This window comes from Cynocephalus volans, chromosome 14, assembly GCF_027409185.1.
Source record: "Cynocephalus volans isolate mCynVol1 chromosome 14, mCynVol1.pri, whole genome shotgun sequence".
NCBI lineage: Eukaryota > Metazoa > Chordata > Mammalia > Dermoptera > Cynocephalidae > Cynocephalus > Cynocephalus volans.
Genome location: NC_084473.1, coordinates 81,397,393 through 81,519,288, shown reverse-complemented (window position 1 = coordinate 81,519,288; position 121,896 = coordinate 81,397,393). Strand labels below are relative to the sequence as shown.

At 40.2% G+C, this 121,896-nt stretch overlaps 1 protein-coding gene across 2 annotated transcripts; it reads right to left on the bottom strand.

Annotated features, from left to right (window-relative positions):
* Positions 1-373: 373 nt before the first annotated feature.
* On the bottom strand, positions 374-75,959 carry KCMF1 (potassium channel modulatory factor 1). Of its 2 annotated transcripts, none has more exons than XM_063078430.1 (7): positions 75,602-75,959; positions 30,113-30,280; positions 27,138-27,277; positions 12,257-12,358; positions 9,098-9,272; positions 6,664-6,946; positions 374-2,480 (listed from the first exon to the last, which is right to left on the bottom strand). In XM_063078430.1, the coding sequence occupies exons 1-7, from the start codon at positions 75,615-75,617 to the stop codon at positions 2,219-2,221; spliced, it is 1,146 nt and encodes a 381-aa protein (XP_062934500.1). In that variant the 5' UTR covers positions 75,618-75,959; the 3' UTR covers positions 374-2,218. The 2 variants fall into 2 exon arrangements, with proteins under 2 accessions (XP_062934500.1, XP_062934501.1); XM_063078431.1 differs by lacking the exon at positions 75,602-75,959 and adding an exon at positions 74,839-74,927.
* Between the last annotated feature and the right edge of the window lie 45,937 nt (positions 75,960-121,896).

The window sequence follows — 121,896 nt, the reverse complement described above, 5'->3', positions numbered from 1 at the left end:
GGATGAGGTGAGGTATTTGTAAAATATCTGGTAAAAAATAATATACAGTATTCTATATGAGATGGAATCTTACAAACCTTCAGGTCTTCTAAAGTGTTAAACTGATCATCTAAATTAAACTGCCCTAAATGGACTTACAGTTGTTCCCTAAAACCATGTTGAAAAATGAAGGATCTCACATTTTCCCAGAATTTGTGTAGAAAAGAGAAAGCACACAATTGGCAATTTCTATTTCTCGTATCCAAAGTAATACATTCACACAAAATCAGGATCTCCATGTTTAGCATTAAAAAAAAAAATACTGGATTAGAGATATAAAATCTCTGAGTAATGGTTAGGCTAATTCACCAACACCAAAGAAATTCAAGTGGTCAACAGTCTTGAAAATGCTTTATTGAAATGTGTGACTTATGTGCATAAGATGTGTTTGAAAAGACCACAGCTTGAAAACTGGTTTTTGAAAACTTTTCAACAACCAATGGAAAAAAAAGCAAATCTCTACTGGACTTGACTTCTGGTATAACCAGAGGCCTGGTGTAAAATTTTTCTGTAAAACATTTTCCATTACAGAAACTAAAGAAAACAAAGCTATTATACTCGAAAATCGTTGGACTCTGAAGATTCAGAGGAGAAGCAACAGTTTTTTAGACATGTAAGGTGACTTCTTTTTTGGTTACATTTGGATGAACATGGACTTCACAGTTCTCGGAAGAACACCAGAGGGGTGTTCAAATCTGTATGCATGTCATGTTGAAGAAACAGAGAAACACAGACGGGAAAGGAAAAGGATGACGGGAGAAAGAGAGGAGACTGAGAAAAGGGCTCAGAGAAAAGAGAACTGGAACAAGACATGATTAGGTTAAGTCTAGTTATAAATTTATCAGAAGCTGTGCGCACCTTTTTTAAAAGTCCTAAATTTACATTCCAAAAACTGCCCCCTAACCCCCAAACCTGCTGTCCCTGCCTTGGAGCTACTGTGAAAGTCTATGCACAAAAACTGAAACAGAAAATAAAAAATAACCTGGCCCTTCCAAACCCCAAAACAAACCCAAAGAGCTGTACATGTTTTTTACACATAGGTTAATAATATAGGCATATAGGTGGCATGATTCAATTAAAAGGCTTTACTTTTATGCCAGAAAAAAACCCAATAAATAAAAGGTGCTAAAGTTAGCATTAAGAATTTGGTTGTAATATATTGACAAAATCTGGGAAGGCAAATCCTCAAAGCTCCCCTGATACTGAACTGTATCAGCAAACTACAAAGCAAACACATAAATAACGCAAAATATGATTGAGAATGTGAGATTTTTTAAAAACAAAGACAACATAATTCAGGTTAACTTTGTAGAACAGTGAATAAATGAAATTCATCTACACCTGAATAAAACATATTTAACAATTAAAAAAATTTTAAACAACCACAAAAAGTAAAAACTTTAAACAAACATGAACAGGATTTGTTTTTAGGGCACACAAACGCCTCTGCAGCAGATTCCGACAGTAGCTTTACTGGTGTGTCTTCTACAGATGAGTTAAAGAGACAGGCTGAGCTCCACACAGGCAAGATGACTAACAGGGCAACAGGACAGTCACACAGGGCGGAGTGCCACACCCGGCTACAACCCCCAGATTCCACTGCAGAGCTGGCTTTGTGCGTAGGAGGCACACAAAAAAAGGTGATTCAGGCAGACATTATTCAAAAGCTACTTTATCGTGTAACCATTGAATAATGTTTGGGAAAGCTTTGGGCTTTTTTTTTTTTTTTTTTTTAAGTTTTACTCCTTGTATTTAATTTTTTAAATAACAAGGTCACTAAAACTCATGCACGCTGCAAAAAACCTCATGCAGTAGTTAAGGTAAACCATCCAAGCAGTTTTTATTCATTAATATTCATAAATACACACAGCAGCTTCATTAGAGATTTCAATTTTCCTCTTCAGTTTGAATGTGGAGTATTAGGAGAGCCTTTTTGCATGTCAAGGTACAGGAAGCAGAGATCACCCCTGCACTGCTACCTACATTTACCTGCTAGAAGTAAAAATTAGTTAAGTGGAAATGATTATCATATATATTTTCTCTCTTCCTTTTGAATGTACACAATGTAACAAGAGTGACAGACCTGAAATTACAATCACCAAACAAATCCAAGATAGTTGTTGTCCACTTTCATTGGCAAATACAGCACAGAGGACATTGTCTGCGAATTGGGATGTCATCAAAGAGGAGGTGGTGGAGGCTCATTTCCTTTATTACTCTCTTTTAAATTTAGGTTTTCTAAAGCAACATCTAAAGGCATAATATCTACACAGCCCATAGCACCAAAATCTGCCATCTCCCCCCGTTCATCCTCGTCTGAGGACGAGCTCTCTTCACGCACTAAAGTGGACAGAAGGAGCTCCTGGACAAACAGGCTGCGGTCTGCACGCTCGCTTTCCATGGACTGGCGCTCTGTTTCAGACATTTTAGGATCATTCAACCTGTGTAAGTTAAAAAGAAAAGACCTTATTGGTAAAAAAGTCAATGATCAATGGCATGGCCAATTTCTACAATGTCCTTCACTGTGCAAGCTTTACAAGTGGCAAAATTCAGAATCTGGGACATATTACCGGAACAACTTGCTCTAATTTATCACCTTAATTATGTTGTGATGAATTTCCCACACTTGTAGCTATATTGTTACCATGAGGTGTAAATCTATGCCTTAATTATATTCAATGAGGGAAAAAAATACTTAGACTTCTACTCCTTTCAGAGAAAACTATGGTAAAAAGTTTTCTGAGGAAAACAGTATTTCTAACAAATTAGATTCCTGGTGAAGTAGTAATTTCCCTACCCAGAATTTCACCTGTGGGTAGTAAAAAGAGGAAAGTAGCAGCCCCACTCACAAAAACAAAACCTGCAATGACCAGAATATTCAACTGAAAAAAAAATCCTAAAACTTCCCCTGACTTTTCTCTTATCACTTCCATCTAATTCCTCCTGGAATGAGGGTATGTCCAGAAGCCCAAGAGTGCAAGAAAACACACACTCTCCTACATTTCTCCTTCCAAAGACCTACTGTGTAGCAGGGCAGACAAGAGATCTACCTGCCTGACATGCTACCCTGACTCCTGCCCTTATGAGATCTGGCCTATACTGGGAAACGTGGCTCATCTGTAAAGAGACTACATAGATGTTAAGAGCCGAAAATTCTATTTACAACTTATTACTAACTTGTTAAGTGACTTAAAAAAATGTCAATTCTTCAATTAAAAAATAAGCGAAATTCTGCTTAGTTCAAAACTGATTTTACTTCTCTACATTTTTAGTGGCAAAGAAAGAAAAGGAAACTAGCAGGAGCACGGGGTCAGGAAAAGTAACAAAACAGGGAGAAGATGGGAACAGTGAAAGGAGGCCTAACAGGCATGCATGACAGGTGCTTCTCCCTGAGAAGTCAGGGGCGCCCCAAGTCCAGAGATCTTCTCCATGCTCCTCTACTGACGAGCAACTGCTCCCTGATGTCCTACCAATGCTGAGAGGCACAGGAGCATCCCAAAGTCATACTGGAACCATACTTACTGGGCACCAACTACGGGTCAGGCTCTGTTCTAAATGCTTTTTGGGTGTATTAGCTCCTTTAACTCCTGTGAGTTAGGCCCTATTATTATCAACATTTTATAGGAAGAAGAAATTGGAACAGAGATTAAGTAACTTGCTCACAATCTCATAGCTGTTAAGTTCAAAACCACTGAATGATTACCTCTATGGATCAGATAACAAATTAAAATATCTAAATTTTAGAACAAAGTTATCTGGAAGGTAATTGCATAAAAGCCAGTAAATCCATATTGAAAGGGAACGACTAATAATATTTATGGTTAAAACCAAATTAAGAATATCACAGGAAAGTATTTAGTGGAATTGGATATTGAGCAGTAGACTACACATTCACAATTCAGAACTACAAAAGGATTAAGAACTGAAATACATTCCATGTTCTCAGCTTTGGAAAGTCCTTTGGTAAAGAAAAAAAAAAAAAAAATCTAGAGAAGTCACACCTATTATAGAAACGTAAAGGGTGTAGAGATGACTACCTGCACAGTAATCAGGCAAACTAGAAACATTTAGGCTGAGGCCTTCAGCCCTTTGGAGGGCATGCAATTCCGATAGTACTGTTTTGATTTGCAGGGCAATAACTGAGAAAACACATCATTCCTGAGGGGCAGACAAAATCTGGTACTAGGGCTTGACTTCTTGATGAGCCAAACTTCATTTGGGGCCTAAAAGGAACAGCAAAGGATCTGTGAGGATCTTCAACTTGGGATTAGCAAAACTAGCTGGCCCCATTACCAAAAGACCAGAATCTGACTTAGACACTTAATCACTTCCTAAAAGGTCAGCTATCTTGGACCCCAAAGAATCTGTGTCCCCACCATCTGTTCCAGAGCAACATGAATAGGAACTGCTCCTGGTCAAAGAAGAGACCAATGGTAAGGCTTGAGACTTACATATATCACCTAACAACTGTGGGACCAGAGACCAGGATTTCTCTTGCAAACATTGCAGCTACTCTCCTTGCCTTGAAAATTCACAATGCATGTTAATATGTTTTAAGTTCTGAGAAGCCCAACAGTAAATAAACTATTTTTGTTAGTTTTGTCCAAACTTATTCATCAGGGAAAAAAAGGATGAACACAAAATGACTATATATTCCTTAGAATATATAAAGTTGGAGGCTGGCTGGTGGCTCACTTGTGAGAGCATGGTACTGATAACATTAAGGTCAAGGATTCGCCTCCCTGTTACTGGCCAACCACTAAAAAAAAAAAGGATATATATATAAGTTGCAGGGAAAACTTTTTTGGAAAACATTATATTAGATAAGTCATATGAGTCAGGATCAAATGATACAATAAAAGATGTGAAAAGTGGTCTGCAAATTGCAAGGTATCACGTATCAGACAGCTACAACCAGAATCCAAGGAAAACACTCAAAAGCCACTCATACCACATACTGTGAGCTGGGTGTCTAGGGTAGAATAACTGCACAGAAAATCCCAGATCATACACTCAGCTATGTTTCAAGAAAAAAAAAAATCCCAGATCAAGCCCAATGAATACCTTGGGGGGGCTAAAACAGGGGAAAAAAAAAAAAAAAGGCAAGGGTGCAAAGATGTCTTTCTCAATGGGCACTGGCAAGACCTTCCACCTACAGGTCAGTGAACTCTCAGTGGATATACACATTGGTAGGTCTCTTTTTTGAGGTATGTGCCTATATCTGGCAAGTCACAGGCCTGGTGTTGGTTGGTCCCTACAGGTAAAGGTTACATGGCCGCAGGTAGATCCACCTGTGGCTCTGTGATTTCTTCATGTTGAAGCAACATTTTCTGGTAATTATCAGGCATAGTTACTGACCTTGCACAGAAAATTCAAAGATAAATTCCCCACTTGATAGTTCCTTCTTACATTCATAACAAATTATAATAATGGGTACCATTAATAGGACCTTTACTATATGCCAGATACTGAACCAGACCATACATATACCAGTATTCCATTTAATCCTCAAAATAATTCTCTCTTTCATCAGGCAAAACTCCTGGTATACTGAAGATAAAACTGAGATTTGGAGAAGTGAAGTGATTTGCCTAATGTTCAAAGCCAGGGCTCTAGACCAGAGGACCTTGAACATTTTTTATTCTGCACCCACAACATGTTATTTACAACTATACACGTGTACCACCGTACTAACAGAGATATTAGAAAGTATGAGATCAAAGAAATATAAGTAGAAATTACAATATTTTCTTCAAATATCCTAATTGTCAAACATGTTGCATTTTACACAGAGATATACTAATTTTCTTCTTTATTTTACAGTTTCTACTTTATGTTCTTCTCTGTTTCATTAATAGCCCAAACTAGTCAAGGTTCACTGTCTCTTGAGCCTAAGTCTCTATTCGTCATTGCTCTTTTTAGAATTCTTTTACTTTTTTGGTGGCTGGCTGGTACAGGGAAGAATTCTTTATATTTTTAAAAGTCACATAAAATACTTATGACATTTTGGCAGAGGAACATATTCAGTTGCTAGCAGTAGTTTCAGAAGCAAGTAAGAACTCTACTCCATCCAGTGGAACAATTTACTGTGTGTACTGAATATTATTTATATCAAACTAAACCACTTTTTCAAGTTACTTTTTTGTGCCAACCATAAGAATTTAAATCCAGCTTCTTTAGAAATTCTCAGGAGAAAACCAGCACTGTATTATGAAATCTTATTCTGTATCTTCTACTACTTCACAGCAGACTGAAATAGGCAATAAAAAGAAAGCAATGCTAATTATGAAACTAAATGTACCTAATATGATGTTTACTTATGCAATAATATGGTGCTAAGTTTTATGGGTAGTATGGAAAAAGAAATTCATATTAGGTGATGATATATACCTTGGGAACATGAAGACCAGCATTCTTACTTTATCTAAAATAATTAGTTTTTCAAATTCTTGGAGATATATTGAATATGCAGTTTTACTCAGAGATCTCTGAGTTTTACTGGTATGACCAAGGGCAGAGTTTTTAAGAACATATACATGCACAAAAGAGAAAAGATCATTTTAGACTTTGTAGTGCCAATAAAACATTACTTCTTAAGCAAAATTATATTATTAAATGAGCTACCTTGTTAAAAGAAATTGGGAGTTCTGGAGAGTTTGCTGATTGCTTTCTGTATTAGCTGTATTGGTTGTTGCTGTGGATTGTGTGATTGTAGTGGTGACACTGCTCGTGTTAGTACGCCGGGTTGCATTGCGTGCAGTCTCCAGTTGTTGCCGTGCTGCCTGGGCATGCTGCCGTTCTAGCTGCAGCTGCATCTGCAGTTGTTGTAACTGAGAAGCGGAAGGGCCAGAAGAATTAAGCTGTCCTCCTGCAGAACGTCTCACTCCAGATAACTGAGATAAAAGCTCTGCCAATGGAAATGAAGACAATTAATGTCTACTTAACACTGAGGAAAACAAAATGCTACCAGAAGAAGATCAAAAAGCATTGTGAACAGGAAGGTACCCATAGCAACATATAGTTTCTACCAAGAGCTTGATACCTTTTAGAATGCCTACCGGAGGAGGCAGGGGTTACATTGTACGTGGAATGCAAATAAATACATATGAATATTATCCCACACAATTATTTTTGCTTTAAGCAAAACTTAACAAAGATTATTTTTAAAATTATTTGCATAATGGACTAATTCAGTTATACTTTCTCTTAGTATTTAATAGCTTAAAGTGATTTATCTATAGGTCCAATCATAATATAAGCCCTCTCAACATGTGTTCCACAGAAGCAGGAATCAAGTCTACTGTTTACCATATTCCCAGCTCTTAGAACAGGACCTGGTACATAGTAGGAATTCAAACATTTACTAAATGATTGAATGAATTATTAGAATTAAACACAAGAGGACTGGATCGTTTCTAACCATGGCCCTTGCCCATTCGCCTCTGCCTTTGCTCTCTGGTACTTACTGGTACTGCTGTTTCAGAGTTACCAGAGGACCACTGACATGAGCAGCACTGGCAGTGCTCAGTAAGGCTGAATGGTCCTGAGAACCTGCTGCACCTGACTGTACAGCCTATTAGTGGCCTGTTATGATCCAGACCCTCCTCTGCCACTAAGGTTGTACTTATCAATAGTGATGTGGACCTTTGTCCATGCATTCTCATCTCAGCAAGGTGCAATGATTGCCTTCTCCCATGTGGAGGGTCTATCTAGCTTACAGGCAATTGATGATTGCCTTGCAGATGTTACCAGGCCAGCGAATTGCTCCTTGTCATCATTAAAACTCATTAAGAGGCTAAGTTTCTGTTTTCTTGTTCACTGTTGTTTTGTACCAGGAGTTCTTACACTACTCTTTTATGGAATATATAGTCCATCACTAAAATAAACTAATTTTCACTGACAGAAAAAAATAAAGTAATGAAGATAATGTCTCAATTTTGAATTTTGCTCCCACAAATTACTTAAATTTCTAGAGCTTGCTACCAGGTGATAGATATTCCCTCTGGATGAAGAAATATTTTTTAAAATCCCCAAAACTCAGTTTATTGGGTTTGCTTTTGTTTCTTACACATCTAAATGTCCAAAGCACATTTAGAGTAAAATTTTATACTCTGTATCTTACATTTTAAAGAACATTTTATAAGTAAAACTGCTCCTCCTTTCTATCACAGACTTACACTTATCACCATTTCAGATGTTTTGCAACATGCATCAGGGCTTCCAGATACACATTCCACTATGTAGACACATTTCAGAACTGTTCCTTTAAACCTGCACATACTTCCTGGCATCTTATCACCTGTTTGCTGCGTCTTGCTGATTCTCTAGCTACGGTGATTTCTGACACTTGATTTTGACCCTTTTGCTCTGTTGCCAGATTCCAAGATTGTTGTGCACTAGACTCAGTGACTTGGCCATGGACTACAAGTTCAAATGGTAGTATTTTTTTAGTAAGATTTCCCCAAGCTATTAAAACATGTACCTTTCAGTAGGTTCCACAACAAGACAGTTCTCAAACCAAAGTGAGGACAGAAAAATTCCTATTTTACTTTCTTCCATGAGAAGAGCCTAATTCTTTAGTTTTGTCAATTAGTTTTTTTTTTATCTATGTACATGTGGAGGTTGAACTGTAGAATTTTGGAGGTCTTTTGACTCTGAAATCTTTCATGATTTTCTTGGACTTCAGTGGAGGCCACAAATACAATATAAAGCTATTATGCCCCTTATGCCCCTAAGTACTTAGAGAAATGCCAGAACAATATGAACTGCTTTATGTTAATTGTCTTTTGAAATATTTTATGCTTGCAAAATATTTGGGAAATTTCTTTTTTTTGGCGCTGGATGGTACAGGGATCAGAACCCATGACACTCGTGTTGTAAGGCTGTGCTCTAACCAGCTGAGCTAACCGGCCAGCTCCAGTATTTGGGAATGTAGTGAAGGAACACAGGCATGTGATCAGAGAAGTAAGACTAAGAACATAAATTCCACAAAAATTTTTAAAAGGAGCCCCCCCACCCTTCCCCTGCCATTTACTTTATTAATGTGAAACCAACTTACCAGCTATAGGATCCATGGCTTCCCTATTGCTTGGAGAATATGAACTCTGAGAAGAAGAAAGTCCACCAGTAGAACTGCTAGTAAAGTGCATGTTTGATCTACGAGCACGAGGACCTCCTAATCCCCGGCCAGGGTGAAACATTCTACGTACATGTCGAACACCACTCGATTCATCATAACTCAAAAGTTAAGAAAAGGACCAAAATATTTCATAGAAAGGGGGGAAAAAATCATCTGAGCCATTGCTAGAAAGACATACAGATTTCCTAACTTGTAAACATTTAAAAAATACAGTCAGGCTTCTATATCCATAGGTTCTGCATCTGCAGATTCAACCAACAGTGAATTGAAAATATTCAAGGCGAAAAAAATTAAAAGTAACAATAAAACACAAATATAAAAAACGATACAGTATAACAACTATTTACACAGCGTTTACATTGCATAAGTATTAAAGTAATCCAGAGATGATTTAAAGTGTACAGGAAGATTTGTATAGTTACATACAATTTTATTTCAGGGAACTTAAGCACCCACAAATGGGACACTGTAGCACATTTGATTTAGAATGCAAATGTCCCAACTCTATCTATGAGGGCTATTAACCCTAAAAAAAGAAAATCAAATACAAAGCAATGTGTGAGCATGTGTGTATACTGTGTATATATGTGTAAAGTAAAAAAAAGTTTCTACAATAACCAGAGTAAAACTGCCAGATGAGGTCAAAGGTGTTGCCTGGTCAGACACCCAAGGAGAAGCATTCCTTTACCCTATCTCAGTACTGAATTTCATACATGTTTACATCAAGTAACCACAATTAATAAGTACCAATTTTTATATCTGGGGAGATTTGTAGTAATATATAGCTAATGAAATCTCTATCATCATCTACAATAAAATAGGAACCATATGAATAATTTAAATTCAGTAGATAAAAGACTCTTTTTGATTATTAGTTTTAATAATTTCTGTCTTTAAGCTGTTCCCCAATGCTGCTGCTAAGCAGAAAATAGTGATTTGAATTTCTCGTGTAAGTAGACAGAGAGATTAACACGACATTTATCAAGAAATCAAATTTCCAGTAGCCGCAACCGTCTTACACAGTTGTGTGTGAATGTCTTGAGAACAGCAAATAGCTGTCAAAACACGTGAAGATAGCACATATTCTCACACAGGCAAATGTGTGTGGATAGGGGGAAGCCAGATATCATAGAAGAGACTTTCAAAGCTGCAAACAAAACACTTCTAAATGCAGACGGATTTTTCTGCTGGTTTCCGGGTTTTTCAGCTGATGGTTTTGGTGTCATTTAGGGACAGAGTGAGTGGTTTCATGAGGCCCTCAAGTGCTACCATAACATACACTGTTTCATCATGGTATTTATGATGAGAAAGTGACATTACAATCGTTATATTTTGTTTTTAAAAAGTAGCTGGGTGTGAAGTACACTTTAGGAAGAAATCCATGAAATAGTGAAAAAAAAGTTCTAGGGCTTAAGAGGCTTACACAGAAGACATTCCAACAAAGTTACTATATAAACTTTATTACACGAAGTTACTACACTTAAATTCTGAAAAATTAGTATGTTTTCGGGATAACTGCCATAGTTATTGGTAACCAGAGACACTTATAAAAATCTCATGAAGGGCCAAGCCCGTGGCGCACTCGGGAGGGTGCGGAGCTGGGAGCGCGGTGACGCTCCTGCCGCGGGTTCGGATCCTATATAGGAATGGCCGGTGCACTCACTGGCTGAGTGCAGGTCACGAAAAAGACCAAAAAAAAAAAAAAAAGAAAAGAAAACTCATGAAAATGGATGTAGATGGGATATTCTACTGGATGGATACTGATATCACTGGAGACTCCTGAATTTGCTAAAAAAGTTGAGGATGTCAGCTTGGTTTTAAGTTATTTGCTTAGTTTCTCCATGAACATGGAATGAAGAGTGGATCAAGCATAATGCTTCTGGGTATTGCAAAGAATTCTTTCACACAAAATACATAGTGACTCAGAAGGCTTAAGTATTCTTGGCCAGTTTGGATTTTTCATTCTCTTAAAAACAAACAAACAAAAAAAAACAACCGAAACATTACTTCATGTTGCTTTCAGAGCCCCCTGCACATAGGAAGAGAAGAAGACTGGATCCCTCTGTTCATTAAATACTAGCCCCTAAACTGGCAAAGGTTGGTTCCATTTATCTTTCCATTAGTTTCCATTTATCTTCCCTTAAATCTAAAGGGCCACATTTCCCATTAGAAAATTAGAAACTGTGAGCAAGGGTTAGGAGCTGCAGAATAAGAAAACCACTAGTTTCTTCCTCAACAGGTCTAAATTTGGATTATGATTGCCACAAGGCAATCAAAGCAATCAGAATGAAGTTTGGCATACATACAGAAAAGTTCTGGTTAGCTCTTGAATTTCTTCAAGCTGCTACGAACACTGAAACCTTCACATGAGAACAGAACCCTAAGTTAACAGGTGATCAGTTTAGAAAAACAATTCATAAATTGAAACCAGAAGCATTGAATCTACAAAATTAATTGATCTGGTAGGTCAGTAATCTCAGGGAACATTGCCAGAAACTTTTGAGACATAGGGAAGGGGATGCAGAAATGAAAGAAGGAAAGGAATTTAGAGCCAGACCCAACCTTATGCTATCCTATGCACAGACTGGGCAGGAAATGGCTCTCCCTGAAGAAGATGACCTGCAAAAGGGAAAGGAGCCCCAAGATGCCACCTGCTCCGCCATATCACACCCACAACGGGGTAAGGCAGCAGAGTAACAGAGAGAAGCGAATAAAGCCACTTTATATTTAACTAATCAGATTTAAATCTGGATCAACATTTTTCCCTTTTGTATGAAAACACCCCAACTGAAAGACTTATAATCTGGTCAAACTGCTTTTAAAAAAATCTGACTGTAACAAACTAAAGATGATGAGCAAGTCAACTTTCACTTAATGAATATGGTTGTACAACGGTCATATTATATAAAAAGAGAAATAAGAAACTGCATTCTCAACACTTAGTCACATTTAGGAAAAGGTGAAATAAAAATAATCTGGAGATTAGTTTTTCTCTCTTTTGAGATATTATCCTCAAAAATGATCAAAATGACAAATGTTAAAAACGATTCTTTCCCTTGTTGCCTCTTAAAAGGATATTAAATCTCTAGGGGCTCTGTGTTCAAGTGTAAGATGAGCTGCAAAGTCATCTGTGACATGATTAGGATCGCCTCCAGGTAACGCTGCACATATTGGACAAATCTGAAATGAAAGTAAGGAAAGCAGGTTTAATAAATGAACATTGGTTAGATGTCTTTCTGGGCCAGTATTTTGTTATAAATTTTATTATTACCAAGTTTTAACCAGGCAAAAACACAGAAGATCCTGAACTAGTGAAAAGTAGCAGAGGACTAAGTAATTACTGCAGCACATCAATGCTATCACTCACAACTAAAACACAATCTCTAAGGGTCAGACACTATAGTTCTAGACAGACAGTTCAAACCTGATCTTTGGCAAGGCCTTCTAACAACTTGGCTGACTCATTTGCATGGTCTAGAAAACAGTTTCCATTAAAAAATTAAATGTGCTATTTAGTGCACGTTTATATCTAAGTCCAGTCTTGAATGGTAAAGATAGACATATAACTACAGCACACTTCCCCAAAGTAAGCCAGAAATAGGGTCAATCCCCAAATAGGACAGTAGAAGTCTGATTAAAATGTAACTGAGTATACTTAATATCTGTTGAATGTGATACAGTAAGACAGATAATGATTAATGATAATATGCTAATATGCTCTTCCAAGGGGAAAATGATACTTCCAAGGGGAAAATGGCATAGAAGCCCATTTTTAGAACTTTACTTCCCAGAGGGATGGGTGATAGAGCAGAAGCCTGTGATCAGGTCAAGTTCAAGGAGTAGAATATCAACTTCCCTGTGGGCCTTACAGAAAGAGGTAGAAGGACAACGTAGGAATAAAATGGTGTGTACACAGGCAGAGTTCAGGAAAGGCTTGATAGTTTGGGAAGGTAGTTTCCGAAATAGCAGTTTCAACAGAATGGTGAAATAGGGGGCAGGAGACAGGAGGATAGAAAGAATGAGGAACTTTAAGAGAAATGGCCCTTATTTCTCTAGAAATCCAAATGGGCAGATGATGGTCTAACAGTGGTGGTCAAGCCTTGAAGTATGAAGAACTCCAATCTTAAGGAATAGGGCCAAGAAGAAAGTTCTGGTGGAAAGGGGCATGACCAAAGCTATTTAGTGCACATTTATGTAAGCCCGTGTCTCTCCATGGGTAAGAGAGTTAAAAATAGGATAAGTAATTCATCTTGCCAGTACATGTACCATGTGCCGAAATTCTTTCACCTGGAGTAAAATCTGGACGATCTCTTCGCCTCATTGTCTGCTTAAAGCAGAGTGGGAGAAGGGGGTAACACTAGAGATGAGGGGGGCTTAGAAATGTGAGACTTGGAAGGACAATGCTGGGGTATGGAGGAGAAAACAAACTACTTTGATATAGAGGGCTTAAGCAAATACAACCTCCCATCTTCTACTGGCTAGAAAGCAGAAGTCCCCTGAGAGTTTGGCTCTGATTTGATATCAGTCTCTCCTACTATGCTGTCCTGATTATGTGACTTAGGACTCTGAGAAATATCCTCAAGAAAACCCAAAGATGCTCATGAGAAATAACATTTAAGCATGACAGTGTGCAAGAGAACCACAGAGGTGAGAATGGAATGTGCTGAGGGGAAAATGAGAAAAAGTAGACATGCACAACATGTCTTTCTCAGAAGATGCCAGAAAGATGACCCGACATTTTTTTTCTCCATCAGAGAGAAAAGTAATTGTATTTGTTCACATTATCAACTCTCTCTTTACTAGTTTTACTGCTTGTACCATTCCTGTGCTCTGACACTGTATGGTAGTTGTCTGATATACTTATTTTACTTTTCATTTTCATGTGTTTCTGTCTTGCCTAGCTAGATTATAAACTCTGAGAGATGGAGGACAGTATGATTTGTCTTGGTTTTTAACTGTGACCAGACTTACTTCAATCTTCCTTCTAAGATATTTCCCTTTAGGGCTGGCCAGTTAGTGCAGATGGTTAGAGTGTGGCATTATAACACCAAGGGTCAAGGGTTCAGATCCCTGTACTGGCCAGCTGCCGGGAAAAAAAAAAAGATTCCCTTTAGATTGGTCTTTGGATAAAATCTATGCACAACTTGAACTGCACAAAGATAGCTGCAGAAGCTTCAGTACTTGAGGGCACAAGTAAATTTTCTTAGATGAGAAAAGTCTCCTTGAGGATATATATGCCTAGAAGGAAGACAGAAGTACACATACCAATCGTACCAAAAATATCCTAATAAGATAGATAACCTACAAACTAGAAAAGCACCTTGGAGATGGGGATATAAAATAGAAAACAAATCAAGATCCTTTATTTTGTGTTTTAACTTCAGTTCCACACTAAAAATCTTTTAGATTTCATTGTAGTAACTGTTCCAAGATAGCAGAATGAAGTTACTCAGAACTGTTTCATTCAAAGAAAAATAACATAAAACCAACCAACCAATCAACCAACCTTCCACAATGACTAAGGATAAAGAATTACTGGGGTGAGAGGATCACCCAGTTTGACAGCTGGCACAGAAAATCAAGCCTAGATTTATAAACACAGGATGATGTTGCCACACTTAGATCACACGGAAGTTAACCAGATAAGGACTTGGGAAGAAAACTAACCTCCAGTGCTGATGGGACCAGAGGCCTGGTCATCCTTTTTAAGTTTTACATTTTATAATTATAGTTTTTAGGATAAAAACTCCAGAAACTCAAGGCTCTATCTTCTGAGATGTAATGGAGAGAACAAGAGGAAGAAAAACTAGAGCCAAGTGGGGCAGGAGAAATAGAAAAGAGGTAGGGTGAAAGGAGGGAAAGACAGAAAGCCACCCTGCCACTCAGGGCCACACACACTGCTTAGTCTTGAGTGTGCCTTTGCTTCTACATCACGGTACCCAGTATCTTTCACGGGACAGGCCAGCTATTAACCCTAAAGTTATGAGTCTGTCAAAGGCTTACTGAATTGGCATAAGTCAATGTTTCCCAAATTCAGCTAAGAATATAAATCATCTGGAGCACTTGTTAGAAATATAGTTTCCTAGGCCTGGAAACAGATTCTGGAAGGTTTGAGAATTTTTGACAAGGGTCCCAGGTGATTCTTATAACTGATTAAGTTTGGCAAATATAGTTTAAATATGTATACAAAGGTAATGAAAAATTACAAATATTTACCGTTATATGAAACACCAAATGTTATGTTACATAACCAAAAAAAATTCTTATTCACAAATGTCCTTCCTATTCTCAGTTTTGTCTCTGCTTTTGCTCGGCTTCCTCTTCAGCTTCATCTTGCCACTGAGGGTCACCACCAGTCCTGCTTTTTATCTGTAACCCTTGTGGAAGCCTTTACCAAATGAGATGAGGTCCTATCCCAAGAACATCACAGAGTTTCCAGTTTTCACGTGGTCCCAATGCATGACTGCAAGCAACCAATCGCTGCACATTTTAACACAGGTTGTTACCAACGTCTAAAACATACTTTCCAACACTGTATCCCACAAATACGTACAAATAAATGTTAAAAATAATAATAATAATAAGAAAATACCCTCTGAAGTCATTACTTCACATATAAACACCAAGTCACTGCTGAATGTACAAAACCTCCCCACCATGGCACAGGCTATATGTCCACTAAAAAAATCATCCAAAGTCAGCATGCTTGTTTTTTTGTTTTTAAACAAGAGCTCCACACATTCTTCCCCATACAATTACCAACCACTCTAAAGCAAGTGTGGATTTCCTCCAGCCTTTTTTTTGAACTTATACGACCAGAGCAGACAGCATTCTCTCTCTTGGTACAGCTTTAAAAACAACAGAGGAGAAGTTAAGTTTCATGCTGTAATGAATTCTTTTCCCCTTTTTTGGCAGGCTTCATAACAAGTTTCATGTCCATTTACTGCTACAAAAAAATCTGTTTTTTAAAAATGCCTATCTGATCCAGCATATAACCTGGCTTTAACCAAACCAGACTACAGCATTGCTAAGACTGGTCTTTCATCAAAATCACTGACCATATGCTGAGGAGCTGGGCCGGTTCTTTACCACCACAAGGCAGATCTACTTTGATGCATCATTCTCTCAGACTATTTGAAACTACCCATGAACTGGGATTTTGGGAGACCGCACTATTTGTTAACAACAAACACCTTACCTGAAATAACTGCCTTGGCAATTGGCATTTCTTGACTAGGTTCCTGGATCACAAACTTGATAAACCCATTTCTTTCTTTAATCTAACTTTAGATAGATAAGAAACATTTTCTACTTGAGAATATCTGTTCAAAGCTGTGATTTCTGTGCATCATCTTTACTGTTACTTTTTGGTGACACCAAGAGTTCGATGCATCAGTTCTCTGGCAACCATGATCTTATAATGGGCAGCACAGCTTCTTTGTAATTTCTACCCTTTTTATGACCTGTGCTCATCCACATAATTGTTATGGCTCAGTTTATCCTGTTCCAAAGAACTACAGGATCACTTGAACTCTGCCATCCTTCCCTTCCCAAATGATAGCCTAGGTGGCATGATGGTGGAGAAAACAATGTCACTCCTCTGCGCAGGTGCTGAAACATCTGTTATTTGCCAATATTATTTCACAGAAGAATCAATGCCTTACCATCCCCTCCACCCACTATGCTCTTTCCCAACACTGTGTCTTGGTTTTTGCTGTCTTTTCCCTCTAAATAATGCTGTTTCCTTCCCATTCTGTCTGCTTTTTCAAATCACACACAGTTTCAAGGCCTAGCTTAAGTCACAAAGCCTTCTCTACTTCCTGAATTATTCTCTAATTATGTCAAATGAGCTAGTTTGGTCTTTAGCCATGCCATAAGGTCTGTGTGCATAGAAGCCATGTTTGAAATGTGTTATCATGCTGACAGTCATTGTACCTTACTCCAAGTACTTGATGACATCAGGGAGCAATACTTCATTCTTCATACATATTCAATGTTTTGAAAGATACACTCAGAAGCTATAAATGTTTGTAAGAGGCCAGTAAATATTTCCTTTTCCAAACTGCCCTTAATAACTGGCCCAGGAATTATCCAGAAGTCTTTCTTCTGTCATTACCCTTCTGAGGGCAAAGCAGTAGGGAAAGGCTAATGTTGTGCTCCCCTCACCCTTTCCTTTTTTAATAATTCAGCTAATAACTTGATCAATTTTTGTTCAGGCACCCACACTTCTTCCCACATACAAGCCCTTCTGCAGCACCCCCGGCCCCCTTGCTTTTTGTTCAGTCATTACTGGAAAATTCCTTCCTCTCTTCCCACTGCTCAGTCCTTCCCCCTATTACAGCTGTGAGTCAAATTATGATGTTAATCAAGGTTGCAAAGTTTAAGTGAAGTATTACCCTTATATCTGAGGAGTTATAGGTTCTGAAGCAAAATTAAAACACAATGAAGAATCCACCCATTGCCATAGCTCTATACTGTCTTTAGAAAAGCTCTATTTCTTCATCCTTCTGGGAATTTGCTCTCTATCTAACAATAGCACAAGAAAGATAAAAATACAATTTCAAGTCAAATCATTTTCCTGTGTTGTTTAATACTACAATAAGCTTCTAGTATAAGCCTAGATAGGCTTTCCTAAGCTAGCTTTGAATCAAAGTTCATTACATGATGTGTCCTGCCAACTTATGTACTTATTGTGCACTGAGCTCCAAACCAGATGTCCAAAAGACATTTTATAAAAACAGCCTCTTTTTAAATTGGGTCTTCCTTTCCTTTTTAATATGTAGGTAGCATTTATAAATCTAAATAAAAACATCTGAGTTACATGTTGAGAATGTGATTTAAGATGGGGTGCCTTCTAGAACTATAGTGAGCATAATGTCCCTTGTGCTACTCTTTCTACCTACCTCCCTGTTTCCAGTTAAAGGACCTATGTTATAAAATCCAGATGAGCTGATAGTTAATTAATGTTCTGAATGGTTAAGTTTGTTATACTGTATAATCTTATTACCATGGGATAACTAATGCATTAAGTATTTAATGAGTGCCAAGTCGGTGCTAAACTTAAAATTCTGGGTTATTTGGATCCTTACGCTGGCCAGCTGCCAAAACAAAATGAAACACAAAAACTCTGTGTTAAAAAATTATCAAGAAATGAGCATAATTCCTGCCATCAATAAAGTTCATATGAATTTCATTTCTCTTTAAAAACTGGTGTTTATTTTTCACCATTCTTCAAACTGGGGTACAATTCATGCCTCGCCTTTGGAGGGGCTCTTACAACTCAGCTCCAGAAACACCCCAGGCTTATTCTGCAAAGCAGGTTTTCTGATCAATTGCAATACAATGCGGGATTTTTAACAGAGTTTCGTTCACAGAAGAGTGATGACCCAAAAAGAGCCATCAGCATTTAAAGCCAAGACACCTTTACATGTGTTATATTTTAATGCTTATACGTTTAAAAAAAAAAAAAAAAGAATGGGACATTCTACTGAGCTATCTACTGCCAAGGCCAATGATAATTTCAATTATCATTGGATCTCCTGACCAATTAAAAGTATTGGTTTATCTTATAAAATCTATGGATGTAATGAATACAAGATTACATTAATACTGGGGTCCTGCTTTAAGAACACATACAGCACTAGTGGAAAATCTATGTTACATGATCAATAAAATCCTTCTGGTCCTTCTAGAACCATCAAACTGTAGCCACTTGCACCCTGACCATCCACTTTGCCAGTACAGATGCAGGTCTTTTCAATATTTGAGGAAGCATACTGTTCAACTAGATTATCACCTAACTTTCTGTTGCTGCAGTAGAACAAAAATTAACATAATTAAGTTTGAATTACTTCATATTAAATTTATTTTCACCCTCAGTCCCATTCTCCTCATTTTAATACTGAGGTTGGAACTGTCAGCTGCTTCTAAAAGGCAGCTTTTAGAATGTTCTCTCTTTTTTTTTAAAAAAGATGACTGGTAAGGGGATCTCAACCCTTGACTTGGTGTTGTCAGCACCACACTCAGCCAGTGAGCTAACCAGCCATCCCTATATAGGGATCCGAACCCATGGCCTTGGTGTTATCAGCACCGTACTCTCCCGAGTGAGCCACGGGCCGGCCCATAGGGAGTTTTTGTTTTAAACATGTTTCTTGTACAGAAATTTAAATTATATGTGTATGCTGATGTCCTGGGAATCCAAAAAACTTTAAACAACATAATTTAGCCACACTGAAAAATTACTCCAAAGGAATCAGAATTGTCCCATTTCTTTATCCCGCCCACAATTCAGTCTAGAAGTTAGCATCCATGCTTAACTAGAAGAAAAACCTCATCCTGAGCTCTACTATTTCTATCTTCCCTGGAGGTAGTTACATATTTTACTCGTATTTTTTTGTTTTTTGATAACTGGCCGGTATGGCGATATTTTACTTGTAGACTTTGAGAAAGAAAAGGAAATGGGAACTTCCTATTGCTTAATGGTATCAGTAAGAAGCTGAAAGCTGGAAGAGGATGGGGGCAGGGAGTTGCCCAAAAGCTAGCAACAATTTTAGTAAAGAGTCAGAAATTAACTCTACTTAAGATGATGGGTTTGCATTGCTTATAATGAGTTTACATTAGAGTTTGGTGATAACAGAGCTTTGTATGTTCCTCTTCTCAAGGTCATAACCAATTTTTCAATCAAAGCTGAGTTTGGTAGAGCATCCTAGAAAAAAATGATCTCGGTCGTGAACACCGAGATTAGCATCTTCAAATAATTTTCTTAAGCAATATATTTTTTTTAACCTGGGGGACAGGACAGGAAAAGAAGGGGTGGCAGAAAAAGAGACAAGGCTGAAAAGTGCTTTAAAAACTACTGCGCTATCTCATTATCTGTCCACAGCTGCCAGAGAGTGCCCATCTTTAATTTATACCGCCTTCCCTACAAATCTTACTGCAAGCCCTGCAAAACATTTCAATGCACTGATTTGAAGTTAGCTGTCTGGAGACTGAACTAGACAAATCTGTCCTATTTCATAGGACAAATAAGAAATCAGAACAGGGGTTAAAGGAAAAGGAATTCAAAATAAATGTCTCTAACACCTGCTATCTTACCTAGCATCCCCCTTCACATTAGCATCCTTCCCATTCTCAAAACTGCCTTGTTCACACTGCCCTATGGGATTTTAATTTAACACAGAAGAAAGTACAAAGTAACAAAAACACTTACTTCCCCAGAGCATGTCCTTTCCAGAGATAACAACATATTCTCAAATACTAGACACAGAAACCTTCCTAGAAAAGCTACTATTACCTCATTCTCATAATATCTAATTGATTCCCCTTTTGGTTTCCATATCATATTAAGGAACTGATTTCTTATAGAAATAGCTTTAAAAATATTATGACACATACATACAGGGCCACCCTAGAATAAATCTGGAATCCCTGAAGTGTCTATAATCATTTCTTTCCCTGATATCAACTCAAAAATCTTCTGCTGGGATACTACATATCAGTCTTATAAGCAAAAGTACTCCTGTCCTATTTTTAAACAAGTAAACATGCTCAAAATAACTATTATTTTAAAATATGCAAAGTAGCCAAATTTTTCTTCTTTTTTTTTTTTAAAAGATGACCACCGGTAAGGGGATCTTAACCCTTGACTTGGAATGTTGTCAGCACCACGCTCTCCACGTGAGCTAACCAGCCATCCCTATATAGGGATCCAAACCCTTGACCTTGGTGTTATCAGCACCACACTCTCCCCCAAGTCAGCCATGGACCAGCCCTTCAAAGTAGCCAAATTCAAAAGTTAGAAAATATTATTGATAAATTAGAAAGTGTTTGTACGCAAAAGCAATGAAAGGCACAAACAGTAAAAGTACTGTATACTGATCTATAATCTCTCAAGCTAAATGAAGTTGAGTAGTGGCAATGTGGTACAGGAATTCCTATTTTGGCACTATTATTAAATAAAATACTGTTGTTAGTTCACAGAAAAGCAGAAAGTGTCTAATTACATTCTTTGATAAAGAAAATTGCAAGCAGTAACAGTCAATCAAATCCCATTTCTTTTCATGTATATCTATCTGGCTTTTAAATGCTTACCCTTCTTGTTACCTGATTATAACAGGTAAAAAAGTAATTAAAATATTTAAGATCAACATACAAAAATCAGTAGCATTTCTACAGAGTAACAACAAACTACCAGAAAAAGAAATAAAGAAAGCTATTCTCTGCTAGTTTGTTGTTGGTGTATAGAAATGCTACGGGTTTTTGTACATTGATCTTAAATATAAAACTTCTAGAAGAAAACATAGGGGAAACATTTCAGGACATAGGTCTTGGCAAAGACTTCATGAATAATACTTCAGAAGCACAGGGAAAAAAGCAAACATTAACAAATGGGATTATATCAAACTAAAAAGCTCCTGCACAGCAAAGGAAACAATCAACAGAGCAAAAAGACAACCTGCAGAATGGGAGAAAATATTTGCAAACTATGCATCTTACAAGGGATTAATATCCAGAATACACAAAGAACTAAAACAACTCAACAGTACAACCACAAATAATCTAATTAAAAAATGGGCAAAGGAACTGAATACACATTTTTTGAAAGAAGACATACAAATGGCCAACAGGCATATGAAGAAATGATCAACATCACTAATCATCAGAGAAATGAAAATCAAAACCACATTGAGATATCATCTCACCCCAGTTAGAATGGCCATTATCAAAAAGACAGAAAATAACAAATGCTGGTAAGGATGCAGAGAAAGGGGAACTCTTACACATAGTTGGTGGAAATGCAAATAGGTTCTGTTACTATGGAAAACAGTATGGAGATTTCTCAAACTACAGGTAGAACTACCATAAGATCCAGCAATGCCAGTACTATTATATATATCTACACACACACCAAGTTGAAGGGACACCTGCAGTCCCATGTATATCATGGATCTACTCACAATAGCCAAGAGTTGGAACCAACCTAAAAGTCCTTCAATGGTATGCGTGTGCACACGTGTGTATGTGTGCGTGATGAAATATGACTCAACTGTAAAAAAAAAGAATGAATTCTGACATTTGCAGCAACTTGGATGAGCTTGGAGAGAATAATGTTTAAGTCAGGTACAGAGAGACAAATACCACATGTTTTCAGTCATATAAGGAAGCTAAAAAAGTTGATCTCACAGAAGTAGAGAGTAGAATAGTGGTTACTAGAGACTGGTAGGGAGAAGGGGAGATGCGCAGAGGGTGGTCAGTGGCTACAGAATATTAGAGAGGTAGGAAGAATGGGATCTAGTGTTTTATAATATAGGGAGACTATAGTTAACAACAAAGTACCATGTATCTTGGAATAGCTAGTCAAGATGATGTTGCATGTTCCTAACAGGAAGTGACAAATGTTTGAGGTGATGGATATACCAAGCACCCTGATAAGATCATTGTGTACAGTATTACTGTATCCAAATATCATAATGCACTACATAAATATAAACAATTATCATGGGTCAATTAAGAAAAATAAATTAAAAAGAGCAGCGGGGGGGGAGGAATATAGAGCAGAATACTGGTTACCAGAGGCAGGGAAGGTGGTGTGGCAGGGAAGGCTGGGGAAAGGTTGGCAGACCAGTACAAAATTACAAAGTTACAGTTAGACAGGAAGAATAAGTTCTGGTGCCTTAGGGTGACAATAGCTAAATAATATTGTATTGTATACTCCAAGATAGACAGAAAAGAGATCTTGAATGTTATAACCACAAAGAAATAAATGTTTAGATGACAGAAATGCTAACTATTCTGATTATATCATTATACAATATATGCGTGTATTGAAACAAACTGTACTCTATAAACATGTACAATGAAAAAAATTAAATTTAATAGAAAAATTTGGAAAAAAAATAACAAAATTTAAGAAAGCAGGGAAGATATAAAAATTTGTAAGAATTGTGGTTCACTCCACTGTTCCTAATAAGGAAATACAACTGTTGAGAGGTCAGCTCTATATATCCGCATATAAAAATCCTGTATGGATGATCAAGATTTAAAAAGTCCTTATTATGTCATTTTTAGAATAATTAGAATTATTATTAAAATAAAATTATCTAAGGACAGATTATAGAAAATTTCTAAAATCATTCTTCTTCTTCTCCTTGATTTTATATCTTATCAAATTGGTGTAACTGGAACACAATACTACTATGCTATTTCAAAATTAAACTCGATTTGTTACAAACACATCTAGGTTTTCCTTAAAAGGGGAGTGAATGTATCACGTATCACTAACATACACTGAGTATACCTAAAAGCTGCAGACTACCCTAACCCCTTTCTTGAAAGGTAATGAAAACAAAGAGTAAATAATTCAAATGAAAAATAGAAAGCAGTAAGTTCCTACCAGTAAACTAATAGAAGACTGCTACAATCATGGACAGAGTAATGTTTCATAATTTTCTATGAAGTGAGAAGGAAATGTTGGCGAGTCAAAAGTGCTTTTACTTTTTAAGCACTCATGATGTTCCTCATGTAAATTGCAAGAGATTTACTAAACAAAGAACTGAAAGGTTAATTACAAATCATTAATTAAACGTACAGGCACATTTCATTTAAAAACAAAACAAAACCTGTAAGGCTTTCTAATTAGCTGTAGTGCAAGTCAACTCAAAGGTAAGATTTAAGAGAAATTTCAGAAGAGCCACTCTTAATGCTCTTTAAGTTCGAAATTAGATGCAAAAACAAAGAAAAGCTTTCCGAACATGTTTGTACACCTCTTCCACAATCCTGACACTTCCTGGACAGATCCTCTATATATGCAATCCTGTCTGACCTCTATTACTCAATACCAGGTGGATGGATTTTGATAATTATATAGCATGCTATTTCCCCTCTTAATTCTTCCCACAACCAAAACCTAGACATCCCAACCTACCAAATTTCATAACTATGAAGGTTTTTAAAAACTTATGCTAATTTCAAAATCGCAATATCATATTTGGTGCTTATGTAAAGATTCCTTAGTACCACACCCAATTCATACCATACTAATTTTTTAAAAAATTCTAACTAATAACCGTCTTTACTATGCATTCTATGTCAAATGTTTTTAATGGTTATCTGGTTTTGAAAGGCCCTCCATACCCTCAAAATTAAAAGCCTCTTGAGTAACCTTAAATTAATCTTAAGAAAGCAGACAAGGGCCGGCCCCGTGGCTCACTTGGGAGAGTGCGGCGCTACTAGCGCTGAGGCCACGGTTTCGGATCCTATATAGGGATGGCCGGTGCACTCACTGGCTGAGCGTGGTGCAGGCCACACCGTGCCGGGGGTTGCAATCCCTTACAGGTCACCAAAAAAAAAAAAAAAAAAAAAAAGGCAGACAAATCTTATGTAGGGCTATAGAGTCTAGTTGAAAAAGAAAATAGAAAAGTATAGACAAATTGTTTTAAAAATTACCCTTCAGTACACTTTCTTACTAGCTACGTCATTTATCAGTAAACATTTACCAGTGGGTGACAGTGATATTTGCAGTAATTATATCCCTTCCAAAGGGATGCTGGTTAGAGGGGTAAGAACCTCAAGTCCTATAGGGAGGTACAAATTGATGGTCTAGAGGACACATCAAGGTTACACAGGACAAAGCAAGACAGAAAATTAAGCATTTAGAAAGGAAAATGCTGAGAGAACTAGAAAAGGACATATAGCAAGTTGTTATGTGAATATAATCTCCACCACCAAAATGATGTGACTCACTCTTGAACTCCATCATTCAAAAATGTTTGATTCACCTCATCTGGCAAAAACATTGGCAGGGGGTGGGGACTGTAAGGGGGGGGTGAGAGGGGACACAGTAATATCATCGGACATTTACATATAACTAACACATTAGAGCTGATGACATGTTTCACATATATAAAGAGAGGCATTCAAAACACTTAACAACTGGTATGGCATAGGTGCCAATCCATCAGAATAGACACTAGTCAGCAAGCCATATCTGAGTGCACCTGCTGAATGTGAGCCCTAGCTCTAGGACAGGACCCTCATTATTCGAAAAAAAAAACCTGTACTTTTATATCAAATAACAAATATTCTTGTTGCTTGCCATTCTTTACTTGGAAACGTCTGGGTGTGTTATGGGTAGGAACACAGGTAGATGTAGTACTCATGGAAAGACTAAGAGCTAATGAGAAGGGAGAAATCCTTAAAATGTTCCACAAAACCAACACAAAAGACTACAATGGTGACTGCCTTGGCTATGTACTGAAAGCCCGAGAACTTAATGATGGCATATAACTGAACGCAACCCATGGGAGACAGATCACAAAACTATTTGCAGATGATGGGTATTTAATTTTCAAAATGCGTGTCAGGTATAGAGGAATGGAAACAAATTCTGAGTATTTACTTTCAGGAAAAAAAACAGAGGCAAGGCTGTTAGGTGTTGATTCTTATTTTATAAAACTGAATAATTTGCTTTTCATTCATGGAAAGGACTTCGATTTCCACTGGATTCTCAATTCTGAATGTGGAAAACTGGGTACTTGTCCTGCTCCAGTAGGCTAATAAAAGTACTATACTAGGACCTACCAGCTAATAACAATTTTAAGAATACCTAATTTACAATAAGTGTATCCTACCCCTTTGCTTTATTTTATCTGGGTAAAATACCCAAACTTAACAGAAATTAAACCAAAGAAAAATGACTGCAAGTTTTCTGCAACAACCAGGATGAAGGTGCAATCCAATCAGGATTCTTCATACTGGTACCTGGGACTGTACCAAAAGGAAGCAAAGTCACTTTTCAGAATAAAGAGAACGATCCAAGAACAGTAGAAAACATGACAACAGTGCTCTGAGCCTCCCCTAGCTGCAAGATGAGAGTATTTCTGAGCTGTCAGACAGTAAAATTGCGCTCGAGGACAATATAAATTTACCATCTGTATGAACTATAAATCTTGTAACAACTTTAAGCATCAAACTAACAGTATGAATGGCAATGAGAGTACTCCTGTATAATTCATGACTGTAACAGCAGAGCTGTAGCACAATTAAGTAGAGACTCTAGAACCCAGACGGACTCTGACTGAGCCCAAACACCTGCCTCTGCCCCTTACTACTATATGGCCTTGAGCATGCCACTTTGTCTCTCTGGGTTTCAGTTAACTTGCTTTGAATACATTTAAGGGACTTATTAGTTGATGAAATTTGCAATTGCTCGTCCCAAAACTCTCCAAATTCAACATCTATAGTTCCATAAAGAGCCTTCACTTTACCTATTATCACCAATGATAAAGAGGTGGGGGATAAGACTCTTCTGGGTGTATTTTATCATTTCTTGAAGTTGGATGCATGCTGACTCAAACATCAAATAATAAATTCAAAAAGCTTCCAAGGTAAGACTTTCTTTGTGTATTATTCTGGCCCCTTGGCTTTTAGCCACTGAAAAAGATCAGGGCAGGAAGAACTTCTAGGAACCCCAGAGCTTTGATCTAGGAAGCAAGAAATTTGATCTGATGAAAACCAAGTAAGGTCAGCAACATGCTATGAGTCATGGCATTGGATTACTGCTTAAAATAAGAGCAGAGGTTTACACTTCCTTGTGAAAGTTCCTTATAGAAGAAAAATTAAGTAGTTAGCAAGAATACTATAAAAGAGACGTGTTGCAGATTGGGGTCTTTTTAACCTTTCACAATGCATTTAATGAAGGGCTCCTGAACTTAGTCAAGACTCCATGCTGTGCTTTTAGCAGCAGGGCAAGAAAGGCTAGTGTGGACAAATAAGGGGGATTATCTTGCACAAGTGCAGCCTCGTAGGATGTGTAAAATTTGCTGTTAAAAGTCAATTTTAATAATTGTGCAAACGGTATCAGCACACTGAGCAGGAGGTAGATGATAGTGACCTAGTTTTATTAACATTAGGAATAATGTACTTTACAACATCATTTTTGACACAAGGCTGCTTCACTTACCACTTCTGTTGATGTTTCTGCATGTTCCGAAGTAACGTGTTCTTGAAGAGATGTCTCCGTATAGCCCATTTTTCCACAGTAGGGACAAGTAAAAGACTGTGGCTGCTCTACAGAGAAAGCTTCCCCACCATAGTACAAATCTGAAAAATAAAGTGGAATTGCACTGAGTTTTAAAAAATATAAAAATGTAATCACATGGTACAATAATGGGAAAACAAAGTGTGCCTGAAATATCCACCAACAACCTCATTCTGTCAAGGAATACTTAAATACCTCTCTGTTCATATTTGTAACACCCTTATTCCCACAAGGACTCCATGTCACTCCTCCAAAATTCTTTCCCCAGATAGCTACTACAGCCTTAAGAGAAAACAAGCAATTTCCCCCCGCTTTTAATTTTGAAACATCGTTCATTTCACATCTAATTTTATTGTAATTTATTTTTCCCTTATTTCTATATACACTGTGGTAAAAATGGTATCAACAGAAAGAATCACCAGGGTGCATCATATAGAAGGATACAAGGGATCAGGGGATCAGAGGAAAAGAACAAATAATATGACAACTCCTAGATGCAGCCAGGCATTCAGTTCTTATAAATGCTAACTTGAATGGGGTACTACCACAACATACTCTGCCCAACTGGATTACTGAAGAACTAACCAGTTAGTCTGTGGGAATAATTTGTTCGCCTCATTAGTATATCTTGGGGGGAAAAAATCTATTTTTCTCCGTTAGTAACACAAAAGAAAATGAAATTCAGTATGTTATGCCACTGCACTATAAAGAACTATTTGATTCTTTAACATGAAACAAATGCCACATTTAAGAGCATATGATCATTTTTGTGAAAAGAGAAAATGGAAGAAAGTGTTTACCATATTATAGATTTGTTCATATTCATTTTTAGGGAGATTTGAACTATCTTAAAAATATTTACCCATTATGTATATATTGACCATTTATTATGTGCACAAGATTTGCCAGGTGGATTTGGGGTAGTTGGGAATAAACACATAAAAAAACCCAGAATTTCCTCGCCTGACAAAGTGCATCTATCAAAAACCCACTGCAACATCATATTTACTGGTGAAAGACTGGTTGCTTTCTTCATAAGATGAGGAACAAGAAAAGGGTGTCCACTCTTGCCACTTCAACTGAGTATTTTTACTGGAGGATCTAACCTGAATAAATGAAAGGCATCCAGATGGAAAGGAAGAAGTAAAATGATCTTTATTCGCAGATGACATAACCTTGTGTATAGAAAATCCTAAGACATCCACTAAAAAAACTATTAGAACTAATAAACAAGTTCAGCAACATTGCAGGATACAAGATCTACATACAAAAATCAATTGTTTTTTCTATACACTTGCAATGGACGATCCAAAAATAAATTTTAAAAAATTCCATTTGCAATGGCAAAAAGAATAAAATACTTAGAAATATTATATTCTTATATTGTAATAACTACAGAACTCTGACAAAAGAAATTAAAGACCTAAATAAATGGAAAGACAGCCCACATTCACGGATCAGCAGATTCAATATTATTAAGATGGCAACACTCTTCAAACTAATCTACATATTCAACACAATCCCTATCAAAATCCCAATCAACTTCTTTGTAGAAATTGACAAGCTGGTCCTAAAATTCACACAGAAACTCAAGGGACCCAGAATAGCCAAACCAATCCTGAAAAAGAATGAAGTTGTAAGACTCACACTTCTCCATTTTAAAGCTTTCGACAAAGCTACAGTAATCAAGACAGTGTAGTACTGACATAAAGATAGACTTATAGGGGCTGGCCCGTGGCTCACTTGGGAGAGCGTGGTGCTGACAACACCAAGTCAAGGGTTAAGATCCCCTTACTGGTCATCTTAAAAAAAAAAAAAAAAAGACATACAGAGCAATGGATTAGACTGAGGGTCCATAAATAAATCCTATTTATGGTCAACGTATTTTCAACAAGAGTGCCAAGACAATTCACTAGATAAAGAACAGTCTTTTCAACAAATGATGCTTGAACATGTGGCTATCCATGTGCGAAAGAATAAAGTTGGCCCTCTACCTCACTCCAGATATAAAAATTCTAAATGGATCAAAGATCTAAATGTTAAGAGATAAAAGTATAAAATTCTTAGAAGAACATATAGGTTTAAGTCTTCATAACCTAGGATTAGGCAGTGGTTTTCTTAAAAACAGACAAACTGGACATTACCAAAATTAATATTTGTGCTTCAACATACACCACCAAGAAAGTGAAAAGAAAAGACACAGAATAAGAGAAAATTTTTGCAAATCATCTATCTGATAAGAAACTTGTATACAGAATATGTAAAGAACTATTACAGTTCAATAATAAAGACACCTTATCAGATTAAAAAATGGGCAAAGGACCCGAACAGACATTTCTTCAAAGTATATAAACAAATGGCCAATAAAATAAGCTCAAGAAAAGATGCTCAACATCATTAGCCATCAGAGACGTGCAAATCAAAACCACTTGAGATACCACTTCACACCCACTAGGATGACTGTAATTAAAAAGACAGACATAACAAGTGCTGGCTAGGTAAGAAATTACAGCATGAAACATTTACAGCTTTTCTTATAGACTGATGATGTCTTCTAATCAATTATAGAAATGATCTGCTTTCTCATAGTTAGAGCAAGAGCTAGTACTGCTAGCAAGAAATGTCAGTTTGACTTTATTCCTTCTTAAATGAGGCACTCTTCTTTCATACACCTTGTCAGCTGTGTATATTTCTGAATAGTTTTCATAACAGAACAAACTACGATTAAGAGACAGAATTACTTCGAATATAAAAGGAAAATTCATTTTATTTTTAATGAATTGGGGGCTTTGTATATATATTGGGAATAGTTTAGAACATTTTGCCTTCACTTCTTCACACACATACACACAAAATTCTAAATGATAATTCATTAAAAAGTTTAATTACATACTTACCAAAATCTACCCTTGTTAATATGCACTGCATTGGGTGGTCAGTTGTGTGCCTTGTTGTCGTTGCACCACTTTCATAACAAGATGCACAAAGATCGTAATCGTAGCAAATTAAACACTTGTATCTGCGACCTCGAAAATTTCCTTTTAAACATGCATCACAGCTGACACCTATTAAAAAAAACCACTTTAATTAGCAGCTGTAAAAGGCCACTCTCCATTCCACTTTTATAAATGTTTGAGGTACTCATTTTAACCCCATAATATCCTTTTCCAAAATGACTAGAAACAGCACAGTAAAATGATACAGGAATTTCCAGCAGTATGGTTGGACTCATCACTCTTATTTTTACTACTAATGAAAATAACTTAAAATGTTTGATAAAATGTAAAAAACTAAGGGAAAGAGAAACTGATATCAGGAAGCACTAAAGGAGGCTTTCATCCTGAGGGCATTTGCCAAAGCAGGTAAAAATTTGAGCTTAGATTACCACAGCATTGCAGGACAAAGCACAGGAAGCAAAGACCAAGGCCTGCCAAAGGTGGGGAATCCAACAGGAGATTTCCTCATAAAACTGCGACCCCAATATACCCTCAATATATGGGTAAGCTAGAATTCCTTCCTAGGGATTACAAAAAGTGACCCCGTGAAGTGCCCCCCCCCCCGCTCTGGGGGGCTGAAAACTACAACTAAAACCAGCCCTCTTATAGGTTTACAGCTCAAATTTTACCAAATGATTCCAAAAACCTTGGGTCAAGAATTTAGTTTAAAGTGGTCTTAAATTACTATTGCCACCAAGCATCTGGCAGAAGTAACCATCCAAGGAATAAGTTTATAGCTTAAATAATAAAATACACCCAGAAAACAAAGCACTACCAGAAAAAAATTAGCAGCAGAATCAAACTGTCAAATAGTTCATGTCAGAATTGAATACCAAATGACATTTCTTAATATGTTGAAAGAAAAGAGAAGCCCGAAGAGGCAACCAGCAAATCTGAAAATGAACCAAACAACTTCTAGATATAAAACAACACATGACAAAATTTTAAAACTCACTGGGCAGGTTTAATTATAGGAAAGGCCTTTTATTCACATGTGATATGCTTATTTACATAGAAAAGCTAGATACAGCCTAATTATTAGAATAAAGTATTAAGCAAGGTTGCTAGATACAGAAACCAACTTAATAAAATATTAAGGCTAGCCAATTAGCTCAGCTGGTTAGAGTGCAGCCTCATAACACCAAGGTCATGAGTTCGGATCCCTGTACTGGCCAGCTGCCCAAACAAACATATTAATTATATTTCTTCACTCCATAACAGACAGAAGAAAATATTAAAGAATATGCCATCCATGATTCCATCTAGATTAGTCAAATTCATAAAGAGAGAGGGAATAGAGAATTACTGATAAATGGGTACAGAGTTTCAGTGGGGGGTGATGAAAAATTCTGGAGATGGTAATGATTATATGATGTGAATGTACTCATTACACTGAATAGTACACTCAAAAAGGGTTAAAATTGTAAATTTTATTATATATATTTTATCACATAAATAAACATGCCATTTGCAACAGCATTTTAAAAAAGTGCCTATTAGGATTGGCCAGCTAGCTAACTTAGAGCATGGTGCTGATAAAATCAAAGTCAAGGATTCAGATCCCTGTACTGGCAAAAATAAAAAATGAATAAGTCTAACTAAAGATATGCAGCCCTTTGTGAAGCAATTAGTGAAAATGTATTCAAAGACTTTTTTTTTTTTTTGACCGGTAAGGGGATAGCAGCCCCCGGCAAGGTGTTGTCTGCACCACGCTCAGCCAGTGAGCACACCCGCCATCTCTATATAGGATCCGAATCCGCGGCCTCAGTGCTCCCAGCGCCGCACTCTCCCGAGTGAGCCACGGGGCCGGCCCTCAAAGACATTTTTTAAAAGTACCTTAAAAAATACAAATACTTTTTAAAAACAAAACTTCAAAAAAGTTCATGGAAAAATAGAATTAAAAGACATTCAAATCTTTCCATGAACTTTTGAAGACACGTCATCCCAGGTTCATGAACTGGAAGGTTTATAATAAAATGTGAATTCTGCCCCAATTGAATCTGTGGATTCAAAATAATTCTATTCAAAATCACAAAGAGGGCCAGCCCGTGGCTCACTCAGGAGAGTGTGGTACTGATAACACCAAGGCCACGGGTTCAGATCCCATATAGGGATGGCCGGTTAGCTCACTGGGTGAGCATGGTGCTGACAACACCAAGACAAGGGTTAAGATCCCCTTACCGGTCATTTAAAAAAAAAAAAAAAAAATCACAAAAGTATTTTGTATAGAACATGATAAGCTAACTCAAGTTTTTATGCAAGTTACAAAAGGCCAAAAATAGTCAGATATTCCTGAAGAAAAACAAAATGGAGGGACTGTTTTTTAACATATCAAGAGCTACAGTAATAGATAATAAAATAATAATAAAGCTATTGTAATTTAAGATAGAATGGCACTGGCATAAAGACAAACTGACCTATGGAACAGAAGGGAAAAGCCCAGAAACAGACTTTGCAAGTTTCGAAATTTGTTTTATGACAGCAAAATCACTAGAGATCAGTGGGGAAAGAAGGAAGTGGACAATAAATGGTGCTGAACACTGACTGTCCATATGAGGGGAAAATGGAATTGGATCTCTTCCCCATGTCCCATGTACAAAAATCAATTCCAGAGAGTTTAAATAGAAATGAAAAAGGAAAATGAAAAAAATTTCTAAAAGACAATACAGGAGAAAACTTTTATGAGCTAAGAGTAGGAAACAATTTCTTAACTCTCTCTCTCACATATAGGTATAGTCCAAATCATAAAAGATAGTCAATTACATTAAAATTGACTTTTTGTTCAACTTTTAACACCATAGAGTTATCAAAAAAACAAGGCTTAGAAACTAGAAACTAGATACATGACAGACAAAAGTTTGGTATTCAGAATACATTAAGAACTCGGACATAACAATAAGAAAATAACCGACACCCAACAGAAAAGTAGGCAAATATGTCAATGAACACTACAAACAACAAACACAGATGGCCAATAAATATTTGAAAAGATGCCCAATCTCATTAGTCATCAAAGAAGGGCAAATAAAACATCATGAGCTATCATTTTAAATCTACCAAGCTGTCAAAAAACTACCAGTTGTGATATCAAGTGCTGGTGAAGATAAAGAGCAACAGAAATGCTCATACCCTCCTGGTGGGAGCATACATCAATACAACCACTTTGAAAAATATGTTCATATTATAGACTAGTTAAACATGATACTTCTGGCTAGCTGGCTGGCTCAGTAGGTTAGAGCACGGTGTTATGACACCACGGTCAAAGGGTTTGGATCCCCATACTGGCCAGCCACCAAAAAAAAAAAAGTATACTTCTGTGTAAGCAATTGTCATCAATTAAAAGTAAAGACATGTATACTTCCTATGACATTATAATTTCACTCTTAAATATATTCTCCAGGGAATCTTTTGTCTATGTGTACCAAGAGAATGTAGAAGAATGTTCACAGCAATTTTTGTAACTTAAAAAAAAAAGGCTATTAACAACCCAAAGGCTCATCAACAACTCATATTCATAGAATTGAAAAAAGAACGAACCAGGCCACAGCTGAGAACAAACATAAAGAGTCTCAAATGAGTGAAAGGAAGTCTGAGATAAAGCTCAAAAACAATATCTAGTTTAGGAAATCAAACATTAAGGTATTAAAACTATAAAAGGAAAACAAGAGAATGATAAAATTTTGGTCAGTGGTTCCCTCTGGAGATTAGGGGAATAGTGGGGAATCTTCAGGGATCTTGAAAGGTAACCTTTCTGGATCTGGCAAAGATGATCTGTTAGCACCATGCTTCTCTTTTGCATTTATTTTACAAATATTTTCATATATCCACTCGATTTTAATTTTAAAGTCCCTTCCCCCAACCAAAAAAGCCAAAAATAAAAACGAATCTGGGATTTGTTTACAATAATCCTTAGGCTGTTAGTTTAAGAAGGAAAACTAACATAGTTTTGGCAGACTGTAGATTCTCAATAAACGTTTGCTGAATGAATATATTTTTATTTCAAAAAATTAGATTTCTTGTTACTACTTTGCCATTAACAACAAACTCTGAGACAAATCACTTACTGTTCTCTGCTCCATTTCTTCATTTATCAAGTATGTTGTGAGAATCAAATGAGAAAAAAAGACATGAAAGTCCTAAATTTTAAGGTGCTAACATTATTTCATGCAGATGTAGTAAAGTTACGTCACCATTTTCTTAGCATATAATTTGATCTCAATAATATACACAACCTTTTAAATTAGTCCTCATAATATCCTTCAAGATCCTTGAGATTTCCAAAGTTGTACTGAGATCCCACCAAGTTATGATGAGAGCCAAATGATGGTATCAAGGCAGCAATTTTTCAGCTAATTCAACAAATACTAATATGTAATATGTTCCATGTACTTGGGAATACAGCAGTGAACAAAACAATGCCCTGCCCCCTGGAGCTAACATGTTAGTAGGTGAAGGCAAGTATAAAAACAAAATAAGTTATAGAGCATATTAGAGGAGAAGTGCTATGGAGAAAAATAAAACAGAGAAGGATAAGCAACGGGCAAAGAAAGCTTCACTAAGAAGATATTTGAGTGAAAAGATGAAATACTTCAAAATTTACTTATTCAAAATAGCTTCCAAGCATGATAATGCTTTAAGCTTAACACTAAAATACTGAACTGGGGTAAATATCTATTTAGATTCACAAATGAAAGTTTAATATGACAGGGTATAATAACCTTGACAAACAAATGTAGTATGACCTTAGGTGCCAGGAAAGTAAACTCAGCTCTGGACATTAACTTTTTGGTGTGTGTTGGGGATGGCTATTTAAAAGTATAAGTGAAAAAAAAGTATCAGTAAAAAGCTGCAGCTCCTGCTTGCCTCTTGCCCACTCTACTCTTCTGATTTAACCCAAAGCTATCTAAATGGTTCACGGAAGGGATGGGTGGTGGTGGTGGTCTTGGGTTTCACCTCCAATCCAGGTGGAGTTCAGTGACTGTTAACAAACTTCAAGAAATGGGTTATTTTGTTTTTTTAAATTAACTATTTTTGATAAAATCATTTCTAAAATAAATGCTTCATAGCTTTTTAAACACTGAAAGGCATAACTTTTATATCATCTATTATCGTTATTTCAAACAGAGATATATATTTAAGTCAAAATCACATTAGATAAATTTTCAGAAGGCTTTCGTACAACATACATAAGATTCACTTTATTTATAATAATGTGTAGCAAGCATGCTTCCGTGAATAGTATATTATAGGTAAGAAGTCAGAGACGTTAAAAATGTTTACAGCATAGTCTTCCATATAGCCTGCTATCCTTTCTCATTGTTTTGCTTATAATAGCCCTGTCCTTTAATTCTTCCTGTCATAAATTTAAGTCAACATTTAATTTCTTTTTTTTTTTTTTGTCTTTTTCATGACCAGCACTCAGCCAGTGAGTGCACGCTGTGCTACCAAGCGCTGCACTCTCCCTAGTGCGCCACGGGGCCGGCCTCCAACATTTAATTTCAAAGAAGAGTCTATACCACCTCTGATTTGAAAGTAGCTCTACATCTCCAAATAAAAACACAGAAGTGGGGGCCAGCCCGTGGCTCTCTTAGGAGAGTGTGGTACTGATAACACCAAGGTCACGGGTTCGGATCCCTATATAGGAATGGCCGGTTAGCTCACTTGGGAGAGCGTGGTGCTGACAATACCAAGTCAAGGGTTAAGATCCCTTTACCGGTCATCTTTAAAAACAAAAACAAAAACACAGATGCATGCACAGCCATTGCCAGTTTCTCAGTAACAGCTGAACCCACCACCTGTCCTCCTGAACCCACCACCTTAGAATTATGGTCATGCTCCACATAATGGTGTTTTTGCAACAACAACAAAAAATTATACTGGAGCTGAAAAATCCCTATCACCTGGCAACACCTTAGCCGTCCTAACATCACAGCACAGCAAATTACTCACGTAGAAGCAATGTAGCCTAGGTGTGTAATAGGCGATACTATCTAGGTTTGGGTTAGTACACTCTGTGATATTCACACAACAATGAAACCATTTAAGGGTACATTTCTTGGAATGTATCCCTGTTGTTAAGTGATGAATTACTGTACTAAATCCCATTTAGCTTTGAAAAGGACTACAGATTTCCCACTCAAAACCGAGTCCCTTTTAATTATATCTGTCAGAATTTGTATAATTTTATAGCACAGACTAACAAAGCTTGCTCCTTTAGTGTCAACTATAGGTAATCTACAGTTCCTATTAGAGAAAACAAGTTAGCTCTTCCTTAAGTCCCTCAGTTAACAATAGTGGTTCTACCTGGTACCAGGAGGCTCAGGGAAATCTGAAACAGAACAGATACATGGCATATGTAAAACTATCAAATCCCTGACAGAAAGAATGCAATCATTTCTAATGAGATATTGAAAAGTTATATTTAAGATATAAAGAATCAAAGTTAAATAAAAATATTGTCTTGAGAGGCAAGGCAGGAGAACCACCCGTCTAGGCAGCACTGAGATCCACTAGATGAAAAAGATGTTTAGGTTTCATTTATCTTATACCATATATATCTTGCAAAAACTGAGTTAACCAAATAATAAAATATGCAACTCATTGAATAATCTAGCTTTGGTCATATTGTGTTATAAAGAAATTCAGACAATCACTAGTTTGTAAAATGGTAACTAGCCATCTCATAATGTTATGGTGGGATATTTGGGACCTCCATCAAGTTCACCTAGTAAGATAAATGAAAATGTTAGTTTAACCCCAATTTGACACTGACACAAGCAATAGTTAAATAAAAAGAACGTTGTATATCTGACAACCCCTATCTGGACACATTCATATATCTTAACACATTCATATCCTCAGTGTTTACCTTGTATTTAGCAATTCTGTAAAATAAATACACAAAAGATCTGAACTAAAATCAAAGAGAAAGAATGCCCTCTATGGGGAAGAGATTTTTTTAAAGCCACTGAAATACAAGGATACTTCAAAAAGTTCACGGAAAAATAGAATTAAAAGATAATACAAATCTAGCCTCTCCAGGCATTGCCAATGCCCTATCTGTATAATGCAAATGATGACAGAAGATAACACAAATCTTTCCATGAACTTTTAAAGTACCCTCATATATAAAAAGCCTTTTTCTTATTTTTAAAAAATTACAGGTTTCTTTCTCTTTTTTCTGGCAGCCGGCCAGTACAGGGATCTGAACCCTAAAAGGGTTTCCATAGCTTTTACTTTTGATTTGAATTAATTTTTACATAGGAAACAAAGTTCGTAGGAAGGAAAAGTCAACAGAGTGCAAGTTATCTGTCAAGAAACAGTGAAAAAGAATATAACAGGAAGTCAACCCCATCTGGAATTTGAAGGCCTGGAATTATACAGCATTTGCCACTAACAACCAATTTTGATTTCTGGATACCATGTAATATAGGGGGAAGGCCCTCTTTTTTACTTTCATGAAATGTCTGAGTATTATCTCTTCCAAGGCCCATGCATCTCTCCAATAAGTGTGAATTTTTTAAAAAGGATGTGTATATACAAGAGTATTTCACAAAGCTCATGGAAAAAATAAAATACAATACAAATCTTTCCATGAGCTTTTTGAAGTATCCTCGTATTATATGTGCTATACAATAATTTTAATATTGAGAACTGCACTACTAAATAACTGTACAATGATAAATACAATTCCCAAGAAGAGGTTCTTTGCATTTAGGCAGTTGAAAAATCATGCAACCCTTTGAAGAGGACCTCAGATGAACACAAAAGCAATTAAAGAAATGAATTATAGTGACTTGGTAAAAAGCAGAAGTAGGCAGAATTACTTAGCTTAAAGAAGATGGTCATAGGCATACCCATACACCATACAAAAAAAAAAAAAAAAAAAAGATTGTTAAAGGCTATTTCTGGAAGTGAAATTTCTGGAGGAAGGAATCTAACATAAAGTTTATGTTAGCTTATCATAACATAAACTTTATGATAAGCTGGGAGCTTAGATCAAGAGTGGAAAGCTTTCCTCCCTTCTATTTATGACTCACTGGAAAAATAAAAATAATCATGCTTTGCAAAAGTAAAAAGTAACTCTAGGGTTTTGTTTCTTAAAAAAAAAAAGGAGCTCTATTTTTAGAATTAGGAACAAAACCAATAAAATCTATTAAATATACACATAACTCTATGTGTATGTATTTTTGAAAACCTTATGCCATATATCTAAGGGAGAGACTCAAGAGGAGAGAAAATAGGACACAGAGAACCATGCAACAATACCCTTTAAGAAAAGACCTATAGCTAAAGAGATTCCAGGGGCACAGAGAGAGAAATGAAGAAAGAGAACTGGGTGACTGAGAGAAACATTAGGATAGAGGAAAACATGGGAAGCTTAGTAGATAGGTTTTGCAATATGTGTGCTCTTCACGATCAGTCTTGCTTGAAACTGTGACACATTCACTCAGCAATTTAAAACAACTATTTCTGTAGTACAAGTCAGCTTTTCTACTTTTACTTTCTTTTTTTTAGGTGGAATTCTGCAAGTTCTGTGATACATGACAATAAGGAGCATTCATCCACCTTTTCATTATTTATTGAGCACCTACTACATGCCAATTTACAGCAGTGAACAAGAACAGTTGCCGGGGATACAGCAGTGAATAAAACTCTCTGCCATATAGAGCTTACACTCTAGTGTATTAATAGCAACTTATTTCATTATTCATTATGTGCCAGGTGATTTACACATATTACTTTGGCAATCTTCACAAAATCATCAAGTAGCTGAAAAGTATGACAAAACTTCTTTTGTGGCTACAGAGGATTCAAAGCCAGTTCAAATCTGCCCATCAAAGTGGATGGAAAGACAGGAGTTGGATATTATGTTTAAGGAGTTCTTTAGAAGAATGCTTAATTCATTTAAGTGTTCAGTGTAGAGGAAGTTGGTCCATTTTGGAACACTGATTGGTTTTCTTGGTTTTAAAGAACTGGTCTACCCTCCTATCTGTTTGTAGAAATGTATCCCAGGCTTGCAAACAGTAACAATGAACTGAACTTGCTTGTAAGTGGGCTTAGGAACAGCTTTTCAGAGTCTTTTATGTGGAAATAGAGAAGCTTCTACATTATCCAAGCTACAGTTATACTCAGTCATGATTAGAGCTGTTTTCTAACTCATGAACTGAAGGAAGAGGAGGTATATAAGGAGTGCCTGGGACAATGTAGGGATTCAATGAATATCTGCTGAATAAATAAAGTGAATGAAAAGAGAAGGGGAGTAATTTTCCTGGAATAAGTAGATAAGAGTTCAGAGAAGGGAGAAAGGGATTAATGTGTGTCTACAATAGACTTCTTAATATAAGAATGACGATGTGATCAAATTAGAGAAGGAAAAAGAAGGGGTTAAAAAACAAGTACTTGTTTCCTACAGGAGGAACAAAAAGTAGGCAAAAATGCTGTGCCAAATACTTCTAGGAATCAGCCACCAGGCAGCAACATCAGCCCAGGAGAGCTTGGTTGTAATTTGTAACAACTAAGGGATGGGGTGGGTTGGTGGCAAACAGGTTTTTAAGAAAGGAATCTCTTGTCAGCCAGTTTTGTGATAACAACAATTTTATATGTAAAAAGCAAAAATATAAAAACCAGTTAACATTCATACACATGTGCAATTCAACTTCGTTGCTTTAAACAATGCCCACTAAAGAGAAACTACTGCTCTATTTTGAAGACTCTGCAGTTCTGTGGAGCAAGGCAGAGAGAGCTTGGTTTAGGAAAGACAAGAGCTCTTTAGGAAAGGTGATAATTTTTATGAAAATATTTAGTAACTACATAAGCATTTTGCAGAGACTTGTAAAGGAGAAAGAACACTAGTAAAAAATACATTAAATCTCAAACGTGTAGGGACTGATCTGAAAAATCAAAACACTTAAAATGAAATAACATAGCATATGAGAATCTTCCTCAGATCATCTCTACCCAGCAATTTTCCCTCAAATCACCAATTAGTGTTTACTGACCTTGATGCCCCAGGCAACTGCTAAGGGCTTAGTCACTGAACTGTCTTTTACAGTTGAATAAACCAAGGCACACGGGCACTAAGTAACTGCTTCAAAGGCACTTAATGGCCAAGTAGCCATTAAGTGGCAAACCAATGATTAAGATGAAGGGTTACCTACTGAAGCATATCTTTTGATAACAATCTGACTTTTCCCCCACAAAGTGGATATCTTCAAAACTTTTAAAAATTATGGTATATGGATATACAGTTCATGTCATGTTTACTGTTTTTCTCTCAACTTTTTATTTCCTAAAACCTTAATTTTACCAATTACATAACTTCTCTTGAATGGAACTCTTAGGTATTACTCAAGGCAGGTGCTTATAGATATTTCTTTTCAAAGGTTGATAATCAGTCAAACACTGCTCCACCTAAAGTCACTATTTTGTAAGTTCTTAATCAAGAGCAGTATTTCTCAACTCTGAAAATCCACATCCCACATTGGTAAATGTTTTAAAACCACACCATCTCCTTTATCTAAAATTTCAGTAAGCTAGAAACATTGGTTTTACTCCTTCAAGTCTCTGCAGAATAACAATATAATTCTCAAATACATATTTTATTTTTAATTTTTGGTCTTTTCAAACATATAAAGAAATACGGCATAAATACACCTTCAGACATGGGAATCAACAACCTATAACACATGACAATCACATAACGGAATACTAGAGAACACTACACTCCAAAGAACTGTACTTACACATATCGACATGTGTAAATCCACACAAAAACAAGTAGCAAAAGGACACACGTACATGGAGCTACTGATGTAAAAGTTTATGCACACATGAATACGTGGAAAATACATTAAAATGTGGACAGGAAGGAAACACACCAAGAGCAAAAAGTGACCTCTGGGAGGCAGGGAGAGGGGGAAGGAAATCAAATGGAATCAAGAAAAGGTATGAAAAAGAATTTGCCTATATTTTCAATGTCTTATTTCTTTCTATATGTTTAATTTAAAAAAGAAAAAATCCCTACCAACATGGACAAACTCCTTATCTCATCTCAATGTAAGATGACTTTTAGTGACAAGACGGCTGGTTTTACGCTGAGATATAAAAGGGTAGAATAGTTGACCCAGCAAATTCAGGAAATAAAATTACCTTTTTTTTTTTTTACCCCGAGTTGGATTCTATATCCCATACTTGTTAATTCTTATATAAACCAGTCATTGAGATTCCAGCTATATGCTCACAGGAAGACTTCTCCCAAGTACAGTATATGATCTAGGCATGCTAGACAACTTACAGACAATGTGAAGACTGTGCTATTGGGCTCTGACAACAGGATCTAGGACCCTGCCTTCCCATGGTGTACTTGGCCAATAACGTACAAGTACAGCAGGAGGCAACATTTGTCCTGGAAAAACAGACTACATATATTTGTGAGAGAAGAATGTCATTTCAAACAACTGAAGAGTGAAACATAATAGGGTTTTCCCCTCGGAACTTCTTGGCCTATTGTTTAAACACTTTTAAACTGATCTTCTGCAACTGTTAGAGGGGAAGGGGAAGAAAAGTGGAAATCCTTAATGTACCACACAATGTATAAAGAGGGAATAGAAAACATACTGTTTGCTTAATGCTATTTTTTCAAAAATATTCAACCTAGAAATGTCCATCCACATGTATTTGTGATAGATTCCCAGTAAAGTAAGGCACATGTCAGCTCTATATACTATAGCAGAAAAAAATTTGTCCTGGATCTATATTAGGAGAACATTTCACATTGACTTATCTTAACCTTACTTCAATCAACAAAAACTTTTGAGTACTTACAGTACCCATTTAGTGCTTAAAGCCTAATGGGGAATAAACATAAGTAAACAAGCAATTAAAATACAGTATGAAGACTTAAGGACAGAGAACTATAGAAACACAGCTAACATATAAAAAGGAAAAAAAAAGGTGACCTGTTTTGGGTGGGGGTGGGGGACGCTCAACAGCCTCACCCAGACACACTCTTCATACCAAGCAGTCCATGAAGTTGTGTGTTTCCTACACATAGAATAGTTACTCTAAATCCAGTCTCAAAAACCTACCACAGACTAGAATTAAGTCACGTTCTCCTCTTTTCTAACCTAACCAACTTAAAATTTAACAGGTCCTTCAAAATCTTACCTTAAACTATTATATTACTTTTCTTTGTCTATTCCAGTTCCTTCGTGGATTTTAAACTAAAGGGACCTACAGTAGACATAAAACCCTGGACAAGACTAGGAATAATTAATACAAAGTACAGAGAATATGCTAGCACTGGGAGAGAAGAGGCAAGGCTTAAATATAGACATGTTAGGTATGAGGTGATAATGCGACATGCAAGTTAAAAGGTACACTAAACAGTTGGTAGGCTGATCTGATGTTTGGGAGACTTCCTTTGAGAAAGGACATGTCTTTGCATTACACTGAGAGTGACATATAATAGTATGGAATAGAGAGAAGGAAAGGACTAAACATAATGACAAAATGAGGAAAATGATTAGTCCTTGTAGTTTGAAGTGAATCTCAAGGAAACCACGGTATTCAATTAAAAATATCCAAAACTTAAAAAAAGTTTTTTTTTTTTTAAAGAACATTGGCTTTAATATAAGCATTAGTCATGGTTCTTCCCTCTATTTATGAATATTTCCAGCCATGATTCTGAGCAGTATGACCCTAGTAGGCACCATCCAGGTTGACAATGTATCAACAATGACTTTGAAATGCAACACTCAAAAGAGCAGTTCACCCACTTAAAAACATATGGCAATAACTCCGACCCAGGAAATTCAAGAGCAAACTTTAAGACTATGTGAACAAATATTAACTTTATCCGCAAAGATTTGAATCCTGGCTGACTATAAAGAGACTGCTTACCTAATATTTACTTTCTGCATTAAAATAATATAAAATAACATAACATAAATGAAGAGGGAAGGAGGGAGGAAGGGAAGGAGGGAGGAAGGGAAGGAGGGAGGAAGGGAGGGAAGAAAGGAAGAAAGAAAGAAAGAAAAGGAAGGATACTGAAGGGCTGTCACTGGCATATAAACATCAATTTCTCTTGTTCTTCACTTTTCAAGGACGTGTGAAGTAAAGTAGGGTGTTGGTTACTACTACTGTATCTCAGCTCCAAGACCACCTTTCTATACTCGGCTTGGGATGCTGTGTTAAGGAAATGGTTCTCAGCCAGATGCCCCTGTGCCCCCAGGGGCCATTTGGCAATGTATGGAGACATTCTCACTTGTTAACAATTACAGGGGAGAAGGAGGAGGGAAAGGACTGCTGATATCAATTTTGTAGAAGCCAGGGATGTTACTAAACATCCTACAAAGTACAGGACAGCCCCGTAGCCCAAAATATCAATGATCCCAAGGTTGAGAAACCATGGTTAGTCTAGGATCTGCCAACTTGATTATTCTGACTCTCTTGGCAGCTTCTGGTTTCTGTTCTGCCAATGGGAGGCCCCAGGGGGAGAGAAAAAAATGGAAAGAGGTCAGCATCCCTCCAGCAAGCAGCAGAGGGGCTCCAACACCAGCCTCTTCAGGCACTCTCATCATTAGCCAGCTGCATTCCACTCAGAAGGCCAAGTATCAATTGTGTGGAGATGAGCAAGGGCCTCTGAACTCTTAAATTCTAGTAAGCCAATCTTTTCCCTTTTTGTACTTATGGAAATGTTCTACATCTATACTGTCCAATGTAATAGCCACTAGCAATTAAAATGCTTTGTCAGGGCTTCCGGTCAATATGGCGGAATAGACAGTCCCCAGTGTCACTCTCTCCCAGAAATCAACCAATTTACAACTATAAAAAAGTAACGAAAGCCAAGCTGGGGCTGCTGGAGCTCAGGGGAAGAGGAGGAGAGACCTATAGAGTGCATGAAGGCAGGAGAAGCCACAGTGAAAGAAAGAAAAAACCACTCCGACCATTTCCAGCCCCAGCTGTTTCCAGGCTGGAGCTGCTGAATGCCTGGAGCAGGAGCATGGCAAAAGCCACAGCTGTGCCTTTCAGATGCTGTTGCTTGGAGGCAGCAGGGGAGAAGAGGGCTTTGGCAACCCCCAGGCCAGCAAGACCACTAATAGGGTTTCCATGGACTCACATAGGAGCGAGAAGCCACAACACTGAAAAAGGAGTCACTCAGAGGCCAGTGAGTCATTGCAAGGGACCGGCACATGGCCTGTCCAGTGGGAAGTGTTTGCAGCATGGGAGGTGGGGGAGACAGGCCCACAGAGAGAACTCTGGGGCACAGCAAGGACAGCTAATCTGCACCCCAATCAGTGAAGGACCACTCAGAGGGGAATGGTCGGGAATGCAGAATTGCATAGGGTGCAGTTTGATGAAAAGACTCAGGCCCAGATCAGTTTCTACACAACCCAGGTGCACCACATCTCATGAGAACTGGAAGTACCTATAAAGTCAACCATTAAAACCTGAGCTGCACAAAATGCCTTCCCTAGGGAATCAGTAGCAAAGCAGCAATTTAGTTCAACCACAGAGCTCAAGTACTGGTCCCCACAGGCAATTCCCCCATTTTAGAAGCAAATGAAAACAAATTAGTTCCAATGCAGAGTTTAAGTGGTGGGAACAGCAAATAATCCAACAAAGAAATGAAAGAAAAAACAAACTACCTGCAACCAGAGACAAAGTTTCATATTAACTAGTAACGGTCTCATTTCACCAAAGAACACCTATAATACCTAGAAGGAGCGGAAGTCCCCTGGGCTACCAGTCAGAAACAAAGGAGAGCCAGGAGCCTCAGCAATGCCCCCCCCCAATCCCAAGGGTGGGGGCTGAGGGCCTTGGCCACGCCTCCCAACACCCACAGCCAGCACAACAGCAACCACTGAGCCACTAAAGGAAGCGTCCCGGGCTCTCCCAACCTGGGGTGGCATTGGGCAGAGGACTTCAGCCACACCCCTGACACCCGCAGCCAGCCCAGCAGTGACCACTGAGCTGCCGCAGGAAGTGTCTCAGCTTAGGATGGTGGGGGCCTCAGGCCTCAGCCATGGCCCCCCAACATGTGCAGCCAGCCTAGTGACGACCACCAAGCTGCAGCAAGAAGGGCTCCAGGTTCCCAAGCTGGGACAGTGGGGGGCGAGGGCTTTTGCCACAAACCCCTGACATCTGCACCCAGCTTGGGCAATGACTAAGCCACTGCTGGAAACCTCCCGGTCTCGCCTGTGGGAATGAGGTGGGTGCCACAGGCCTCAATCCCGTTCCTCCTCCTTCCTCCATCCTATTTCCTTCCTCTTTCCCCTCTCCCCCTCCCTCCCAATTGCTCTACAACAACAACCTAGAATATAAAAAATATTAATAAAATTAAATTTTCTTTAAAAAAATAAATTAAGTAAATAAAATAAAATAAAATGCCTTGTCAGCTAAGAGGGCCTTTCTAGCAATGAACACACCCAGCAAGCACCCAGACATTGGTGTCTAAACAGCATCCTCCATTCCTTTTGGGGAACCAGGGCTCCTTGTAGAAATGAATGATTCCAGGGGTTGGGGAAGATCAAGTACGTGAGTCTGCAATATCCAGTTCTAGAATGAATGATTGAGAAAGAATGATGAGGACATGTCAAAAAGACATGGAAAAAACCATGAAGGGGTTCCCATTGGCCAATTCTGGGACAATCTGAGCATCAAAATAAATAATAAAAGTAACAGACTACAACCAATCAAATAATACAGGAATCCACGAGTCCATACTGACATCAATCAATCAGAGAGAAGGAAACAGGAAAAAAAAAAAAGATCTTCCTATGGAAGATATATTGACTAGAATTTACACTCCAACTCCTACTTTACTAATACCGGAATTGCGCTGTCCAGTATGGTAGCCACTAGCCACATGTGACTATTTAAATATAGTTTATTAAAATTAAAATAAAATTTAAAATTTCAGATCCTCAGTTGCACTAGCCACATTTCAAGTGCTCACGTGGCTAGTACATTTAGACAGTGATGCGATATACAACAGTATTTGAAACTCTGAGCCATAATTTTGTGAAAAAAAGGGTATAGAACAGACTCAAGATTTAATTTTGTTCCTTTCTGAAACTCTTAAAATTCTGTAATAGAATTGGAAGAAAAAAAGACAATTCACAAAGATAAGGAGAATAAAATTAAACAAAAGCAACAAAATTTTGGAAGCTGGAAAGCAGAATTAGGTAACTGAATTAGAAGATTGGAAAAGCTGAATCCTGGTATGGGCAAAAGAGAAAGCTAAGAAACAATGCAATTTACAAGGCATATTCAACAAAATGTCTGAGACTGGCAGCATCAGGTACTGCTGGAACTGGGGTTAGAGTGGAGAATTTTCTAAAGATGGAAGATGGGTAAAAGCTCTTTGAGAAGCAGTTAAATTTCTAAGTTGCCTCTCCAACATTATGTTCCACTTCAAGTGGAAAGTAGTTTATTCATTAAAAGAGGGTAAAACAGAAGGTCTGTGACCTAAGAAACTCAAGGCATCACCGACAACAGAATAAAGTGCATGCTTTATTGAAAATGGCAAGTTTAAGTAACTATATCATTTCCAGAAACAGAAGGAAAAGAAAGGAAAAGGAGAGAGAGAGAGAGACAGAAAATAGAAGATGAAAGATAGGAAAAATGGACCACTAGTCTTGGAGCTCTAATATTCTGAAAGTGAGAAAATGGAAGGGAGAAAGTAATCAACAGGATAATTCAAGAAAACTTCCCAGAAAAGAGAATATGATGAGCTGTCATACTGAAAGTGCCCATAGGGTACTCAACACAATGGATAAAAAGAGACCTACACCGTTCACATTTCAGAAGACCAAGAATGAAATGGGAGATTCCACCAGCTCCCAGTAGAGGGGGTAGGGAAACAGGAGTAGAGGCTGCACACAAAGTTCAAGATCCTGATGTTTTTGACAGGAACACTGAACACTAAAGGGTAACGCACTAATGTCATCAAAGTTCTGAAGGAAACCATTTCTAAATTAAAATTCTATACCTAGGAAAGTTATCGTTCAAGTATAAGGGTAATAGACAACATTTTCAGAAAAGTAAGTTCTGGAAAATAAATTATTCCCCATGTACTCTTTCTTCAGAAATATACCATGTGCTACAAGAGTGAGAGAGGTTAAAAAATGGAGAGATGGAATCTAGGAATCAGGAGATCCAATCTGAGAGAGAAGCAGGAGGACAATGAAGGGAGAACCCCCAGGATGAGAGCCATGCTGCAGGTGAGGGCAACTTCTCCACACTGGAGCAGTGACCCTCAAGAGTCCTCACCAGAGTGAGGGTGGTCATCACCCAGATCCTGAGGTCACAGTACTGTTTGTTCAATGAAGTGTAATATACAGAAAAGGACGCAAATCATAAATGCACAGCTAGGTTTTTATAAAGTGAACACATCCTGCATAACCAATACCAAGATCAAGTAACAGAACATTACCAGAACCCTAAGTCTCCCCATACCCCTACCTATTAAGTCCCCCAAATTACTACCCTGAACATTTGAGACTAATTTTGCCTGTTTTGTTTATATACATGCATAAATATACATAAATGCATACCAGTACTTGCAGTGCTTTCAGTCACTCAAGCACATGCACAGAGCAGCATAAAAATTGAGTTGCCCAATGCGCATGTTCCCAGCTGAGGCCCTTCTCGTTTCAGTTCTCATATTGTAAACAAGTGTCCTTTTTGTGGTCAATTTAGCGCCATGTTTTTCAGCTTTTTGCGCTGTTTGTTGGTAAGTTCGCTATTTAAAATGGCCCCCAAGAGTAATGCTAAACTGCTGCCTAGTGTTCCTAAGCACCACAAGGCTGTCTGATGTGCTTTACAGAGAAAATAGGTGCATTAGATAAGCTTAGATCAGGCATGCGCTACAGAGTTTTGGGCTATGAGTTCAATGCTAATGAATCAACGATATATATTAAAGTATCTTTCAAAAGAAATACACATAAAACAATGTTTAACAAAAATGTTGTGACCCGAGGCTTATTGGAAACTAACGTTGTATTTCCTCTAGGAAACCTTGTGTTTCCTCTAGGTGTTCATGTCAACTTTATAGAACACAACTAACAAGTATAACACACAAATAACATATATACCCACATATATACACACAAATATAACCACAGATAATAACACACAAACACACATGTGGAATCATACAATAGTGTACATTTTCTTTCAAGGCTGAGGACAGAATGGTGCCAGGGCGTCTGGCCCAGGTCCAGCTTTTATCTAGGTGTGGCTGGTCCTGCCCACTGCTGATGAAGTTCCTGCTCTCCCCTCCAGGAGACGGGTTCAGCTGAGGACTCTCATTTCACCCCACAGAAGTGTCCTGCTCTGACCTGCTCTGGGGAGCTGGAGATGGGCCACAGTGAGCAGCCGTCCTCTGACCACATCTCTGCTGGAAATCCACCCTGGTCCACGAACGGCCCAGCCAAATCCCCCCTCTGTGGAAGGCCCTGAGTTTCCAAGGTTCACTAAAGACCTTACCCAGCGATTTCTCCAAGGGCCTCTCGGGAACTCTCAGGGAAGCTGGAAGCAGACTGTGTTCAGTTTCTCATCTCCAAGGAGCTTCCATTTAACAGTGCAAACTGCCCTCTCCTCACACAGTGAGGCTTGAGCGTGCTATTCCATGTTTCATAAGAAAACAATATGCAGCTTAGAAAGGAATAGACATATCAGGAGTAAAACTACAGAGAAAGCAAGAGGATGAATAAGACAAAGGTCCAATAAGTAGTTACAGACACGTGTGTGAGATGCTCTGTTTCTTAACACAAGTGATGGATACGTGGATGTTTCATTCTCCTGTTACTGAATACATACCTTTTGTGCACTCTTCTGAATGAAAGACATTTCCCATGTGTACAAGAGAATTCCATTCTCAAAGAAAAGGACTGGCTGGCTGTTTCTCTTTAAAATGGCAAATATTGTTTAAATTTTTTAAAAAGACAAATTTCTTTATATAAAATATAAGAGGATTGTTATCTCTTGGTGTGTGAGGACCTTCTAAGGAATACAGGGAAACTGAAACTATAAATGGGGGAGGGGGAGCAGGAAGTTAACATGGTAAATTTGGGAATAAATAAGTATAAAACTTTAACATTGGCAAAAGTTTCCATAAACAAAGTCAAATGACAACAGGTGGGGAGAAATACTTGCAACAAATGTAAAAAACAATGGGCTGTTAAAAATTAAGAAAATGACCAATGTGGGGTGGGAGGGACCCAACAACAAAATAATGATAGATAACCAGGCATTACTGAAGAGTAAGTATGCCATTCAAATACCTCCTTGGTAATAAAATATGCCTACAGTCTTCCAAAATTGTTAATGCCATTCATAAAAAAGCCTAATTCAAGCAAGGCTCATGAAAATCTCAAAGTAGAAGGTTCAGACATGACCAGTAAAATGAAAGGTAAAACTAACAATCCTGTGAATCACAACTGGCTTCATGCTCACTTAAGAATGACTCTCCACCCACCCACCCCCCTCCAAAAAGTTCAGTTGAAGTCATTCTGCAAGAGTTCTAGTGTAGTCACCACCCACAGTCACCATATAAGTGAAACAGAATAAAGGCCTTTGTACTATGCTGACAAAATTTTTTTTAGCTTCCTCACAGTTGCATGCTTGCTACATACTCTTTTTTCTCGCTCCATGGTAAGGTCCTGTACTTAACCCTATTCAATATAATGTTTTTATTAGTGATTTAGAAAATGACAGCAAACTATTTTATAAGCTGTGCATAAAAGAAAGTTAAAATATTGGGTGACAACAGATTCGAAGAGAGGCAAATGGGTGTGCCAAAACAAACAAGATGAATTTTAAAAGGGATTCACATAAAGTCTTGGGTTTGGATTAAAAGGAGATTCATGTGATAAAGAATTCTGAGTGAATTAACTAAGCAGAATCTCAGCTTTAATGTTAGCCCAAATGGGATGCTAAAAAAGCCAGCAAATGAATAAGCACTACCAGCCACAGAAGATATATAACTGTAATATTTCCACAACATGTTACTCTTGCCAGACCATATGTGAAGAAGTGCATTCAGTTCTGTGCGCTGTGTTTTTAAAATGGGGAATAAGTATTGACAGAACGGCAAAGTATTTAAAAGCCATGTCAAGAGAAATTAGTAAATAACAAAATGGGCTGTTTAGCAGAAGAGCTGGGAGTGGGCAGTGCTGAGGAGATTCGATAGCTTCATATAGAGCTAGCACAAGGCAGTATGGTATCCCGGATCCTGCAACAGAAAACGGATATTAGTGGGAAACAGGTGAAACCCGGATTAAGACAGGAGTTTAGTTAATAATAATATACCAATGTTGGATTCTTAGTTTTGACAAATGTGCCAAGGTAATGCAAGACATTAACATTAGGGGAAACCGGGTGAGGAGTATATATATACTATATTTGAACTTTTCTGTAAATCAAAAATTATTCCAGGCCAGCCCATGGCTCACTTGGGAGGGTGTGATGCTGATAACACCAAGGCCACAGGTTCGCATCCCTATATAGGGATGCCAGTTAGCTCACTTGGGAGAACGTGGTGGTGACACCACCAAGTCAAGAGTTAAGATCCCCTTACCAGTCATCTTTAAAAAAAAAAATTATTCCAAAATAAGTTTATTTTTTTTAAAAAAGCAAACAAGGAGGCAGATGGTTCAAAGAATGATTCTTTAACAATACAGAGAATGCTCTGTCAATGCATGTGTTATGTTCAGAGATTAGAAGACTGAAACATGCTTTTGAAAGGATTTCTGCATATTTCATGGGACACTGGTACCATCTAGATGGGAGGTCAAATGAATTTAGTACGGCCATTAACATTTATCTTGGAGTCTGAAAAGGGGAATATAAAGAACAAAGCTAAGTAAGTGAAGCAGATCAATCAACATCAGGAAAGTAGTAATCTTGTATTTGCAATTATGTTGCAATCAATTCTACCAGTTCTGAGGAGGATCTCAAAGCCTTCTATAAGTCTTTTTCAAACTATAGGTCATGACCTAGTGAAATCAATTTAGTCACTGTAGCTCTCAACTGGGAGGTACCACCCCAAGGGGCATTCTGGGACTTTGAGGGTGGTATTTTTTGGTCTTCACAATGACTGGGGTCCCTACTGGCATTTATTGGGGAGAAAACACCAAAGATGTTAGGCATCTTGCAATGCACAGGAAATGCAATAAAGAATTGTCTAGCATCCCAACAGGATTTTCAAAATCCCCCACTTGACATTCGAGAAGGAAATTAAAAAAGACAAACAAGAAGGAAATTAAAAAAGACAAACAACAAAAACTAAACTTAAATTATCTAAGTGTAATATCTAATCCTATTTTTCACATAAACAAAATATTATCTGCAATTGTAGTAAACACTTTCCAAGTATGCCACTATACTGTAAATTAAGAAAAGATTATTTTGCTTCATTTAGAACTTTACCAAAGACGGTTTAGCATTTCAGAAAAACTGATGATGGGGCCGGCCCCGTGGCTCACTCGGGAGAGTGGGGTGCTGGTAGTGCCGAGGCCACAGGTTTGGACCCTATATTGGGATGGCTGGTGTGCTCACTGGGTGAGTGTGGTGCAGACCACACTGTGCTGAGGGTTGCGATCCCCTTACCAGTCAAAAAAAAAAAAAAAAACCTGATGAGGAAGCTTGCTGTTTGTAGTAGATGGGTTTCCAGTACAACATACCTGATCTTGCTTTTATAGCCAGAACTTCCAAATAAATATGTAAGAGACTCTGCTGAATAGATTTATTTCCAAATATTAAACTAGTAGAGACTTATGAAACACAGGGTTCTTGCTAAATTAAATTAACATTAAAGAATATTTCACATTAATGTCATCCTCTTTATATTTAATTTTCTATGACACAATGACTAGAAATCTAGTCATTTGTAAAAATTAAATATCGAACTAACTTATTTTGGGGTTGCTTTTACTTTTCTTTCCTACTGTAAAAATGTCCCCTAAAGTCAACCACATAGCAGTTACTGTTTCTTTTTACAATCAATCCTCTACTCCCCATTGCCTATAAAGGTGCTAAGGTGCTCTCCAGCAGGCTTTAAGTGCTAGAGGCTGAATGTAGGTTGATAATGGTGGGTTCCACCAGGTTTTCTGTGAGATTTCACTTCCTTGTCTCATGTTAGGTCATTTCAGAGGGAATTATTCTGACACTACACTTACAAACAGGGACAAACTCATTGGTGCCTATGTGATACTTTTATTCTCCATGTTGACAATCTATAATTTGTTTTATGTTAAACCTACAACAAATGAGATTATTACTTTCTCTTACCACATACAAGTAATTTTTTTTATTATCCTAACAGGTTTCATGAGTATCTGTTCATATCTCTACCTCTTTCATCTTCCTACACTATTAATAGTCTAGAAAAATAAAAGATCTTCTGATCTTATTTCTTTTAAATTCAAACTTACTTATTGTAAGGACGTGCAGGCACTCAACTACTTCACTGTAATGTCTAAGGTAGTTAAAGACTTATCCATTAACTTTATTTCAGGATAATCAGTAGGTGTTAAAATATGGGTCATAAAAATAAATGAGGCACTGGGTCTGATAGAGTTGAGAATCACTAATTCAGTGGACCTCAACCAGAATTTCTTAAAAACAGAAGCAAATTAAAAATTATCAGACTGTACTGCAAAATTTTTTATAAACCTTATGTTTCCATTATGTGTGTGTTTTCTGGGTGCTATAAAAACCTATTTTTTGCTATGTCAATGTCAGATAAGTTACATGCCACTGTCAAAGTGTTCCTCCAACCCCCAAGGCCTTTCAACACTTACACATGGGGCACAATATCTGAACGGATCCCTGCTCAACAATTTTCCTACAAAGGCCCTCACATTCTCCTCTGCATTCAAAAAGGTCTCCTCCCCTCATAGGCTCTATTCCTCACACCTTCTTCCCCCATGTCCTCTTCCTTTTTAAAGCAGATGCTTTCACTGTCCCCACTTCCCACATGTATGTCTAAGTCACTCTTCTCAATTGCTTTTTTACCTTTTCTGTCTTAAAAGCAAACAAAAAAATGATAGGTATGGCAGTGGCTTTTTCAAGCACAACAAAATTCAGAAGACATAAAGAAAAGGCAGAGGATATGTCAATAATAAAAGTGAAAATCTTTTGGGGGAGCCAAGGTACCACACATAGGCCAAATGAGAAAGGTTTAATATCCTTAAGACCTGCAACAATCAGGAAGAAACAAGTAATTCTTTGAGGGAAAAAAAGAAAGTAAGTGCAACAGAAAATTTTAAGCACACACTTACCCTACGACCCAGCAACTGTCACTTCTAGGTATATGCCTAGTCATTATCTCATTAATTCCAATAACTTTTAAGGAGTCTCTTAGTTTTTTTTAGGTATAAAGTAATACCAGCAAAAGGAGAGGTGATTTTTATCTCCTATTTTCAAATATTTATTTATATTAGTTATTTGATTTCCTATCATTTGACCAGTGGTTCTTTTTTTATTTTTGATGTCTGGCCATGACCAGCAGTTCCTAATGAGGGTGATATTACTTTCTAGAAGGTATTATGAAAATTTGGTTGTTAAAATGACTAGGTATCTGTTGGGAAAATAGAATAGTTTAATCAGGCCCCCTCGCCTTGGGTCAGGTTGGGGGTGGTGTGGCGTATTCTTTGTAAGCAAATTGCGTGTGTGGGGGTGGAGTTAGTGCGCCTGCACTGCTGCCACCTTGGGTGGTGTCCGCCCGTGCAGCCATGCTCTCTGACCTACGACTCCAAGGACCTGTTTGCAGGTTACCTAGCTCATAGACCTGTGTGTGAGGGGTCTGGTGACCCAGCCTGGCATGTGAGGGGTCTGCTGACCAAGCCTGGCGTGTGAAGGGTTGGTGACCCAGTCTGTGAACCGGCTTGAGGGGTCTGTGAGCTCCAGATCCAGCCCTAGCTTGACAGCTGGCCCAGTCGGCAGGATTACGGGCAGGTAAAAGAGCTCAACAGTGTCCTCTTGGCATCTGGGAGATCACTGCAGGGATTCTAGACACCTGCAATATGAGAGAAAATACTACTCAATGAAGAACTGTCACCTTTCACATGACTTTCAAATGTCCCAACAGAAAAATCTGCCTGTTAATTACCTGAATTTAGCAGCCAACTCAACTTTTTTTTGGGGGGGGGATGGGGAGCAGCTGGCTAGTTTGGGGATCCAAACCCTTGGTGTTATCATCAATTTTATATACAGAGACTAAGTACTTTCGCATGATTTTAACAAACACTGAAATCACCAGTTATTGTTGGGTGAATTGTTTGGAAGGAGATACCATGAGTTGTTCAAAAAGAAATAACATTGATGGCAACACTGTTTGTGGTATTTGAACTGCTTTCAACACGTCTGTTATGGATTTGCATTTGAAGCTGTAACATTTGTAGTGATTCTGACATAGGCACAACTATCTAACCTCTCCATTATTTCCTTTAAATAATTGTTCCTGAGCATTTATATCTTGAAAAATATATATTATTTTGTTTTTATTTTTCCTTTATATTAGAACATTCTAGTGACTATTTCTTTAAAGTAAGTGGAAAAGAGTTCTTTATAGACGAATTCCAATGAATAAACACAGAAAACAATGATCAGTTGGAAAATCAAGGGGCTGGCCAGTTAGCTCAGTTGGTTAGAGCACAGCCTTATAACACCAAGGTCAGGTTTGGATTCTTGTACCACCGGCCAGCACCCCCCCCAAAAAGAAAGAAAGAAAGAAAATCAACGTCTTGTAATCACTATGAAACAATGGATCCAGGCAGCTCATATCAGTGACCTCTCAATGGAGGGACAGCTTGACATATGAACATGCTGAGACAACCAGAGATCATGAGCCTCTCTGTGATGTAATAAGAAGCATTATAAAATATTTAGCAGCAATGAAATATTCTCACAAAAGACAAAGAAAAACCTGAATCAAGCCTCTAGAACTGAGGTTTATTTCTTAAAAGAAATATGGGGGATGAAAATGATACATTAAAATGATATCATAAAAATGGCAGTCCAGAATGTGGGAAATACTAAAAAGAAATGATCCAGATTTTTCAACAAATAAATAGCATTTTGAAGAGGGGAGGAGGGGTATTACAAACTAATAGACATTTTAAAGAACACACCAACCAAATGTAATATGTGGGCCTCATTTAGATCCTGGTTTTAACAAGTTAACTTTAAAAAGACATTTAACAATTGAGAAAACTGAACATGAACTGGGTATTAGATAACATTAAAAAGTTATTGTTAATTTTGTGAGGTGTGATATTACTCTGGTTTCACGCACACACAGTAGTGTGTGTAGCGCATCCCTACCAGTTACAGATAAATACTGAAATATCTGTGAGCAAAATTAAATGCTGAACTGGGATTTGCTTTAAAATGTCCAAATTCCACCAATATATGGAACTAACCTAATGTCCATCAATGGATAATTGGATAAAGAAAATGTGGTGTATATGAATACTACTCAGCCATAAAAAAGACTGAAATGCTGCCATTTACAATAAAATGGATGAGCTTAGAGAAAATTATGTTAAGTCAAACAAGCCAGGCACAGAGAGAGAAAAACCTCATGTTCTCACTCATATGTGGAAGCTAAAAAAGTTGATCTCATAGAAGTAGAGAACAGTGGTTACTAGAAACTGGGGGAGGGGAGATGGGGAGAGAGTAGTCAGTGGAAACAAAATAGTTCAGAGGTGGGAAGAACAGGGTTCTATAGCAATATAGGGAGACCACGGTCAACAACAAAGTACTGTGTATCTTTGAAAGGCAACGATGAATATTCCCTAACACAAAGAAGTAATACATGTTTGAGGTGATGATGGATGTACTAAGCACTCTGATGATCACTGCATACAGTATGAATATGCCCAATTATCATACTGTACTCTATAAACATATACAATTATCATGGGTGAATTAAGAAAAATAAATTTAAGGGGGGGGGAGAATAGAGAGTAGAACAGTGGAAAGGGAGTGGGGAGGAGGGCTGGGGGAAAGGCTGGCAGACCAGTACAAAGTTACAAAGTTACAGTTAAATAGGAAGAGTAAGTTCTGCTGCTCTAGTAACAATAGCTAATAATATTGTATAGTATATTTCAAGATAGCCAGAAAAGAGGATCTTGAATATTATAACCACAAAGAATTAAAGTGACAGATATGCTAACTATTCTGATAGATCATTATATAATATATGCATGTACTAAAATAACAAACTGTACCCCATAAACATGTTCAATGAAAAAAAAATTTTTTTTAAATCTAGTGTTCTATAGCACTGTAGGGAGACTCCAGTTAATTTATTGCATAATTTCAAATAGCTAGTAGAGACTTTGAATGTTCTCAACACAAAGAAATGAATGACTGAGGTGATGAATATGCTAATAACCCTGATATGATCACTGCACACTGTATACATGTACCCAAATATCACACTGTACTCCATAAATATATACAATTATTATGGGTCAATTAAGAAAAAATAAATTTAAAAAAAATTCAGAGACAGTAGTAAATTAGAGGTTGCCAGAAACCAGGGGTGGGGTTTGGGGTGGGGGAAGGAATAATGGGAAGTTAATGCTCAATAGGCATATCGTTTAAGTTTAGGATGACAAAAAAGTTTTGAAAATAGAGCTAATGGTTACACGGCATTGTAAATGTAATTAATTCCATGGAAGTGTATGTTTTAAAATGGTTAAAAGGGCAAGTTTTATGTTACATATTCTACCACAATAAAAATAAATAAATAGTAAAATTAAATGTTCAAAGCTAAAAAAGGAGGGGTGGGGAATGAACATAAAAATGGCAAAATGTTATGCTGGAAGCTGGGTAATAGAACAAGGGAGTACTGTCATGTGTCGCACAACAACAAGAGTAAGTTCTGAGAAATATATCACTAGGAGATTTCGTAACTGCATGAACATCATAGAGTGTACTTACACAAACCTAGATGGCATAGCTTACTACACACCTAGGCTACATGGTATATAGTCTCTTGCACCAAACACCATTGTACATGTGGTCAGCTGTCTGAAACGTCATTATGCAGTGCATGGCCATATATTAACTGTGTTAACCTCAGATGATTAGGACAAAAAAAAAACTAAAAAAAATAAAGCCTTGGCTGGTTCGCTCAGTTGGTTAGAGCATGGTGTTATAACAAACACCAAGGTCAAGGGTTCAGATCTCCATACTGGTCAGCCACCACCCCCACCCCCCCAAAAAATCTTACAACAGAAAAATTGATAATTGAATCATCTCAGTGGTTCTCTCTTTACTCCAGGTTGACACTAATCTATGGATCAACATTCTATGAGCTACTCAATCAGCGATGAGTTTCTCTTATATCATCATGCAACGTATCTATCACGTTAGACAATGACAGTTTTTGTCTCATATACCCTAATGAAGGAAAGATACTGTCCATGGGGATGCTTTTATATACCAGTTTAGAAGCCCCATCAAAAAAGATGTAAGTTTGGTATGCTTGGTCTTGGTATTTTCCCAATGGATCCTAACCACTACTGTCTTTTACGCGTCTTTTCCTTAGCAAAACTTTTATTTTCACTGTTCACAAATTCTCCCTTGGGTTTTCCTGCCTTAGCTGCCTTCTTCCACATTCACTGTCCTGGAATGTATACCTGCTCTTATTCTATACAGTTAAGCCCCTTCTCCACAAGGCTGTTCCAACTCCTTCTCAGTCCCCTGGCCCTTGTCAGAACACATTGTGAGTTTACAGAATGACAGAAAAGAGACTATTCATAGCTCTCACTGCCCTATAGATAAGCCTTGTAGTATATCTTGGATTTTTACACTTCCTTTCCCATTAGAATACAAACTCCTTGAGGGCAGGGACTATATCTTATATAAGGCAATATACCTTGTATATTGTTGGCACTCAAATTATATGTGAAATCACTACCAAGAATAAGTATGTGAGGTCATACATATGTTAATTAGCTTGATTTAGCCATTCCACAATGTACAGATTTCAAAACATCATGTTGTACTCAATAAATATGTCAATTTTAAAACAAATAAATTTTAAGAATTACATATAACCTATTTATAAGGATGGTAAACAGCTATTTTCTATATCCAAGATTAAAATGATGAAGACTTATTATTAGCTAAAACAATATGTGCTTACTATGTGCCAGACACTATTCTAAACATTTTGTATATAATAGCCATCAAATACAACCACCCTCTGAGGTTACTAAGCATTGCTGGAAAATAACCTAAATGATTCATTTTCAAGAATAGCTTAACAAGGGTTGCTTGACTAACTTGTTTCCTGAGGGTAGCTTCTCATAATGGTGGCTGATCACCTTATTCTTTTTACGTCCTGGTTCGTTCTCCTCAGGACTTCTGGGGGCCTTTTTTGCAGGCTTGTCCTGAGCCCAACCCTTTATGCCAGAGGGAAGGGGACAATAAATGCCTTATAAGGAAGTAATAAAACTTAGACGACATTCAGGAAGACTGTGTACTCCATAGTACTCAGCCAATGAGGAACTGGGGAAGGGACTTGCACACTAGGGAATAAATTGCTTGATGTAAAATTTCAGGCATGCCTGTTCCATTCAGACACCTGGACCTTGCAAGGCCATTATTAAAGTGTCACTTCTCGGGGCCGGCCCGTGGCTCACTCGGGAGAGTGCGGTGCTGATAACACCAAGGCCCCGGGTTCGGATCCCATATACGGCCGGTTCGCTCACTGGTTGAGCGTGGTGCTGACAACACCAAGTCAAGGGTTAAGATCCCCTTACCGGTCATCTTTGAAAAAAAAAAAAAAAAAGGGTCACTTCTCTGTACCTCGTGTCTCCGTTTCCATCCTTTGGCACTGGATGGGTAAGGGCACTTCTCACAGTTACGCCCATTTCATGAAATGACGCACAGAGAGATAAGTAACTTACTCAAGGTCACAGTCATTTTGTGACCAGGCTAGGGTTTGAATCCACACAGTCTGGCTGCAAAGTTCCATTCTTTTTTTTTTTTTTTTTTAAAAGATGACCGGGAAGGGGATCTTAACCCTTGACTTGGTGTTGTCAGCACCACGCTCACCCAGTGAGCCAACCGGCCATCCCCATATGGGATCCGAACCCGTGGCCTTGGCGTTGTCAGAACCACACTCACCCAAGTGAGCCACGGGCCGGCCCCAAAGTTCCATTCTTAACTTCACTATTCAGCATCTCAGAAAAAAATTAACAGTAAACGGAAAACTTTAACCACTGCAGAAGTCTGGCCTCAAGGTATCTATGAACTAATAAATTCTCTGAGCCTGCAGTTTTGGGTCTCTCATCCCAGAAGCACATACAGTAGAAAATGGGCTGGAATAAGAGTCATGGGATCTGAATTCTAGTCCTGACTCTGTAACTAACTGGTAGTATGATCTCAAGTTATATGACAGTCTTTGTAGACCACAGTCAGAAGCAGAGGTAGAAGAGGAGAAGGAAGAAAAGGCTGCTGAAGTTGATTTCCTTCTGGACCAAAAGGTCTATTACTCTATCTTCTTCTTGATTTTAGTGGCGAGACAAAGGTCTAAAATAAATCAATTCATTATCCAGCTGCCAAACTGGCCTAATTGCCACAGTGAGATCTTCAGGCCTGGACCCATATCACTGGCATAGAAAACACGTTGGGCTTTCTACCTCGATGCTCCCTCCCTCCTGCTATGGTGAGAATAAAAGACAAGGTCCACAGGCCATAAATTGACATTTACTTAATAAAAGGTTTGGGGAACTACACCACAATAAACTGAAGAGAAGGGCAACATAATCACATCAAGTCTTCGCTTTAAGATTCCTAACGATATTGCTGGGCATGTATTTATTCACATTCATTCAACAAACAAAACTCCAGTTTGTTCATCCCAATGGCCTACACAACATCTCCACTTGAACATCTAACAAACATCCCTAACTTAACCCATATGAAACAGAATTCAACCTCCACCCCCAAAAATGCTCTTCCCCTCCTGCCTCCTCGTCTCAGCATATGGCCCTCTTCTCTCCTGCTTGCTTTTGCGAGGATGAGCTAGCTGCTATCCTTGAGTCCTCCTTTCCCCCTACATTACGCCAGCAAGCCCTGTTGGCTCTATCTTCAAAATACACCCAGGTCAGACTGCCTCTCATCACTGTCATGCCTTCACCCTCTTTCAAGCTAACTTCATCTTTTGCCTAAAGCAGACTTCCAATTGGTCTCCCTTCCTTCTACCCTTGCCTCACTCCACCCTGCAGATACAACAATCTCCTAAACACAAATCAGATTAAGTCGCCCAATCGAGGGTTCTGAGCAAGAATTAAATTCAAATTCCTCACGCTTCTAACCTTGCCTCACTCCACCCTGCAGATACAATGATCTCCTAAACACAAATCAGGTTAAGTCACCAATGAAGGGTTCTGAGCAAGAATTCAATTCAAATTTCTCACGACGGCCTATAATGCCCCATATAATCTGGACCCAAGCTATGTCTACCTCAATCTTCCCTACTTCTCCTATTTGCCTGGTCAGTTCCAACCACCCTGTTGTTCCTCAAACAACCTACCTTATTCCAACCCCAGGGCTTTTATATTTGATGAAGTCTCCGCACCAATATCAATCACCTCCTCTGAAAGGCCTTCCCTGACCATGTTCTCTAAAACAGCCACAAGACCACTCATCCACCTTCCATGGTTATTCCCTCATTCTGTTTTATTTTCTTCAGAATATTTATCACCATCCAAAATTATATAATATGTTTCATTTGTCTTCCCCTGCCCCTTCCATCTTCACTAAAATGTAGGCTCTGCAGTGAGAACTTTCTCTTTCACTACTCTATCCCCAGCTTCAATAACAATGCTGGGCACAGTATTTGTTGAATGAATGGATTTTCCCAGTCTCTAATAGGTGCTAAGTCCTGCACTAGTTGCTAGAGTTACCTCCTACTCTTGTCATCTCTCTTTCCCTTCATAGCCAAACCTTCGGGTAGTTCCCCAGTTTCTCATTTTCATTCAGGATTTAAGACATTGCAATCTGGTCCACTCCCTACAAATCTATCCTCCAGAGAATATCTTTCCAAAACACGAAAATCACATGTTATTCCCTGGCTTAAAATTTCCTAAAAACTCACACCCCACTGCTCTATCCTCCTGTCAAAGTTCATCTCCTGGCATCAGTCCCTCCTTTCTGCCCCAGTAATGCCATGCCTTCCCCCACACCGTAAGCCTGGCAATCCATCAACTACCATTCTTTTTTTGGGATAGCTTCATAAATTCATCCATGAAACTGAGGAGCCTGGAATGGGGATCTGAACCCTTGCCCTTGGTGTTATAACACCACCTTCTAACCAACTGACCTACCCAGCCAGCCTCTTCTACTACAACTTCTAAGTACAAATTTATTATAGTTCTTACTAAACTGTATTATTATCACCTCTCTAGTCTTAGAGGGCTGTAACTATCCCCCTTTGTTTTTTGTCCCCAATGCCCAGCACATCTGTGCATAGGTAAGTATTCAAAACATTTTTATTAAATGAATAGGTTAATGCAAGGGTCAGCAAACCACAGCCCATGGGCCAAATCTGGCCTACTATCTGTTTTTGTACAGCCTGCTAGCTAAGAATGGTTTTTACACTTTTAAATAACTGGGAGGAAAAAACTTTAAAAAGAATAATATTTTGTGGTGCCTGAAAATTATGAAATTCAAATTTCAGTGCCCGTGAAGATTTACTTGACCACAGCCCTGTGCATCTGTTTACGTATAGTCTTATGGCTGCTTTCAAGCTACCACAGAATAGTACAGTAGTTGCAGTTGAGACAATATGGCTAACAACGTCACATTTGCTATCTGGCCCCGTACAAAAAAAGTTTGTCGACCTCCGAATTAAATATAAATGAACATGGGATTTGGTTTCTGACAACACTTGGTTCAAAGCCCTGGCTTTACCACTTACTGCATGTGTGACCTAGGACAAATAACCTAAACCTCTCTGAAACTCAACTTCCTAATCTGTAAAATGGAATAACATACACCTTGCTGGGTTGTCTGAAATTTTAATAAGCCTTTTAAACGTGGTCCCTACTGTAGGAATCAGTCTATGAAGTTTCTGGTACAGAATATAGATTAATGTTGAGAACCCAGGCCTGGACTTGAATTCCAGCCTCATTACATGCTGTGTCACCTTCAGCAAGGCATTTAACTTCTCAGTGCATCAATTTCCTCATCTATAAAACTGGGATAATAATATTTATCTCATAGGACTATTATGAGAATTAAATGAGTTGGTATATATGAAATGTTGAAAACAGTGCCTGGCACACAGTAAGCACTCAACAAATTATTACTATTAACATAGCAGATGCTCGGTTAATGTTAGTTGCTCTCCCTCTTCCTGCCTTTACATCTACTCTACCTCCCACCTCCATTCCCAAGACTAAGGAGAAGACAGGCAAGTAAGTCAACGCTTGCATGACAAATGCTACTGTCAGAAGGCATCTTCCAAGTCAATACACAATCATGTTTCTCCTTTTACCTTGGATTGTTTCTACCCTGACTCCTTCTCTGTCCCTTGCGCCTAAGCATGATGAACTCATTTCTCTCTACTCTATGCTTTCTTCCTTAGCAATCCAGCCCTTCCCCAGGCTTCAACGTAGAGTGCTATAAAATTCTTGTCTCTAGCCCTGATTTCTTTCCACCAATCCCCAGTATAGTATTTCCTGACTTCTGATTTTTATCTAATGGCCTACCATCACCTTAAAATCAAAATGTCAAAAGTTGAAAATCATTCTTTTTCTTGTCTCTCCCCTCCTATCCTTCCAATTTACTAGAAGAATCTACAATTCTTCCAGCATCCTGGCTGGTTGTCCTTCAACTATACTATATTCCTTGCTTTACAAAGAGACTTTATTTTAAATTATCTTTTTCCTTTCTGTTCCTACTGCCATTGACTTAGCTTGGGTCCTTTTTATTTGAAGCTCATTCCAGCAAAAAGCCTTAAAACCAACCTCCCTGCTGCAGACACCAACCTATTCCTCATAAACTACCACACTAATCTTCCTAAAGCATACTTTTCATTGTGCCCTTTCTCAGCTTAAAACTTTGATTAGAGTGTAGTATTCCAACACCAAGGTCAAGGGTTTGGATCCCCATACCAGCCAGCTGCCAAAAACAACACAACTTCTGAGGCACTATCCCCTTCTCCATCCCATAATCTGCATGAAAAAAGGACAAGATTAACCTTAGTGTGGCAATCAAAATCCTTCACTTATCTACATTGCTCCAACCTCCATTTTTCTGATCTTAATTCCCATGATAGAAATACCATCACGTTACATTTACGCAGCTTTATCTAGCTTAGAAAACCTTCTTATGTACACTGGCATTTCATCTCCACAACAACCAGGCATTAGTATTCCTCATTTATAGATCAGAAAACAGACTTCTAGCACTGAACTGGAAGTCAGAACAAATGGGTTCTTGTCTCACTTCCCCCTTGGAACCTTACATAAGTCAATCAATCTTTCTACTACACCTCTCTCCAACCACTTACATACTGGAGTCTCCTGTTCCAGAAACTCTGGTATCCTCACCGTTGTCCCACCCACCTCTCTGCAACACACCTGTTTTCTTAACTCTGCACTTTACCTCCTACCATTCTCTCACTAGGGAGATACCCCCCAACTCTTCCTGTAAAAGTACAGCATTTTTTCAAGTCTTGAATTTAAGTGCCAGCCTTTCAGAAATGCCTTCTCTAACACCCAGACACTGCCTCATTCCACTTGTCAACACTGTGGAACTTGTAGTAAACTACTTACACTTTTTACTGCCCCAGTCACACTACAACTATCTTATTTTACATACTTAGAGCTTACTGCTTCAGCCATGCCACACACCCAAGAGAAAAAAATTTAGAGTTTTCTATATACCTCACAGTACCTATCACAATACCTTGCACATAACGACTCAAAATTTTGGATTAGACAGCCTCAGCTAGTGTTTTTCAAATAGCAGGTCACAACCCATGAGTAGAATGTACAATCAACCCAGAAGGTCACAGCCAGTATTTTCGTTTTTAATGAAAGATGAATAGAAAACAGTACATCTTTCAAAGTAAAGGTAAGTAATATTTTACAAACTCTTGTTTCATCACATATATATGTGACTATTAGAAGATAATATAAAATACATTTCTTATATGTGCTACATTTTTTAAAAAGTTTGAAAGCTGCTAATGTAGACAACCCAATTTCTAGGCTCAAGGATTTTACATTCAAACCAGGGAGATTTGTTGTCCACCAAACCTCACACCATCCAGGAAACATAAACTCAAGAGAGTACATATATACATTGGGGCTGAAAAAGACAAAGCTTAAAAGAGTGATAAATATAGGGGAAAGTTTGTAAAGAAATATTTATTGAGGATGTTTGGAAACAACACTGGATACTTACTTTCCAGCTTCTGCCATCGGTTTAGTCAAAAAGACCCCTCTACAGAAACAGGCTTCTGAAATTTGTTTCTCAAAGCACTCACAGTTGAACAGTCCTCACCGCAGCCTGCAATACTGTACAAGGGTGTGCAGGACTTGGCCCCAACTATGCCAACTTCATTTCCTACCCCTTTCTACCTCAATCACTGCCCTCCAGCCACATGGCTTCTCTGCTGTTCCAAGAACATTCCAAGTTTCAGGGCCTCTGCACTTGCTGTATCCTCAACCATATCCTTTCTCCTTTAGATATTCCTCACTTGATTCAGGTTTCTCTTTAAATGTCCCATCTCCATATATGCCCTCCCTGACCACTCTATCTAAAACAAGACCCTGACTCTCTATTCCCTTAACCTGCTTTATGGGTTCTCATAACACTTGTCACCTTCTAACACACATATTCATTATTTTGTGGTCTATTCCAGGGATCTACAAACTTTTTCTGTAAAGAGCCAGATAGTAAATATTTTTAGCTCTCTCTGTCACAGCTATTCAACTCTGCCATTTTAACACAAAAGCAGCTTAGACAATACATAAATGAGCAGATGTGGTTGTGTTCCAATAAAACTTTATTTACAAAAATAGGCAGCAGGTTGGATTTGGCGCATGAACCATAGTTGTCAACTCTTGCTATTTCACTTCAAATAGAATGTGAATGTCTTAGAGATAGGAATTTTCTCTGTTTGCTCACTATGGTATTCCTGTGGCCAGAACAGTGTCTGACTCCAAATAAGTATTCAATAAATATGCATGGAGTGAATGCATAGTACTAGAATGGAAAGGTGAATAATGTTACATTCCTCTTCTACCTCCTCAGGTAACAATACCATGGTATTCAAGAAGAGTAAGGACAAGATCAGAAGCTCCATACCCATTTGGTAAATGGCCCCACGTCCACTGTGTGCCCCTATCACCAGCAACAACCATCTCACACATAAATGCCTTTCTATCTGGGTCCAGATAGGACCTTGTTAAAACAGATTGCTGGGCCCCACCCCCAGAAATTCTGATTCAGTAGGTGTAGGATGGGGTCCAAGAATCTGTATTTCTAGCAAATTTCCAGATGATGTTGATACTGCTGGTCCTGGGACCACACTTAGAGAACCACTGGCTAAGAACACCCAAAAACTATAGTTCTAGCATTTTTACACTATTTTTTAAAAAGCTACAAATTCCTGATGCTCCAGTGATTTGGCTGGAGAGGGACTGAAAAAGAATAGAACCATAAAACTGATCAGTGGAAGTGTTGCTTCAGTAAAATGAAGACAGAAAAACACCAGGCATCTAATTTTTAACAGACTACCTTCTGAATCTAGTTTTAACTGGCTAAAACAACAAGCTAAGCAGGTAAGAGAGAGAAATCACAGTGGGTGGCTAACCTTAATAGTGGGCTAAGTATTAGGTCCAAATCAGTTTCCTTAAAATTACTTTAAAGAAAGATCAGGACTATTTGCTTTTCAATTGTTAGATGTCAAAAGGCTTTTCAGGATGGATACTACAGATCAAATTTCATTACAATGAAATATACCTACAATAAATTACCAAACCTAGAGATCACTTTCTTCAAATGATGAAAATTCTACACCACCAGATAGAACTCATACGTATCCTCTGAATTCACCATACTAGAACTTGCAGTGGACTAGTAACAATTTTTACAAGTTCTACATTTCTCAGCAGGGTACTTTAAAATACTCCCCCAAATTCACACTAAAATCACCCCGAAGCCATTACTTACTCCTCCATCCTGAACTGCCCACAAACGGATTAAAATTTATGTACATTAGTACCTGTTTATAAAATGGGTTTCTATTGTGGTGCTGATTATATGCTGCTAGAATAGGTTAAAAAATCATTTTAAGGTGAAAAAGTAATGCAAAATCTAGGTTCTTAGGAGAGAAAGTGAAGAAGCAGGTATCCAGAATGTTAATGGCTGGCCCAATAAGTAGAATGCAATGCGGTATCAAAATGTACCTAGAAAAAAAGCCAGTACTAACAGACTCTCAATGCACAAGTTTATAGATGTTTCTAAGGTAAGATCAGGTACTTTTGATGAAAACTTAGCATCCGAATTAAAATATGCTAAGTTCAAAATACAAACCAGATTTAAGACTTCATATGAAAAAAAAGTGTAAAAATATCTCACTAACAATTTTTATATAAGTTATTTGTTGAAATATTTCGGATATACAAGATTAAGTTATTAAACGATTTAAATTAATTTCACCTCTTAATTTTTTTAATGTGCCTACCAGAGAATTTAAAATTAGATATGTGGCTTGCATTACATTTCTATTGGATAGCAATGGTCTATCCCAGTTCTGGAATTAGATCTGCTATCTCCTCTTCCATCGGGTGGCTTCTAAAAAGCTTGTAGAAAATGATCCAGAGAAATGAAGGAACATGAAGATACATGATATGTCCCACATGGGGTAAAGACCCTTGATCCTGGCCTACAGGGAACACCACAGGTCAGGTACTCCTCCACTGTCACTTAGGCCTAATCATCATTTTTCCTAGGGAAGGGAAGTCCCACCCATGTGACCACTATGTATATCCGCACCTACAGCCATACAACACACTGAACAGTTTACATTCAAACTACAAATTAACTGTACCAGAATCCTAACAGTATTAAGAAGGCTGAGCATCAAGATCTCTGAATATGGGGCCGGCCTGTGGCTCACTCGGGAGAGTGCGGTGCTGATAACACCAAGGCCCCGGGTTCGGATCCCATATACGGATGGCCGGTTCGCTCACTGGCTGAGCGTGGTGCTGACAACACCAAGTCAAGGGATAAGATCCCCTTACCGGTCATCTTTTAAAAAAAAAAAAAAGATCTCTGAATATGAAAACTACCTGGCTCCCATCCATCATCCAACCACTGCCAGCTCTCAGTAGGTATTTCACTCTTACAGAAAAGAAGGAACACATCTGTAACAATTTCTTTATATAATCCATGGCTGCTTTACTTCAATGTCCTTAACTCCTAATTTAATAAGCTTCTCCTTTGCTTGCACTGCCAAACCTCTACAACCACAGAGGACACCAAAGGAGAATACTGGTGGAACAAGAATAACAGAAGGAGGGTCTAGCTATTCACCCCAACACTTGTTAGTTATATAACCATTAGGACTTCATAAAAACCTATCATACAAAAACTACACTGAACACAAAAATTAAACGTTCAATTCCTTGAACTCTTTTCTAAGCATCAAAAGATAATTCAGACCTATGAGGAATAACCTAATTGAACATACTTTAACATATGTGGATGTGCTGAGACTTCAGAATGACATCATAGTTTAAGTGCTATATTGTTAAGGAAAGAAATGTACTGATGGGCAGAATTTGAAGTAACTGTGAAATGAAAATGAAATTTTTGAATATTTCATTTCGAATACTGACAAAACATTAAAATACTTACATGATTTAGTTATCCTATGATTTAGTTAAGCCTATGCAGAAGGAATGCATTTAACTTCCAAACAAGTGTTTCAAACACACTGAATATTATCATCCTCCAGCAAAAGGTCAACACCTTATGGCAAGCACTGGGGATGACTTTGAGGGGAACTAAAGTAGGCAGTCCATAAATATTCATTGAATGAATGACTTGAATGAACCAGAAAACTCACACACATAGTGCAATGAATATGTAGAACCCATGGCCAGTTAATATGAAACCAGAGCCAGAAACAGAACAAAATAGTACCGCTGTCTCACACCAGGCCATTCCCCCAGGCGTCAGCTCCCTCAGGTTATTTTTGCTCTATGGAGTTTATTCATCCCCTCTTACTTCTATAAAAGTTCTAGGTCCTCCTTCCCATAATTCCCCTCCCTCTTAACCAGCTTCCCCAGATAAAAACAGAGGGGAGCATTTTCCAGTCTATCTTTTTAGATAAGATTTTTTTTTTTTTTTTTTTTTTTTTACACAGCAAAGCAAGACTTTAATAACAGCCTTGCAAGTCCGGGTGTCTGTCAATGGGACAGGCACACAGAAAAGGGCTGTAGCAAGCAATTTATTCCCTAGTGCACAAGTCCCCCCCCCCCCCCCACCAGTTCCTCACTGGCTGAGAGCACTACAGAGTGCACAATCTTCCCAGATGACACCTAAGATTTATTACCCCAATTTATTCTTTTTAGATAAGAATTAACATATTTAATCACCCACAAATGCTCACTGGTCCTCTCACAGGACAGACATTACACTAGGTAGTAGGCTACAAAGGTAAGTGTAACACTATACCTGCCCTTCAGGTAGCTTGGGGTGGAGGTGGGGGGACAAGTAAACAATTACAGCATTAAAAATGCCGAGAGAATAAGGCAGGAGAATGACACTGGAGGGAGGAAAGGAGGGTGACAGTCTTAAAGGAACAACAGAACAAAAGACATAACCAAAATATAGTGTTGTCGAATACACTTGTGACTGTTCTAGTAATCAACTCATCAACTTAGCACTCTAAAAAGTGCCTCTCCTAATGAAAATCCTCTTACTACAGAAAAAGTTGAAGTCCATAACACTGACATTGAATATCAGAAAGAGAGAAAACCCCACACAATTTGACAAAGGATAACATGCAAACCTTAGTCATGATGTCTAGAGGCTTCACACACTTATTGTTCTGTCCCTCCTAGCTGAAGATGACACAACTATCCCACTCTTGTGATTTCAGTTGCTTTTTTTTTTTTCCAAGCAGCAATGATGGATTACAGGAATCCATCCAGCCTTTCTCCCCAATACTCCCTGTGGCCACTGGCTAAGTTTGCTGGACTGCTGGTCGGGACTATGGACTTAGAGGAGAAGAGACCAACTGACCGTGTATATGAACTGGATGGACTCACAACTCTGCTTTGCTACAATTCAGAAAGACAGCAACTACAAACAATTCTACAGGCAGTAACCATGGTTAACAAACACAGGGAGGGTCGCAAGGGAAGTGGTAGGGACAGCACTGTGGAATGTGCCCAACAAGGCAACTCATCTCTTGTTCATTCCGCTGCACTCTGAGTTTTCACCTCTTGGTACCTGGCTCTCAGGACAATCCATCAGGCACAGGAGCTAGTTTTCTGTTTCTGACACCCGGTAGCTACAGATCATTTCCAAGCTTCATACCTACCTTGCTCGTCTTTCCTCTGCCAACCCACCTGGCCTCTTGTCCTTACCATCCCAAGAACACCATGTCTTTTCCTGATCATTCACTTCCTTTCCAAGTAATCTAGGTAATATGTTCCTTAGGAAACTGCTTTATCCCAGATCTCCAGCATGAAACAGGACATGGCTAAGATGTAATAATTACCACATTTAAAAAATACTCTGATCTGTATAACTCTTAAGGACTCTTTACTCAATTTTAATGAACAACTTCAGTGACTGAAAAAAATATACCCTATCATTTTAAGGAAAACATCATGGTCCTCAGCACAACACTAAAATTAATACAAAATTAATCTTCTATAAAGAAAGACTTTTATTATGAACAGTATTCTACTTCTAACTTTCATAAATATGAAGTGTAGGGAATGTTTCCTTTGAGTACATACTCATGAAAGTAGCCCCACAATAATATTTGTAAAGTTAAAAAAAAAAAAAAAAAAAAAAACTATTTCTAGGATAATTCAACAATACCTTAACCTTCACTTTTGGAAATTTTAGTTTAAAGAACAAAATAACAAAAAACCTGGGAAATATATATGGTAGATATCACAAATGTGACGTTTTGAAAATTAAGTTATGACTCATAAATGCATGGACTTCTTTAAAAAAAAAAAAGTTCAAGCCTAATATGAAGGGATTTGTTTGGTCATTTCACATCAGAAGTTTGTAAGTTTCTACTGTGAAAAAGTTTACATCTTTTTTTTTTTAAAAGATGACCGGTAAGGGGATCTTAACCCTTGACTTGGTGTTGTCAGCACCATGCTCAGCCAGTGAGCGAACCGGCCATCCCTATATAGGATCCGAACCCACGGCCTTGGTGTTATCAGCTCCGCACTCTCTCGAGTGAGCCACAGGCTGGCCCCTAAAAAGTTTACATCTTTAAACAAGATCGTTTTAATACATCTTAAAATTCTAAGACTAAAAGGAATTTCTTCCAAATTAACTTCCCAATTTAAAACAAGAAAGTTATATTTTTCTACATTTTAACTTAAACACAAATGTCAGAATATGGGGAAATGGCCCTCAAAATGAACTTTATGTGAAATCACTAAATCAAAGACTCCAGAAATCAAAATATGATGCATTTTCCCATAATTTACATTCTTGTCTATCCTTTATTGAAAGCCAAGGTAACTGTAATTCATGATTTATTGAAACTGAAAGTGTCTTAAGTGAGAACGTCATAATCTTTTAACAGATTAAAGTAAAAAACCAGTAAGAAGACATGATAGGAAAGATCTTTCCAGTGGGAGTCAAGTTACTTTGCCACAGGAAGGCAAAAGGCACCACATTCAAATCACATGCTAATTACCAACCCTGGCTTTGCAGCCCCCTAACCCTAAAACAAAATTATTGCAATTCTCTCTAGGATTGTCTGTATGTTTGTTTTTAGTGCCAAATAGCATTTCTGGAGAAGAGAAAATTAAAATCTAAGAATAGTACAACTTTCAAAAAGGTAAGACTGACATTGCACAATGTATACATACTTCAGAAAAACATGCTATACATAATAAACAGATATAATTTTTGTCAACTTAAAAGAAAATAAATAAAGACCAAAAAATGTTGGGACTAACTAGATTAATGGCCCACGTAGTCTTGTACTTTACATTTTGAAAATAAACAGTGTCAGAAGCTTCTGAGAATAGCATAAAAATACGATCACCTGGGCACATTTATCCACTAGCATTTTTACATGTAAAAATTTTCAAAAAGCCAAGGGAATAGAAATAAGGTAAAGATAAGGACTCTATCTGAAATCTCAAACAATTTTACCCTAAATCAAGAGTGGCCCAGAAAAAGACAAGAAGGCACTCAAGAAAAAAAGCATTAGGATCACAGTAGACCCCTCCCTGTGAAATTGGCCTAAATTAGTATGAAAAAGGTTGGTAATTATTTGTCATCAATTTGTTTATCCCTTTTCTTTATGGCATCTCTCATATTGTGCTGTGGAAGCTGTGTATAACTACATCTTCCCCACCAGACTAAGTGGGAGCTGTGTTTCATTTGTTTATCCCCGCATTCCTTGGTATCTAACGGAGTGTCTTATACATAGCAGTGACTGGAAAGAAAGGTTGAATGATTTAAGGCAATATTTGTGTACCTAACTTCAGGTAATCAATTAGGCTCTAGCTCATGCAAGAACATTTATAAAATTTCATTTTAGCTAATAAGCACTGAGTAACTTAATGTATTTATAAAGCTATTAGGTGAATTTTAAGCTCTGAATAACATACTTATATTTTAAATGTATTTTAAAAAATATGGTATTGAGGCTTTTTAAAAATACACAAAATAGAAAACAACTGGTTTTGCTGAGTATAACATGGAAGTAGGCAGTGTTGGTATGTTGAACATAAAGTGACTGGGCACTAATATCTGTAAAATTTGTAACATGACAAAAACACTACAAAGTGAATTAAAAGAGGCCCTGAAATTCTCACTAGAAAAGTCATAATGGGCAAGCAGGAAACAAAACCTAACTGATGTAGAGTACTGTCATCTCCATTCAGACAGGGTCTAGGAAGGTGGAAAGCCTGTTCCCCACCCCTGAGGAATAATTTCTTATATCCCAACCTACATAGTGCTGCTGGAAACTGAGGTACAGAAGAGTTGGTTTGGTCCATGGACTCACTCCCCATTACCCAAAGGAAATGATGGAATACCAAACACAGTGGGCCCTTTCTGGACTTTCAACAGTTGTAGTTCCATCAACTCTCTGCAGCTCTCATCTAGGGCAGAGATAGGCCAACCACTGCCCTCAGTCCAAAGGCCACCCCCAGTTTTTGTACAGCCTGCAAGCTAAGAATGGTTTTTACATTTTTAAACTGGGGGGAGAGGGGTGTCAAATTCAAATGTGTCCCCATAAATAAAGTTTAATTGGAACACAGTCATGCTCATCCATCCAATTTCATGTTGTCTACAGCAGCTTTCGCTCTACAATGGCAGAACTGACAGAGATCTTACAGCTTGCTAAGTCTATAATGTTTACTACATGGCCCATTACAGAAAAAGCATGCTGACCCTTGGGCTAGAGCACCTCTCTATGCCCCTGGTTGTACCTCTTTTCTCAGAGGCAGTCCACTGTTTCACAAGGTTGAGCCTCTAAGCTTGACAGGTGTCCATCTTGGGGCTGTGTTGTCCAAAGTTACATCATTAATACAATCATACAATGTAGTGCAATTCAGGAGAGTGGGCACAAAGACAAAGTAACAAATTATTTGCATACAGAAGGCCCTGAAAAGGAAGCACAATGCAAGTACAACATTATAGGCAGCACAGTTCAGACCTTCTTACCAGACTACTACATCCAGTTCCGAGTCACACTACTGAAAAGAAACAAGAACTACAGAGAATTTGAAGGTGGATAGATGATAAAAGAGCTAAAAAATCGTCATACTAAAGACATGCTAAAAGAAATGCTAAAAGAAATGAGAGTAATCCTAAAGAATAGAAAGGGGAGAAAAGAACTGATAATAGCGAGGTTATCAAACTACATTTGCTGATGGGTCAAATTCCTACAAACGAAAATAATGGCAGTTTGAACTAATATTCCTCAAAACATGTATTTAATTAATTAAATGTGATTCATGAGACTGCCATTCCTGCTTTAGGCCACAAACCAGACCCTTAAAAGATAATCACTTGTCAAATATGGTACAATAAGTCTTGAACAGATTTATTTACTAATGTTCCTTTTTCAGAAACATCTAGCATTAACGTAAGTTACCAGGAAAGGTGTGCTATTACTGTGCTGAGGATCAGAAGTAACTAAAACGTCATATAAGTTTCATAACCACACACCTCTCCACAGAACCCAATAGGTGAAAATAAGCTTAAATTACAGAATGTATGTTACATTCAAGAATGTTCCAAGTATGGGATTTTAATTACTCTAACAGAGCACTTGAGAGTAAAGGAATCTTCTTCCCAGGACACCATTCAATTACAATACTCACTCTGGAACTATCTGGATGCTTTCTTAAAGCAAGGAGAATGGGGATCAAACACTCTTTTTCCTTGTCTGTGATTCTGTAATTTTAACTCTCCCAGTTCTTATAAGGAAGAGAGCCTGCAGCCATTGCTCACTTTCATTTTGGCTTGAAGTTGGTCCATGTACAAATGACTACAGACTAAGGTAAACTTTAATATCCCAAGTTGAAATTTGACTATACCTGTAATTACAACTTTTTAAAATTAAAGATAAGGGATACATTTCCATTAAACTGATAAAATAAGAAAAGAGGTATGGCTTCAAAATATTTCTATGTTTGTTTCAATGAGACTAAGTACCTTATTATTTCAAAATGTCCAACACTGGAACATAGTGAGTACTCAATAAATGCTTCATGAAGAAAATACTGTATATTTCCTATTAGTTTTGTAACTTTTAAAATACAGATTCCTTGAACACAAAATGTTCTTTGAGTCAATCTCAACGTCGCAATTAGTAATGCAAATTCTGAAACTTGCTCTAAATATAATTTTAATCAATCTGAGTTTTTTAACCTTGAAATTCTAAGATTTGTATTTCCCTAAGAATACCCTTCCCAAGGTGTGAAGCACACACTAATCTGACTCACTAAACTTTCTCCACTCCTACATCACCTATAGAGGATTTTGAGATCAAGAGTACACAAGTACTTTCAAGCCACTTTTACAATTTTGCATTAACCTTACCAGGATAAACTTTTCGCCAAGTCTCTTAATACTTTTTATTTAAAGACCTGTAGTAGTGAAACAAAGAAAACACAACCCCCTCCCCCTTTTCTAAACCATATGGCAGTAAATTGAAGTTAACTTTTTTTTCTTTTTTATACCAGCTCAATGCTTATACGCCGGCACTTAACATTTGTCTTTTTGTGCCCTGAGACTGGGCTAGAGCTGTCTGCTTATTTGTAACTGTACCCCAGCCGTGTTTTAAAATCGTACAACAAAGTCCAAAACGCCCCTGACCATTAACAGACTTCATTATGGTCATTTACCAAAACCTGGTTTGGAGGCAGCGCACGCCGGCAAGGGCCCCGGGGCCGGCCAGGAACGAGTCCCGCTCCGGCGGGGTGACTGAGCAGGGAGTTTGCTAGCTGCAGCCGGGCCGGATCCGCCCCGGGAACTTGGTTACCCGAGCTCAGGGACGCGCCGAGGCCTAACCGCGAGGCCGGGGCAGGCTCCAGTCGGCGGGGGATTCCCGGCCCCCGGCCGCAGAGTCTTCCCGCGCGCCCTGCGGTCGCACGCAGGAGGGGGCACTCGCCGTCGTCTCCCGGCGACTGGACGCGCCCGCCGGGTCCCGAGCCGGCTCCCCTCTCTCCAGCCGCCGCCCGCGGCCCGGCTCTGCGACCGCGCCGGGCCCTTCCGGGGCGGCGGGAGCGCTAGGCCGCGTCGGGGCCCGAGACTCCGGGGACGACCGGCCGGGCCTCGGCGTCCGGTATCAGTCCCGAGGGCCAGGTTCCCGCCGGTAACGGGCCCCGCCGCCTCCCCTCCCCCTCCCCCGCCCCATGACAGTGCAAACCCTCCGGCCGCCCTGGCCGCCCCGCCTCCGGCACCAGGCCCAGCTCAGGGCCGCGGCCGTGGCGGCGGCGGCAACGACGCCGCGGCTCTCCGCCCTCGCTCGCTCGCTCCCGGGCCCGGCGCCTCGGGCCCGGTTCGGGCTCGGCCAAAATCGCCGCCGCTTCCCGGCCGCCCTCCGCGGCGCCCGGCCCGGGCGGGAGAGGCCGAGGCCCGTACGGTGGGGGCGGGGACTCCTCTCACCTTCATGTCGGGACATCCTAGTTCAGACGGTGGCGGCGCGGCCCCTCCCGGGCTCCGGCTGCAGTGTCCCCCGCGGGGTCCCAGCGCTGCCCGCGCCGGCCGGCCGACTCCCACTCGACTCCCGGGCTCGGCCGCGGGGGCGGGGTGGGCAGGAGAGCGCTCCCGCGGCGGCGGCGGCGGCGGCGGGGAGGCGACGCGGGGCGGGAATGGGGCCGGGCCTGGCCGGGGCTGAGCTCCTCCAGGAGGCGGGTCCGACGCCGCGGCTCCGCCGGCGCCCGCCGTGACTCGGTCACTCTCGGGCCCGCCGGCTCCCGGCAGCGGCGCCGCGCTCCGCAAATCCCGCTCCTCCCCTCCCCCGACCCACCCCCCGTCCCTCTCCCCCGGCTCCGGGCCGCCGCCTCCTCCTCCTCCTCTTCCGCCTCCTTCCGCCGCCCGCACGCCGGCCCCGCCTCTCGCTGCCCGCGCCGGGCCCAGCCTCCCGGAGGCCCCGAGGTGGGCGGGCGTGGCGGCGGCGGCGACGGCGCTTGTCCGCTCTCGGAAGCAGGCCGCGGTGGGACTCCCGATCCCGGCCTAGTCCTGGTCGCCGCTGCGCGTAAGGAGGAAGAGGAAATGCCCGGCGACCGCTACTCGCCCGCGCGGCCGCGAGGGGCGTACGCCTGTCCCGCCACCCCCAGGTCCTTCTGGGCCTGGCCGGGTCCGGGCTGTAGGTGCCCCCGCACTGGGCTGGGCTGACCGCGAGCTGCGACCCCGAGGGCCTGCCTTCCCCGGACGCATGGCAGCCGGGCCGGCCGCGGGTAGCGCGCTGGGGCAGGCTGCGGACCGCCTGGGGACGTGATTGTGTTTCTTTTTAAGCCAGTAGCCCAGAAGGGAAAGCAGCAGGCCTCCAGTTGTCGCCGGGTGTCCCCGGCCGGGTTACTCGCGGTCAGGAGGGTGTGGACGCGAGAGGGGAGACGGCCGGGCTTGGCTGTCGTGCTCCAAGGCCGACTCCTCGAGAACCATCTCCTTTGAAGACTCCGCTCGGGCCCGCGCAAAGTTTGCTCCAGCGCCTTGGCTCCCCCTGAATGCACTTGCTTTGAAAACCTGGGGTTTTTTAGGTTTTCTGCTCGTGGACTACTTTCTGTTTTCATCTGTTTTCCATTTTTATCCTTTTCCTTACTGACGACTTTGTTTTCGGGCATGATTAATTCAACAAATATGTATACTTCCGCGTACCTGCCACGTGTCAGTGGTGGCGTGGTTTGGTGGAAATAAATCGCGCTTTGGAGACGAGACAGATCGGCCTTGGGATTCTGGTTCTGATATCCTCTGTGTCGCCTTGGACAAGTTCTTTAACGTTGCTGAACCTTCGTTTGTCTTTTGTTTGTTTGTTTTGGGTGGTTATTTTAATTTATCCTTTTCCGTTTGAAATTGTTGTGATTTTTATGCATAAAATAGAACTTTATACCCAGGCTAAAGTCTTAGGAAATTAGGTTCTAGGATACTTCTTGCTTTGGAGTTACTGTTAACCTGTCCTTCATTCACTGGCTGTGTGACGTGGGACAAATGACTTAACCTCTCTGTGCATTGACTTCCATATCTTTAAAATGGGCATAACAGATATTTGATAAGTAGATGTTTAGAGGATAAAATGCTAAAATATGTATAGCACAGGACACAGTAAAAAGTTTGTAACCGTATTTCATTGAATCTGATTTTAAGACACTTCCTGATTTCAAAGATATTAAAAAGCTCATCGTAAAGACAAGGAAATAGATATCAGGTCACAGATCTACCAAAGTGACTGTATTTGGTAGTAACTAGTGATAAACAAACTAGGGTTTAAATGAGGATTTCGTCACTGGAAGTATTTCCATTGCATATATGGAGTTTTTGCCTAAATTCATTCCACCACAGCTGTTGTAGAAAGATGTCCAGCCTGATCATAAATGGGGTTTGGTGGAGTAGAGAGAGCGGGGTTTGGTGGAGTAGAGAGAGCAGGGCTTGAAACAAAGTTACTGAGTGCCAGGCTAGCCGGTTAACTCGGTAACATCAAGGTCAAGGGATCGGTATGCCCTACCCGCCAGCTACCAACAACCAAAAAACAAAGTTACTGAGTGCCCTGTGCCTGTCTTTGTAAGCATTTTACAATAGTATTGGCATATGTGAACCTGGATACCAATCACTTAGGAGCCTCAATTTCTTGGAGTGTAAAAGTGAGAACAACAACACTTGCCCCACAATCTTGTGATGAGTTAATGATGTTTGTAACTAAACTAAACTATATAGAGATTAAGGCATTATCAATACTATAGTCAGATAAAATGCGGGAGCAGGTAGGAAAGCCTATAAAAATACTGAGCTCCAGGAAGGAATAAGAGTAAGTAGAGGGGTTTAGTTTAGTGAAGGGTTAACTAATCCTGTTACAGGGAACAAGCAAATAACTTGGTCTAAGCCCCAAGGGAATACCAGATCTTTGAGCTTGCTGTTCTGCCTTATGGAAAATTTCATTTCCAAAATAAGGATAAATTTAAACCCTTATACCAAATTGTCTACCAGTTGATTTCTGTTCCACTCCAGAAGTGTTTTCCTCTAATCCTTTCTCCTCCCTACACCTTCTTGAGTTCTGTGGACAACTGTTACCTAAGGTATGTCCTTGCCAGGCCAACCCTTCTATGGCCCAGCTATGTTCTTTAAAACAAATGCATGTAAACACTAGTGACATCTGAATAAGGTCTGTAGCCTAGCTGATAGACTCAATTTCCTGGCTTTGATACTTTTCCATAGTTTAGTAAGATGTTACCATTGGAAGAAATGTACATGGGTCCTTTTGGCAAATTCCTTTGAGTGCAGAATTATTTCAAAGTAAAAAACTACAGGGACAGAAAACAAATCATTGGTTGCCTGCAGCTGTGTGTGGGGGCAGGTTGTTGAATGGACTTACAGAGAGAACTATTTGAGGTGATGAGAATATTCTACATCTTGATTGTGGCATTGCTGTTTACATTAGTGGATACCTTTGTCAAAACTTTTGGAGCTATACACCTAAAAGGGTGAATGTTACTTCTGTGTAAATTATACCTCAACAAACCTGACTTAACACTTTTTTTTTTGGCAGCTGGTTGTTCCAGAGATCCAAACCCTTGACCTTGGTGTTACACCAACACTGTACTCTAACCAACTGAGCTAAAGAGCCAGTTCCATGACTTACTTTAAAAAGAAAAGCAGGCTCTTGTCATCCTAACTTCCTGTGGCCTATAGGATGAAATTTAACTTCCCATGTAACATGCTTTTCCAGCATACTGACTTTTCCTTCTGCCAGTGTACCCTGTGCTTCCTTCTTGTGCTATATTTATTACTGCCTCTGGGCCTTTGCACATGCTCCTCTTTCTGCTTAAAGGGAGCATAGGAAATTCAAGCTCCTAATTGAAATTCAAATTCCCTGTACTCTGGTAAGTCTTCCTTGCCTCCCTTAGGCACACCTGTAACTTACTAACTTACTCCTCTGTGCTCATGCTGTGCTGTAATTTTTAATTTGTTTTTATCTTTTCTCTTAGCTAGGCTCCTCCAGGGCAGATGCCACATAATTCATCTCTCTCTCTGGGATCCAGTAGTGTTCAGTGGGTGAGTGAACGAATGAATGAATGAGGCCCCAAGACCCTTTCAGGGGGTCAGTGAGGTGCTAGGATTTTCATATTTCAGGAAAACAGCACATCTCAACAGATTGAATGCAGAAGCAGATAAGAGAATACAGATGCCTTCAATTAATCTAAACATTAAAGAGATTTACAAAATTGTAAAATATCACACTTCTGCTATTTTTCAGAAATAGATTTTTCTTAAAAATATTATTTATATTACTAGCTAATGGGTTTATTATTAAGTAATTAAGTATTTTAAAAGTGTTTCCTCGGGCCTGCCCATGGCTCACTTGGGAGAGTGTGGTGCTGAGAACACCTTCAGATCCCTATATAAGGATGGCCAATTAGCTCACTTGGGAGAGCGTGGTGCTGAGAACACCAAGGCCGCGGGTTCAGATCCCTATATAAGGATGGCCAATTAGCTCACTTGGGAGAGCGTGGTGCTGACAACACCAAGTCAAGGGTTAAGATTGGGAGAGCGTGGTGCTGACAACACCAAGTCAAGGGTTAAGATCCCCTTACTGGTCATCTTTTTATTTTTATTTTTTATTTTTATTTAATTTTTTTATTTTATTTATTTTTTGTCTTTTTCGTGACCGGCACTCAGCCAGTGAGTGCACCGGCCATTCCGATACAGGATCCGAACCCGCGGTGGGAGCGGGAGCGTCGCCGCACTCCCAGCGCTGCACTCTCCCGAGTGCGCCACGGGCTTGGCCCTGGTCATCTTTTTAAAAAATAAAAAATAAAAGTGTTTCCTCAGATTTAATTTCTAATATGAAAAGTATTTATAGATGTAATAAACATTTTTTAAAAGTTCTTTGGAGTCTTCAGTAATTTTTGAGAGTGTAGGCTTAAACTGAGTGTTAGCTCAGTTGGATAGAACACGCTGTTGTAACACAAGGTCAAGGGATCAGATCCCTGCACTGGCCACCTGCCAAAAAAAAAATAAAGTGAAAAGGGATTCTGAGACCAAAAAGTTCCTTAGAGATTGTTATAACTCCCTTATTGTTCAAATGAGAAGTGATAATGATGCTGACATTTAAGTAGTGGTGCATGTGGCAAGCCTTGTTATAAGTGCTTTACTTTATGGATACTACTATTATATCTTCATTTTACTGATAAGGCAAGTCAGTCACAGAGAGGTTAAGTTGACTTGCCTAAGACTACATAGCTAGTCACTGGTGGAGCTAGGGTTTGGGGCCCAGTGTACTCCAGAGGCCCCACTGCCAACCACAGTTCTCTGCCACTTCCCTGAGGCCTGGAAATGGTCAGAAAGGCCCATGCCATCTGGTAACCTCATTGGCTGTATGTTGTATATCAGTCTCACAGTCACTGTGTAAGAGTCACTGAGGTCTTGAGTCTGCTTTAGAGTCTTCATCCCAAATTATGCCTCCCTGAGTGTTTTCAAGCATGGCCTTGCCATGTCTTGATTTCTTCAATTCTAGGTGCACTTCCACCACCCATTCCCCTCTTGCAACCATACCTGACATTCTAATATCCCATCTTATAACTTCAGATTTTTCGAGTTTTCTTATTCTGTACCACTAAATGTTCTTCAGGACTCCAATCCCTCTATCTTTCCACTTGGTCTTATTTTTTTTCCTATTTATTTATTTATTATTTATATTAGTTAATTAGTTAGTTAATTAATTAATTAATTTTTAAAAAGATGACCGGTAAGGGGATCTTAACCCTTGACTTGGTGTTGTCAGCACCACGCTCACCAAGTGAGCTAACCGGCCATCTCTGTATGGGATCCGAACCTGTGGCCTTGGTGTTATCAGCACTGCACTCTCCCGAGTGAGCCACGGGCCAGCCCCTTTTTTTCCCTTTTAACCCCGTTCTTTTCCAGACCCAACCAGTGTCCTGTGATCAGCTCAAACTTCTCATTCATACCTTCAACTCCTTACACCCCCTTATCCTCAAACTGCCAGCTTTGCAAGCTCCCAATCCTGATCAATTGCATGACTCAATTTCTTCCCACCTATATCTGCTTGGGGAACAGAACACAGCAGTTTAAAAAGACAGAAGTGTCCAGATAGAGCTGTTAACAAATCTGCCATTGAGCAGTGTTTGTCTTTAGCCAGCACCCTCTACTATTCTCAGATAATTATGAACCCTTGCCACTTGGCTCCAACTGCTTACTCACACCCCCAATAGATAACCTCACCTTCTAATTCACAGAGGGAGGAAAGTTCAAAACGCAGGACCTTCTTCCCCTTCCCACTATGAACCTCCAAAGGAATCTCTCCGTGTCCTGCTGCCTCACACCCTTACTCCCATCCCGGGAGAATGGAGATGTCCTTTTTCCCATTCAGTCCCACCTCTGCCTAGGATCCCACTTCATCCCATCTCTGGGATCTCGTTCCTTCAGCCTCCCCCTTAGGATCTGAACTATCAACCACTCTGCCTCTACTCGTCCACTTCCCTCTGCCAAGAAACCCCTTTAACCCTCCACTCCCTCTGGTTATCACCCTATTGTTTCTTTCTCTCCATAGACAAACTTCTTGAAAGAATCATCACTCCTGTTCCTCTGCTTTATAACCTGATTAATCCGATTGCTTGGCTTTTGGTGCCATTGGTCACCCTGTTTTCTGCGACACCACTCTCATCATCTTTCTTCAACTGCGCTCTAATTAACTGAGCTAAGTGGCTAGACTAAATTTTTTTTTTTTTTTTTTTTTTTAAAGATGACCGGTAAGGGGATCTTAACCCGTGGCCTTGGTGTTATCAGCACCACACTCTCCCAAGTGAGCCACAGTCCAGCCCAACATTGTTTTATTTTGATCAATTTCCTTCTTAGAGCTATTGTTCAGAAACACAAATTGGATCATCTCATTCCACCACTTAAAACCCTTCAGTGGCTCCCCTTCCGGACTATAATTCAAATTCCTACCAAGTTCTAAAGTCCCTGTAGGGTCAGCCCCTGCTTACTTGTGCAGTTTGTCTTCTGCCACCCCACATGGCCAGTGTTCAACGGTTTGCCCTGCCTGCAGTGTGGTCTCCCTTCTTTCCTGCCTCAGAACCTTTGCATTTGCTTCTCTGCAGGGTCTGTACCTGATTCTTCATAGGACGGGCTTAACTTCAAGGTTATCTCCTCAGAGAGGCCTTTCCTGACTATTCTATCTGATATAAGGCCCTCCCTCCACTATTTTTTTTTTAAATCCTGCTTATTTTCGTAATATTAACTAACACTGTACTATAATTTGTTTTATCATTTATTCTCTGGCTTCCTCCAGTACAGTGTAGACTTCTTAAGGTAGAGATCTTTTCTGTCTTGTTCTCAGCCCAGCACAGACACTTAATAAATGTTTGTTTAGTGAACAAATGAATGCTTGAAGGAAATATTAGGGTGGAGAGGGAATGTAAGAGAGAGATGAAGAGAACCTGAACTGGGGCCATGAAATGCCTTGAGGGTAAAATTATCAGGTTTTGGTAGCTGAGTGGGTAGCGGTGAGGGAAATAAAGGAATCGGGGTAACTTGGGAGGCGCTGGAGACTGGCAGGAAGATGTTGCTATTAACTGAGCTTAGAGATGCAAGAGGAGGAACAGATTGGGGTTGGGAGAGATGAACAGTTTAATTTTAGATACATTGAGTTTGAGAAGCCTATGATTCATCCAGTAAAACTCAGGGGAGATCAGACCTGGCTATTCCAGTCTGGAGATCACCAGCCTATAGGTGGCAGTTAATAACATGAGAATAGACAGAATCTAAGGGAGAATAGGTACAGGGTAAAGAGCATTGAGTCACGGGACAATCCCTGAGCAATAATGACACTGAAGGGAACCCCAGAGAAGTCTATGCCATAAAACAAAGGTGACCAGGAGGGCAAAAGATGAGCTGAAATAAGCATGTGAGACAATGCTTAACCACTGGGGAACAAATAAATACAAATGAAAAGGAGATATCATTTCACTACTCACATTGGCAGAAAAATATTTTTAATAATATTAGATGATAATGAGGGTGTCAAGAAAGGAATGTGAATTGTTACAATCATTCCAAAACAGGATTTCATGGTAGATTTCAAGAGCCATAGATTTTGCCCACTCTTTGATCCAGCAGTCCCATCTCATCTCATTTAAGCCTGTTTAAATAACAACTGACACATGCAAAGCTTTTAGACATAAGGATGTTTATCACAATGTTCTTTTTAATATTTAAAATTATGGTGCTGATAACACCAAGGTTCAGGGTTTGATCCCTGTATTGGCCCACCGCCAAAAAATAATAAAATTGAAGACAACCTAAACGAATTATAGTATGTCCAAACCCAAAGCAACAACTGAAATGGAGGTTGTAGGTGAATAGATAATGATCTAGAAATATAGTTGTGGAATGTTTTTAGTGAAAAAAGCAGGCTTCAAAATGTATACTTATTCTTTTTTTTTGGCAACTGGCTGGTTTGGGGATGCAAACCATTGACCTTGGTGTTAACAACTGAGCTAACTGGCCAGCCCACCTTTTCTAAATTATGCATATACAGCATAATACCATTTTTGTTTTTTAATAAAGCAAAATTTAATTTTATTTATATATATAAAATAAAGACTGGCTGGATATCAGACTCAATATGGTTATGTGGGGTGCAGTATGGCTGATTTATGTTATTTTTTCAATTAAAATATATTCGTTGAGAGTCTTCTGTGTCCACTGAGAGACGAAAAAGAAAACCACATCCCAATCCTCAAGGTGTTTACATTCTGGTGACAAAATTAATTGAAGCAGTTCTGATCATTGTCTCAAAAGCTTCTGATAGAGATGTGAAGAGACTTTTTTCCCCTTGGTTTTGAAGTTTTCTATAATGAACATGAACTGGTTTAATTTAGTTTTTCTTTCTTTTTTATGTTTGAAGAAGCTTGGCAGAGAAATAAATGGGAACTAGAAGGTGGTAAGTGGAGGGGGCCCAGAGTGAAGGGAAGGGTTCAGATTGTTTTGGGGTTGGGAGACACTTCAGTGTGTTTAGAGGCTTAGGGGAAGGATCCAGGGGAGGAGACACAGAAGGTAAGTGTGTATGTGGGGTGGGGACAAGGTGTGAGGAGGAGTCCAGATGAGGTTAGCTTTCACCGGAAGTCAGGACAGACACCTCATCTTCCACTGACGCTGACACTAGAGAGAAGGTTGTCAATGGAGATGAAGGTGTCAGTTTGGGTAGGGCAGGAAGCTGTGGGAGTCACGCCTCAAGCCCTTCATTTTCTCAGAGTGGAAGGTAAGGTCATGCCACTTCGTGCCTCTGTGCCAGGTAAGTTTCTACTCCTTCCTCCTCCATTAAAAAACAGCTGTAGTCCCCTGCCTCTTTGAACCATTTCATGAAGGAAGGTGTGGGTTGGGGCCAATTTCAGCAGAATCACCTTCAGAGAAGGCAGTCGGGGGGGGGGGGGGGGGGGGGGGAAGGGGAAGGGTTGCAAGATAAATATTCAAAGTTCCTGAACACTCCCAGATCAACCTGGATCAGAATCTCTGAGGAGTGAAGCTTAAGGATCAGCATTTGAAAGAATACCCTGGGCATCCTGATGGTGCAGTAAAGCTGGAGAAGCACCCCACTTAGTGCGTCCTTTACAATTCACTGTCATTGCAATAGGCCATTCCTTTCCCCCATGGAGCTGCCCTTAGGCTGCCGTAGGTGGCTCTTCATTTACATACTTCTAGCACAGTCCTGCACTTGTCTGTCATAGTGGGCTTTGGATGCTTATTTGTGAAATGAACAAAGGATGTGTCCAAAACTGGAACCCAGATGACCCACAATTTGCCCTATCACATCATGTTTTTATCTCCAGAGGCTGCTGAATTCTTCATGAAGGCATTTTGTTCTTCAACTCTCCTAAACATAATATGCCAATTTAAAAACCTCACAAATCCACATAGGAAGATCCTAGGAAGAATGGGATTTAGTGTATGGGGGATTGGTTGCTTTAAGGAAGGTCAGAAAATGAGGTCATCTGAAAGTAAAGAGAGTAGGATCTACACAAATTGGATGTACAAGCCCTTGCAGCAGGGGTCTGTTCTAAGTGTGTGTCACCCAGGTCTCCCAAAAACCCATCAGGAGTTAAAACCTGCCCTGGAAAATAGCCCTGGAATGTAACAGTTAATAAGGTGGATTCTTGGGAGGTAATGCATCAGAAGGCTTGCGGGTGGGCTGCATGGAATTCAGGAAAGGGGAAGCCGTGAGGTTAGAATTATAGAATCTCTCACACTATCCTAAGGAGCTCTGATACTATTGGCCAGTGTTGTTAATTTAGAAAGAACTAGTCCAAAAGAATGTCAATTCATCTTAGGAGAAATGGGCATTTCCCTTAAGAACAGCTAATCCCTTTTCTTAACAATTCAGTAGGTCCTTACAGAGCCCCTCCTGTGTGTCAGGGGCTATCCTGCTGCTGGAGACGTGACAATGAGCAAAACAGCAAAGTCTCTGCCCTTGAGGAGTCACGGTATTTATTATTCCTCCTCACTCATCACATTTCCAGCCTGTAATCTGGTATGCTTTGTGGATTTGCCTGGCAAGGCCTGTGAGAAAACAACCAAAGCCAATTATTTTGCCAGGGAGGCCCCTGTTCTCACATTAATAATACTCTAGTTTTGAGTCATGACTTGGCTGAGTGTAAAACAGCCAATTCACCCAGAGATTGATTTTCCTTGGACAAATAGGTACAAAGCTGGGCCTACTGATGAGCTTGACAAGACCTCCCTGCCCTGGGAAGCCCAGCTAGCTGCCAGAGCCCTGCCTTCAGTGGGTGCCCAGTTACCACATGGCCTCACTCACATCTCTGGCTCCATTAGAACTGTGTGTCTTTTCTTACCGGAATGGCTCGCTGAGAGGTCCTTGAGAGGATTCTTGGAGCGTTGCATTCTTGGATGTTGAATTCCAAAGAGTTTGAGTCAGCAAAAACCACAGGGTCCAGGGCTGAACTGAAAGGAAACAGGATCAAGGACAGGTAGTGATAGTAAGTGGAAGAGAGAGGACATATGGGAACAGACTTCGGGTTGGCTGCACCTGTGACTTTGAGGGGGCATCCTCCGAGTTCTTCGTTCTCTAGAAAGAAACCCCCTGAAGGCCAAAAACAGGATCCTCCATCCCTGGTAATTCCTAAAAAAAAAAAAAAAAAAAAGGCCTTTAACAGACCTGGCTCTGAAAAACATTCACTCAAGGGTGGATCCAGGTTTGGAGGACAGGTGACTCTTTTTTTTAATCTTTTATTTTATTTATTGTTTTTATTTTGGGGGTGGCTGGCCGGTTCGGGGAACTGGTAGGGGAGGCAACTCTTAAGAAAGGAATGCAAAATTAGATACAGGGCCTTGAAAGCACTGTTTCAGGAAGCAAGAGACACTGGAGCCTAAGCTTCAATAGTTTCACAGTAAATCCACCTATGTGTCCATGCTAGAGAGCAAAAATATCAGGTGTCTGTGATCCCAAAGGATCAGAGTGCTCTCTCTGAATGCTTAGAGGAAGGAAGGAAGCAGGGATGAGAGCAACTTCAATGTTTTACTTCCTTGATCTTATTAATAAATCACACTTCCAGCCTGGCTGGTTAGCTTAGTTAGAGCACAGCCTTGTAACCAAGGTCAGGGGTTCGGAACCCCGTACCGGCCAGCCTCCCCCGACAAAAGTAAATAAGTAAATCACACTCCCTGTTCTTCATCTCCTACATCCAGTTATGTAGGTTGAAATGCTAGACTCTGAGTTACACAAGGAATCATATCTCATTTGTCTTTGAATCCCTGGTACTTTGAACATAGTATAAGTAAAGTATTTGTTGAAGGAATGAAAGGACAAATGACTGAGTGAATGAATGAGTGCATTCTCCCAGGCCCTGAGACCTGATACTCCTTTATATTCCCCTCTCCCTTCCTCTTGACTGTCTCCAGGAGGTATTAGCATGGGTTCGAATCCCAGCTTTGCCACACACCATCTGTAGACCTTGGGCAAGTTACCCAACATCTTAAGGCCTCAGTTTCCTTATCTGTAAAAGGGAGCCAATAATACCTCCCCTGCAAGGTTGTTGTGACAATCAGCAATAATGTCTGTAAAGTGCCTGGTACAAGGTAGTTCTCAGCAAATGGTAGCTGTCATATAACTACTTTAGGCCTTGGGTAGGCCAGCTGTGGCCCATGGGCCAGATCTGGCCCCCACCATCTTTTTCTGTAATAAAGCTTTATTGGAACATAGCTGTGCCTATTTGTTACATATTGTCTATGGCTGCTTTTGTGCTACAGCAACATAGTTAGATAGCTGTGACAGAGACCGTATGGCACACGAAGCCTAAAATATTTAAATATTAGAAGGGCCGGCCCGTGGCTCACTCGGGAGAGTGCGGTGCTAATAAAATATTTAAATATTGACCATGTTGCCCTACAGAAAGTTTGTCAGCCTGCGGTTTAGGTCTTCATCACTTCAGTATCAACTTGTAAGTGCCTTTTAACTGGTCTCCAAACCTCTGATTGTACACAACCCCCTGGTGTTTCCCCTATTTTTCCCCCCTTCATTGCACACAAACCTCTGGTGTTCCCTGTATTCTGTTCTCTCTCTACTCTGCAGCCAGTCGTTTTTCTATATAAGTCCAATTAGGTCATTCCTCTACTCAAAAAACCTTGGCTGACACCTCATTTTCTGCCACTCTCTAGTGTAGTTTTCAAGATTTGTCCCTGTCTGGTCTCAATCTTCCTCTGCAGGTTCATCTCTTTACATTCCCTCTCTTCCTGTTCTGTGTACACCAGCCACAACTGACCACAGGGCTGGTCAGTGCTTGTGCGGCTCTGTACCTCTGCAGCCCCTTTCCCTCTCTGGAGTGTCCTTGTCTCTGTTCTCTACTGCTCCAATGAGCTTTATCTTTCCAAGCTGTTCTGCAAAGCCTGTCCTGATCTCTTGCCTGTATACTCTTATATGTTAGGATAAGGTAAGTTATGCTGCATTGACAACATCAAAATCTCAGTAACTTCAAATGGCCAACAGGCATATGAAAAAATGCTCAGCATTGCTAATCATCAGAACAATGCAAATCAAAATCGCAGTGAGATATCATCTCACCCCAGTTAGAATGGCTATTATCAAAAAGACAGAAAATAGCAAATGCTGGCAAAGATGCAGAGAAAGGGGAACTCTTCTACACTGTTGGTGGGACTGTAAATTAGTACAGTAGAAAATAGTACAGAGATTTCTCAAATGCGGATAGAAATACCACATGATAGGGGCCAGCCTGTGGCTCACTCGGGAGAGTGCAGTGCTGATAACACCAAGGCCACGGGTTCGGATCCTATATAGGGATGGCTGGTTAGCTCACTGGTTGAGCATGGTGCTGACAACACCAAGCCAAGGGTTAAGATCCCCTTACTGGTCATCTTAAAAAAAAAAAAAAAAGAAAAAAGAAATACCATAATGCCCCTATTGGGTATATATCCAAAGGAATGGAAATCATCAAGTTGAAGGACACCTGCACCTCCATGTTTATCATGGCTTTATTCACAATAGCCAAGAGTTGGAACGAACCTAAACATACTCCCATGGATAGCTGGATAAAGAAAATGTGGTAGGGCCGAGCCCGTGGCGCACTTGGTAGAGTGCTGCGCTGGGAGCGCGGCGACGCTCCCGCCGCGGGTTCGGATCCTATATAGGACTTACCAGTGCACTCACTGGCTGAGTGCCGGTCACGAAAAAACGACAAAAAAAAAAAAAAAAAAAAAAAGAAAATGTGGTAAAAAAAAGAAAAAGAAAAAAGAAAAGGCTGGCCGGTCAGCTCAGTTGGATAGAACACAGCCTTATAACACCAAGGTCCCAGGTTCAGATCCCTGTACTGGCCAGAAGCCCAGAAAATAATAAAGAAAATGTGGTATATATACACAATGGAATACCACTCAGCCATAAAAAAGAATGAAATTCTGCCATTTGCAGCAACATGGATGAGCTTGGAGAAAATTATGTTAGGTGAAATAAGCCAGGCACAGAGAAAGAAATACTTGTTCTCACTCATGTGGAAGCTAAAAAAGTTGATCTCAGTGGTTACTAGGGACTGGTGGGAGAAAGGAGAAGACAGGATGGGGAGAGAGTGGTCAGTGGATACAAAATATTAGAGAGATAGAAAGAATGGTATCTAGGGTTCTGTAGTAATGTAGAGAGACTACAGTCGACAACAAAGTACTGTGTATCTTTGAGTAGCTAGCCAAGATGATGTTGAATATTTCTAACACAAAGAAGTGACAAATGTTTGAGGTGATGAATAACTAGGCACCCTGATAAGATCATTGTACACAGTATGAATGTACCCACATATCATATTGTACTCTATAAATACATACAATTATCATGGGTCAATTAAGAAACAAAACTTGGTAACTTAAAACTGCAAATAAACCCAGCAAAGGACAACATATATACAAGTGTCCCACTCCTGGAGTGCTCAACAAGCATTGATGATGTTTTTATTCCTCCCAGGAATAGATAAAAAACAGCCTATCCTTTTCTTTGTGATATGTACATGACTAATTACTCTCTTAACAGATACTTGTCATTTTGCCTAAAACAAATGTTCTTGTAGAGTTTGTGGCTGATAAGTAATTGTAAGAAGAGAACTTTGTTTAAAGAAGAAAGAATGGAAAGTCTCGGTAAATAAACTGTAGTTAGTCATGCTTCGTACTGCTTTGGCCACAGAAAGAGGTGGACCCACTGCTACTTTCTCTAATTCTTGAGCCAGTCCTAGAGGCAGGGAGTGCGTGAGCAGCCTCAACCTGGGTGGTGGGCTTGAATAAGGAGGGAGCATGTTGCTTTATCAGTACCCTCTACTGGAGGGCATAAAAACCACATCCAACTGTGCCTCAGTAGCTCGGGGAAGTTTTCCAGGGCTATCTCCCCTCCCCGTTCTGAACACACTTGCTCTGTCCTGACATCTCTAGTCCTTGTCCTGCCTCCTGAAATGTCACTTCTGGCACTTTAGAAAGAGACCCTACTAGGCTTGCCCTTAGCCTCTCCCTGCATCCTGTTAATGCAGTCCATAGGCCCACCTTCCTTCCAGGAGCAAGTTGGCAGCAGACTCAGCTCTGTCCACCCCAGGCTGATCCCTGAGCTCCTGTGCTGCTGTTTCCTATACCTTTGCTTCATAGCCAGTGGCCCAGGGGCAGCCACTGAGCTTACACATTGTTTCAGAAATTGTTGCTGGTCCTGCCCCTGGTCCCTATCCCTGGGCTTTGCCTTTCATTTTGGCCCTGCTGCTCTGTCTTGCTGTCTTCCCTGATCTCCATGTAGACTGGATTTCTGACTCAGCACCAGCCCGGAGCATTGGATCAGAATCCAATCCCTTGTTCTCCCAGGCGCTATTCCATCAGAACTGAGGGAAAACCCAGGCTTGGAAACCAACACTGCCATCATCCCTGCACTCTGCATCCAGGTCCAGATCTGTGCCTTGCCCCATACATCTCGGCCCCAATCTGATTTCATGTGCATTCCCAAGAACTCTTGATACAGACCTGTATTAAATTTACCTTGTTTTGCTGGGATTAGTTGCTGTAGCACAAGCTTCTCCATGAGGTGCTGAATATTGTCCCCTTTTGGGAGCCCACTTCCCACTCTGATTTCTTTACCAATCCCAGTCTGCAATCTGGTTACCCGGTTTCTTTTTTTCTTTTTGGCAGCTGGCCAGTGTGTGGTTTCTTTTCTTTTCTTTTTTTTAAAAAGATGACTGGTAAGGGGATCTTAACCCTTGACTTGGTGTTATCAGCACCACACTCTCCCAACTGAGCCATGGGCTGGCCCAGTGTGTGGTTTCTGATTTGAGCTTCAACCTGATCCTCTGTTGCTGGACACTGCTCCATGCTATCCTCTTCCAGGGCTCTGAGTCTTCTTTTGATTCTTTGGAACCCAGTGCCCGGTGCTCTCTCTCTGCACCAGGGCTGCCCACCATCCCAATGCCAATGTCAACTGTTCAGAATTCAAATGGCAAACATCTGGGACCACTGGTTCAGAAGCATAAGCAGTGGTTCCTCCCATCCAATAGAGTCCATTCATTCATATAAAGCACTTAGTATAGTGTCTGGCCCAAAGTAAGCCTATGCGAGGGTTACTCATATTTCGGAATTGCCAAAATTAAGCAAATGAAGCAAATGTTCTCTCTTGGACAGGAAGATCTTTGGGAGGAAACATTAAGGCAAATCACGAGTAAATATGGTTTATTGATATAATAATGCATAATTAAAAATTTTTATTCACATACCATAAAATTCACCCTTCTAAAGGATTTTAGTTCATTCACAGAGTTATGCAATCACCCCCACTATCTAATTCTAGAACATTTTCATAACCCCATATCCATTAGCAGTCACTCCCATTTCCCCCTCCCCCAGCCCCTGGCCACTGTTAATCTACTTTTGTTCTCTATGGATTTGCCTGTTCTGGACATTGTATACAAATGGAGTCATAGAGTATGTTGCTATTGTGTCTGTTCTTTCACTTAGCACATGTTGTCAAGGTTCATCAATGTTGCAGCGTGTGTCAGTACTTACCATTCCTTTACATGGCTGCATACTATTCTATTGTATGGATATACCACATTTTTGTTCATCCAACTGATGAATGCATCAGTTGATGAGTGTTTGTGTTGTTTCCACTTTATGTCTTCTGCAAATAATGCTGCTATGAACATTTGTGTACAAGTTTTGTGCACACTTGTGTTTTCATTTCTTTTGGGTATATCTCTAAGAGTGGAATTGCTGGGCCATGTGGTGTCTCTATGTTTAACTTTTTGAGGAACTGCCAAATCGTTTTCCACAGCAGCTGCACTATTTTACATTCTTACCATCAGCATATGAGGGTTCTAGTTTCCACACATCCTTGCCAACTCTTGTTCTATCCATCTTTTTATTATAGACATTCTAGTGGGTGTGAGGTGGTTCTCATTGTGGTTTTGATTTGCACTTCCATAATAACTAATGATGTTAAGCATCTTTCATGTGCTATTGGCCATTTGTACATCTTCTCTGGAGAAATATCTGTAGCAATGTATAACTTTAATTCTATACATGCATATCCATATTCTCAAGTACAGCCTAAGATGGTGCAGGAGTTCTGCTAATTGCTTATTCAGTTACTGTCGGTGGTTAGAGTGGAGGGGGAAAATCCCAAGACTTACTTGGAGGAGGAGGAATGCTGTGTGTGTTGATATTTTTCCTCAAAGTTGCTCTTAGCTGTCAGGTGGGGATTGAATTGAGTACTGAATATGGGCAGTGTGATACTCAGCAGCTCACATGCGTTCAGAGATATCAGTTATTCAAGGTTTGCATCTGTTCTGATTAGCCTGGTGTCTATTTCATATGGTTATTTAACATTTGGAATACCAGGCCTGTGTATAGTGTATCGAGCACACGGGCCTGGCATGTGCTTGTTAATTTCCTTTTCTTTCCTTCCCTTCTCTTTCAGTTTCCTTCATGTCCCTCCATCAGTGACAGATGGCTATTATCTATTCTTTTTATTGTCCTGCATCCCTGAATTTTTACTTCATCCTGGACCCTGGAGTGTGCTTTGATGCTCCTTGGTGAGGGTTCTGGTTCTTTATTACGAGACATAACAAAGTTCTGATCAACCGTTTGCCTTGATAACTTTGGCAATTACTCATGTTCCAAGAGTTACCCCTTGAGCCAGGATGTCTGTTAATTCGAAGGCCTCTTTTTAAAGGGAATCTTTCTGTATTGACACATGGAGTTCATATTCAGTAAAGTCCTCACTCACTGATCCCCATGGTGGCCATCAACTGGTGTAATGTTGAAAAGAAAGTGTTCATTGTGGGATTGTTTGAACAAAGGCTGAACTAATAGAAACAATTTAAGTGTTATTAATAGGGAATTGGTTAAATAAAGTATGATACAGACATATATTGTAGGGGTCTGCACACATTTTCTATAAAGTCAGTAGTAACTTTAGGCTTTGTTGGTCATAGTCTCTGGTGCAACCTCTCAATTCTGCTGTTGTAGTGCAAAAGTGGCCAGAGATGATATGTAAATGAACAGGCATGGCTATGTTCCAGTAAAACTTTATTTAGATGGTGGGCCACATTTGGCCTGCAGGCTGTAGTTTACTGACCCTGATGTAATGAACTCTTACTATGTGACCTTTAAAAAGAATCAAATAGAATTGTATGTACTGACAAAAATGGACATCAAGTTTTGTCTTTAAATATTCGTATAAAGTATATATATTTTGTGGGGGTCAGAATTACACACACATATACACACCCTTGTATTTGTAACAAGTCTGAAAAAGTCTGAAAGGACACATACCCATCTGTTAATAATAGTCTTGCCAAGTTGGGGCAGGTGGGCACTTTTCCTTACCTTATTGTTTGAATGCTGTGTAATGAGAGAGCTTTGCTTTCGTAATTAAATAATATTCAATTGGGATTTTTTTTTTTCAAAGTTCAAATGAGTTTTAGTCTTAATCATGATGTACATAAGCTTGTATTCTATGTAAAATACAACTGCATGGTCATAATCACCACACAATCACCATTAACACAGTGCCCATACCCATAGCCTCTATTGTTATTAATAGGAGTTTAGACGGACCCATAGACACAGAGAAAGGGAGATTTGGTTGAGAAGCCAGGTCAGAGCCTTGGTTGGGAACCACGAGGCTGTATCTGGAGCCAAAGACTGAAGAGAGCGGGGGACAAAGGGACCAGCCTCAGCCCCAGCCTTCTCTGGTCAGCAGCCCCCTCACACCAATCTCCTTCTAGGTCTAAAGGGTCTCATGAATGTTACAGCAGCTTCTACTTTCCAGTCATTAGCTGCATTTCACCTGCCAGGAGTCTCATTCCTCACTTGCTGAAGGCCCATAGCAGGGCAGGCCCTGGTGCTGGGGGAGGAGGCCCACGCCCTCACGGCGGCTGCTTCACGTAAATGGGTGAAGTTCATGGCCCTGGAATACGTGCACCATGAAGGTGAATGCAAGTGGGAGGGGCCTTGTGGGATAAGTCACATCTGAGTCACATCTGAGTCACTCAAGCATGAATAGGAATCTGCCACATCCACCATGGCAGGGCAGGAAATTCTAGGCAGACAGAAGCACAGGGACAAAGGTCCAGAGTTGGAAATACTGTCAAAGGCACCATAAGAAGTTTATGGACAGAGGCGAGGCCTAGAGGCTGCGGGTCAGGAAGGGAACCAGCAGTGGGTTGTAAGTAGGGGAGACAGGAAGACAACCTTGAGCTTGAGAGAGATTTTTCTGGTGGTAGCGACATATGAATGAGGAGGGTGGTTAATGATTTCTTGTCCAGGTGAGGTGTAATGGGCCTGGCCTCAGACCTGCCTCTCCTCAGCTCTGGCCCATGCCCTAGCTGCCTGCTAGGCCCTGTCCTCTCCCCTCGGTGTAGCTAACTCTCCTTCAGTCTTTAACCTTATAAAACTCGGACATCACCCCACCAAGGAAAATTCACTGACATCCACACCCTATCCCCCACCATGCCCAGGCAGGGGCAGGGACTCCTGCTCTGAGCTCCAGAATGTTCTGTGCATTCTCTGCCTTTGTGTGAATCCCAGTGCTTTAAGGTTGTGTTTTGGTTTCTGTTTTATCACTAGACTGTAATTTTCTAGGCAGGGCCAGGTCTCATCAGCCTTTGAGTCTCCAGTGCCTAGCAGAATACGCGCACAGAGAAGGTAATTAGCAAACCTCTGTGACTGAATGAGCAAAGGATGAAAGGGCTGTCCGGTTCGCTAAGTTGGTTAGAGCCACAGTGCTGCTGATAACACCAACATTAAGGGTTCGGATCCCTGTACTGGTCAGCTGCCAGGGGGAAAAAAAAAGTGAAGAGAGCAGACAAAAGAGATATTTAGGGCTGGCTGGTTAGCTCAGTTGGTTACAGCACAGTTTATAACACCAAGGTCAAGTGTTTGGAACCCTATACCAGCCAGCTGCAAAAAAAAAAAGAGAGAGAGAGAGCGCGAGATTTGGGGGCTGAGTCAGCATAATCTGGCAAGTGATTGGGCAGGGCTAGTATGAAAGGTGAGCTGTGAGAGTCACTTCAGGTTTTCTGGTTTGGGAGTAGGGAGGTCTGAACTGTTTTTACTCATAATGCTTCTGACACCAAGTGTGTAGGTTTTTTCCTTATACCAACCAGTTCTCCAACTCTCCAGATACTGACTGGGTATTCAGCAATTCTATTCAATTCTGACACTATCTACCTGGAATTAGCATCAGATCCCACAAGTTAAAGGGCTCCATCCCCAAAGACTGCCTTCATTCAGACAAAAGTAGCCAGTCCCAAGTTGTCACCTGTGCTTCTGACCAACCAGCTATAAATTGAGGGTTCCCAGAACCCCCTGTTCATGTTCAATAATTTGCTAGAATTGCTCTCAGAACTCAGGGAAACACTTTAGTTACCCTTACCAGTTTATGTTAAAGGACAGAACTGAGAACAGCCAGATGGAAGGGACACACAGGGTGAGGTACTGGCGGGGCATGGGGTACACAGAGCTTTCATGCCTTCTCCAGGCACGCCCCCTCCTACACTTCACAGTGTTCACCAACCCAGACGTTCTTGAACCCCATCATTCACGGGATTTTAATGGGGGTTTCATTACATAGGCACAATTGATTAAATCATTGGCCATTAATGCTTAGCTGACTCTCCAGCCTCTTTCTCCTAAAGTTGGGGTGGGGCTGAAAGTTCCAGCTGTCATACCCTGGTCTTTCTGGTGACCAGCCCCCATCCTGAAATTATGTGGGGGCCCCCAGCCACTAGTCATCTCATTAGCATACAAAAGACAGTCTTATCAGGACCAAGGACAAAGACCAAATATATATTATCACAGGAGGTGATAGTGTCATTAACCAAGGCAGGAGATAAGAGAAGAGGAGCAGATAGAGGAGGGAAGATTGTTCCAGTTATCTATTGAGTAGTGACACAAAACAACAATCATTTATTATTAGCTCTCATGGTAATAGGGGTTGACTGGCACCCGTCCCCACTCCCAGACTGAGCCAACAACTCCCAGATACTGGGCTTGGCTTAGACTGATCCCTTTCCACACTCTATTCCCTGTGCTTACACATCTGTTGTATCTCAGTGTAATGCAGAATGACTCTTACTGACCTTCCTCAGTGTCTTTGTTTTATCCACACATCCAGGAATCTTTTCTCTTAATCTTCACAGGGGTCCTATTACTTGTACCTATTGCTCAGGCATCTGGCAGCTTTATGAGGTAAAGTTTGTCATGTGATCGATTTTTTATACTCAGAGGGACCAGAGAATACATGCTAGCACTCATCTTGCGTAGAACTAAAAGTCAGGCATTAATAGGTATAAGCAAAAAGTGAATTTGTTGGCTCACATTACTGAAAATTCTAGGGGGTAGACCTACTTTAGGCATGGCTGGATTAAGGGAGGTAGATGTCTGTTGGGCTCTTTTACCTGCCCATAATCCTGCTGACTGGGCCAAATGTCAAGCTAGGGCTGGGTCTGGAGCTCACAGACCCCTCAAGCCCGTTCAGAGACTGGGTTACAAACCCTTCACATGCCAGGCTGGGTCACCAGACCCCTCACACGCAGGTCACTGAGCTAGGTAACCGGCCAAAATGTCCTTGGAGCCATAGGTCAGAGAACATGGCTGTGCGGGGCAGCTGCCCGGGGCAGTCAACGGCAGCCAAGGTTGAGGGCCACACATGTGCACTAACTCCACCCTCCCACACACAATTTGCTTACAAAGAATGCGCTGCACCACCCTCAACTGGACCTAAGGCAAGGAGGCCTGATTATTCTATTTTCCCAACAATGTCCTCAGGCCCTTCACTCATTGATGCTTCAGTTTCATATCCTTTTTCTCAGCTCTATTCTCAGGAGGTTCTTTCTGTGCAGTGGCGAAAAATAGCTGTAGTAGCTCCAGCTCATTCCTTTTAAGCTCAAGTCAAGCCAAAAAGAGCAAGCCTCTTATCTATAAGTGCCGGCAAAAGTCCCAAGAGTTGCTCTGATGGGGCCAGGAGGGTCTTTTGTTGGCCCCTGAACTATCTCTGAGGTCAAGGACCTGCAGCAGGGTCTTGTGCTGGAGGAAAAGACATGGGTCCTGGTGAGGGGGGTATTCACTATGGGTGGAGGCAATGCTCTGAGTCCTCCCACTGTCCCCCCAGGTAGAGCTCAGACAGCACCAGCACAGTGCCTCGTACTTTGCAGCCCTCAGGAAATACTTCTATGTTGCCCAAGAACATGGCAGCACTGAACCATGACCTAGGATTCTGAGTCAGAGGCGATGTCCTGGCTTTATGGGCAGTGTGGATCCAAAGGGCTGAAGACATCTGCTGGCTGAGTCTAGATAATCTACCTGCCTGCAAGGCAACAGGCTCTTTTTGTTTTAGATGTTTAATTACTAACTCTCTAGGGAAGTATAGATGCAGAAGACAAAAACCCCAAATGTGGGAAAGTTGAAGAGTCATGAAACCTTTTAAGGTTATTATAGCCTTAGTCCTTATGCAAGTATAGTTTCCAGTTCTTTTTCCTGGATGGAACCTAGAATCCCAATTTATTAATTTGTTCACTCACCTAATAAACTTTTTTTTTTTTTTTTGGTGGCTGGCGGTAGGGGATCTGAATCCTTGACCCAGTAAATATTTATTGAGCACCTACCCCTACACAGGGCCAGACACTGTAGGTACAAAGGTGAATAAGGCCCAATCTTAGCTCTTGAGACGTTCACAGTCCAGAGTGCAGAGATGGACTAAACAAATGATCCTAGTGAATTTGATGACTTTGAATAATAAAAGCGTAAATGAAGAGCTTCAGAAAGGGGAAGCTGCCCCTTCCTCGTGGGGCTTGCTCGCTCATGTGCTCTGTAGAAGCCCTTTGAAATGCAGTTTTGGAGCACAGTGGGGCTGAAATGATCTCAGTTCAAGCCTGGAGCACTGCCCTGTATTGCATGAGAGGGTAAAGTTGGCATAAACTTCATGGAGGGCAATTTGGCAATAGCTAGCAAGATTTTGTCACCATTTTCTCTTCTAGGACTGTTTCCTTGCACATGTAAGAAATTGCGTCTTTACAAGATTTTACACTGTGCATGGTTGGTAATAACTAAGACTGGAAGTAACAAAGATGGTGCAATCATACAAATGAACACTGTGCAACATAAAAACCAAAAGTAAACTCTTTATGTACTGATCTGGAACATTCCCCAAGACATACTGATAAGTGAAAAAGCACGTGTCTGAACTGTGTTATAATATGCTGCCTTTTGTAGAAATAAAAAAAGGAAAAAAATATATACATGGCACTTGTCCGGTATAAACTAGCTCTCGAAGGAGACAAAAGAAACAGATAGTTCCTTTGGGAAGAGAAACTGGGTGTCCCAGGGAGGGAAACTTCACTGTGTTACACTTTTTACCATTTGAATTTTTTTTTGTTTTGGCGGCTGGCCATTACAGGGACCCAAATCCTTGACTTGGTCTTATCAGCACTACACTCGCCCAAGTGAAATAACTGGCCAGCCCACCCTCTGAATTTTGAATGTATAATCTATTTTTTCAAAAGCCCCCTCCCATACTTTTCCTAGCTGGAGGGGAAGGCAGAGGGCAGTTTGTGTCTCAGGGAAGGTACGCTGGGCTGATTTCATCTCCATGATGCATTTACCTTCCACCAAAAAGTCCATCTTTGGGCATTTCTTTCTTCACATTGACTTGGCATGAACTTTTACTGTTATCAACAGCTACCTAAACTAATGTTAGATTTCATATCCTTTTTCCCCCTTATGAAAGGCTTTATGCTTTCATAAACCTCAGGGTTTGGTCTGTGTAAGGTTCGGGGTCTCAGACTTGACAGGCACCAGATTGGCTATAGCTGCTGGCAGCTGTGTGGACATTCCACCTCGCAGCCTATATTGCTTACCAGCTGTAGCTGTTTTTGGCTGTGTTTGCTCCTTGCTCTGGGGCTGTTCCAGTTGTCAGCTCTTCTTCCTGCTCCGGTGGGGAAAGTCCCATTTAAAACCATGTGCTTAAAACTGAAACCAGTGAGTAACGGTCAAGGTCACCACAAAGGTGGGTGTGACCACCACAAAGACGGGAGCCACACCCATCTCTGCTCCACCAACTGCAGGCTTCCAAGTGCCTCCTAAACCCTCACTGATGGACTCCTTCCTAGGAAGTTCAAGGCCAAAGTGGCTCCAGGAACCCAGTTCCTGGCAGTTTTGAAATCTAGGTTAACTTTCCCTCCAGAGAGGGATTTTTGTCCCCTGCCTCTCTTCTCCGCCATGCCTTTTCTTTTATGATTCACATTTTAAATTTAGCTAAGAGCATTTTTTAAATATGAAAAGAAGGCACCAGGTGATCCTCTGTTTTTCTCTCTCCAAAGAAGAGGGTTGAGAGGTATATCCCCCATTTCCCTTGGAAACCTTATGTGGGGGGTGGAGTGTGCCTTATCGGCCAGGTGGGTAAACCAAATGAGAGTAGCCACCCAGGGGTAAAGTCATAATGGTGGGGGGAGGGCCCTGTAAGAGCTGGGGTGCCTGTGTGCACCAGGCAGCTGCATTTCTGCTCCAGCCTACATTGGCACTTGGGATTTTTTGATGGAAGGAGGAAGCACGTGACATTTTGATGTGAAATTCTATTCATATTTAAGACACTGTGAGTGTCCAAATCTAGGGTGGGCCTCCTGTGTACACACTCAGGAAAAAGTCTGCACTCTTGCCAGTTATCTCTTGGCTGCCCCTCCGTCTGAAGCCTTGGTCTGTTGGGGTTGCTTCAGGGCAGCTGCATGCACCCTGACCTTCAGTGTGACCTTGTACCAGCCAGTCCCCATGCTCTGTGTAACCAAAGGCTGTTTGATCAATACAGCCTCTCAAGAAAAGGCCAGCCCTGGATCTGAATGGTTTTAATATCTGTCTTGGTTGTTTTTACTATTTAGTCTGTGTCTCTACCTTTTAGCATTTGAAAATCATTGCTTATACCTTTATCGATTACTTAGAGATTATGCCTCATGTACTGTTTTTGTTAACATTTTTATTGAGACAAAATTCGTATACCACATAATTCATATGTTTGGAGTATACAACTAATGGACCTTAGTATGTTCTAGAGTTGTGCAATTATCACCACAATAAATTTTAGAACATTTCCATCACCCCAAAGAGAAACCCTGCTAGCAGTGATTCACATTTTCCCCCTAAGGAAGAGTTCCCTAGCCCCTGGCAACCACTAATCTACTTTGTGTCTCTATAGATTTGCCTATTCTGGCCGTTTCATATAAATGGAATCATGCAATATATAGCATTTTGTGTCTGTTCTTTTGCTTAGCATGGTGTTTTCAAGGTTCATCCATGCTGTTGCATGTATCAGTACTTCATTCCTTTTTATTGCCAAATAATATTTTATCATATGGATATATCACATTTTGCTTATTCAACAGCTGATGGAAATTTGAGTTGTTTCCACTTTTTGGCTATTGTGAACAGTGCTGCTGTGAACATTTACGTCCTTTTTTTTATTGTGGTAAAATATACATAACAAAATACCATTTTAACCTTTTTTGTTATTGTAGGATATTTTATTAAATGAAGAAAATATTTTGCGTAAATTTAGAGAATTGTCTTTGTTTTATTTCCACTTTGTTTTGTTTTTAAAAATGTTTTGGTAATACATTTTTTAAATTGTGGGAAAAGATACATGACATAAAATTTACTATTTCAAGCAATTCCAAGTGTACAGTTCAGTAGCGTTAAGTACATTCATGTCTGAGCAACCATCACCACCAACCAGCTCCAGAATTTTTTCATCTTCCCCCACTGAAACTTTTTACCCACTAAACAATAACTCCCCAGTACCCCACACCCCCCAACCCAGTCCCTTGCAACCACCATTGTACTTTCTCTTTGTAAATTTACCTATCTAAGTATCACATATAAGTGGAATTGTACAATGTTTGTTCTTTTGTGACTGTCTTATTTACTTAGAATACAAGATTCATCCATGTTGTAGCATGTGTCAGAATTTCATTCCTTTTTAAGGCTGAATAATATTCCATTGTATGTATGTACCACATTTTGTTTATCCACTTATATGTACAAGTTTTCATTTCTCTTGGGAATATTCTTAGGAGTGGAACTGCTAGGCCATATGATAAGTCTATGATAAGTCTATATTAGCATTTGAGAAACTGCTAAACTGTTTTCCAAAGTGATTGTACCATTTTCTCCACATCCTAGTCATCCTTTGTCGTCTGTCTTTTTTTTTTTTTTTTTCTGGGTGGCTGGCCGGTATTGGGATCCAATCCCTGACAGCACCATGCTCTAACCAAGAGAGCTAACTGGCCAGCCCTGTTACCTGTCTTTTTGATTATAGTCATACTAGTGGGTATCTGTTATGGTTTGAATGTGTCCCCTCCAAAATTCATGTGTTGGAAACTTAACGCCCAATGCAATGGTGTTGGGAGGTGGGGCCTTTTGGGAGGTGTTTAGGTCGTGAGGGCTTCACCCTCATGAGTGGATAATTCTGGTATAAAAAGAGCTTGAAGGAGTGAGTTCTCTCTCTAGCTCTACTGCCATGTGAGGACATAGTATTGCTCCCCTCCAGAAGACTCAGAATTCAAGAAGTCATCTTAAAAGTAGAGAGACTGGAGCCTAACCTGCTGGCACTTTGATCTTGGACTTCCCAGCCTCCAGAACTGTGAGAAATAAATTTCTGTTCTTTATAAATTACTTGGTCTGTAGTATTTTGTTATAGCAGTACAAAACAGACTAAGACAGTATCCTATTGACTTTTGTAAACATTTGGAATAAATAGAAAAGCCAAATGAGAAAATGGGAAAATAAACAAATGAGAAAATAAAAGCCATCCATAATCTTCCTGTTCTATCACCAGAAGTATCCATTTTTAATTTTTTGGTCTCATCTTCTTCAATTATATGTGTGTGTGTGTGTGTGTGTGTGTGGTATGTACTGTTTTGCAATTTGTTTTTATTTAACAACATATGATGTTTTTGTGTGTCAATACGTAGTATTTTCCAACTATTCTACAATGCGATAATAGTGAATGTGCCATTTTTAGCTGTGCCCCTTCCTATTTGGAGAGAATCTCCCAATGTGTGTGGTTTCATAGGAGGCAAGGTAGAAACTGAAAGGGAGCCAGACACTTTGCCACTTGTAGCCAGGGTTCTGCCATGTGACCAGGCTTGGCCACTTCAGAGCTTTCCCCAGGTAGAAGGACCTGGAAGGACTGACCTATAGATGGCAGACAAATAGAAACTATTGTTAAGCAGCAAAGGCAATGGAGTACAGAAAGCAGCTCTAAGTAAATTGACTGAGATCTGAGAGCTAGTAACTAACAGGCCTGACTCCAGACCTTGAACTTTGAACAACCACCGAATTTAAGGCTTTCGTGCAGGTGTCCTCTGCCTTTGACTGGCAGGAATTACAGAAGAAGCTAAGCTAGGGCACCAGCTGGAGTGCTCCCCACCATCTCTGATGGAGATATCATTGTATTTTTAATATTATATGTTGACATAATGGTTGTTAAGACTAAGACAGAAGGCATTAGAGAAATAATGTGAAATCAAGACTGGGGGCTGGCAACTTGATGAGCTGGCTCCCTGACCAACAAACAGGTCAGCCCTCCCACCCCCGCCCTACAGGCCAGTCCCTTCCCCCTGCTTGCCCCCTATAAGTTAGAGCTGGTTCCTTCCTCTGCCCACATAGTAAGGCCACCAGGCGAGCCAGCGGCCCTAGGGGCAAACAGTCAGGACTTCCAGAGGGCCCTTGGGAACTGTGTGTTACCCTCCCGTCATTATAATTTGCTTCCTAGTGAGCTGGGCCAATTTTGGAATGGCTGGAAGCACAGCCCCTGCTGCAGAGATCAGAAAGGCGAGCTTTCTCCCACAGACGAGGAGATGGCTCCATCACAATGAAGTAAATTAGAGGGGTCCCAGAAGGCAGGATTGTTGCCAGAAAGAAAGGCCCACAGTTCAATGAAGCTAAAACTCAAGCTATGATTTTGGGTGGATGTTCCCCAACTCTTGACTGGCTTAAACATGGCAGTCTAAGCCAGCGGTTGGCAAATGATGGCCTGCAGGCCAAATCTGGCTGCTGCCTGTTTTTATAGGACTTGCAAGGTTAGAATGGTTTTTACATTTTAAACGGTTGAAAAAAAAAAAATCAAAGGAAGAAATACATTCCAGGACTTGTGAAAATTATACATTTAAATTCAAATTGCAATGTTCATAAATAAAATTTTATTGGAACATAGCCATGCTTGTTCATTTATATATTGTCCATGGCTGCTTTTGCCCTTCAACAGCAGAGTTGAATACTTGCAACAGAGGTTGCATGATCTGCAGAGCCTGTTTGCTATCTGCCCCTTTGCAAAGAAAGGCTGCCAACACTATATATATATATATATATATATATATATATATATATATATATATATATAAATTTATTTATTCTTTTACTGCATATATTTATTGTGTACAACATGATGCTTTGAAATACGTATATACTGTGAAATGGCTCAATTGAGCTAATTAATATATAAATTACTTCACATACTTATCACTTTTTGTGATGAGTTATGTTACCTTTTCATGCCATTTTTGCAGTAGTGTTGTAAACACCTGATGGGTGGAGAGGGACACTAGGAAGTCCCATTGCTCAAAGCTAGGCTTGGTAATGGTTCTCCGAGTGACTTACTGAATGTTTATTTTGTCCAAGACAGGTGTCAGATTTCAGCTGCCTTTCCAAGTTTTTGAATAAACCATTTAGAGTAGAACTTAGAGAACCTTGAGAACTCCCTTGCCTGTGCACTCACAGGAATGTAGAATTATCTTCTTCTTTTTTTTTTTTTAAAGATGACTGGTAAGGGGATCTTAACCCTTGACTTGGTGTTGTCAGCACCACACTCTCCCAAGTGAGCTAGCCTGCCATCCGTATATAGGGATCCGAACCCATGGCCTTTGTGTTATCAGCACCACCCTCTCCCAAGTGAGCCACAGGCTGGCCCAGGAACGTAGAATTATCTTCTGAGGAGAATCCTGGCCCATCAAGCACGTACTGCTTGGAAGTCCTAGGCTCAGTCCACTTAATGGCATGTGCTTCCTTCCACACAGTCCAACTTCAGAGAAATGTGGCAGTAGGCCACATTTCCTTCAGCCTTACTACCCATTCCTTGTGTTCTCCAAACCACCACCACCACCAATCACCACCACCACCTTTACTACCCCCATTATGCCGTCACCACCACTGCCACCCTCATCCCCTTTACTACCCCTGTCACCACTACTATCACTACCACCACCATCACCAATCCCTTGCAACTCCATTTGTCTATAAGAGACTTAAATGAAGGATTGGAGTAACTAAATAACTGAAGAGAATTAACATTGGTCATTTCTTGGTGTAGCCAAGGGAATCCCATGGGTCTGAGGGAGGCCAAAGAAGCTCTACCAGGAACTTCTCTGCAGGCTTGCAGGTGTGTCCTCAACTCAGTAAACTAAAGGACTGTGTGGACTGACTCTGTGGCATGAATATACAATGACATGCATGGGAACTTCTTTTTTTTTTTTAATTCATCAAACTTTATTCTGACAGTGTAGTTTATCTTTTACTTCATTGCTAGGGTTCGATGTTACACAAAATGCTTATCAAACACTTATATAGGGCTTACTATGAGCCACACAATCCTCTAGTTGCTTTACAAATATTAATTTCTGTAGCAATCAACCTATGACAAACTTATGAGGAAGCTATTACAGGTATACAACCTGTTTTCCAAAACCCTTAGGTCAGGCGAGTTTCAGAATTCAGGCATTGTTGTACTTTTGAAAAATAAACAGTTTTAGAACTCATCCCAGTGGGCCGAGGCAGCGGCCTGTCAAAGACGGGTGTGCTGGAATATTCTAAGTGGAACAAGTAAAGACCGTAAGTATCTTCAATTCCATGCAGGTCAGGTTTTGTCATCAAATTGTCACAGTCAAGTCAGGTTTGGGGATTTCAGAAATGCTGAAGGGATATTATTCCCATTTTGTAGACGTGGAAACTGAAGCACAGAGAAATGATCCAACTTAACCAAGTTCACTTCAAGTGTTGGAGGTGGATATCTTCGAACCCAGACATCCTGTCTCCTAAACTCCCCGCTTTCGCTGCTTCAGCATGCTGAGCTTCATCTGCACAAACACATTCACAGCATGTGTAAAGTGCAGTCACCCAAAGCACCGCGAAGAATTCGGAGCTGATGACAGCCCTGTGCAAGATCCCAGTGCACCCCATGCTGGAGCGTGGTGTTAGGGTCTAGTCGTAGCTCGGCCTGAGGATGTGTGGCTCTAGATGATGCATTTGCACTCTTTGTCTAAATTTTAGAAGTGAGTCCATACTAATGATGAGAAGAAGGGACGCAGTCCAGAAATATTGAGGAAATAGATGTTCCGTGGCTTGGCCATTTGGGACACGTAATGAATTAGTCTAGGATGGCTCGGGTTTCTGTCTTGGGTGGCAGTTAGATGAAAAAATGCATAGGGCGAGGTATGCAGGAAGGGGCGCGGAGCTTGCGTGCCCTCCCCAGGCACCCCAACTTCCAGGAACCTCCACGTGTTCAGGTATCCGGAAACTCAGAATTTGTTTCTTAGCGTGTAATCGATGGACTGAACTACAAGCTCTGTTTCACCATGTAAGGGCTCAGTTAAATTCTTACCCCAGGATCTTCCTCCTCTGGTTTCACTTTTTTTTTTTTTTAAAAAAGATGACCGGTAAGGGGATCTTAACCCTTGACTTGGTGTTGTCAGCACCACACTCAGCCACTGAGCGAACCGGCCATCCCTATATAGGATCCGAACCCGTGGCCTTGGTGTTATCAGCACCACACTCTTCCGAGTGAGCCACGGGCCGGCCCTGGTTTCACTTTTTGAGTTACTAATAAATCACACACACAAGTCATCTTCATAAGAAACTCCAGGATAGAGGCGGTTCCTCCCCCCACCCCCTGCCGTCTTAGTACCAAGAAGAGTTGTACTTCTTTGGATTCAGGAATTTACCTTTTTCTCATAGACGTTGTGAATTGCATAACTAATCAGATATTCCTTTTCACACAGGTTTCTGGAAAGTTTGGAGCCAAATGTATGGCCCAGCTCTGGCAAGCGTTGAGTTCCTCCAGCTCTGAATTTTTTTTTTTTTAATTTAAATTTTAATTTTTTGGTGGCTGGCCTGTATGGGTATCTGAACCCATGACTTTGGTGTTATAAGACTGCTCTAACCAACTGAGCTAACCAAACATCCTTTAAGCTCTGAATTTTTGAGCCCCATTCCTGGCTTGACTTTGTCTTTAGCTTGCTTTTGCCTCATTTTAATTTCTGCCTTGTTATACACTCCCAAACCGTCTTAAGCCCTTTCTGGAAGAAGATGGAAGTTAGAAGGGCAGATGTATATTGAATAACCTGCCCTCATAAGTTGAAGAGATTGTGCTAAAAACTATGTGAGAGATCTCTGGATACTGCACACTGAAATTAAGGTTGAATGAATACATGGCTCCAATCTCCTGACAGTAATTGTTGCTTTATCTCTGCAGTTATAGCGGTGGAAGCATTCATTTATTCAACAAATATGTAGTAAGTACCAACTGTGTGCCAGTCACTGTTCTCAGTGTTGGGGAAGCAGTGATGAGAAAACGTAAAAAATCCCTGCCCTCATTTTTTTTTTCTTCTCTTTTTTTTTTGTGTCTGGCCACAGGGATGGAACCCTGGACCGTGGTGTTATCAGTACCATGCTCTAACCAGCTGAACTAACCAGCCACCCCCTGCCTCCATCAAGCTTGCATTCTAGTGAGTGGCCTGATGGAATATTCTCTGAAAATGGAATTCTGTCAAAACCACTTAACCACGCAGGGCTGCAATTTCCTCATCTGAAAATTGGAGATGATGTGTAGTACTATATGAAGAGTAAATAAAATATGTAAATGTCATTAAATGAGACCAACGTAATGGGAGGCAGTATAGTCCTTACGAGCTTGGTCTCTGGTGTTTGATTCCTGTGCATGTGGCCTTGCTTAACAAATTGCTTAACTTCTCTTTGCCTCAGTGTTCTAATTTTTAAAATTGGGATAATAATGACACCTCTCTCACAGGATTCTGAGGACTAAAAAGGTTAATAAATGGAAAAACTGGCACACAGTAAGCACCCAATAAAAGTTAACTATTCTCAGTGACATCAAAGTGCCTAGTCCTGTGTCTCTATCTTTCCTTCCCCTAACTCTGTAGCAAACATTTATATAATCATCCAACCAGGACTCTGAGAAGTCTTGAAAATTAGTAATAATTAAGTCACATTGCGAATACCAGGTGTAAAAGGCAGGGTTGGAAGGCAGGGTGGGGTGGCATGAAAGGTAGCTAGAGGGCTGGCTGGTTAGCTCAATCAGTTAGAGTGCAGTGTTTTAACACCAACCAAGGTCATAGGGTTTGGATCCCTGTACCAACCAGAGCCATCTACAATGAAAAACTTCTGGGTATGGTGGCTATCTGACTAGATCATTCTTGTTACCAAAGATAACAAAGATACTTAACTAGTTTTTCTTTGCCACCCCTTTTGCTCATCAGAAATGTCATCAGTAAGAACTGCTGCTCCCTGGGTAGATTTTGTTTTCAAGGAAGGCATTTCAGAGGCTGGTTTAAAGTGCACCTCCGAATGTGCTGCTACATGCCCTGTTTTACTGGAGAAAGCATTAATATGATCTTGAAGAAAAAAAAAATCATTTTTCTCTTTTCTCCAAGGCATTTAAAAAAAAAAGTATGATGGATGCTTTTGATGAGAAGACTGCTGAAGAGCAATAAATGAGAGAGAGAGCACCTTTACCCTGCGGGCTGTCACAAGGAAGGTTGAGATAATCCTTTGTGTGGGTGAAGCCTAGTCCACAAACTCAGGTGCCCAAGAAACGTAATTTTCTGTATTTAAAAACAAAAAACAAAAAACAAAAAACAAAACCCACTCAATCCAATTCTCAGTCAACTGTTGGGGTTTGTGTGATTTGGGAAGAACATGCAGAGGATACAGGCATGAGGGCAGGGATTGGGGTGCGGAGGGGATCGGTCCTTGCTGATGTCTGTGGGGCTGGTGCTCATGGAGGTGGACATTGCTCTCTTGGTCCATGAGGGTTGCTGCTGTGTCGTGGCTTCTAACTGAGGGCCTCCACTGCCTGGTTCTTATCGCAGCTTCTTCTGCACTGGAGAAATTTGGCTGCTCCTCCTCCCACATCAGCTTGGGACGATAGGAGCCTGAGGCTGTCTTGGGACTCTTCCTCTGCCTGTGCACCTGCCATGCTGGCACCAGGGAGCTCCAGAGGCTCTCTCCTCCCCAGGCTCCATCCAGGAAGGGATGGGTGGGTCTATTTGCCCTCATACTTCCACCCAAACCTCTCTGGGTTGTGTCCCCTGGCCTCTCCTGTAGCTTGTGGTTCGTCTCAGATCCTTTTTACTTTCCTGTTTCTCTCTAGTTCTCTCTCTGTCTCTTCCTCTTTTGTGTGGACATAAGTTTTTAACTCTATTGAGTAAATACCTAAGAGTGTGATTGCTGGATTTCATGATAAGAATATGTTTAGTTTTATAAGAAACTGCCAAATTGTATTCCAAAACAGCTGTACCATTTTGCATTCCCACCAGAAATGAATGAGAGGGTTCCTATCGCTTGACATCCTCATCAGCTTTTGGTATTGTCAGTTTAAAAAAAATTTTTTTTTAGCCATTCTAATAAATGTGTGGTGGTTTCTCATCGTTGTTCTAGTCTGCAGTTCCCTAAAGACATATGACGTTGAACATCTTTCCATATGCTTATTTGCCACATGTATATCTTCTTTGATGACGTATGTTTAGATCGTTTGCCCATTATTTATTTATTTATTATTAATTTTTTATTGGTTATGAATATTCATGGGGTACAGAGCTAATTGTCACCACCCATGCCCAAGATGTGATGGCTAGATCCATACTGGCAGCATGCCCATTACCACTAATTGATTATACCTTGTGTCCCCCACCCAATTATCCCCGGCCTCCTTCCCCATCCCCCTTTCCCCACTCCACTTAGTATCCCTAAATATGTTCTCTCCCTCTGCAAGTCCAATGCACCACTGTGGTCTTTCTTTCCTTCCTTCTTTCTCTCTTAGCTCCCACTTATGAGTGAGCACATGTGTTATTGCTTATTTCACTCAACATTAAGCTTCTCCAAGCTCATCTATGTTGTTGCAAATGGGAGAATTTCATTCTTTTTTATGTCAGAGTGGTATTCCATGATGTATATATACCACAGTTTCCTTATCCAATCGTCCATTGATGGACATTTAGGTTGTTCCATATCTTGGCTGTTGTGAACAGAGCTGTGATGAACACGGGAGTGCAGGTATCCCTTCGACATGGGGATTTCCATTCCTTTGAGTATATACCCAGAAGTGGGATTGCTGGATTGTATGGAAGATCTATCTGTAGTTGTTTGAGAAACCTCCGTACTCTTTTCCATAGTGGTTGTACTAATTTAGTCCCACCAACAGTGTAGGAGCATTCCCTTCTTTTTTTTTTTTAAAAAAAAAAGATGACCAGTAAGGTGGGATCTTAACCCTTGACTTGGTGTTGTCAGCACCACGCTCTCCCAAGTGAGCCAACCGGCCATCCCTATATAGGGACCTAAACCCGTGGCCTTGGTGTTATCAGCACCACACTCTCCCGAGTGAGCCATGGGCTGGCCCCTGTGCAAGCACTTTTAGCTAATTTGTAGTTCTATGTATATTTTATTTTATTTTATTTATTTTTTTAAGATGACTGGTAAAGGGATCTTAACCCTTGACTTGGTGCTGTTAGCACCATGCTCTCCCAAGTGAGCTAACCAGACATCCCTATATGGGATCCGAACCCGTGGCCTTGGTGTTATCAGCACCACACTCTCCCAAGTGAGCCATGGGCCCACCCCCAGAGAATTCCCTTCCTTCCACAACCTCACCAGCATTTGTTATTCTCCATCTAACTGGGGTGAGGTGATATCTCAATGTGGTCTTAATTTGCATTTTCCTGATGACTAGTGATGTTGAGCATTTTTTCATATACTTGGTGTGTTTGCCCATTTTTTTTTTATTTTTTTTAAAAATTTTATTTTGTCGATATACATTGTGGCTGATTATTGCTCCCCATCACCAAAACCTCCCTCCCTTCTCCCTCCCCCCTCCCCCCCAACAATGTCCTTTCTGTTTGCTTGTCGTATCAACTTCAAGTAATTGTGGTTGTTATATCTTCTTCCCCCCTCTCCCCGGTTTTGTGTGTGTGTGTGTGTGTGTGTGTGTGTGTGTGTGAATTTATATATTAATTTTTAGCTCCCACCAATAAGTGAGAACATGTGGTATTTCTCTTTCTGTGCCTGACTTGTTTCACTTAATATAATTCTCTCGAGGTCCATCCATGTTGTTGCAAATGGCAGTATTTCATTCGTTTTTATAGCTGAGTAGTATTCCATTGTGTAGATGTACCACATTTTCCGTATCCACTCATCTGATGATGGACATTTGGGCTGGTTCCAACTCTTGGCTATTGTAAAGAGTGCTGCGATGAACATTGGGGAACAGGTATACCTTCGACTTGATGATTTCCATTCCTCTGGGTATATTCCCAACAGTGGGATAGCTGGGTTGTATGGTAGATCTATCGGCAATTGTTTGAGGAACCTCCATACCATTTTCCATAGAGGCTGCACCATTTTGCAGTCCCACCAACAATGTATGAGAGTTCCTTTTTCTCTGCAACCTCGCCAGCATTTATCGTTCCGAGTCTTTTGGATTTTAGCCATCCTAACTGGGGTTAGATGGTATCTCAATGTGGTTTTGATTTGCATTTCCCGGATGCTGAGTGATGTTGAGCATTTTTTCATATGTCTATTGGCCATTTGTATATCTTCCTTAGAGAAATGCCCACTTAGCTCTTTTGCCCATTTTTTAATTGGGTTGCTTGTTTTCTTCTTGTAAAGTTGTTTGAGTTCCTTATATATTCTGGATATTAATCCTTTGTCAGATGTATATTTTGCAATTATTTTCTCCCACTCTGTTGGTTGTCTTTTAACTCTGTTAATTGTTTCTTTTGCTGTGCAGAAGCTTTTTAGTTTGATATAATCCCATTTGTTTATTTTTCCTTTGGTTGCCTGTGCTTTTGGGGTCGTATTCATGAAGTCTGTGCCCAGTCCTATTTCCTGAAGTGTTTCTCCTATGTTTTCTTTAAGAAGTTTTATTGTTTCAGGGTGTATATTTAAATCCTTAATCCATTTTGAGTTGATTTTAGTATACGGTAAGAGGTATGGATCTAGTTTCATTCTCCTGCATATGGATATCCAGTTATCCCAGCACCATTTGCTGAAGAGGCAGTCCCTTCCCCAGTGAATAGGCTTGGTGCCTTTGTCAAAGATCAGATGGAAGTAAGTGTGTGGGTTGATTTCTGGATTCTCTATTCTATTCCATTGGTCAGTGTGTCTGTTTTTATGCCAGTACCATACTGTTTTGGTTATTATAGCTTTGTAGTATAGCTTAAAGTCAGGTAGTGTTATGCCTCCAGCTTTATTTTTTTTGCTCAGCATTGCTTTGGCTATGCGTGGTTTTTTATTATTCCATATAAATGTCTGGATAGTTCTTTCCATTTCTGAGAAAAATGTCTTTGGAATTTTGATGGGGATTGCATTGAATTTGCATATCACTTTGGGTCGTATGGACATTTTCACTATGTTGATTCTTCCAATCCAAGAGCATGGGATATCTTTCCATCTTCTTGTATCCTCTCTAATTTCTCTCAGCAGTGGTTTGTAGTTCTCATTATAGAGATTTTTCACATCCTTGGTTAACTCAATTCCTAAGTATTTTATTTTTTTGGTGGCTATTGTAAATGGGCAGGCTTTCTTGATTTCTCTTTCTGCATGTTCACTATTGGAGATAAGAAATGCTACTGATTTTTGTGTGTTGATTTTGTATCCTGCTACTGTGCTGAAGTCATTTATCAATTCCAAGAGTTTTTTTGTAGAGGTTTTAGGCTGTTCGATATATAGGATCATGTCATCTGCAAACAGGGACAGTTTGACTTCATCTTTTCCAATCTGGATGCCCTTTATTTCCTTCTCTTCTCTGATTGCTCTGGCTAGTACTTCCAACACTGTGTTGAATAGGAGTGGTGAGAGTGGGCATCCTTGTCTAGTTCCTGTTCTTAAAGGAAAAGCTTTCAGCTTTTCCCCATTCAGGATGATATTGGCAGTGGGTTTGACATATATGGCTTTAATTATGTTGAGATACTTTCCCTCTATACCTAACTTATAGAGGGTCTTTGTCATGAATGAGTGTTGAATTTTATCAAATGCTTTTTCAGCATCTATAGAGATGATCATATGGTCCTTGTTTTTGAGTTTATTAATATGGTGTATCACATTTATTGATTTGCGTATGTTGAACCAACCTTGCATCCCTGGGATGAATCCCACTTGATCGTGATGAATAATTTTTCGTATGTGTTGCTGTATTCTGTTTGCTAGTATTTTAGTGAGGATTTTTGCATCTATATTCATCAAGGATATTGGCCTGTAGTTTTCTTTTTTGGTTATATCTTTACCTGGTTTTGGTATCAGGATGATGTTTGCTTCATAGAATGAGTTTGGGAGATTTGCGTCCGTTTCGATCTTTCAGAATAGTTTGTAAAGAATCGGTGTCAATTCCTCTTTGAATGTTTGGTAAAATTCTGCTGTGAATCCATCTGGTCCTGGGCTTTTCTTTGTTGGGAGCCTTCTCATAACAGTGTCAATCTCCTTTATTGTTATTGGTCTGTTCAAATTTTCTACATCTTCATGGTTCAGTTTTGGGAGCTTGTGTGTGTCCAGAAATTTATCCATTTCCTCCAGATTTTCAAATTTGTTGGCGTATAGTTGTTTATAGTAGTCTCGAATGATTCCTTGTATTTCAGATGAATCAGTTGTAATATCGCCTTTTTCATTTCTAATTTTTTTTATTTGAGTCTTCTCTCTTCTTTTTTTTTGTTAGCCATGCTAAAGGTTTGTCAATTTTATTTATCTTTTCAAAAAACCAACTTTTTGATTCGTTGATCTTTTGAATTGTTTTTTGGTTTTCAATTTCATTCAGTTCTGCTCTGATCATAATGATTTCTTTCCGTCTGCTAACTTTAGGTTTGGATTGTTCTTGTTTTTCTAGTTCTTTAAGGTGAAGTGTTAGGTTGTTCACTTGCCATCTTTCCATTCTTCTGAAGTGAGCGTTTAATGCAATAAATTTCCCCCTCAATACTGCTTTTGCAGTATCCCACAGGTTTTGGTATGATGTATCATTGTTTTCATTAGTTTCAATAAATTTTTTGATTTCCTGCTTGATTTCTTCTTGGACTCATATGTCATTAAGTAGAATGCTGTTTAATTTCCATGTGTTTGTATAGTTTCCAGAGTTTCGTTTGTTATTAATTTCTAGTTTTAATCCATTGTGGTCTGAGAAGATACATGGGATAATTCCAATTTTTTTGAATTTATTGAGACTTGATTTGTGACCTAATATGTGATCTATCCTGGAGAATGATACATGTGCTCATGAGAAGAATGAATATTCTGAGGTTGTTGGGTGGAATGTTTTGTAGATATCTGCCAATTCCAATTGGTCTAGAGTCTTGTTTAGATCTTGTGTTTCTCTACTGATTCTTTGCCTAGATGATCTGTCTAATATTGACAGTGGGGTGTTCAGGTCCCCTGCCATTATGGTATTGGTGTCTATTTCCTTCTTTAGGTCTAATAGAGTTTGTTTTATAAATCTGGCTGCTCCAACATTGGGTGCGTACATATTTATGATTGTTATGTCTTCTTGATGGATCAGTCCTTTTATCATTAAGTAGTGTCCCTCATTGTCTCTTTTTATGGTTTTTAGTTTAAAGTCTATTTTGTCAGATATAAGAATAGCTACTCCAGCTCGTTTTTCTTTTCTGTTTGCATGGTAAATCTTTTTCCATCCTTTCACTCTTGGTCTGTGTGAATCTTTATGGGTGAGGTGGGTCTCTTGTAGGCAGCATATAGTTGGGTCCTCCTTTTTGATCCAGTCAGCCAGTCTGTGTCTTTTGATTGGGGAATTAAAGCCTTTTACATTAAGAGTTGTTATTGAAAGGTGTTGATTTATTCCTAGCATTTTATTGGTTGTTTGGTTGTCTTAGGTGTCTTTTGTTCCTTGCTTTCTGATTTACTGTTTGGTTTCTGTGTTTGTTGGTTCCTTAGGTTGTAGATAGCGTTTTTGTTTGCTTGTTTTCTCTTCATGAATGCCATTTTTATTATACTAGTGGGTATTGATTTTTCTTGGGTTTTTATGGCAGTGGTAGTTATTTTTCAGGAACCAAACCCAGTACTCCCTTGAGGATTTCTTGTAAGGGTGGTCATGTGGTAGTGAACTCCCGCAGTTTTTGTTTGTCTGAGAAATATACTATTTGCCCTTCATTTCGGAAGGATAGCCTTGCAGGGTAGAGTATTCTTGGCTGGCAATCTTTGTCTTTTAGTATTTTGAAAATATCATCCCATTCCTTTCTAGCTTTTAGGATTTGTGATGAAAAGTCTGATGTTAGCCTGATTGGGGCTCCCTTATAGGTGATTTGACGCTTCTCTCTTCCAGCTTTTAAGATTCTCTCTTTGTCTCTGAGTTTTGCCAATTTGACTATGACATGTCTTGGAGAAGGCCTTTTGGGTTGAATATGTTTGGAGATCATTGAGCTTCCTGGATCTGAAGATCTGTGATTTTTCCTATACCTGGGAATTTTTCTGCCAGTATTTTGTTGAATATGTTTTCAATGGAATCTCCATTTTCCTCCCCTTCTGGAGTACCCATGACTCGGATATTTGAGCGCTTAAGGTTGTCTGATATCTCTCTCAGATTTTCTTCAATGTCCTTGATTCTTTTTTCTTTCTTTTTGTCTGCTTGTGTTATTTCAAACAGCCCATCTTCAAGTTCAGAGGTTCTCTCTTCAACTTCGACAAGCCTGCTGGTTAAACTCTCCTTTGTGTTTTTTATTTCGCTGAATAACTTCTTCAGTTCAGCAAGTTCTGCTACATTTTTTTTCAGGACATTGATTTCCTTGTACATTTCCTCTTTCAGATCCTATATACTTTTCCTCATTTCATCATGATGTCTGAGTTTTCTTTTATCTCATTCAGTTTCCTTAGAATTATCACTAGAAATTCCTTGTCAGTCATTTCAAGGGCTTCTTGTTCTATAGGATCTAGAGTTTGAGATTTATTAACTTTTGGTGGTGTACTTTCTTGATTTTTTGTATTTCTGGTATCTTTCTTTTGGTGTTTATTCATTGTGGCAGGGGGTTTCACAGTCCTCCAGTTTGAGACTAATGACTTACTAGGATGTTGCTGTGGTTGCCAATTTCGTATGGCTCCCTCCGTGACTGCTCAGTTGGCCTCTAGTGCCTTGTGTGTGTGGTTGCCTCGGGTCTTGGGCTTCTCTGGGGAGCCATCTTTCTTGTCAGCTTGGGCTCTGCTGGGCTGGTGGATCACGTACCACAGGGTGTGTGATCTCTGTTGAGGTTTCACTTCCTGTGCAGGACTTCTCCCTGTTCCGTGTGCTCTGGCCCAGGCTGTTGGATCGTGCAGTGGCGACTCCACAGGGTGTGTGGTTTCCGTCGAGTCTCCGCCTCCCTGGCCGCACGTCTCCCCACTCTGTGCGCACTGGGCTGGGCTGGGGCATGTCTTCTGCAACCCTCGTCTATCAGCTGGGCCTTCAAGACCCTGCTCGGCACCACCTTGCCCAGGAAGTCTACCAGGTTTCTGGTAGGCACAGACGACCGGTCGCTCTGGGTGCCTTTGTAGCACTGTGTAGATCTTTCTCGGGACTTGTTCACCTTTGTATCCCCCCGGCATAGACTGAATCCAGCGCCCACCTGCAGCCAGCTCTCTGGCAGGTTCAAGCGGACCTGGGAACTCTCCTACCACACTATTCCCAACCAGAAATTGGTTAGGCTTTTTTCCGAACTGGTGGCCGCAGAGATGGTATCTGCCTCCCAGTATCAGGAAGTTTACCGGGGGCCAGAGTCCAGGGTGTGGTGGAGTGACAGTCGGCCCCGCCTGTACTTCCTTGCCCTCCCGACACTGGCCGGGGACGCCCCACGCCACCAGTCCCGCCAGAGAACCGCGGAGGGAGTGGGAGGGGAGGCCGGCCTGCAGGCTCTGGAAAGCCCCGCGCCGGGCCAAGCAAGTGGAAAGGCTCAGTGACGGCCGAGTCAGGCGGACCTGCCAGCACCTGGGAAAATGGAGGCAGGCCCGGGGCGGTGAGTGAACTGGTGATGCAGGCGGGAGCCAGGTGGGCGTCAGCCCCCCGAACAGGGCTGGGCCAGGGATCACTCACAGGGCTGTGCGAGGTCAGGTGCTCACTCTCTGCCTCTGGTTTGTCGCCTTCCTCGTTCTCGGCCGCTGCCGCCTTGGGCTGTTCAGTCGCGGTGCAGCTCGGGCGCTCCCAGGAATCTTCTTTAATGCCGGCCTGAAACCTCGAATCCTGAATAGGGTAGCTGGCCGCCTTCAGCGCGGCCCCGGCCTCCGGGATCCTGTCTGCATCCACAGCAGCCCTGGCGCCGTGTTCCCTGTTTCGAGACTCGCTTTTGCAGCTAAGAAACAGTTCTTTTCCTGCTCCACACTTCAAAGCTGTTGCCTGTAAATGAGGCAGCCTCTCCTGCTGGGGGCAAAGTGGCGGTCAGCCCCCATGACCGGCCAGCAACTGTGGTCCTCCCTTAAGAGATGGCAAGAGGAAGGTCCACAAGTTTCCCGGCTGCCTGAGGCCCAGTGGCCGCCTTTTCCACCTCAGCTACTCCGCACCAACCGCCGCAGCCACTGCCATCTTGAAACTGTTTTGGAGGCTGGGAAGTCCAAAGTCCAGAAAAAACATCTGGTGAGGGTCTTGTCCTGGTGGTGACTACAGCAACTCAGGGTATCACACAGCAAATAAGGTGGAGCAGAGAGCACCTGTTTGCCCATTTTTTAATGGATTCTTTTCTTATTGTTGAGTATTAAGAATTTTTGGTATATTTTGGATACAAATCCTTTATCAGATATGTGTTTTTCAAATATTTTCTCCCCGTCTGTGGCTTGCCTTTCGTTCTTTTTGCAGTGTTTTTTGCAATGCAGAAGTTTTTTTTTTTTTTTTTTTAAAAGATGACTGGTAAGGGGATCTTAACCCTTGACTTGGTGTTGTCAGCACCACGCTCAGCCAGTGAGCAACCGGCCATCCCTATATGGGATCCGAACCCGTGGCCTTGGTGTTATCAGCACCGCACTCTCCCGAGTGAGCCATGGACCGGCCCCAGAAGTTTTTGATTTTAATGAAGTCCAAATTCTCATTTATTTCTTTCATGATTATACTTTAGGTGCTGTATCTAAACACTCATTGCCAAACCCAAATTGTCCAGATTTTCTACTATGTTATCTTCCAGAAGTTTTACAGTTTTGTATTTTACATTTAAGTCTATGACCCATTTTGAATTAATTTTTGGGAAAGGTGTGTAAGATCTGTGGATAGACTTATTTTTTTTGTATATCCATGTCTACTTGTTCCCAACCATTTATTTGAGAAGACTGTCTTTTCTAAATTGAATTAACTTTCTTCTTTGTCAATGACCAGCTGACTGCATTTGTGTGGGTCTATTTCAGGGCTCTCTGTTCTGTTCCATCGATCTATTTGTCTATTCTTTCTCCAGTACCAGTGTAGTACTGCCTTGATTATTGCAGCTTTTTACTAAGTCTTGAAGTTGCATGGTGTCAGTCCTCTGACTTTTTTTCTTTTTCATGGATAACTCATTTTATTTTATTTTTGGCAGCTGGCTAGTAAGGAGATCTGAACCCTTGACCTTGGTGTTATCAACTCCACACTCTCCCAAGTGATCTAACCAGCCAGCCCTCTCTGACTTTTTCCTTCCTCTTCAATATTGTGTTTGCTATTATGTTTTTTTTTTTTTCCTTTCCGTATAAACTTCAGAATCAGTTTGTAGATAGCCACAAAAAAACTTGGCAGAATTTTTGATTGGAATTTTCTTGAATCTATAGATCAGTTTGAGAAGAAATAACATTTTAACAATACTAAATCTTCTCATCCATGAACATGGAATATCTCTCCATTTATTTAGATCATCGATTTCTTTTATTCAGGGTTTGTAGTTTTCCTCATATAGATACTGAAAAAATTTTATTAGATTTATTTCTGAATCTGTCTTCCTTCCTTCCTTCCTCCCTCCCTTCCTTCCTTCCTTCCTTCCTTCCTTCCTTCCTTCCTTCCTTCCTCCCTCCCTCCCTCCCTCCCTCCCTCCCTCCCTCCCTCCCTCCCCCCTCCCTCCCTCCCTCCCTTCCTATGAGCTAATGTAAATAATATGGTGTTTTAAATTTCAAATTCCAATGGTTCATGCTAGTATGTAGGAAAGCAATTGTTTTGTAAATTAACCTCTTATCATGCAACCTTGCTATAATGCTTATTAGCTTCAGGAGTTGTTTTGCTGATTCTTTGGGCACACAGATATTTATGTCATCTGTGAACAAAGACAGTTTTATTTTTTCTTTCCCAATCCATATACTCCCTCTTCCTTTTTCTTGTTTTGTTGCATAAGCTAAGATATCTAGTATGGTGTTAAATAGGAGTGCTGAGAATGAACATCCTTTCCTTGCTCTTGATTTTAGGGAAAAATCATCTAGTTTCTTACCATTACGTATGATGTTAGCTGTAGCTTTTTTTGTAGATGTTCTTCAGCAACTTGAGGAAGTTTCCCTCTATTCCTAGTTTGCTGATAGTGGGTGTTCATTTACCATGAATGGATGTTGTATTTTGTCACCTGCATCTTTCTGCCTTGATTTATATGATTGCATAATTTTTCTTATTTATTCTGTTGGTGCAATGAATTACATTAATTGATTTTGAATATTGAACCAGCCTTGCATATACCTGGAGTTTAATCTCACTTATTCATGGTATATAATGCTTTCTATATATTATCGGATTTGATTTGCTAATGTTTTGTTGAAGATTTTTGTTCATGAGAAATATTGATGTATAGCTTACCTTTCTTATAATGTTGTTATTTGTATTTTTTTTTTTTTAATTAAAAAGATGACTGGTAAGGGGATCTCAACCCTTGGCTTGGTGTTGTCAGCACCACGCTCAGCCAGTGAGCAAACCGGCCATCCCTATATAGGATCCGAACCCGTGGCCTTGGTGTTATCAGCACCGCACTCTACCGAGTGAGCCACGGGCCAGCCTGTTATTTGGTTTTGGTATTAAATTAAAGCTAGCCTCATGCAACGAATTAGAAAGTTATCCTTTTATTTATTTATTTATTTATTTATTTAATTTTTATTGAATCAAAATTGATTATACATATTTTTGGGGTTCAACATTGAGATATGTTGATCAAATCAATATTCCTAGCATATATATTGTTACAAATCATAATATTCTTTATGCCCCTTGTCCAATTTCTCCCCATCCCCCTCTCTCTCCCCCACTCCCTCTAATTACCTAGATTTCTTCTCTCCTTCTGAAAGAATAATGGTTACTCTGTTGATTTGTTGCCTAGATGATCTGTCCAATGCTGAGAGCTGTGATCAGGTCCCCCAATATTATCATAGAACAGATGCTTCTTCTGTCATTCTGAAATGGGCTTTGTGGAGAGAGACATCCTCTTCTTTTCTTTATTTCTGCTGGTGACTCTCCTTGTGTCAATGCACTCCATTGGCTGCAGGACCATCTGTGTGGTGGCAGTGGTGTCTAGCCATTTTCATGGCAGCCATGGTTATGGTGGTGGCTGTGGTGGGCCACCCACATGGAGGTGAAGTTTTTGGCATGCTCCTTTGTGCTGGCAGTGTGCCTGGTTGTGGAGAGTGTCCGGTCCCTGGCTCCATACTTCAAGTCCCTGGGCAGGCCCCGAGGTGCAGGTGCAGTGTGCCTGGTTGTGGAGGGGGTCTGGCCCCTTTCTCCATGCCTCGGGTCCCTGGTGGGCCCCAAGGCACTGGCACAGTGTACCTGGTTATGGGAGGGGGGTCCAGTCCCCTTCTCCATGCCTCAGGTCCCTGCGTGGGCCCCAAGGTGCTGGCATGGTATGCCTGGCTGTGGGAGTGTGGTCCGGTCCCTGGCTCTATGTCCTGGGCCCCTGGGACGGTCCTGAGGCGCTGGCAGTATGCCTGGATGTGGCCGTGCAGTCCGGTACCCGGCTCCAAGTCTTGTGTTCCCAGGCGGCCCTGAGGCGCTGATGGTATGAGTGGTTGTGGGTGGTGGTCTGGTCCCCAGCTCCAGCCTCATGTCCCCTGGCAGGCCTCAAGGCACTGGTGGCGTGCCTGGGCCAGAACTAATTTTTTGTCCTTTGCTTACTTCTAAAGTGGAGGAACTTCTGGTCTCTGAATGGCTCCCCTTTTTCAGCTGTTCTGGCTCCTCGCTCCTGCGTGGGCCCATGGGAACCCTATTAGTGGTCTTGCTGTCCCGGGGGCCAGTAAGGCTCTCTTCTCCCCTGCCACCTCCAAGTAACTCCATCTGAAGGGCACAGCTGCGGCTCCTGCCGGCTCCTGCTCCATGCGCTCAGCAGCTTGAGCTTTAAAGCGGCTGTAGCCTGAAAGGCTCAGAGCAGCTTTTTCTTTCTGTCATCGTGGTTTCTCCCACCTTCATGAACTCTGTAGGTCTCTCCTCCTCTTCCCCTGAACTCCAGCGGCCCCAGCTTGGCTGATGTTACATTTTTATAGTTGTAAATTGGTTGATTTGTGGGAGAGAGCAATGCTAGGGACCATCTATTCTGCCATCTGGATCGGAAGTCCAAAAACCAGTTTTTGATTTCATTGATTTTTCTCCATTAATTTCCTGATTTTAGTTTTGTTGATTTCTGCTCTAATTTTTATTATTTCTTTTTTGGCTTAGACTTGCATTGCTCTTCTTTCTCTAGTTTCATAAAATGGAAGCTTAGATGATTGATTTTTAGATATTTCTTCTTTTCTAGTGTATATATTTAATGCTATAAATTTCCCTTTAAGCACTGCTTTTACTGTATCCCACAAATTTTGATGAGCTCCATTTTCTTTCTTTTTTTTTTTTGGTGGCTGGCTGGTATGGGAATCTGAACTCTTGACCTTGGTGTTATAACACTGCAGTCTAACCAACTGAGCTAACTGGCCAGCCTCATTTTCATTTAGTTCAAAATATTTAAAATTTTCTCTTGAGGGCCGGCCTGTGGCTCACTTGGGAGAATGTGGTGCTGAAAACACCAAGTCAAAGGTTAAGATCCCCTTACCAGTCATCATTAAAAAAAAATTTTTTTTCTCGGGACCTTTTTGTTCCCCTTCTTTGACCCATTTACTTAGAATATTTAGAATTGTGCTGTCTGAACTCCAAATATTCTGGAATTTTTCAGATATCTTTCTGTTACTGATTTTTAGTTTAATTCTTTTGTGGTCTGAGAACATACTTTGTATGATTTCTATTGTTTTAACATGTTGAGGCATGTTATATGGCCCCAAATATGAACTATGTTGGTAAATGTTACATGTGAGCTTGAGAAGAATGTGTATTCTGCTGTTGTTGGATGAAATATTCTATAAATGTCAATTAGATTGATCCAATTATATCTTTACTGCCTGATGGATGGGTCAATTACTGATAGAAGGGTGTTGATGTCACCAACTAAAATAATGAATTTATCTATTTCTCATTGCAGTTCCATCAGTTTTTGCCTCACATACACTATTTTGATGCTCTG

Coding starts and splice junctions, on each gene's coding strand:
- KCMF1 (XM_063078430.1), bottom strand. Junction 6,947..9,097: donor AGCCATGGATCCTATAGCTG/GTAAGTTGGTTT, acceptor TTCCATTGGCAG/AGCTTTTATCTCAGTTATCT. Junction 2,481..6,663: donor TCCCAATTTCTTTTAACAAG/GTAGCTCATTTA, acceptor TAACTTACACAG/GTTGAATGATCCTAAAATGT.